At 56.9% G+C, this 138499-nt stretch overlaps 2 protein-coding genes across 4 annotated transcripts in view; both read left to right on the forward strand.

Moving 5' to 3' along the window:
* The window catches only part of HMCN2 (hemicentin 2), a 146214-nt gene extending 104382 nt beyond the window's left edge, over positions 1-41832 (forward strand). The window contains exons 60-99 of one of the 3 annotated variants that reach the window (XM_045082600.1): positions 337-539; positions 1206-1287; positions 2888-3019; positions 5503-5646; positions 5734-5893; positions 5981-6105; positions 6515-6698; positions 7223-7320; positions 7823-8089; positions 8640-8821; positions 9232-9313; positions 9407-9543; positions 10055-10196; positions 10290-10434; positions 11155-11282; positions 11848-12004; positions 12709-12830; positions 13644-13808; positions 14962-15069; positions 15300-15434; positions 15806-15940; positions 16418-16608; positions 17528-17741; positions 18668-18802; positions 19370-19560; positions 21015-21096; positions 27440-27709; positions 30585-30734; positions 32263-32400; positions 32496-32617; positions 33026-33263; positions 33511-33723; positions 35300-35362; positions 35479-35601; positions 36325-36459; positions 37343-37471; positions 37977-38297; positions 38898-39017; positions 39891-40017; positions 40993-41832. In XM_045082600.1, the coding sequence (XP_044938535.1) occupies positions 337-539; positions 1206-1287; positions 2888-3019; positions 5503-5646; positions 5734-5893; positions 5981-6105; positions 6515-6698; positions 7223-7320; positions 7823-8089; positions 8640-8821; positions 9232-9313; positions 9407-9543; positions 10055-10196; positions 10290-10434; positions 11155-11282; positions 11848-12004; positions 12709-12830; positions 13644-13808; positions 14962-15069; positions 15300-15434; positions 15806-15940; positions 16418-16608; positions 17528-17741; positions 18668-18802; positions 19370-19560; positions 21015-21096; positions 27440-27709; positions 30585-30734; positions 32263-32400; positions 32496-32617; positions 33026-33263; positions 33511-33723; positions 35300-35362; positions 35479-35601; positions 36325-36459; positions 37343-37471; positions 37977-38297; positions 38898-39017; positions 39891-40017; positions 40993-41338 (6341 nt within the window). In that variant the 3' untranslated portion in view covers positions 41339-41832. Of the gene's footprint in view, positions 1-336; positions 540-1205; positions 1288-2887; positions 3020-5502; positions 5647-5733; positions 5894-5980; positions 6106-6514; positions 6699-7222; positions 7321-7822; positions 8090-8639; positions 8822-9231; positions 9314-9406; positions 9544-10054; positions 10197-10289; positions 10435-11154; positions 11283-11847; positions 12005-12708; positions 12831-13643; positions 13809-14961; positions 15070-15299; positions 15435-15805; positions 15941-16417; positions 16609-17527; positions 17742-18667; positions 18803-19369; positions 19561-21014; positions 21097-27439; positions 27710-30584; positions 30735-32262; positions 32401-32495; positions 32618-33025; positions 33264-33510; positions 33724-35299; positions 35363-35478; positions 35602-36324; positions 36460-37342; positions 37472-37976; positions 38298-38897; positions 39018-39890; positions 40018-40992 lie in introns of those variants that run through there. The other 2 variants (XM_045082601.1, XR_006607453.1) reach the window with 2 other exon arrangements.
* Positions 41833-48207: 6375 nt separating this feature from the next.
* ASS1 (argininosuccinate synthase 1) lies at positions 48208-100796 on the forward strand. Its single transcript, XM_004757114.3, has 16 exons — positions 48208-48299; positions 53227-53288; positions 55067-55176; positions 57090-57158; positions 60924-61112; positions 66898-66954; positions 68990-69064; positions 72271-72341; positions 72873-72903; positions 77920-78010; positions 80802-80886; positions 81506-81570; positions 89423-89554; positions 95107-95263; positions 99006-99071; positions 100483-100796. Exons 3-16 carry the CDS (start codon positions 55072-55074, stop codon positions 100526-100528), a joined length of 1239 nt encoding a protein of 412 aa, XP_004757171.1. The 5' UTR covers positions 48208-48299; positions 53227-53288; positions 55067-55071; the 3' UTR covers positions 100529-100796.
* Positions 100797-138499: the final 37703 nt, after the last annotated feature.

Consider the following 138499-nt stretch of genomic DNA (forward strand, 5'->3'; position numbering starts at 1 on the left):
CACTGGTCTGCTGGAGGGACGTGGGCTGTGGGGACACCTAGGGAGGGCTCAAGTCCAGCCGGGGCCTGCCCTGTGTTGGGAAGTGCTCGGGAGGGCCATCAGAGCATCTCCCCATCTAGGGGGCTGAGGCCCAGAGAACGTAGGAGGAGGCTTTTCCGAGGTCACCCAGCAGGTCCTTGGCGCACTGACCCAGACTAGACTCTGCCTCCAACTCCCTGGGTCTATGCCATCCCTGGGCTGGGGGGGTGGGGGCGCTCCACCATGACCATGTGACACCGTGAGCCTCCGCCAGCCGTTCTCTACGGCGTGCCTTACTCCACTCACCTGCTGTCCCAGTTCCCCCCACCTTCAGGCGGCCTCCCAGCGGCCCCCAGGATGCGATCGCAGTCCGGGCCGGGGACAAAGCCATCCTCAGCTGTGAGACCGACTCACTTCCCGAGCCGACCGTGACCTGGCTCAAGGACGGGCAGCCCCTGGTCCTGGCACAGCGCACCCAGGCTCTGCTGGGGGGGCAGAGGCTGGAGATCCGGGATGCCCAGGTGAGCAGCGCGTGGCATGGGCGGCTGTGCGTGGCTGTGGGTCCCGGTCCTGGTGAGCCGGAGAGGTGGGACTGGGGAGCCGTGTGGCCCTGTGTGGGGACTGCTGCCTCCGAGGCCCGCAGGATCTCACCCCGAGTCGAGTGGTCTCCGGGGCAGGAACCATGAGAAGAGAGCAGGACTCCAGTCTGGTTCTGAGCTAATCTTGAGCAGGTCCATTCCCTATCACCTGCCTTTGCTTGCCTGGGATCTAGAAGCCTTTCCCCGGCCCCTCTGGCTGCGATTCTGGGAGTTGGCTCTGCCCACCCTCCCTGGTGTGGATGAGACTCACAATCGGCTGCTCTTCTGGGAAACGGCACTGGCTTCCTCTCTCCTGGCCCAGCGCCATCCCCACAGTGAGGGACTTTCCTCCAGGCTCGGCTGGCGTGCAGGCCCAGGGGAGGGTGGGGGTCTGGAACCTGTGCCCTCACCTCCCAACAGCCCTCCTGCTTCTCGAAGTTCTTGGGGGAAGGCCAGGGGGTCCTATCTCCTATGGCTTCCCAGGCAGAACCAGCCTATCTGGGAAGTCCCTTGTCCAGAAGGTTCTGTGGCCTGGATGTTTTGGGGGAGCCCTGGGTACCCCAATCCCAGCTCCGGGTACACCATCACCACGTGCTCTCTTTGCCCTAGGTGCTGGATAAAGGGCTCTATAGCTGTAAAGTCAGCAATCCGGCTGGGGAGGCCATGCGGACATTTGTTCTCACTGTCCAGGGTAAGCTGGGGACCAGCCTGAGCGCATTGCCATGGGACCCCTAGCAGCACACGGGGCTTCCCAGGGTGGGAAGGGCAGTTGCTAGAAAGAGGCAACAGCCCTGAGTGTATAGGGCACAGGATTCAGCACTGAAAAGACCAGGATCAGAACAGCACTCGGCCCGTGACCTGCTCCGGGGCTCAGCACACCGCCTCGCCTGCTTCTAGCCTCAGGGTTGTCTTTAGTCGAAGGAGCGAAGGCAGCACTGCCTCTTACTATATGGGAAGCGTTCAGTCGATGGGCTGCCGTGAACTTATCTATAAAGTGCTGGGCACGAGCCTCACATGCCAGCCCTGGGAGGAGATCCCCCAGGAATCAGATTGTTGGGAGTCCTGGGGCCATGTCACCACCATTTGGAGCCCCAGTGGAGGCCCGTTCCATCAGCCCAAGGATGGAGCACAGACGGCACGGGATTGGACATGGCTCCGGGGGGGCGGGGGTGAGGGGAAGCTCACGTAGGGAAGCAAGGGGTGAAGGCTCAGCCGCATTTGCTTGGGGTCAGCTGTTCGGTTAGAGTATAGAGTCCGCTGTGTAACAAAGAGATCTCAAAACACAGTGGATTAAATGAGAGAGAATGTTACCTCTCTCGTGCAAAAGGCCAGGGGTGATTGTCCAAGCTGGCGGATAGCTCAGGGCCTACGGAGTGGTAAGTAAATGACTGAGTGGTGATTTGGGGACTCAGGATCATTCTGTCCGGTTGATCTGCACCCGTCCTCAGGGTGTTGCCCTTGGCCACCTGCATTCCCTCCTAGCTCATGGGAAGCAGAAAGGAACAGGACGAGAGAGTGAGCTTTTTTGTTTCAAGCGAGGGATGTGGGACTTGTATCTGTCTCCTCGGGTTGCATCCCATCCGTGGGGACGTAAGGAGCTGGCCACCGCAGGCTTCCAGGGACAATGAGAAACAGTTTTACCCAAGCGACCCTGCACTCATCTAAGCTGCTGGGCAAGTTGGGAAGGACAGGGCGGTGGGCAGGGGACACCGGCTCTCTGCCCCCGAAGGCAAAGCCAATGGCCTCCCCACCAAGTGAGCAGTGAATGGGTCCAACTGGGAGCCAAAATGCAGGCCATTGTTGAAAATTACCAACGCTAGGTGTGCTGTTTAAAGCCTTCTGATGGCTACACTGATGAGCAGTGGGAAGGGGGAGGGTCTGGTTGCTGAGAACACAGAAGGTGCATCCTGAGCACAGCCACGTTTGTTCCGCTCGTTGTGGTTGCCTGGGCTGCGTGGCCTCCCCTAGCCGAGCAGGAGGGAGTGTTTAGATCGATTAGTGATGTCTGCCCCGGCAGAGGCTGAGTGAGAGCTACCGGCACATTAGCCATGCGCTCGCCATCCTTGGGCTGAGTGGACCCCTCTGGACCCTGCTTTGTAAATGTTTTGAAATAGGCACAGATTCTATTTACACCGGTGACTAAAACAACCTGTACAAAGTGTACAGTGGCAAAGTATAAAGTGTCAACTACCAACCAGAAGGAAGAGCCGGTGGGGTGTCCCTAATGTGCCCAAGTGGAAGGAAGGGAGCTGCAGAGTCAGGACTGTGGCAATCGGGTGTGTCTCCCGCAGTGCCCCCAGTGTTTGAGAACCCCAAGACAGAGAAAGTGAGCCAGGTGGCCGGGAGCCCCCTGGTCCTGAGCTGTGACGTGACCGGGGTCCCCGCACCTGCTGTGAGCTGGCTGAAGGACAGAATGCCTGTCGGTGAGTCCATCGCGTCTTTTCGGCGCCGAATATTCCTTTCTGTGCTGCCGTGACCGCGAAAGGGGAAGAGGTGCTGGTGGTCACAGTTCTCAGCAAAATCGAAGGCGGCAATGTCCCGCCTGTCACACCCCGTTTGTCTTCAACCCTGCTGGCTCTTGAAATCCCAATGCTGACAGCCATTCCCGCGGGGGCCCAAAGGCTCCCTGTGTTTATGGCCCCGGTCAGCTTCCACGAGGTGGACGGATGCAGGGTAGGTGCTGGGGGCCCAGCCGGCCTGACCCCAGGCTTGGCGTTGGCCTCCAAAGCTGTTCTCCTCCCGGAATGCAGCTCTGTCCAGCCCAGCTGCTGGTCACCCCCGTCCAGGCCTTCATCCCTGTCTGGCCTTCTTCCCACCCCGGGGTCCCAGCAGAACCTCCTCTTGTCAGCTGGGGAAATACCTCTGGTGCCAGCCAGCTCTCTGCCCCTAGCCTTTCCCATTCCGGCCACCGCGGTCCCCCTGCCTCGTGAGGGCAGCAGCCCCCACACTGGTGCTGGGCCCACTCCAAGCCTCCAGTGCCGTCTCCACACAGTGAGGAAGGGGTCTCGAAGTGCAGCTCTGAGGGGGTTCCTTGTCCACTGAAAGCCTTCGGGCCATAGTCCTCAGAACCACAGCCTGGGAGGCCCCGTGGGGCCCAGCCAGCCACCTCCCCCTGCCCCACACTGGACCTCACGGACCCAGATCTCTCAGCTACTCCCACAAGCCCTTATCTGTCTGTCTGTCTTTCTCTCTGTCTGTCTGTCCCTCCCCTGACCCCCTCTCCTTGTCTCAACAACAGCTTTATCAAGATGTATATACCATACAATTTACCCACTTAAAGCTTGTAATTCCATCATTTTGACTATATTTGCAGACCTTCCCCACAACCCACCCAAAAGGCAACCCCTTACCCATTACTTTACAACCCCTGTTTCTGCCCAAACCTCCCACTAACCCCTGCGCCAGGCAGGCCCTAACCCGTTTTCTGTCTCTCTAGATTTGCCTGTTCTGGATATTTCATGTCACAGGAATTATGCAATAAGTGGCCTTTTGGGTCTCACTTTTCCACTTAGCCTGCTGTTTCTGGGGTCCATCCCTGTCATAGCGTGTGTCCATTCCACATTCCTTCTCTTAAATTAAATGTTTTTTGGGGCGCCTGGGTGGCTCAGTGGGTTAAAGCCTCTGCCTTTGGCTCAGGTCATGATCTTGGGATCCTGGGATCGAGCCCCACATCGGGCTCTCTGCTCAGCGGGGAGCCTGCTTCCTCCTCTCTCTCTCTCTCTCTCTCTCTCTGCCTGCCTCTCTGCCTCCTTGTGATCTCTGTCTGTCAAATAAATAAGCAAAATCTTAAAAATATATTAAATGTTTTTCATTCTTTTTTATGGCTGACTCTTCTACTGTGTGCCTGTATCGTCCTTGGTTAGTCCTGTCATCTGCTGGTGGACAGGGATGCCCCCACCCCCAGGGCAGTGAATAGTGTGCCGGGAAGGTTTGGGGACGGGAGTGCGTGGGGCGTACATAGTCCTTTCTCTTCGGATTGGTGGTGGAGCCACTCTGGGCCGCGTTCTCCACCTCCTTTCTTGACACATGCGCTTTCCTCCCCGAAATACCTACCCCGACCCCCCTGAGCCCCTCCACTGGCCTTTCACACCCGCCTAGTCCAGCTGGGATCTGCTTCCTCCAAAGACGTGCCTGACCCCTCCAGGCTCTGTCGGGGGCTTCTTGGGGCTGATCACGCAGGATCATGCGTGTCTCGCTGTCTCTGATGCACATGGAGCCCCTTGAGGACAGGAGCTGAGCTTTACTTGGCTTCGAACCCCAAACTCACAGCTAGACACTCAGTAGCTGTTCAGAAGCCTTCGTGTTGAGAGATGGGCTGTGCCAGTGAGGCCCTGGGGTTGGGGGGTGGCCCGGCCTGGGCTCAGGCAGAGGTGTAGCTGGAGAGAATGGGGGCCATGCCAGCCTGGGGCGGGGGTGCAGCCTGAGCAGAGGCCCTGGGGTGCCCCTAGCAGGACCTGCATGGGGACCAGGAAGCAGTCAGTGGGTGGCTGGTTCACCCTGATTGGAAGCCTTGGGAGGTGGTGGTGGGGTGGGGGTGGGGAGGGCCCAAGTGTCCGCAGGAAGAGGAGCGATTCCTGGACACTAAAGTGAGAGCGACATCTTGGCAAGAAATGTCCCCAGTGGAAGGAACTAGAGAAGGGCTCCAAGGCACAGAACAATCAGAGACCCAGCTAAGGAAGGTCGTGATAGAGTTGGCAAGAGACCCTGCCCCTGTCTGGGCCTCAGTCTCCCTGTGAGCCCAAGAGGCCAGCGGGTGATGCAAAGGTTCCAAGGGTCTTGTGAGTGTGGGGGAGGGGAACCTGCTCAGGCGAGTCATGAGACTGTTGTGTCTGGGCCCAGTGGTGGCACCTGGGGGAGGGGACGGGTTGGAGCCGGTGAGGGCCTGGCACGTCTCTGCACCCCCCAGAGAGCAGCGTGGCGCACGGCGTGGTCTCCCGCGGGGGCCGCCTCCAGCTGAGTCGCGTGCAGCCTGCCCAAGCTGGGACCTACACGTGTGTGGCCGAGAACGCCCAGGCCGAGGCCCGGAAGGACTTTGTGGTGGCCGTGCTCGGTAGGTCTGCGCCCTGCGCCCCCTATGTGTCCTGCCCCTGTCCCAGCCCACACCAGGCCCCAGGCCTCACCACAGTGCCTGCCACAGAGGCCCCCCAGATCCGGAGCTCGGGTGCCAGCCAGGAGCACAGTGTCCTGGAGGGTCAGGAGGTGCGGCTGGACTGCGAGGTGGACGGGCATCCGCCGCCCGACGTGACCTGGCTGAAGGACGGTGGCCCACTGGACCAGGGCGTAGGCCCCCACCTCCGGTAAGGCCTGACCCGGGCCCACCCGGGGCCCCAGGCAGCACCTGCAGACCCTCACGTGCTGGCCCTCGGCGCTCCGTCCCCCCGCAGCTTCTACGTGGACGGCAGCGGCCTGGTGCTGAAGGGCCTGAAGGCGGAGGACTCGGGCGCCTACACCTGCGTGGCCCACAACGCCGCCGGGGAGGACGCCAGGCTGCACACAGTGAGCGTGCTGGGTGAGCAGCTGAGGCGCGAGGAGAGGCGGGGGCTCTGCCATCCAGGATCTGTGGGACCTGGCCACGGGGAAGGGGGGGACCGCCACTGGGGCATCTGGAGGGTGATGCCAGGGCCTGGATGAAGAGACCTGCCCGCTCCCAGCCATGCCGGCGCTGTGATCCAGGCCACCCTCTGACCTCTCTGGGCCTCTGCATCCCATTCTTAGACCAGAGACCCAAGCACTCCAGCCGCGGGCTGTGACGGGAGAGTTGGGGAGTAGGGGAGATGCGGACGGAAGCCTGGGGTCTGAGAACCCCATATAAGGTGGTTGGTGCTTCCTGGCTTTGGCCCAAGAGGAGCCCATCTCCCCCACCTAGACCCTCTGCCTAAACCCCTCTGCGCCCCCTTTTTCTCTCTGCTCACCCCCAGTCCCTCCCACCATCGAGCAGTGGGCCGAGAGCTCGGGGACCCTGCTGAGCAGGCCCGGGGAGCTGGTGACCATGGCCTGCCCCGTCCGGGGCTCCGCGCCCATCCGCGTGAGCTGGCTGAAGGACGGCCTGCCCCTCCCGCTGTCCCAGCGCACTCACCTCCACAGCTCTGGCCGCACCCTCAGGTAGGGAACAGGCTCCTTGGCCCCTGGGCCGGCGGATCCCACACCCACTCCTCAGGTAGCTTGGGTTTCAGAACCCCTTGGAGTGGTTTTCAGAGAAAAATAATATAGACACACAGAGGTTTATGATGGGGAGAGTGAGGGTCCCCCTTCCCCCTAGCCCCAAATAGAACTCCAGAGATGAAAGGGACCTCTGCCCTCAGGCTCTTACAGCCCAGGGAGGGAGGCACAGATCCAGGTGAGGACACCTGCTTGTATCCAACTCAGCCTGCCCTGGGGTGCGGGAAATCAGGGAAGGCTTCCTGCAAGAAGGTTTCTGAGCAAGCCTTCACCCATTCTTCAGCCTTTTGGAGCACCGGCTTTTGCAGGTGCAGTTCCAGGTGCCTGGATAGAGCGGAGGGCAAAGCAAAGTCCCTTCCCGCTTGATCAGGGGAGGAGAGTGGGGGTCGGGGGGGACAGGAAGAGAGAGGAACTGTTTCGATGGAGTCCCCCCCCTTTTTCCCCTCCACCCTTCTTGGGGGGTTCAGGATTTCCCAGGTGCAGCTGGCGGATTCTGGTGTCTTCACCTGTGTGGCTGCAAACCCAGCCGGCGTGACCAACAGGAACTTCACCCTGCAGGTGCACGGTACGGACCGGGACGCTCGTTGGGGTGGGGGGTGTTGGAGAATAACTGCATCCTTTGGCCTCTTAGGGCACGAACACAGAGACTCAGTCTTTGATTCGTTTGGCTGCTCGTTCATGCATCTCGTGAGCAGCCATTAAGACACTGTGGTGTGCCAGGGCCTTACCAGGCACCGGGATGTAGCAGTGAGCAGAGGTGACCCCTTGTCCCCAGGAGGGCAGTGCAGGAAACAGCTCTGTAAAGAGGTGATCACGATTCCAGGCAACTAGTGACACCAGGGGAAGGACAGGGAGTGGTGGGAACACAGAGGAGGGTCCTTTAGTTGGCCTGGGGAGTTCAGGGAGGGCTTCCTGAGGAGGAGGTGAGGTCTACGCTGAAGACAGGAGAGGAGAAGGAATTGTCCAGGAGAAGGGCATTCTGACCTGTGTGGGGACAGCCTGTGTGAAGGTCCAAGCGTGACCTGCCATGAAATGAAGAGACTCTGCCCCTCTCTTGCCCTGTTCAGTGCCCCCTGTCCTGGAGCCGGTGGACTTCCAGAATGACGTGATGGTGGTCCGTGGCTCTTCGGTGGTCCTTCCCTGCGAAGCCCAGGGAAGCCCCCTCCCCCTCGTGTCATGGATGAAGGATGGGGAGCCCTTGTTGCCCCAGAGCCTGGGACAGGGGCCCAGCCTGCAGCTGGAGACAGTGGGAGCTGGTGACTCGGGGACCTACTCCTGCGTGGCCGTGAGTGAGGCGGGGGAAGCCAAGCGGCATTTCCAGCTGACAGTGATGGGTGAGTCCTCTGCCCACAAGGCCAGCTTCTCTGGGCCTGGGTGCAGGGTGGGCCTCGGGTGGGGACCAATGGAGAAGGTTGCGGGGGGTGAGCCCCTGGTGGATCTCCCCAGGGGCTGACGCCTGGGTGCTGGCTTTGGGGGCAAGGTAGTCTCATACAGGATGCTGACCTTGCGGTAGAAGGGCTGCATGGCCCTTCATTCTCCTGGGGCCACGCCCTTCAGCTTTGTCCCTCAAGCCGTTCTTTGTCCCTCAAAGAACCCCTGAAATCCAGAGGCAGAGCCCTAAGTCTCAACATGAAGTTTTGTAAATTTTGTGCCAGATTGGAAAGAGCTATGTCAGCTGTCTCCCCCCGCCCCACCCCCTGCCATACGGTGTGCTTGCTGGTTTTAAAGCACAAATAATTGGCCCATGCAAAGGGGCTCCTGGTTTCTAGCGCCCTTGGCCCCATCTGTGGTCAGCCTCTAGATGGTGGGGGGTGGGAGATGGACCCCAGCTCCCAGTGCCCTGCATGTAGCTGCCATGGCTAACCCCAGCCGGGTATCTTGCAGATCCCCCCCACATCGAGGACTCAGGCCAGCCTGCAGAGCTGTCGCTGACCCCCGGCTCCCCCTTGGAGCTCCGCTGTGATGCCCGGGGTACCCCCCTGCCCAACATCACCTGGCATAAAGACGGGCAGGCCCTGAGCAGGCCTGAGGACAGCAACAGGGAGCTCCGGGTGGAGGGCGTGCAGGTGCTGCTGGCCCCTCTCTGTGGGATGAGGCCGGGGGAAAGGGAGGCAGGGGAGGAGAAGGACCCTGTAGCACTTGGCCTTTAGGCTGAGCTCTTCCTTTGTGCGGGGTGAGCATGTGGAGACGACCCACCTGGGCCCTGCCCTCAAGAGTTCCCAGCCAGGTCAAAGCCAAGGCTGATGCAGAAATAAGAGGAGAGCTGGTGGAGTCAAGGGGTACTTCCTGGAGGAGGCAGGCTTTGCCCTAGCCATAAAGAAGCATCCCAGAGAGGAGAATGATCGGGGAAGGCCGGGTGGCCAACTCAACCAGCCTGAGTCTGAATCCTTGGTCCTCAGTTGTGGAGGAACCAAACCAGATCGGGGGTTGGGCAGGCTGGGGCCGGAGGCAGAGGCTCACACTGCCCCGTCCCCAGGTGGGCGATGCTGGGCTGTACACTTGCCTGGCCCAGAGCCCTGCTGGCGAAGTTGAGAAGAGCTTCCGGGTCAGGGTTCAAGGTAAGGAGGGGGTGCCAGGGCCGAGGCAGAAGAAGGTAAGATGGGGCTGCCGGGACAGGTCTGTCTCTCACAGCCTCTCTGCTGCCTGCCTAGGTCCCCCCCACATTATTGGGCCCCGAGGCCCCCGCTCCGTGGTCGGCCTGGCTCCAGGGCAGCTCGTTCTGGAATGCTCAGTAGAGGCGGAGCCGGCCCCCGAGATCGAATGGCACCGGGATGGCATCCTGCTGCAGGTGGGTGCCGGGCTGGGGACCCGGGGACGCCACCTTCTGTGCTGCTCAGGCCCTGGACCCTGTAGCCTGGATCCTCAGTGCTGAGGAGTGGCCCCCCATCTTCTGGATGAGGACACTGAGGCAAGGCTGGGACTTAACCCCGGCTTCTGATGCCTCTCTGTGTGCTTCCCATTAGACCTCCAAGCTCCACACAGTGGCTGGGTGACCCGGGGCTAGTTACCGAGGTTATCTGTGCTTTCCCCCATCCCCTAAATCGGGACCAAGGATTGTAGGGCTTCTAGAAGCTCTAGCTCCTAATCCAGGCCTGAGGCCTCCCTGCAATGTCCCGGACGGGCAGAGCCCAGGGGTAGGAACTCATTCCCTCCCACAGGAGCCTGTTTCCCCCAGAGGGGTGTCAGTTAAGCCACGGGCCTGCCCCACTGGTTCCTTGGTCCTCCGTGCCTGGTTCCTGGGGGATGGCTGGCGCTGGCCCAGCACTAATGAGCCTCTCTCCGCCCTGTGGACATTGCAGGCGGACACCCACACCCAGTTCCCGGAGGACGGCAGGTTCCTCCAGCTGCAGGCCTTGAGCACGGCCGACGGGGGCAACTACAGCTGCACGGCCCACAACGCCGCGGGCAGCACCAGCGTGGCCTTCCATGTGGACATCCACAGTGAGTGGGCCTCACCTCTCCCACCCCCACCCGCGCTGGCCCTTCCTCAGGCCGCAGACCCCGGCACCCACTCCCTCCGTGCCCCTCCTCCAGCGGTGCCCACCATCCAGCCGGGACCGGCCACGGTAAACGCCTCTGTGAACCAGACGGCCCTGCTGCCCTGCCAGGTGGACGGCACTCCCCCGCCCCTCGTGAGCTGGCGGAAGGACGGAGCCCCCTTGGATCCTGCCAGCCCTAGGTGGGACCGGGACCGCAAGGGGCTCGGGGGTGGCTTCTAAGCAGAAACCGCCTGGGCAGTTAGCACGGGAAGGTGGCTGTGTGGCCAGCATGTGGGTCTTCCCGGAACCCAAGAAATAGGCTTGTCCGGGGTGTGGAGGGTGTCGAGAACCCCAGGTGTCTGTCTGTCTGGTTTTGACTCTTGGTTGATCATCTCTGTTTCTGTGTGTGTGTGTGTGTGTGTGTGTGTGTGTCTTTCTCAGGCCAATTTTCTACACCTTTCTCTGTAACATGGCAGAGACATGCCCCCGCCCACCCCCAGGCCCCAAGTTATGGCTTCTGAGCTCAAGCAGCCTGCAGAGCCTTGAAAACTGCCAGACAATCCCAGCAGAATATTCCACAGGTCCAGCCTGAGTCCAGCTCACCCCCAGTCCCGCTGGCCCTGGGAAGGGGCAGTCCTCAGATCTGGGGGACATGCTTAAAAGGGGGGATATCTAGATGCTGTTGCCTGTTGACTCATAGGGAGAAGCTGGGCCCAGGTGGGACCGCGGGAGGCCCCTGATGTGCGGAGCTGCCCATGGCCGTGACCTCCTCTAACCTTGGCTTCATGGATGCAGCTCTCCAGAGCTAGCACTTTTCTGCAAGGAAAGCCAGGGGCAGAAGAGCTGCCCCCAGGGTCCAGCCCCTCCAAGGGCCTCCCTAGGCTGCTGGTCTCCATGACAACCCCCTCCCTCTGTTCTAGGCTGCAGGTCCTGCCCGAGGGCTCCTTGAGGATCCGGCCAGTCCTTGCCCAGGACGCCGGCCACTACCTCTGCCTTGCGTCCAACTCTGCAGGCTCCGATCGGCAAGGCCGTGATCTCCAGGTCTTCGGTAAGTGGACAGGACAGGAAGCTTCCTTGCCTTCAGCATCCATCCCCTGTCTGGGCCGGGTCCAGCCTGGTTTCTGGGTTCCTCCTTGCTGTCGGGAGCCAAGAGCAATGGTCTCTCAGTGTTCTTGACAATGAAGCCCGTGAGTAGAACTTGGGAACATGCATACTCAAAGACGCCTCTTTATTTTATGCATTTGGCACATACACGTAACGCTATACTATTGCGTTGAATGGGCAAGATAGGAAAAATTTGAAAGGAGAGCATCAGAATCCCTGTACCGGACTGTCTCAGCTCTTCTCACTTGGTGGAGGCCACTCTGCTTGGCGCTGGCCTCGAGCAGGGCTGATGAGGAGTGGGACCCTGAGGGCTATATTTAGGGAGAGCGGGTTAGGAGGCCGGCAAACGGGGGGTGGGGGCGAGCAAAGGTCCCATCACCCCAGATTAGGGAGCCTGTTGGAAGATTCCTGCAGAGTGTCTCCTGCCTCTCCCCTGCCCTCGGAGGATGGGTGCGTCGCCCTTGCCTCCAGCCCGCACCCTTGTTTCCTGGTGACTGCTCTCTCCCCAGAGCCTCCAGCCATCAGCCCGGGCCCATCCAACCTGACCCTCACTGCTCACACCCCTGCCTCACTGCCCTGTGAGGCCAGCGGCTCCCCCAAGCCCCGGGTGGTCTGGTGGAAGGATGGACAGAAACTGGATTTCCACCTGCAGCAGGGTGCTTACCGGTACGGAGCTGGGCCTCGGGGGGGTACCATGAGGTCCTCAGGATGGGGAAGGGGGTGCCCGTTTCATGGTAGGGAGGCCGGTCAAAAACAAGGCAGGGAGGCACTTGGGTTCTTAACGAAGCCAGTGCCAGGATCTGTGTCCTGACCTCAAGGGTCTAGAAGGATCTTCACTGAGATGCCCAACAAGGGGTTTAACACCATCACAGCTGCTGGAACCTAACAAGGTCAGTGCCTGGAGACCTGGGTTCAGCCGAACCCAGATACTAGTCTTCCCATTTCTCAAAGGCAGCAGGTCATGCAGTGGTCCGCGGGCACATTAAAGGGATCCGTTCACCACTTAATTCTCTAGTCATCTGTTGTATCCTATGCCAGGCCAGCATGGAGCTGTCCTCTACAGCAGGTGCCCCACTAACACAAGCCATTCTGATAAGGGACTTGGATGTGATCACTATCGCAGAAGTTGTCAGAACTGCTGGTTTCAGAAGAAAACACAGAGGGTGGTAGAGAAACACAAGGATGAAAATTTAACTTGCCCACATCTTTAAGAGTAGAAACTTCTAGAAGGAATTTCTAGATTCCGAGCAGGGTGGGGGGAGGGGGACAGATACCAGGGGAGAAATCAGTCTTGAGACACCCGGTCCCCTGCATCCAGATTGCCGGGCAGGCTGGTTGCAGCCGGCCGACTGTCTGTCTGTCCATCCCAGGCTCCTGCCCTCCAATGCCTTGCTCCTGGCAGCTCCCGGCCCCCAGGACTCAGCCCAGTTTGAGTGCGTGGTGAGCAATGAGATGGGCGAGGCCCGCAGGCTCTACCAAGTGACCGTCCAGGGTACGTTGGAACAGGAAGAAGGAGAGAGCGGATGGGGACATCACGGGCATCTCCTGACCCCACCCAGCCTCATGCAGACTAGAGCAGGCTAGAGCCTGATGCAGACTCTAGCACTGATCCTGGCATGTAGGAGCTCTCCGGAGAGTGCGCTCCCCAATCCAGATTATTCTAAACCGTAATCTGACCTTGCCATCACTCTGGTGAAAATTTCTCCCTTCGCAGCTGCCCACTGCACTCAGAATAGAATGCAAAGTGTCACCCGAGTCCCCAGGGTCCTGTGCATGATGGCCCAGCCAACCACCACCTCCCCTAACCCTCAGGTTCAGTTCACCCCAAGGCCTACCTCACTCTGGGATCTGGTCATGCTGCTTAGCTTTTAGTTCCTCACCTCAGGGCCTTTGCATATGCCGTTCCCTCTGCATATGCTGTTCCCTCTGTTCTGAGCACTTCCCTTTGCCCTTCACCCAGTGGGTCCTTGCTCTCCCTTTATATCTCAGGTTAAATGGCACTTTCCCCGGAGGCCTTCTCTGGCCTCCCCCACTCTTGGGAAGGCTCCCTTCTCCTGTGAACTGCTCTGGAGAGACCTAGCTCCTATCCCTACAGAGAGCAGTTCATAAGGGTACCCCCAAGTCCAGCAAAAAATACTTCCCAAGTGAATGTGACCTCTCCTCTCTCGCCCCTCCCTCCCTGGCCCTCCATCACTAATGTCACCTATGTCTTAGTCTCTGTCGATAGTTCTCATTCACCTGGCCCCGTGGCTATGTGGTCCCCTGTGGACCTTGGTAGGGCGTCAAGCCTTGTCTTGCCTTACAGTGCCTCCCACCATTGCCGATGACCAGACGGACTTCACCGTGACCAAGATGGCCCCTGTGGTCCTCACATGTCACAGCACGGGTGTCCCAGTCCCGGTCGTGTCCTGGAGCAAGGCTGGTGCCCAGCTGGGGGTGCGGGGGAATGGCTACCGTATCTTGCCTTCGGGTAAGTAAGGGTGAGCCGTGGAGAACAGAGACGGAGAGGATCAGGCGGAGGGTGTAAAGGCAGACCCTCGGAGCCTGGTGGGAGAGCGAGATGGAGAGCCCTGGCCTGGCTCTGCCATTCCCTGCTGTGTGACCTAGGGGAACCCCACACCCTCTCTGGGCCTTAGCATCCCCACTCATGTGCTAGCGTGTTGGTATCCGTCAGTGGTTCCCTGATGTCAGCTGACAGCAGTGCCGCTTCATGGCAACGTGAGGAAAATGAAAGCTACATGAGAGTCTCATCAGAAGGATTTTCCTTTACCCTAAAATTTACTTTCCTTAATATTTTGGTGTTAGAAGTTTTTTTCATGAAATCAAGGTGATAGTAGATGGATGCTTTTGAAATGTCTTTGCTTGTCAAAATGCCACTTTAGCTGTGAAGTGTGTAAACCTGATGATTCACAGACCTGTACCCCTCAGGCAAATAATACATTACATGTTAATTTTTTTTTAAAGCATTTTACAAAAAAAAAAAAAAAAGTTGGCCACTTTATGGGGATTCTCCAAATTACATTTGCTTGTTCATTGGTGAGTGAGTAAAATCCTAAAGCCGGAGCGCCACCGGCCAGATCTGCGCTTTTCAAACCCTTCTGAAGCAACAGAACCCTTTCTTCTGTCAATCAGTTATAGGGAAGCCCATCATGTAAAAGAAAGCTGAGATTCTGGTTCTCTCTGGGGATGGGGAGGTCCAGGAGGATTAAAATGGTGTTCCCTGAGCACCAGACTAAGACTAAGACAAAACTAAGGAAGACAGGGCAGAGGGAAGACGGACAAAGCAGTAATCCAGGAAGCCTTCCTGGAGGAAGCAAGTTTTGAGCAGAACACAGCAAAGGTAGCAGGGTGAGGACCCGTGGAAGTATGGGTGGGTCAGGGATTGTGGGCAGGGCAGTGGCAGGTCCTAGAACATCACATCCAGAAGTTTCTAGAGACCATCCTGTCTGATTCTTCATTGCACATACAGGCAGGCCTCGAACCCAGGTTTTCCCCTGCTGCTTACAAACGGGCAGGGAGGCGGGTGGAGTGGCCTGCAGGAGAGACACAAGGGCAGTGGGGAGAGGTAACGGACATCTGTCCCGGGTCCCCTAGCTCTCTCCATGTCCTGTTGCCACCCACAGGCGCCCTGGAGATCGGGCAGGCCCTCCCTATCCACACTGGCCGCTACACGTGCACAGCCCGCAACTCTGCGGGTGTGGCCCACAAGCACGTGGTCCTTACCGTGCAAGGTAAGCCTCTCCTGGCAGGTGGAGGGCTAGAGGCAGGTAGGGCTGGGTAGGGAGGGGAGGGCCCCAGATTCCAGATGCCCAGACCTGCCTCTGATTCATGCTGCAATTTCAGGAATCCCCTATTCCTTGTAGAGGCTTCTCTCTCTGGTGCTCAGGCCCCCACCCCTGGTTGGAGGGGGCTGGGCATTAAAGGTGCCCCCAGGGACCTCTGTGGCCCTGTCCCCTTGCAGCCTCCCCTGTGGTGAAGCCTCTGCCCAGCGTGGTCCGGGCACTGGTGGCAGAGGAGGTCCTGCTGCCTTGCGAGGCTTCAGGCATCCCCCGGCCAAGCATCAGCTGGCAGAAGGAGGGGCTCAGCATCCCTGCAGGTAAGTCTGCTCGGCACCAGCCAGGGGAGAACAGTTTGGGCCTCGGATCCCCCTGCTTGCCCCGGGCAGGGTGGGGGTAGTGGGCAGGGCGAGGGGCGATTCTGCAGACCTGCTGGAAGGTCCCAGAAAGCCCGGGTGTCTTCTTCTCACCCTGCCCGCCGTCTGTGTTCACTAGCCAGAGTGTGACACTCTATCTGAACATCCGTGCCGGAGTGGGGAGGCTGGGGAGGGGGCAGCCTAGCTGGGCTCTGGGGCTCTGTGCCCCCACCCTTGCTGCTGGTCAAACAGCATGGCCAAGTGGCCCTCCTGCCCCTCCTCGGTGGTCCTGCCGCCCCAGCCACCAGCCCCCCGTTTCCTCCCCACAAATCCAGGAGCGAGTACCCAGGTCCTGCCCACTGGAGAGCTGCGGATCACCCACGCCAGCCCAGAGGATGCCGGGAACTATTTCTGCCTCGCCCAGAACAGCGCGGGCAGCGCCGTGGGGAGAACACGGCTGGTGGTGCAAGGTGAGCCCGGGGAAGGGGGCTGAGGCAGACCCCAGCGAGCCGGGGCTCCGGCATCCCTGCGCCCTTCCCTACCCCAGCGTGGCTTGTATTCCGGAAGGAACCAAGGGAAAAGCATCTTTTCCCATTTTGTGCCTGAGGTCCGCCTTCAGACCGTAACTCGGGCTGCTCTGCCTCCTGGGACCCTTCATGAGACAGCGGTCTGGCCATCCCTCCTTCGTTTTGGCTTTCCAGTAACAAACGCTATTTCTGTCCCTATTGCCATCGTGTGTGTGTTGGGATCACACTGTCACGGCTTCACCAGACTCAAACAGTCCCCCAGTTGTCCAGACCGTGGGCAATGGCCGGTAGCAGAGCTGGGAGGCAGCCGAAAGGGGTGGAGGAAGGGGCTAGGGGGCTGCCAACCGCCGAGGGCGCTGGAGCCAGGGCAGCCCACCCTAGCTGAGCCCCCATCTCCGAGCAGCCCCCCTCTCCCCACAGTCCCGCCCGTGATCGAGACCGGCCTCCCTGACCTGTCCACCACTGAAGGCTCCCACGCCCTCTTGCCTTGCGTGGCCAGTGGCAGCCCAGAGCCCAGCATCACCTGGGAGAAAGATGGCCAGCCCGTGTCTGGAGCCGAGGGGAAGTTCACCATCCAGCCTTCTGGGGAGCTGCTGGTGAAGGACCTGGATGTGAGCCTCTGACCCCGTGTGGAATAACAGGACAATAGGAGCAGAAAACCTCTGCTGAGCACCACCTCCCCCCACCCCGTTGGTCATGCTCTGTGCTGAGTGCTATGCAGCTTCTAGTCCCAGGAAGCTGGGGAAAAGGGGCTGACAATCCCCCAAGTCCAGATGAAGAAACCGAGATTCATTGTGTATCCAGTTTTCCCAAGGCACGCTGTTGCCCAGGCACGGAACCAAGATTGAACCCGAACCTCCATGGCTAATTCCTAAGGGAGGGAAGGAGCCCTGGACAGGACGGGGGGGCAGGGAAGGGGATGACTTTGTGTCCCCAGGCTGTACCCGGTTTTCTCCACCCTGCTCTTGTTGACCTGAGCCCGGGGTGTGGGTGCAAGCCCCGCCCCCCCTTCCCCAACAGCTCTTAGATTCTGTCGTCACAAATGTGCCTCTCTCCAGATGGTTGGGTGGTGGCTTGGTGGGTGCACCTGCTGCCAGGGGGAGGGGAGTGTCGCAGAGTCCTTGGACCTTGTGCGCGGAGAACTGGATAGCACAGTGGCGAGGGCACCAGCCCTGCTCCAGTGCCCCACGGAATGTCTCAGAGCCTGGCTGAACGTTCTCTGCAAAAGGCACCCTACACGGGGCCTGTCTCGGGGGTGATGGGACCAGGGATGAGCTGGTGCGGGTGAGGTCCGGAACAGGGTCTCCGGCATGTTGTGGATATTGTTATCAGGGCTTGCATGGTTAGGAAGGCTGCCGGGGCGAGGTGCCAGGGAGCAGCGGGGAGGCAGAGCCATTTGCTGGCTGTGTGACCTTGAGCGAGCCCCTTCGCCTCTCTGGGCTGCATGCTCCAAGGGAACCTGCAGCAGAAGGGGTTCCAAGGCGCTGGGGGTGGGGGCAGCACTCAGGCAGACCCCTCCTCTGCCCTCAGAGCCAGGACGCTGGGACTTACACCTGTGTGGCCGAGAACGCCGCGGGCCGCGCCCGCCGCCGTGTGCACCTCAGCATCCTGACTCTGCCGGCCTTCACCACCCTGCCTGGGGACCGGAGCCTGCGCCTCGGGGACAGGCTGTGGCTTCGCTGTGCGGCCCGGGGCAGCCCGACCCCCCGCATCGGCTGGACCATCAACAACCGGCCAGTCACGGGTCTGGGCCTCCTGGGAGCAGGGGGGAGATGGGGACCCCGGGACCCCAGGGGAAGGGCAGACTGGCAGGGAGACTCAGCATCATGGAGAGGAAGAGCGTGTCTCCAGGCCTGGCCCTGTGTAGGGGGGAGCAGAGCAAACACACGTGTGGTCCTATGTGACAGGTCCTATGTCAGACCTGGCAAGAAGCCCCCTGTGAGAAAGACTCCACCCCGAGGGGCCTCAGGGCCTCAGGGCCAGGAGGGGGCTTGAGTTACAACCAGCATGGTGGGCCCCTGGCAAACCCCTTTCCTGGTGGTGAGCAGGGGAGGTTCTGTCCCAGTTGATGTTTGGAGAAACACAGGGCCCACACAGCATACAGAGTATACAGTAGGTGCTCAATAAATGTCTGCTGAAGTGATGAATTGCTAAGCCCCCTCCCCGGCAAAGTGATATTTTCAGATGCTCCTGAACTGGAGTCCAGGTGCTATGAAACATGCTCAGGAGCTCACCTTGTGTACCTGTGAGGAAGGCTGTGACCAGACCCCACTGCCTTCCGGGGAGGGAGTTTGGGGAGTGATTCAGCCTTTCTGAGCCCAGCTTCTTCATCTCGAGATGGAGATAACAGGCGTGCTGAGGGCAAACTGGTTTAAGGCAGGATGTTCCTGTTAATAGGCCCCCAAAGACCTACCCTCACCCGTGCCGTCAGCTCACGGTGTGGACTCGAAAATGCTAGAAGCCTGGTTCTTCCAGCATGTCCCCTCCCATGGCCAGTGCCTGCCGTCAATGGGTCTGACGTAGTCAGCTCCCACGGTTGGGAAGAGACACCCGTTTTCATGTCTTTGCCAAAAACCTGCTGGTACTCCGGCCTGAGTGAAGGATTCAGGGCAAGAGGGGCCCCTGGTTCCCTGGACTCAGAACCCTCCGGGGCATCTCTTTTTCTACCAGATGGGGTGTCTGAGCAGGACGGGGGCAGCACACTGCAGCGGGTGGCCGTCACCCGAGAGGACAGTGGGACCTACGTCTGCTGGGCCGAGAACAGAGTGGGCCGTGTGCAGGCAGTCAGCTTTGTCCACGTGAAGGGTAGGGTGTGAGCCTGGTGGCCTCTCCTGGGACCTCTGCTGAACCTGATCTGTTGCTTTTCTTAAGAAATAGAGGTCCTGACCTTTGAACTAGTAACCACTTTAAAAAAATACGTAAATAAGTAAATAAAATCTTAAAAAAAAAAAGGTTTGCATGAAGCAAGGATCAGGGATTTCTTAGTGCTGCTGTGTCCAAACAAGGTGTCCTAATGGTTATGTAGTCTTTGTTTTACAATGTCCCTGGCAGGCATTCTGCAGCTGGGACAATCTATCCATTACAGCAAGTACACGACACTCATCACCATGCCCTCATTCCTGTGCCAGTCTCAGGCATCACTAATCAATCACAGCAGTCTCAGGCATCACTAATCAATCACAGCAGTATTCTCATTCCATTTCAAATCAGGGTTCCCAGAAGTCTGTTTCACTTCACCCATGACACATCCCTAATGCGTTGACTATTCACAGTCATGTTGGGCCTAGCAGGAGTTTCCTGGGATGGGTTTATGGGAGAAGCTGAGCCAGAGGGAACCTCTTTTCTGATATCTAGTCTGATGTCACCTTGCAGAAGCCCCCGTGTTGCAAGGGGAGGCCTTCTCCTATGTGGTAGAGCCTGTGGGGAGCAGCGTCCGGCTTGACTGTGTGGTCCATGGTGCCCCAGCGCCCGACATCCGCTGGATCAAAGACAGCCTCCCGCTCAGGGGCAGCCGGCTCCATTATCGGCTGCAGAACGGCTCGCTGACCATCCGCAGGACGGAGGCAAGGCGGGACCCCATGCCTTGGGGTGGGGACAACCTACAGCCTTTTCTGATGGCTTCAGAGGGTTCATCAGGGTACCACGGTCCCCTACAGTCTACAAAGCACCTTCCCACCCATGACCCAGATTCTCCCCACCATTAACCTGAGTGAGCTCCAGCCAGGGACTTTTCTCTGTGCTTCAGTCACCCTAGCCATTCCATGGGGCTAATCGTTTCTAACTCATAGGTGTAAAGTAAGAAATCAGTGAGATGACCCATGCCGGGAATTTAAGCATGACTGGCTCCTCGATAATACCGATAAATGCCCAAAGTAGACAAGTAAGAGAGCCCCATTTTACAGAAGAAGACACTGGGGCTCAGAGAGGCCCATGACCAGGAGGTGCCCAAGGCAGGACCTCATCCCAGCTCTCCTGACTCCTGCTCTAGGCTGTTTCCAAAGCCTTGAGCCTTGGGGCAGGCTCATTCACCTTCCCTTCTGTGTCCCAAGTCTGAATGGTCACGCAGACATCCACAGTCCCCTCCTCTCGGGCTCTTTTTAGGGGCCCTTGCTTTCCCCCAGTTACCCGAGTCTCTACCATGGCCAGCCACTGGTAGGTACGTTTGCTTTGATGAGCGTCATTTCCTGTCCAATCTTAGCAGCCGCGATCACCATTTTACCAATGGGTGGTGGTACATACTCATCTGGGGACGTGGCGGTGTAGTCGTAATGAATCCAGGACAGTCCCAGTGGAGCCAGATCTGGTCCCATCCTGATCTGACCCCCGATCTCACCTCTTACCCGCATGTTGGGCTGCCCCTGCAGTCCCTTGAGAGCGGCCTCCAAGATATCACCTTCTGGGCACAGATGGTGGCCTCAGGCTTCCTCCAGCTCCTGCTCCTGGTGGCAGTGCCACCCAGAAGTGAATCTGAGCCGTGTCCTTCCTGGGCTTCCTCGCTGGCCGTGGTGGTGGGTTTCCTGTACAAAGAGCTCCCCTCTCACTAAACTGGGAAACCACTGCAAGCCATCTCCCCTCTGGAAGGCTCATGGCACACGCCCGCACAATAAAAGCCCCAAGAAATCCTGCAGTCAGAGGCGGGTTGTTGTCCGACTCAGTGTTTCCCAAACTTCTTTCACCATGGGAATCCCTAGTAATGTGCCATAGAAGAAGACTTCATGGTACCCGGTTTGGAGGAGGGGGATCTGAATCGTGCCTTTGCAGCGTGTGGCTCTGCTGAGGGCAACAAATCCATGCTCTCAATCACCACTACCCCCGCGTTCCAGGCGTGAAAGGGGCCAGGATCTCTTTGGAGGTCTGTTGACGGGTGGTCACAGAGGCTTTTCTGATGGACTCCACGAACCCCTGGCTGGTTTATGCTCTAAGCTCCTCTGCTTAGATGTGTCCTGCTCCTGTACCCTGCTGTCCCCCTCCTCCTGCTCTCCTGAACACCATGCCCCCCCTCCACGCCCCCTTGCAGATAGACGACGCGGGCCAGTACCAGTGCATCGCAGAGAATGAGGTGGGCGCGGTGGAGAAAGTGGTGATCCTCGTGCTGCAGAGTGAGTCTTGCTCTCCTCCTCGCCTGGGCCCTGGGTGGGGGCGGTGCGAGGTGGGCACTTGGGTATGGAATACCCTGCTGAGGCTGGGCTGGTGTGTCCCAGGCCCTCTGATCGGAACGGAGGGACGAGAGGCAGAACCAGGGACTGGGAGTTCCCAGACAAATATTTAGCGAGAACACCCAGTTGAGGTCCCATGAAGTGGGACTTCCCAGTTCCCCAGTTACGGAGTGGGAAGTGGGGTCTGGGCTAATGAAAAGCTGGGCACCCAACAGCCAGGCCTGGGCGGGGGGCCCATTTATTCGAACTCACAACCATCCACAAGATCATAGTGACCGCTCCTGGATTTGCCAAGCAGCTGGTAGTTTACAGAGTACTGTCTGAGCCCCAGGGAAACCCTGTGAAATCGTCTTTATAGGCATTTTTACTAAAATATTTTATTGAAAATTGACACACATAGGGAGAAGACATGTTACAAGGGTAGAGCTCAGTGAATTTCCTTTTTTAATCTTTTATTTATTTACTTACTTACTTAGAAAAAGAGAGAGAAAGAGCGCACAAGCAGGGAGGGGGCAGAGGGAGAGGGAGAGAGATTCTCAAGCAGGCTCCATGCCCAGCACAGAGCCTGACATGGAGCTTGATCTCACGACCCTGAGATCGTGACCTGAGCTGAAATTAGAATCGGATTCTTAACTGGGGACTGAGCCGCCCAGGTGTCCCTCACGGAATTTTCATAATGTGAACTCACCAAGTTAACACGTCCCCAGAGCAAAAATAGAAAAAATGGAAAACCACCGGCTCCCAGCCACTCCCATCATAGCATGCTCCCTTTCCCGTCAATGTCCCCTGCCCCAGGTGACCCCTGTCCAGAGTTTCGCCTTTAAAAAAATGTCACCTTGGGGGGCCTGGCTGACTCAGTTGGTGAAGCATTCTTGATCTTGGGGTCATGAGTTTGAGCCCTACATTGGGCACAGAGATTACTTTTAAAAATACAGCTTCGTTAAGATATATATACCGTAAAATTCACTCCTTCCTACTTATTTTCCCTTAAAAAAGGAAGGAAAACTGATACCTGCTACAACATGAACAAAAATAGAGGATGTCAAGTGAAATAAGGCAGTCACCAAAACACAAACATCGTATGATTCGGATTATTTGAGGTATCTGGAGTTGTCGGAGTCATAGAAAGGGAAGCAGAATTGAGGGGGACAATGGGGAGATGTGGTTGAATGGGTCTGGAGTTTTAGTTTTGCAAGACGAGAGCATCCCGGAGGGGGATGGCGGTGGGGGTCACCCACCAGTGTGAACGCACTCCAGTACTCGATACTACACTTCAGAGTGGTCAAGACAGTAGACTTTACATCATGTGTCTTTTACCACACTTTCTAAAAGGGAAAAAATTCACCCATTCTAAGACTGCAGTGAGTGATTCTTGGTAAATTTATAGCATTGTCCATCCACCCCCACGATCTGTTTCTGGGATGTTTCTTATCACCCCGAGAAGCTCCCTCCGCCTGTCTGCTCGCGCCCCCCAGCCCTGGGCAACTGCCGATCTGCCTTCTGCCACTGCAAGCGTACCTTTCCAGAAGCTTCATCTAAGTGGAACCCTATGTAGTCTTCGGTTCTGAGTTCTTTCTCTCAACAGTGTGTTCCAAGTTCATCCATATTATAGCACCTGTCCACGCTTCACTGCATTTTATTGCTGAACAGTATCCATTCATTGGTTACTAGACATGGGGCTGGTTTCTGATTTGGGGCTGTTAGGAATAATGCAGCTATGAACGTTGCACTCAGTCTTTGTGCAGATGTGTGTCTCCTTTGTCCTGGGTAAGATTCCTAGGAGTCTATCAGGTACAGCTAACTTTTCAGGAAACCACTCAACTGGCTATACTGTTTTGCTTTTCTTCTAGCAGGTGGATGAGGCTTTGGGTTTGCTACATTGTTGCCAACTTTTTTGTTGTCTCTCTTTTCTGTTCAGAAATCCCAGTGGGTGCAAACTCTAATAATTAATGATATTGATCGTGTGTGTGTCTGTGTGTGTGTGTGTGTGTGTGTGTCCCATTCATTGGTCTTCTCTGGGTAAGTGTTTTTCAGATGTTTTGCTCATTTCACAATTGGGTTGTTTGTCTTATGAATGAGTTCTGAGAGTTCTTTATGTCTTCTGGATACAAGTCCTTTATCAGATTCCTGATTTACGGATATTTCCCTCCATTCTGTGGCTTGTCTTGGCATTTTCCTATCCATGCCTTGGAAGAGCAAAAGTGTTAAAATTTGACAAAGTCCAAATGTATCAATTTTGTATTTTACAGACTGTGTGCTTGGTATTGAATTAAAAAAAAAATTTGTTTAGCCTAAGGTCACCTTCTCTCCTATAAGGCTGATAGTTTTTGTTTTTACATGGAAGTCTGTGATCCACTTGGAGTTAGTTTTTGTGTGAAATAAGGAATCTAAATTCCTTTCTCTTTCTCTTCTATCTTTTTTTTTTCTGGAGTATGGATATCCAATTGCTCTGTACCATTTATTTAGATCTTCGTTTCCCCAAGGATGTTTTATAGTTCTCAAGTCTTAACCCTCTTTAGTTACCTTGATTACTAAGTATTTTATTATTTTTGATGCTACTGTGGATGGAATTATTACTGGTTTGATTTTTGGATTTTGCATCGCTAATATACAAAAATCAATTAATTTTTGTATCTCGATCTTAGAAACCTTGCTAAATTCGTTAATGAGCTCTGGTTATTTTTGCCAGATTCCTTAGGAACCTCTACCCATAGGATTTTCTACACATCACCTAGGAGTGGAGACAGTTTTACGTCTCCCTTGCCACTCTGGATACTTTTCGTTTCTTTGTATGGCCGCATTGTCCTAGTCAGCCCCTCCATGCAAGGGTGAGGAGAAGTGGAGAGAGCAGACAGCCTCACTTTTCCCCAGCTGGAGACACGGAGCACTCAGTCTTCCACCACTGGGTATGATGACAGCCGTGGGGTTCTGCAGGGGCTTTTTATCAGGTGGAGGAAGTTTTATTTTCCTTGTGGCTTGTTGGGAGTTTCTGTCATGGACCGCAGGGGACCGGGTGGGAGGCTCTGGTTCCAGACAAGATGGCATTGTAGATGGCGCTCCTCCCTGCTGCGTACGGCTGAACATCTCGGACTTCACAGAGAAGACAAACATTGACTCTGAGAGAGAAAAGAAGGATTGAGTAAGGATCGTGGGACCTGTGGAGTGACATGGCGGTGGATTCCCTCCTTTCTCTTTTTGCCTCCTGTGTCCCGGGCCTGAGAAGCCAGCCACCTGCGACTTCCAAGGAGCCCTCACACACGCGCACAGAGAGAGTCTCCACAAAAGCCTGCCTCTCTTGTGGAAGGGCCAGGAAAGGAATAGCATATCAAGATGGGAAGCTTTCCGATAATGACCACCCTTGTCTAGCCAAACACCATGAAAAGAACCACAGCCCCGCCCCAAGCCTCATCAGCCAAGACCAGGCGGGTGGGGAACCTACACTTCCAGGCTTGCCCCCTGTTCCGAGCACCCCTGTATCCCTCCTGGGGAGGGGAGGGGTGGCGTCAGGTGAGGCCAAGTGAGGGGCAATAACAGGTGTTCCCCCACCCTAGCCAGAGTGACGTCAGCGGAGAGAATTGGGAACCCTGAGCTCCCAGGCTCACCCGGGAGTACTGGAGCACCCCTCATGTTCTGGGGTGCCCCCAGAGGCCAGCTAGGGAGGCTGGATGTCTGCCCTCACTTGCCAGCAATGAGGCAGCACCTCCTTTCCCTTGGCAGCAGCAGAGGAAGCCTGCTAGGAAATAAGAACCAGAGGCTTGTCGTGCTTGGATTTTCAGGATGCAGCTGAAACTCTCTCGTCTTCTCAATAACGAGGAAACTCTCAACCTGAACGAGAAGAGCGGGTCCACAGACAGCGACACACGTTGGAATACTCTGACACAGATCGTAAAACGAGTGTCGTTAAGAACGCCTGGCTGAGCAATTAGAAACGTGCTTGAAACACAACAGCACGACAGGAGCTATGAAGAACCAAAGGGAAGTTGTAGGACTTCATTGATAATAAAAGGAAAACCTCAGTGGGCAGGTGTAAACGCTGCATGGAGAGGACAGAGGAAAAAACTGGTGGTTTTGAAGATGTAACGCTAGAATTTACTTAGTCTGAACAACAGAGAGGAACCAGACTTGAAATAAACAAGGAGCAGAGCAGGCAGAAATGTGCGGAAGGTTGAGATCTGACAGGGTGACGTCAGAGTCCCCGAGGGAAAGGAGAAAAGAGAGAGAATTATTCAAAGAAATGAGAGCTGAAATTCTGCAAAATTGCACTAAAGGCATACGCCTACAGATTCAACAAGCTGAGCAAAACTCAGACAGGATAAACCCGAGGAAATTCTGCACGGGACACATCACGGTCCGACTTGCTGAAAATTAAGGGCAAAGAAACTGAGGTTCCACCCCCCATCGATGCATCTGCGTGTGGCCGTGGAGTGACTCAGAGTTCAGGCAGTTTTGGAGTAGCCTTGACTTTGACTCTTCCTGTCCACCCCCAGCCACCCCCAGATCCCTGCACAGGTGCGCATGGTCTGCGGAAGCCAGGATGTGCGGAGAGCTGCTCTGGCCTTTCCAGGGCTCCTTCATTTCCAGGCTCTTCTCATTAAGCTTCCAGCTGGTCCCCTGGTTTCCTTAGACCAGCAGAGGTGCCAGGTCCCATCTGCTTCCTGCCAGTTCTGCCCCTCTCCCGTCCCCTGACAACACCCTGGTCTCTCAGAATATACCTGCCTCCTCGCCTGCCAATCAAGCCGGTCCCTTGGGATAGCAAGAGCTGGGGGTTTTGCAGCCAGCCCAGCTCCAGCAAAACCACTAGAATGACCACAGTGGAGTCGGGGTGGGAGATGGGAGCAGCCCCAGGCCACACACCTCCACCATTCTCGCCCCAAGTTCTAGAAGCTTCTCACGGGTAAATGATCGTTTCCTGGACGTCTAGAGTCCTGAAATAGTTGGTTTGGCTAGTTTTGTTAAGTTTTACATTTGGTTTTTGTGGGAGCAGACTTGCTGGACTTTTCATACAGCAATGGCCAGCATCTTGCTCCTGCTTTTTTCTGACATTTGTTTCAACGAAACCCTATCGTATGTGCTCTTGTGCTGGGCTTCCTGGGCACGACACTGTGTGTGAGATCGCTCGTGGAAAGCCTTCCTCCATCCTCAGTGCCATGGTTTGCCTGTTGCCCGGCACTTCTAGGCACTTCTAGACCGCGACCTAGACAGCATTGCTTCTGCATTCCAACACACACCTCTGGTGGACACACATCCACGTTTCTGTCAGGGTGTGGACCCAAGAGAGGCTGGGACACACAGCAGGCATGCGTTCCACTTCAGGAGATCCTGGATGTAGTAGGCTGATCTGTGGTTCCCAATGATATGACTGTGTCCTCGTCCCCAGGACCTGTGAATGTGATCTTACTTGGGAAAAGGATCTTTGCAGACATGATTAAGTTAAGGAAGTGATCTGGGGTTGTCTTGGTGGGCCCTAAATGCAATCATGAGTGCTTTTGTAAGAGAGGGGCGTATATTCCTTATATACGGGGAATAAGAGGAGGAGAATGAGGAGGAAGAGAAGACTGGAGGGACACAGCCTCAATCAAGCCACGGAACGCTAGAAGCCACCAGAAGCGGGACGAGGCAAGAAGCAGGTTCTGCCCTGCAGCCTCTGGAGGAAGCAGACATTACCCCGTGAAACAGCTGGTTTGGGACTCCTGGCCTCCAGAGCTGTAAGAGAGCAGACTGTTGCTGTTCTAAGCTTCGGCCGGTCCTTCCCTGCGGGGCTGTGCCTGCTTGCTCCCGTGCCCTCCGTGTGTACGAGTTCGCCTTACCCCGCCCTCGCCAGCGCTGGGCATGTGCTGCCTTTTCCTTGCAGCTGGAGGGTCTGTGGGAGCGAGTGGACAGGGATTCCCACCTCTCAGATGAGGAGACCGAGGGTCAGGCAGGCACTTGGTGAGACTCTCCCACAGCAGGGGACGGGGCCCTCTCTCCCTCCCGTCTCCCCTCTGGCACCAAGTAGAGGCACCACGTTGGAAACACCCCTGTAAGAGACCCAAACAGTGGACCACCAAATAGGTGCTAGAAACGAGGATGTCATGGCCCGGAAAGGCACTTAGGGTCTGTTGTGGGCTGAGGAAGGAAGCAAGCAAGCAGCTCTGAGCAGCGCGGTCCTGCTCGGGGAAACAGTGTCTCGAAGGAGATGCTGTCCGATGATCTGATGATCACTTGTGATTCTGTTATCCCCTTTCTACCTCCGAAACACACACAAATGACAAAAACGTTCCCTGAAGCTGCCCCGGGCCTCCCACAGGTGCCCCGGTGTTCCGGGTGGAGCCCCAAGATGTGACCGCGAGAGCCGGGGAGGATGTGGCCCTGCAGTGCCAGGCCTCGGGAGAGCCGGTGCCCACGGTGGAGTGGCTGCGAGCGGGCCAGCCCTTGCGGGCCAGCCGGCGGCTCCGGACCCTGCCCGACGGGAGCCTGTGGCTGCAGCGCGTGGAGGCCCGGGACGCGGGCGCCTACGAGTGCGTCGCCCACAACCTCCTGGGTTCCGCCACGGCCCGGGCGGTCCTGGCCGTCAGAGGTACGGGGTGTCCCCGCTCAGACTGCAGGGGACAGAGACGGGATCTCCTGGTCAGTGGGGATGTGTGTGTTGTTTATGGTGGACATGCCCCCCCCACCCCCTGCCCTGCCAGCTACCTGAATCTTCTCTTTGCTTAAAGTCACAAACTTGGGAGGAACCAGCTGGCAGGGACTGACGGGTCATCTTCCTTACCCTGCCCTTTACAGTTGGGGAAACTGAGGCTCCAAGAGCCCAAGGGCTGGCCCTTCATACTGGATGGGAACCCTGGCCATTCGTGCTCACCGGGCACAGACGTGGGTCCTCTTTGTAGGATGTTCCACGATCCTGTGAAGTAGGCAGAATGAGACCAGGATGTCCAGGGGGCCCCCTTTGGGGATCGATGTGTAAAGTCTGAATTCGGCCACGGTAGGGGGGCGGTGATGGCTGCTGCTTGATTCTGGCATTAGAGACACTGGCCACTTGGGCCGCCCCGTTCAGCTCCCAATGCCTCAGCTCAGGCCAGACTTCAAAACCGGGAAAAGGACTGTCCTGAGAAACGACAGCAAGATGACTTCAGACTGCACAATGGAAAGTCTCCGAATATTCCTTCTGAATGTATTTCTGTGTTTCTGTAGCAAATACTCCCTACACATTTCTGTCCACAGCCACGGCAGCCGTCACTCATCTGTCACCACACCCCCCATCAGGTTACTTCTCCATGTCTCTGCAGGACACCTTCAGAGTTGGGTCCCCGTCCTCTCCTCTCCTGTTCGGAAGCCCCGACCCCAGACCACAGAGCCCTGCATGTGGTTTCTAGATGGATCTCCCAGGGTTACCATAGCAAAGTGTCGCAGCCTGGAGGACTTCCAGTGCTCAGTTCTGGAGGCCAGAAATCTAAGATCGAGGAGAAACAGGGTCGGTCCCCTCTGAGATCCGTGATGAAGAGTCTGTCCCACGCCCTGACCCCAGCTTCTAACGGTTTGCTGGCAAGCTCCGGTGTTCCTTGGCTTATAAAAGCATTGCCCCATCATCCAAATCTCTACCTGCAAGTTCCCACGGCATGTCCCCCCAGAGACATGCCTGCTCTAGATTTCCCCTTCACGTAAGGACTCTAGTTATTAAATTAGTTAGGGCCTACCCCAATGACCTTATGTTAACTCAGTCCCCTCTGCATAGACCCTGTCTTCAAATAAGGTCACAGCCTCAGGTCTGGGGATTAGGATTCCCACCCACCTTTTTCAGGGCACATCATTTCATTCAGAACAGCCTCACTTTCTAAATGGAAACAGCCGTGTTGAAAGTCTCCCATATGCTAATTATAGAAAGGCCAGATAAGTTAGAAACAAATCTACAAAGAAGAAATGAATTATCAATGTTCTCACCTCCTTCAAGGACCAGAGAGAGCGATCTCTGACCATTACTTGGGGGTATATCTCTTTACACATTTTTCCCCAAACATAAAGAGATGTGCTTTATCCTTCTTATAAATGAGGTCAAATTTATAGGTTGTCCTACAACCTACCTGTTTGGACAATGTTCCATGACAGTAAGCCCGGCCTACATCTTCTCAGTGGTTTCTTATCCCAAAGGGATGCTTTCCTAACTTAATTGCTGTTGGCTTTGTTAAATAAGCAACATTTTAGGGTTCTGTTTTGTTTTCCAGTTTTCCCTCCAAAAAGCACACTGTGGTGGGCATCTTTGTATGCTCGCCTGAGTATGTCTATGGGATAAGTCCTTCCCATGGGGCGTGGCGAGGTAAAAGGTGTTCAGGGAGGTTCCCTCACCACCAACACTGTCTTCTCTTCCCTGTTCCCCATCAGCCTGGGGGCCCCTCCCGGCCTCAATGGAGGCAAAGGGCTGCCAAGTCCCCCCATATCTGAGAAAGTTGATGGTGACTCGTCATCCCCAGCCTCCGGCCTCTTGTCCGCTTTGAAGGATGCCAGGCCATGCTACTGCCTTCTTCTCTGCATCCGACTTCTTCCTCTTGCCCTTATTAAGAGCCCAGGGACAGTCTGCGGCCTGTTCTGCTGTCTCTCCTGTAAACCCCAGAGCTGCGGATATGGACAAGAGACATCCCAGATGGGCATCAGATCGCCTCAAACCCCAGCTCCAGGCTGCAGGAAAACGACACTGCTTCCTGGAATCCAAAGTGAAACGGCCCCCTGATTTGCCCATTTAGGATCCTGGCAGTCGAGTGTTTTATGTTATTTTTCGACAGATCATGGGCAATTAGTTGTTAATTTCCCCAGAGAGCCAGCAAGCAAAGAGGCAGACTAGCCTCTGTCTCATGCGCCCCCACGCCCCCCCCCCCGAATGCCATCTGTGCCGAGGAGACAGCTGGCCCATTAGCCAGAGGAAGCAGCCTCTGATGAGTGCTGGAGAGAGCACCTGCTTGCAGACCGCCCCGCTGCTGTTGGAAATCCAGCTGCGGGGCGGCGGGAGCCAGGGCCACGGATGGGATGACAGATGTTCAGGTGGCAGCATTCAGGCCTTGGCTTGATGCCCCGGCCCAGAGGAGGCTGCCAGCTCCTCCATCACAAGCTCCTGGCATTTTAGAACCCAACAGGTCTTTGGCACATCTGTGGTCCTACCTCCTCACTGTATAGATAACCCAACTCAAGGGTATCTCGGAGGCCTGACTTGTCGAGATTTTCAGGAAGGTGACAGCAGAGCCAGAATTAGAAGCCAGTACCATCCCAGGGCAGGGCGCCTCTCAAAAGCCTCCCCACCTCTTCTCTCTCAGAGCCAGGATCTCCTGGGCAGTGAGTCCATCACTCACAAGCTCTGTCGCTTGGGGCAAGTCACTTGCACGTGCTGAGCCTCCGTTCCTCCTCCCTGAAGCAGGTAACAGTACGGGCTTCCTCCGATAATGTCCCTGTCCTCCACCTCCTCCCAGGGGAGCCCCGCGGGAGCCGCGGCAGCATGTCCGGGGTGATCAATGGCCAGGAATTTAGCAGAGCCATTCTCAACACCAGCATGCGGAAGGAGGCAGGCTCCGGGGCCACCACCATCCACAGCAGCATCAGCCACGTCCCTGCGAGTGTGGGTAAGTGGGGGGCAGAGCCGCACCTGCACCTGCGTCCTGAGGCCGGCTCAGGGCCTGATGGCTGGAGGAAACCGGCCTACCCCTAAGACCTGAGTCCAAGCCAAAGTGGATTTAGGTACAGGCCACTTCCTACCTGGTCCCCCAAGTACCTCCCAACAGAACAAAATAAGAATCAGACTGAGACAGTGTGAAATCACCAGGATACACGAATGCAGTCAGATAACAATTTTTGAGATCTCTGATGGCCAAGTGAGAATCCTCCACCCACTCACTGTTAAGAGCCGATAGAAAAAGGATGGGGCGCCTGGGTGGATCAGTGGGTTGAAGCCACTGCCTTCGGCTCAGGTCATGATCCTAGCGTCCTGGGATCGAGCCCCGCATCAGGCTCTCTGCTCGGCAGGGAGCCTGCTTCCTCCTCTCTCTCTGCCTGCCTCTCTGCCTACTTGTGATCGCTGTCTGTCAAATAAATAAATAAATAATCCAAAAAAAAAAAAAAAGAAAAAGAAGGATAAAGGGGTATGCCCCCTGGAGGGGGCAGAAAGGGAGAAATGAAGCCAATAAAATTAGCACCGGGGCATGTCCACTCTCAAACAGATTCATCCTACTGTGCCCTAGCAGATGGAATGTTCTGGAGTGATGTTGCAGACCCTGCTGCCTCGCCCTTCGCAGGGCACCCTGAGGGTCCAGAGCAGGGAGAGGGCATTGCAGACCGGGTCTTTGCCCAAGCGGCTCCTCCAGAGCTGCCCTTGACTGCAGGCCTGTGTGAACAGCGTGGGGTCAGGGAGCTCTGGCCGGGGGTCACTCCAGGCTGGCTGGCAGCAGAGAGCGAGTGAAGTGAGAGGCTGCCCAGATGGGGCTGCTACTTCCAGCTGCCCTTGGAGAAGCAGCTGGCCCTAAGCCAGGTGGGCCAGCCTCCATGTGCTAGAAACAGGCTCTGCTGGCCACGAGCCTGGGTCCTCCAGACCACTCCTCTGGGGCTCCACGGAGAAGCTCCACCCTCCCTGGCCCCAAGCGAGTGGGGTTTCTGCATCCCCAGACTGAGGTGCCCCCTGCCCTGTGAGGAGGCCTGGGCATCACGTGAAGGTCAGGGAATCCATGTCCAGAGCAACTTCTTGGCCCTGTTTACAAAGTCCATGGCCGTCCTCTCCCAGGCTCTTCTGGAAGGCATCTGTAAGTTAGGAGACCTGATTTCCAGCCCGGTCCAGCCCCTGTGTCCCAGGCTCGGCGGTGACCCAGTCACCCTTAGGATTCCTTGAACTGAACTGAGCATCGACAAGTCAGCTGCCCGTCTGTGCACACCCTATTCTGCTCGTTCTCCCCATGTCTCCACAAACTGGGTGTTTGTCTTCCCCCCTTCCCAGGTTCTAATCCAGCAACTGACTCAGGTGATCCCATGGCAGGGCCTGGGCAGGGAGGGAAGGGGCTGAGCCCTCCCGGAGCAATAGGGAGCCACAGAGGGATCTTGAGCAGGAGAGTGGCGGCCCTGAGGACCCAGCCCTGACCCAGCCTCCACGCCCACCCCGTGCAGGTCCTCTAATGCGGGCCCTCGTGGTCACCATCGCCCCCATCTACTGGGCCCTGGCTGGGGAGAGTGGGGACGCCCTGAACGGCCACTCTCTGACAGGCGGCAGCTTCCTGCAGAAGTCACATGTGGAGTTTGCCACAGGTGAGGGGGGGGGGCGGGCGGGCCTCCTCCCAGGTCGGCTGGGTGGGGCTGAGGCCTCCCGGTGGTGACCCCGGGCTGGGCGGGATGCCTTGCAGGAGAGCTGCTCACCATGACCCAGGAGGCCTGGGGCCTGGATCCCGACGGCCTCCTGCTCCTCGATGTGGAGGTCAGTGGCGGCATCCCCGAGAGCCTGGCTGAAGCGGAACTTCAAGTACAGGTGGGGGCCGGCCCGATGGGGTGGGGGTGTGCGGGGGAGAAGGCGGGGGAGAGAAGGATGAGCCGCCCCCAGCACCCCCTCCCGACACCCCAGGAGGAATGGGGGTGTGGCTTGGCCTGGACTTAGCCTGGTGCGCCCAGCCTCTCCAGTGTCTTCCCCATTTCATACCCGAGAATGCCGGAGGGAGGTCATCTGCGCAAGGGTGCCCCCCTCCCCGGCTGGAGGAGGAGGAGAAAGGCCCCCCTTGAATGAGGGGCTGAGGGTCCTACCCTTTGGGAGCTGAAATCTGACCCTTATCTGTCTCCTTCCTCCCCCTCCTCCTCCCCCCTTCCTCCTACTCTACCCTCCCCTCCCCCCCTTCTCCCTCCCCCTGCCCCTTTCTCCTCCCCACCCCCCTCCCTGCTCCAGGACTTTGAGGAGAGCTATGTGCAGACTGGCCCAGGCCATCTGTTTGTGGGCTCCACGCAGCACTTCCTGCGGGACGGCCTTCCCACGTTCCTGCGATGCAACCACAGTGTCCAGTACAAGGCGGCCCAGGGCCTCCAGCCCCCGCTGGTGCAGCACTTGAGGGCCTCGGCTATCAGCTCGGCCTTCGACCCCAAGGCCGAGGCCCTGCACTTCCAGCTTACCACAGCCCTGCAAGCCGGTGAGGCCCCCAGCCTTGGCCTCCACGCACCACTGCTCCCGCTAAACCCCCACCGGGGGCCCCAGATGCACCTGGCCAAAAGCCAAGGGGACGCCCCACCTCCCGCACCCACTGACCGTGGGCCAGAAACTCGGGACTGGGACAGCTCGCCTCCTTGTCCATTCACCTCCCACGTGTCCCTGCTCCCGTCCAAGCTTCCATATGCCCAACAGTGGCTTTTCAGGCCACTCCTGTTCAAACCCCCCAGAGCCTTTTCCTGGGCGCCATGGTGAAGGTCCAAGCTCGCCCCTTCCCCCACCCCGGCTGCTGTTCCGGACTCCAGCCATATGCCACTGTCCTCAAAGGCCCCTGCAGCAGAGGACGCACTGGGGCAGCCAGGAGCCACTGCTGGAGGCCTGGCCGCCCACGTACGGATGCGGTTCATATCCAACCGGGGAGGCTGAGGCTACACCTGGTACCGGTATCTGCGGTCCTGGCTTGTTCGTAGCATGGAGCACGGGACCGTGGTAGGGGCACAGCTTTGAGGTCAGGCAGACCCTGGCTCAAACCCAGCCACACCCATTTCCCAGCTGTGGCACCTCGGCGGCAGTGCCCTGACCCTCAGGGTTCCCACCTGTAAAGTGGACACTGTGTCGCCTGCCTTGTAGGTACCAGGAGTACAGCGTTTTCTCGGACACCCTTAGCTGACACCCAGCTATTACTTTCGCAGCCTGCCGCCCTCACAGTGACGGCGGGAGTCTGGGCTCCCGTCTCCAGACCGCGTCCTGCCCCCACCCCTGTGCCTGCCTCCGCCATCAGATGCTATCACGTACCCGTTCTGTGCGTCCCCTCCCCCACCCACAGCCAGGGGCCACGTCCACTCCTCTGGATTCTCAGCAGTCGCGTGTGCATGCCCGGACGGCCTGTTTTGTACTTTTCTGCAAGGATTTCCCCTGCATCTGCCGGCTTCTGGTCTGGCCAGCCCGCTCTGAGCCTCCCTGCTGCGTGGCCCACAGCCAGTGCCTCGGGCAGGCCTGGGCTGGGGATGGGCTCTCAGACGGCTCCCTCCTCCCCCACCTCCCCCTCCTCCCTCTAGCCTCCCTCTCCCCCCACCTCCTCCTTCTCTTCCCTCCTCCTCCAGGACTTTGAGGAGGACTTCAGTGCAGGTGGGGCCCTGCTGTCTCTTCCGGACCTCAGTCTTCTGCTGCCCCTGTGCCTGCCGCCATCAGATGCTATCGCGTACCCATTCTGCAGGTCCCCTCCCCCACCCACAGCCAGGGGCCAGGTCCGCTCCTCTGGATTCTCAGCAGTGCGTGTTTGCACACAGGAATGGCCCGTTTTGTGCTTTTCTGTAACGATTTCCCCTGAGTCTGCTGACTTCTGGTCTGGCCAGCCCGCTGTGAGCCTCCCCTCTGCCGTGGCGTGACCCACAGCCAGTGCCTCGGGCAGGTCTGGGCTGGGGATGGGCTCTCAGACGGCTCCCCTCTTCCCTCTCGTCCCCCCTCCCCCCTTCCTTGCCTCCCCCCTCTCCCTCCTCCTCTCTCCTCCCCCTCCTCCTCCAGGACTTTGAGCAGCACTTCAGTGCGGTTGGGGCCCAGCCGTCTCTACGGGCTCCCGGGCTCCTGTCTGTCTGCGGACTCAGTCTGCTGCCACCCCTGTGCTTGCCGCTGCCATCAGATGCTATCACATACCCATTCTGCAGGTCCCCTCCCCCACCCACAGCCAGGGGCCAGGTCCACTCCTCTGGATTCTCAGCAGTGCGTGTTTGCACACAGGGACGGCCCGTTTTGTGCTTTTCTGTAATGATCTCTCCTGTGTCTGCTGACTTCTGGTCTGGCCAGCCTGCTGTGAGCCCCCCCGCAGCCAGTGCCTCCACCAGGCCTGCGCTGGGTGGGAATGGGCTCCCAGATGAGCTGGGCGTCAGCTGGGCTCAGGGCTGGGGGGCATCGACCTGGCCAGGCTGGCAAGAGGGAGCTACGGCCGGGGCTGCTGTCTGTCCTGGGGCACCTTGGCCACAGTGCCCTGGCATCCTTAGGACCTGTCCCTTTGCTTTGTAGACGAGAATGAAGTCGGCTGCCCGGAGGGCTTTGAGCTGGATGCCCAGGGAGAGTTTTGTGTGGGTGAGTGCCTTCCCCCTCCCCTGGGGTGGACGAGGGAGGCCGCTCAGGCTGGGATGGACGCTGTGTCCTGTGGGTGCGGACCACCAGAGCTCTGTCCCCCCCATCCTTCTCCCCAGACAGGGACGAATGTTCGGAGGGCCCCACCCCCTGTTCTCACTCCTGCCACAATGCACCTGGTCGCTTCTCCTGCTCCTGTCCGCTGGGCTTTGCCCTGGCCAGGGATGACAGGAACTGCAGAGGTGAGTGGGCCCCGGGGCAGAAGCTCTCCTTGAAGTCGGCCTGGGCATGCGCTGGGCTTTCCGTTCTGGAGCCACGACCCCAGCCAGGGGCACGTGCCTCAGGACGTGGCCTGTTCCTGACAGCACTGGCTGCAAGCCTGGGGATGCCAACACCCTGTTTCCATCGGGAATTCCCTGCTGCGCAGGCTGCAGATGGGAGGGGCTCAGGTGCTGGGGTGCTAGGGAGCCCCGGAGACATACATGGGGCCACCCCGGGTTCATGGCACGCGCACCTGCTGAGCCTGGACATGGCTTCGGGGCCTTTCCCACCACCCCATGGTCACTGCCCACCAACTGGGTTAGGAAGTGGGTGAACAGCCATCTGCCCTACTTGCTCTGTTTGCCCCCATCACAAGGTTTCTGGACAGCAAATCCGACCCTAGGACGCTGTCCAGATGCCGACCCTCCCCAGCGGCGTGCCTCTGCGCCCCCCAGTGAGGCCTGGCCCTGCCAAGTCTCCACTGCGCTTTGAGCCGTGTGCCCACGAGGCATTGTCTGCAACCCCATGTCAGGGAACCCCCAGATCCAGGCCTGTGGGTCCCTGGGGGTGGGCTCTGTGTTTCTGGGGGAGGGGCGAGATGACGGAAGGAGCTAGCGGCAGGGGCGGGGCCTTCTCGCCAGGGGCTCCTGGGCCAGAGTGGGCCTGGGGGACGTGTGTTCACGTGGCCCCCGTTGACCCCCCAGATGTGGATGAGTGTGCCTGGGATGCCCACCTGTGCCAGGAGGGACAGCGCTGCGTGAACCTCTTTGGGTCCTACCACTGCCTCCCCGACTGCAGGCCTGGCTTCCGGGTGGCCCCTCACGGGGCCGGCTGTGAAGGTGACGGGGCAGGATGGGTGGCTGTCCGGACTCCAGTGGTCCCAGGCTTCAGTCGAGGACGTACTGTGTGCCACTGGTCCTCTGGGCCTCTGGAGAAAGCAGAACTCTCTGCAGGAGGAGCAGGGCGGCTGGGGAGAAAGCTGCAGCCGGCCAGGTCAGGGATGGCAAATGTGCCGTGTCTGCTGCCTCTTCCCCAAGGCCCCCTCCCGGCCCCAAGATGGCCTCGGAATCCTTCTCAACACAGCTTCTCCAGCGGCCACTAGGAATCGGATGCTGTTAGCCTTTAAGATTCTGCCCTGGATGGGTGACCTTCCTGCCCCAGCATTCTAGAGCTTTCTGATCTCGGGTCCTCGGGCTCTGAGGATAGGACCACCTCGTACAAGGGCAAAGGGCAGGGGGACCTGGAGCTCAGAGGAGGAGGTGACCCCGGCTGTCCTCTGCCTCCTGCTTTCCTCCCGCCTCGCTTCCTTGTTTTTCGTGAGCTCCTTCCCTGAACCAGGCTCCGACCGCCTTCCCGTGCGTGATGCGGGGTTTTCCTGAAAGGTCCCGTCCTGACCCCCTCACAGATAAGAAAACAAAGGATGGGAGAGGGACAGTCCCTTGCTCAAGGACCCAGAGACATGGCAGGGCTCAGCCCAAACCCGGGACTCGGCCTCCAAAACCCACCTTTTAAGCCCCTGCTTTCTTTTTGGACCCCAGAACCTTCTTACTCTCCAAAGCTGGCCTAATGGAGGCAGGTGGCTGCAAACACTGACCTTCTACCCATGGCACTGAAGTGGGAGAAGGGTCAGGGAGGAAGCCCGGAGGTGGAGAGGTGCGCTGTGGCCGCTGTGGGCAGGGGAGAGGCTCGGCCCCACCTCTGTTCACACCCCTGCCTCCCCAGATGTGGACGAGTGTCTGGAAGAGTCGGATGAGTGTCACTTCAACCAGATCTGTGAGAACACCCCAGGCGGGCACCACTGCAGCTGTCCCCGGGGGTACCGGACCCAGAGCCCCGGCCTGCCCTGCTTAGGTACGGAGCTACTCAGCCCCTCGCTGGAGCCCGGGTCAGAACCCTCTGGCGCGTAGGCAGACACGGGTGACAAGGGTGTTGTTGAGTTCTGGGACCAAAACCATAGCTAACATTGATGGTGCGTTTTCCCCCTTCCGTGCGCCGGGATCCGTGCTTTGCTGCGGTCTGGCTCCCCTCGGGAGTCCAGGAAGAGGGGGAGGGTGGGCAGAAGTGGGAAGGTGTCCGAGAGGCTGAGCAGGGAGAATGGGCCTCCCCAGGAGGCTGAAGTACCAGGGAACCTGGGAGGAGGCCCAGAGCTGGGGGATGTCGGGGCCTCCGTGAGCAGCAGAGGCTGGAGGCGGTGCGGGAGAAGGGAGGCTCGTGGGCAGGCCTGTATGCAGTGGGGGGAGGCCACCAGATTCCGGGGAAGGCTGGAGCCCAGGAAGGTGGCCACAGTCAGGTGGAGTGGCCGTGGCAAGCCCTCTGAGCCACGTCTGGCCCCCTGCCTGGCCTTGTTCCTTTGCAGATATCAACGAATGCCTGCAGCTGCCCCAGACCTGTGCCTTCCAGTGCCAAAACCTCCAGGGCGGCTACCGTTGCCTGTGCCCCCAGGGCCAGACTCTTCTCCGTGATGGCAAGACCTGCATCCCGCTAGAGCGCAGCGACCAAAACGTGACCACTGTCAGCCACCGGGGCCCCTTAGGGCCCTGGCTGCGGCCCCGTGCCCCCTTCCCCAGGGGCTCCTCCCACGCCTGGGTCTCCCTCCGGCCGGGCTCCAGGGCCCCGAGCAGTCTGGGTCGGGCCTGGTGCCCTGCTGGCTTCATCCGGCAGAACGGGATCTGCACAGGTAAGGCCAGGCCCCAGCCATCCCACTGGGGACACAGTAGCCACATTAGCATGGGCTCTGGGGCTGGGTTGGTGGGCGCCACACCCCATGTTCAAAACCCTGGGACTCAGGGCAAGTGGGATGGGTGGCGCAGGCGGACCGATGGGCAGCTTCCAGGAAAGGCACCAGGAGAAAAGCACCAGGAAAGTGCTTCTGGGGGGGAGACAGAGGATTCTCCCAAACACTTGACTTCTGGACACTTGACCCACTTTTGAGAAAGAACTCCTTTTGGTGTGCAGAGGTGAAGCAGTCAGGGAGGGAGGTTTGCAGGCAGGAGGAGGCCGTTGCAGGTCCACACGAGACGAGACGGTGAACAGGGACCGGTGGGGGTGGGGAGGCGGGGATGGTCCCCAGGCCCCCGTGGAGGCTGGTGCTAAGCAGCAGAAGAAAAGGGGAGGGTGGTGGGGAGGGCAGTGTCTCCACCTCCCCCCCCCTGCGTCCCCACCCTGCAAGCCTCCGGGAACAAGGGGCGGACGGGGCGGAGCACCACAGCATCCAATGACTCAGTGTGTGTCTCGGCCACCATCACCCCCCCACCCCCTCCACCCCCGCCTGGGCCAGACTTGAACGAGTGCCGGGTGAGGAGCCTGTGCCAGCACGCCTGCCGAAACACCGAGGGCAGCTACCAGTGCCTCTGCCCCGCTGGCTACCGCCTCCTTCCCAGCGGGAAAAACTGCCAGGGTGAGCGGCGCCCCTGCCAGTTCTGGGCGGGCCAGGACGGGGCTTCCTGGGAAGGGGAAGAGGGTCTCCCGCTGCTTCTAAAGCATCGCACGTTAGGGTGGGGCAGGGAGAGGAGGTCAGAGCACCCCAAGGGCCCACAGCCTGTCTGGAAGCCACATTCCGAGGCGGGAACTAAGAGGCTGCGTGGGCAGGCTTCGAAAGCAGCCCTGGAGGCAGATCACAGCGCTGCTGGGCAGTGTCCCTGGGCAGCTCACTTCACCTCTCTGAGCCTCTGCCTCCTGGTGAAATGGGGTTAACACAGTCCTCTCTGAAGTGACTGCATGAGACCTGGGAGGGCAGGCAGGGAGATAGCATTCCAGTGAGGCAGCAGCTGGCTGCTGGTCCCCTAACTCCCCAGCCAACGTGCCATCCCAATTGTCTGAATGTGCTCCGAGGCTGGGGCCAGCCATCCCACCCCCGGAAAGTGGGCATCAGCCTGTCTTGCCTGTCTCCAGCCCTCACTCGCTGCCGGGAGGATCTGTGACTGTCCTATGAGAAGGGCGGGGCTTCCCCTGGGACAGACAAGGGTCATGGGCAGTCGGCACTCTGGGTCCCAGCTGCAGCCCAGCTGGAGGCTCCAGAGGTCCCCAGGGTGCCCACCTGGGGGGATTGGGGAGGGGCTCAGGGCCTGCCAGCTGGACTGTCCCAGATCAAGGTGGCTGGGTCCGAGGGGAGAGGGGCTGCCCGCCTCACTGGTCCTCTGAAGGCGTTTCTCTCCTGCCTCTCCCTGCTCCCGCACCTTCTGTGGTTCCTGTCCCTGGGCCCTCCCACTAAGTCACACCTTTTTCTTTCCCATCTCTTTGCCAACCTCCCCCCGCCACCCTCCCCCGCCAGACATCAACGAGTGTGAGGAGGATGGCATCGAGTGTGGGCCCAGCCAGATGTGCTTTAACACCCGTGGCAGCTACCAGTGTGTGGACACGCCGTGTCCGGCCACCTACCGGCAAGGCTCCAGCCCAGGGTAAGGGCTGAGCTGGCTGGGGGTAAATCGGGGCACGCGGCCTGCCTGGAGCTGGGCGCTTACGTTCTGGCTCCTGGACGGCTGGATCCTTCCTCCAGAAGGGCCATGTCTCAGGCAGGGGCCCTGCTAGGGGCGGGGGTGGGGGGTGTCAATCCTGCCAGAATTCCCGAGCAGGGGCCTCTGTCCCCACAGGGCAGGGCGGCCTCATGAAGAGACCCTCCTGCAGCCCCTCAGGGTGCAAGTTAATCCGGGCACCAGTGTTTAGTGCAATGATCCTGCGGCTGGAGCATAAGGACCTGGGGGTAGGGAGAGCCCAAAGGCCAGGGGGACTTGGAGACCTTCACATGACACACATGGCTACACACAGAAAACCCTAGACTCAGGAACACACACACACACACGTAACCCCAGGACCCGACACACTGGCACACAAGCACAGAACACACCTCCTTCACACACTCACTGCAGCTACATATACTGGTAAAGATGCACTTGCATGGGGACCTTGGCCGACACAAGCTGTAGCAGAAGCAGTTAGGGAAGGTGACTTGCCCTGACTCTACCTATTGGGAGGCCTAGGCTCAGGGCCCTGGAGGGACATGGATGCCCTGGAAGGGCTAGCTAGGCACGTGGCTTTGAGTCTCCTCCCCCTGCAAACCCAGAGCAGGTGACTCAGCTCTGGGGTGCCCTGCAAACCTGGAGGGTTCTAAATTGTGTTGTCCACCAGACTGGCCTGGGGCCGTGCGCTGGGGAAGTCCGATGGGATTCTGAGGCCCGCTTCCCACGGGAAGGGGCACATCTCCAGATTCTTTGGGCCTCAGCTTGCTGATCTCCAACGTGGGCTAACAGTGGTGCTTGTAAAGAAGGCACTGGGGGCGAGGGGACAGGCAGCGGGTGCGAGGACTGCGGGGCGAGGGGCCGAGGGCCGGTTAATACCGCCGGCCACCAGAGTCGGTCCGTGTATCCCGCCCGCAGGACGTGTTTCCGGCGCTGCTCGCAGGACTGCAGCGCGGGCGGCCCCTCCACGCTGCTGTACAAGCTGCTGCCGCTGCCCCTGGGCGTGCGCGCCCACCACGATGTGGCCCGCCTCGCCGCCTTCTCCGAGGCCGGCGTCCCCGCCAACCGCACGGAGCTCAGCGTGCTCGAGCCCGACCCGCGCAGCCCCTTCGCACTGCGCCCGCTGCGCGCCGGCCAGGGCGCCGTCTACACCCGCCGCGCGCTCACCCGCGCGGGCCTCTACCGGCTGACGGTGCGCGCCGCGGCGCCGCGCCACCAAAGCGTCTTCGTCCTGCTCATCGCGGTGTCCCCTTATCCCTACTGAGGGGCGTGGTCGCCGGCAGCAGCTTTTAGACCAGTGACCTCCGAGGATGGAGGACAGGGAGGAGCAGGCCCAGCCCCCACCGCCCAGGTGGCCCTGGGCCGCCAACGGGCTGTGGCAAGCGACGTCATCTCCCACCCCTGTGCGTCATTTGGCAAACAGGACCCGCGGCTCTGCAAAGGGGAGGATGTAACCTTGACCCCCGGATCGCGCGAACCCGACTCCCCCTACCCTCGCGGAGGTGGAGTTCAGCAGTCAGGAGTGTCACCTTAGGTGGTGAAGCCCTCGGGCTGGACTGGAGGGAAGCCTGCTTGTCTGACCTGCTCCTCCAAGCCCTGGGGAGACCTGGCTGGGACACAGCACACCCGCAGGCCCATGGGGGAAGGACAGAGCCCCGGGGGGGGGGGGGGCGCAGCGGCTATCCTTCACCCACAGATGGCACTGTCACCCTGAGCCCCGCGTGTCCGTATAATATAAAAATGTTTTCTTTTAATCAACTTGATTTCTTCCTCCAGTTATTTTTGCTTTGGTAAGGACAGGCTTTGGCTGTGGGGGAGGGTCAGGGTGGGCGGTGGCCACCACCAACCTTCTGGTCCAGCAGCCCTGGGCCTTAGGCTGGAAGGTGGTCTCCTCTAGACATCCTGCAAGAAGGTGGGGGAGGCTGGAGTTGCCCTGGGTTGGGGGAAGGAAGAGGGAGCTGTGATCAGAAAGATAAGGATGTGGGGTCAGACCCTTGGGGCCTCTGGGCTGTTGAGAGGACTTTGGCTTTGGTGGAATGAGCTGGGAAGGGACAGGATTAGAACATCTCTGTATGTATTGGCCGGTCTCCAGTGTGCTGGGACAGCATCTGAGACTCCAGAGTCCCGGCAGAAGGGGAGTGTGCTGCTTGTCTTCCCACACCGCCCCGCCACCCCGACCCCGCCCTGGGCTGGCTGCAGCCCTTGCCTCAGTGACCCCCTGTTGCCAGCTGCCCCTGGCCATGGCCTGTGACAGAAGGAGGCTCTTTTGCACATGGTCTGGAAGAGGAGAAACCCTTCCTTCCTCCTTGTTCCCCTTGCTCAGTGTGACACTGTCCCGTCCCCCTGTGTATGCTCAAGCTCTCGTCTGGGCACGGAGGAAAGCTGTCTGAGTTACTTCTCATTAAGGGGTGGGTGACAATCAGACTGTGTAAACGGAGACTTCCAGCAGTGCTGGATTAGACGTTGTTGCATTAAATCGCTGTGTCACTTGACAGAGAAAATGAGGCTTGGAGAGGGGACACGACCCAGCCACTGGCTGGATGGGCGACCGAACGGTAAGTTCATGGTTAGACTGGCACTCCGGACTTCCACCCCACAGCCCCTCCGGAATCTTCCCAGGGCGCTTCCACTTTCAAAGCTACTTTTTGGTCTTGCTTTTGTTTAAAGCAGGGGTCAGCACACTTTTTCCTTATTAAAGGGCCGAATAGGGAGTGCTCTGGGCTTTGCAGAACAGTCTCTGTTGAAACCACTCCCCTTACCGTTGCGACACTGGAAAACCACGGGCAGCACACGAATGAGGAAACGTGGCTGTGTTCCAATGAACCTATTCGTGGGCACTTACGTTTGAAGTTCATACAATCGTCACATGTCACGAAATAGTCTCCCTTTGATTTTTTTTCCCAACCATTTACAAATGCAAACACCGTTCTTAGCTTGCAGGCTTCGCAAAAACTGGCGGGGACTGTAGTTTGCCGCCTCTGATGTAACTAAGCTATAGATGTCACTAATGGTGGGATTTCACACTGGGTGGAGGGGCTGGGGTCCTCCAAGCCCCCCCTCCACACCCATTTATCCAGCACCCACCTATGAAGACCATCCTTGGGCTAAATGCCCCTCTTTGTGCAACCCTAGGGGCCAAAAGTCACAACTGAGCCCTGCCATTTGCTGGGCTGTTAATTTTTTTATGGAGCCCATGAAAAGGTCAGTCCCAGGGTGAGGCACTGCAGAGGTGAGACCAGTGGAGGGGAGGTGCTGACTCTCTTTCACCCCTGCTGTCTCCTGCTTGCTGCCTCCCAGTCCCCACTTCACCCTTCATATTCGTAAACCGTCTCTCTGAATTTTAATTCTCCGAGGAGATCCAGAGGCAAGAAAGAGTATGCCCATTGCAAAGATGAAGGAATGAGGGCTCAGAGAAGGTGAGACACCTGTCCAAGCTCACACAGCCTGAAGGGGAGAAGAAGAACTCAACCAGGTCTTCTGACTCCAGAGCCCACGGGCATTAGCCTGCAGGGTCCCCTGTCTCCCCTCCCCCAAGAAAGGAGGAGGGGGAGGAGGGGGAAGAGCCAGGAGCCCGATGAAGAGGGGGGACCAGGGCAATTCAAGACCTGAGGAGCTGCCAAGGGAGTGTCCATTCAGTTCTGCCTCCTAAATTTCTATTTGAGGCGGGCTGGTGGAAGGGACTGATTGCTCAATGTCTTGCTGAGCCGGTGGCAGACTTGGCCTGGAATCCGGGCTAGGACTCCCGATCTTGTGCTGCCCACGCACCCCTGACTCCACCCACCCCTACCCACGTCCCCAGGGATGGTCCCAGAGGGGAAGAGGAGCCTCCCTCGGGAGCTGCCACGGGAGCCAGCTCCAAGGCAGTGCTTTCCACTTCTGCTTTTCCAGCTGCCGGCAGGCAATCATTGGCCAAGGGGCCATCCAGCAATCCAGAGCCCTAGCTCCAGGCTGAGGCTGAGGCTGAGGCTGTCCCGAACTATCAATGTTGGTAAACAGCCCTGCAGGTCACTTATTAAACTCCCTGATGTAGTTTTTCCAAGAACCCAACAACTGGACTCTGTGTTCCCTCTGGGCAGAGACAGGCCACCTGGGGTCCGGCCTAGAGGACATTCTTGTTCCTGGAGCCAGTGTCCAGGTCTGGGTAGCAGCAAAGTGGTATCTGGTGCCAACCACGAGATGGTCGCGGGGTGACATGCTTAGGGTCTCTACATTCCCGGGCCCCTTTGGGACTAGCAGGCGCAGAGCCCTCCAGTGGCAGAGGAGAGAAGGCGCCAAGAAGGCGGAACATCTCCTTGGTTAGATGTTCAGGCTGTATCTATGTTCAGACAAGTGGCCACAAGAATCGGAGCCCACCCTCTGGAAAACCGCCCTGGCTGCAGTGTTGGGGAGTGGGCTTGGGGGGGGGGCGGTGACGTAGCCGGAAAGACAGGTGTCGAGTGCTACAGGGGAGAAGTGATGACAGCAGCAGTGGGGAGAGGAAGCATGTTGCACCATCCTTTCCTGAAACTCCAGGCATCGACTGTGTGTCAGCAGGATGGACAGCATCTGACAAGGGACGGGTCTGGTGGGAGGAGGGGGGGGGCGGTCAGAGAGGCATCCAAGGAACGGTAAGTGCAGAGGCCATAAGGCAGCAAGGAGTCTGACACGCCGAAGAAAGCACAAGCAGGCCAGTGCAACCAGGGTGTAGAGGGTGAGGGCGGAAGAGGAAGTACAGGGCTCTAGATTTGATGCTAAGAGTGATGACAGATCATCAAAGCCTTTCTCAAAAATGCTTTAATTCATTAATATTTTAAAATATATCTCTGAAACTTAAAAAAAAAAAAACAATAAAACCCTGTCTACAATATCGTTATCACATCTAGAAAAAAAAAAAAAGGAAAAAAGGAAAAAACCAACCAGTAATTTCTTACCATCATTCAAGGTCCTGTCAGTGTTCGATTTCCAAATGCTCACAAAGAGGGTGTTTCTTTTATGCTTAAAAAAAGTCAGGATCCGGGGATGCCCAGGTGGCTCAGTCAGTTGAGCACCTGCTTTTGGCTCAGGTCGTGATCCCAGGGTCCTGGGATGGAGTCCCGCATTGGGCTCCCTGCTCCTAGAGGAGCCTGCTTCTTCCTCTATTTGCCACTCCCTCTACTTGTGCTCTCTTTCTCTTTCTGACAAAGAAATAAAATCTTAAAAAAAAATCAGGATCTAAATGAAGTCTACATCTTGTGATTAAGTACATCCTTCCTGTCTCTTTTAACCCTAAGTTCCCATCCTCCCGTGTTTTGTCTTAAAAACTTAAAAATCAACTTTATTGAGATATAATTATTCCAGGAATGCAAGGTTGGTTCAACACTTGAAAATCAAGCAATGTAACCATATTTATAGAATCAACAGAAAATCGGGGCACCTGGGTGGCTCAGTTGGTTAAGCGACTGCCTTCAGCTCAGGTCATGATCTCAGGGGCCTGGGATCGAGCCCCACATCGGGCTCTCTGCTCAGCAGGGAACTTGCTTCCTCCTCTCTCTCTCTCTCTGCCTGCCTCTCTGCCTACTTGCAATGTCTGTCAAATAAATAAATAACATCTTTAAAAAAATAATAAAATAAATAAATAAAATCTAAAAAAATAAGAATGGAAAAACATATATGATCATCTCAGTAGATGCAGAAAAAGCACTTGACAAAATTCAGCCCCTACTCATGATAAAAACTCTCAATAAACTAAAAGTGAGCTTCTTCATCTGATGAAAAGTGTCTACAGAAAACCTGCACTAATATCACAGTTATCAGTGAAAGACTAAATGAATGCCTTCCCCTAAGATCATGAATAACACAAGGATACCCACCGTCACCATTTTTATTCAACACTTACTGGGGGTTCTCAGCATTGCAATAAGGCAAGAATAAGCGGCAAAAAGATAATACAGATGAACACCTCTGACCTGGGTGTGGGTGAAAGGCAAAAGCCACAGTGCGGCTCCGGCCCAGGTGGGGGGTCCCCTCTGGCCACGCCCCAGTGCTGGACCCAGGACCTGCTCTGCAGGGAAAGGGCTGGGGCAGGGTGTGGACGGAGGGCTGCAGGTGGAAAGTGGCTCATTGGGGAGCCAGCCAATCCACTCTGGCCTTAACCTCTGCCTCTCATCCTCCTCTGGTGCCCAGAGGAGGACCTGTACTGGGAAGTTGGGCCCCCCCCCCTTTTTTTTTTTTTTCAGAAGAGCTGTGACACCACTGTCCCTAATGTCACCAGCGCCTGTGCATCAGAAAGGGACAGTCCCCTGGACTGGAGTCATTTCTGCAACACAGAGTAAAGGTCCCCCACAGCCTGTGACCCTGGGACTGAGACCCTGGTGCCTCTACCAGTTCAACTCGAGCCTGAGCTAAAACAGAGAGTTGAGCCAGAGCTTCAGACACTGGGCAATCACACTCTGCCACTAACATGCTGTGTGACCTTGGGGAAGACACACCCTCTCTCTGTGCGGCAGGTTCCCATCTGTAAAATGGGGATAGTGGTCACAGTGATTTCATATAGGGTAGTTGTGAAGAGTAAGTGAAGGCAGGGAGATGAAAGAGTGCTTGGTGAGAACCACAAGGGTGTAGTTGTGTCCCAGATCGACACAGATGACCTTACTTCCTCTCCCACCCCCCTGCCCCCCACCCATCCATCCTAGACTGGCAGGGGTTCCTCACCCCACCCTCTTTCTAAGGTCTGGGTCATGGGGCTTCTCTCTGGGGCCACCACTGGCTTTAGGGACTTCGGGGGAGGGCCAGGCCTCACTGCCTCAGTTTCCCTCCCCACTCCCTCTGTAATAACTCCAAGGAGGTGGCCCCCCATGCACCCACACTCCCCCCAACTTTCTCAAAGGGCATCTCAAAGACCCAGAACAGAGTCACAGGATGGAGACAGGACTGTGGAAATGCTGCCCCTCCTCCCCGCCTCCGCTGGGGAGAGAAGCTGCCCAAGGCCGCAGGGGTGCGTTTTTGGCTCTTCCACACTTGCTTCCTGCTAGTGCAGAAGGCCAGCGGCTCAGGGAGGGGCTCAGGGGGCCAGCCGCCACCTGCCTCCTGGCCCCACCCAGCTCCTAGGGGGCTCCTTGCCACCTCAGCCACTTTTGGCGTTTGGGTGCCGGAGGCTCGGGGCGCCTACCTGCTATTTCGCTCAATTGTGGTTGCAGTGATGGGGGCTTTGGGGCCTCTAAACCAGGCTGGCCAACGTCTGAAACACAGAACCTTCTCAAGGCCAGGCTTGGGTAGCAGCTCCCGGTTTCTTTTTGCAAGCAAGAAACTTCACTTCTGTAAACCTCCATTGTGAACCCCTGCTGCCCAGTGGCAGTTGCCCGGTCTTCTATTCACTATTTACTGGGTGCCCCAGGGAGTTTGGTCAGTTGCCAGCCTCTGGGGAGACCGCCAAGAAGCAGCCCCGGACCGAGGCATGAATCCCCGACCTTCCAGGGTGCTCTCCCCCTCCCCCAGGCTCCCGCTCATGGGGGCTACCGTGGGGGGAAGGGAGGGCTTTCGACGTCTGCAGAAGGCCACCATGGGATAAGAGCGGACACGAAACTCACCGCACCGAAGGGACTTTAAAAAATTTTTTTTTAAAGATTTTGTTTATGTATTTGACAGAGAGACACAGCGAGAGCAGGAACACAAGTAGGGGGAGAGGGAGAGGGAGAAGCAGACTTCCCGCCAAGCACACAAGCCCCACGTGGGGCTCAATTCCAGGCCCCTGGGATCATGACCTGAGCCAAGAGCAGCCGCTTAACGACAGAGCCACCCAGGTGCCCCCATCTAAGGGACTTTAATTCCCACTCCCGCCGCGGAGCGGTGGCCAGTGTCTGGCAGGACGGCCGCGCTCACCCGCCAGCTGCGCGCGGTCCAGCCACCGCCGCGTCCGGAGGAGGCGTCTGCCCGGGGGCCGGGGCGAGAGGACCCGGGCCGAGCATCGCCCGAGCGCCCTCTGGAGCACCTGTGGCCGCGGGGGCGGGGCGGGGGCTGTGGCCCCCGGAGCGCGGGAGGGGGAGGGGCGGGCCAGGAGGGAGGGAGCGACCGGGCCCCGCCCACACCCGCAGGTGGCCGCAGACGCCGAGCGGCTCGCGGTCGGGGCCGGACCCGGGGGCGGGGCCTGTCGCGCGCGCTCTCCCACGTGTCCCCGGTCCCCCGCCCTGCCCCCGGCCCGGTGTTTATAATCTGGGATTCGCGACGCAACCGGCCCTGCTCCGCCGCCTGCCACCGCCGCCCGGGCCACGGTAAGGAGCCCCCGGCCGGAGACTCCCGCTCCCACCCCGCCGCCTGGGAGACACCCCGCCGCGGGTCCCGGCGACAGCGAGCGGAGGAGGCCGAGGGGACCGCGCTCCTGGCGCCCGCGCGGGCGGGAGCAGAGCGCGGCGCCGAGTGGCCGCGCGCCCCGGGCTGGCACCGGACGGGAGGGAAGGAGGCCAACGCCCCGGGCTTCTGCGGCTCAGACGCCCGGCGGCCGGATTCCTGGGGCCCTCGGGGATGGGGCCGAGGCGCGTGTCCGGGGACTCCGAGGGCGGCAGGTCGGGTTATTTGTCCCCTTTGCGGGCCGGGGTCCTTTCTGGAGTCCCCGTCTCTAATCCAGCTTCCTTTCTGCCGGAGCCCGCCAGATGGAGACCTTGGAGTCCGGAGGGTGTGGGGGGTCCCCACTCTCTCGCGCCCTCTCTGGCCACCCCCCGCGCGGTCTCTGCCTCCGCCTCTGTGCGCGAGAACCCGGAGTTCCAGCCCCACCTGGGCCCCCTGTCCCGGGGCTTGGGCGTATCGCCCCTCCCACAGCCCCGAGCCTCAGGTTACTCGGGGCAGCTGGGCTCCGGGACCGGGGCTGCGAGGCGCTGGAGTCGTCGGTGTGACTGCGCTCCCTCCCCGGCAGCGGTGGGCAGTCTCTGGCTCAGAAGGGGGATCAGCGATCACTGCCGGGTGGGGAGGGTGGCGGCGCCGGGTCGGGGCCGGCGCTGGGCTGGGGGCTGCGGGAGGGGCCGCTCCGCAGGAAACGTCCGCGGTCCGGGTTGCTGTTGTTTCTGGCATCTTGGGCGGCTGCGCCCCGCCAGGGAGGGAGAGTCCTTGTGAAATAGAGGAAACTCCTCTCCCAGCCCGCCGGGGCTCCTCCTGAGGAGGTCCCGTGACCCGGCCGCCTCAGTGTTCCTTGCTGCGCAGTGGGGGCGTCTCCTCCAGAGCATCGTGGTCTGGCTGCACGTTGCAGGCAGGAACAAACCTGTCCTTTCCGCGGGGATGGATCAAATAGACCCTGGGCTTTGATCCTTCCTTCCCAGACCACGGCTGGTGACAGGGCAGATTCTGGAGCCAGTAGACCCAAGCCGCGAAGGCAGGCACCAAAGGGGAGTCTTGGGTCAGCTGCCAGCTGCCTGAGCCTCAGTTTCTCCATCTGTCAGAGCTGGCACAGGCTCAGGGCTCAGGAAACAGACTGTGGGGCAGTCTCTGTAGACAGACTGAGAACGGTGCATGCGTCCATTTACTCATTAACGGTCTCCGCTTGTGCCATCATTGGGGGACATGGGACAGGAGACAAGCTCTCTGCCCTCCTACTGAAGGTTCGGGTGGGGAGGAAGACCAGGGAGACAGAAAGAGCCACAAAGAGATGGATGGACCCCGGGTTGGCTTCATCCTAAACTCCTTCCCCTCTTCCATCTGCCTCTCAGAGCCCAGGCAGGGGAGCCCAGGGGCGGGAAGGGGACCTGTCCCAGCTGGAGCCACCTGTGCACTGCTCTGAGAAGCAGAGCGCTCTGCTCAGTACAAGTTGACGGAATGATGAAGGCTGCCCTTGGAGCACCTGGAGCTGGGGCCAGGCACCCGGTGGGGCAGAGGAGGGAGGCCCCCACTCCGAATGATCAGGTCCCCAGAGTCCTCACATGCGCCACACCCATTGCGGGCCTGCTGGGGGGGGAGGGGGTTTGTGGCCAGGTGGCCGTGCTGGTAGCCGTTTCCCCTGGTTTAGGGCCCCAGGAACCTGACTCACAGAGGGGAGCCAGGCCAGACTCACCTGCTGCGCAAGCACTTTCCCATGCCCCGTTTCATCTTAGCTCCATGGGTCCTGGGAAGCCAGCCAGGCCAGCCAGCTGCCTTCACCAGAGCACAAAGCCCCTGAAGTGAGTGCCTTGCCCGTGGGCACCCTTGTGGAAAGAGAGAAACCAGCTCAGGGTCTGAGGCTCTGAGCTCTGCTGTAGCACTGTAGGCAGGGTTGACATTCTAGGCCCTGGCATGTTCTGTCGGGTGGTAGGCGCCCTCCCCAGACTTGTAGAATCAACAAATAAATGAATGCACTCTCTTTTCCTCTATGGGCTCCAAACTCTCTTGTGTGTCTCTTACCAGAGTCTAGTGAGATCTTCTTAGGCTCCCTACCACCCATCTCAGGGGCTTTTCACCAGAACCAGAGACTCCGCCTCCCCAACCAAGGCAGACCCTTTGAATGACCCTTAACCCTGGGTGGGAGATGTTTGCTGGAGTTTCACTGTCCTTGAGGGAGCCAGTGTTCCTGATTTGATTCTAAGTCCCTAGGAATCCGCGGCTGAGAGCCAGCTCAGTGTCTAGCCTAGGGCAAGCCCCTTGGCCTCAGCTTTCTCATCTGTCAGTTGGGAAGAAAATCCTTCCCCTGTCTTACCAAGGATGTGTCCAAGAGCTGAGCAGAACCTGTCTAACCTATGCGCAGGCTGAGACCCGGCAGCGGCACCTCCTGGTCACAGTGTGGAATTGCAGCCTAGGTCTTCAGACAGAAAAGGGGACCCCAAAGGGACAGAGGTAGCAGCCCTAGAATGAGGAAACCCCAAAGTCCGAGAGAATTCTTCTGGCCTCAGTGGAGCTAGGGTTTTAAGAAAATGTAACTAACCAAGCTCAGCTGAGTCAGAAGCCAGGGAGGGGTTCTGGAAATACGTTTGCCGGCCTGTAGGCCTGGCACACAGAAATGCACTGACTGGTGATGGCTCATTGAGGGTTTTGTTTTCTGGAAGACGACAGTGAGGGGGAGGCGATCTGTGGTCCCCTAGAGTCCCGACTGTATAGGGCACGGGCAGCAACGAACAGGCGTTCTGTCCCAGCCCTGCCTTCCCCTACCTTGTGGCCCCAGGAAGTTGCTTTACCTTTTCCAAGCCCCACGTGGTAGTAAAAGTCTCCTCCTCGAGTGTGGCCCTGAGCACAGTATCTCTCTTGTCCTCGTTCCTGCTTTGACATTTTAGAGCACAAGGGTTTCCACGGAACAGGGCGAGGGCCACGGCGGGCCTAGCACCACCTCCGGCAGGTGGCAGGGCAGCTCTGGCTGGGGCCACGGAGAATGTCGCCCGCCTTTGCAACTCGGGCTGGGCTGGCGGGCGTCTCAGGACGAGGCCGCCTTCTTCCTTCCTCCCAGGTGTCCCTCTTCTGGTAAAGGATGTCGGGGGGCACATGGGACTGCGTGCGTTCTTCCACTGTGCTCGGACCCCAGGGCCAAGGTCCCCGGTGCCCATGTATGCACCCAGCCTGGCAAGCAGACAGGCTCATCCTCAGGCAGGATGAGGGCACCCCTAGAATTCTAGGCTTTCAGGGGATTTACCTAACCTTCTCTTTCGAGGCAAGGAACTGACCTCTAGACCACAGCATCCAAGGCGTCGTTCTGAGTACCAGCCGCATGTCAGGTGTGGTCTGTGAGATGGTCCCTGTCCCTGTGGAGCTCACAGCTGTGGGGGCGGGGGGGTGCAGTCAGGCCCCCACGTGATGTGGGTTAGTATGGGCCGTGGACCAGGGCTCACAGGCAGAGCGGGGCAGGCACAGGCGGTCTGTCTCTCTCCATGGGGTTTCCTCTCCCTCACTCCAGTGCCCACCCTCTTGGCTCCAGGTGCCTCTAGGAGATGGCAGGGCAGGGACTTCTATTTTTTTTTTTTTTTTAAGATTTATTGATTGATTTGAGAAAGAGGAAGAAGAGTCAGAGGGAGAGGGAGGGAGACTCTCAAGCAGACTTCCCACTCAGCATGGAACCCCGTGTAGGGTGCAATCCCACGACCCTGAGATCCTGACCTGAGCCGAAATCAAGAGCCAGCCCTTAACCAGCAGAGCTACTCAGGTGCCCCCCAAAATATCTTTTAAAGCTATTATGAGAAATAGCCTGTTGCCTTACATTTTGCCTGTTCTGAAGATCTACATTTGTGTGTGGTATTCTTTTTTTAAGATTTTTATTTATTTATTTGACACACAGAGAGAGATCACAAGTAGGCAAAGAGGCAGGCAGAGAGAGAGGGGGAAGCAGGCTCCCTGCTGAGCAGAGAGCCCGATACAGGGCTCGATCCCAGGACCCTGAGATCATGACCTGAGCTGAAGGCAGCTGAGCCACCCAGGCACCCCTGTGTGTGGCATTCTTAAACATTTATCCACAGTAAACTGAAGTATTGCTAGGTTACATACACGAGTGACCTTCCCCATTTCTACTTCATACATTTGAAGTTAATATCACAGATTAAAATGAAAAACAAAAAAATTAGCTAACACTCTTTTGTTCATTTTGCTGCTAGTAAGAAAAATAAAGGTGATTAGACTCTAAGAACAGGGTGAATACTGGACCGGCATCCTCTCTCCCTGTCTTGAACCCGCCCCAGTCATGCCAGGGTGTCTGAGCCCCCTGTAGCTTCCCAGACCACATGTGCCCCCGTGGTTCCCTTCTCTGGCCCTTGTACCTTCCAGCAGGGGCTCACGGGGCCCAGCCACTCTGGGTTCGAGTCCTGGTTCTGCCACAGGACCCGCCAAGCAAGGCCTCAGCCCGGTTCCTTAACCTGAGCCTCAGTTTCCCAGTCTCTAAAACAGAGATGACTCGAAGGGAAAGGCTCAGCCCATGATGGATAGGTTCCTCATGTTGAGCGTGGTGACGGTTTTGCATTAAATCCGAGATTCTCAGTAAATGCAGTTTCTTGTATCTCCGTTATTCCTGAGTGGAGCTGTTCGGAAGACATGCCGCAGGATACACGCCCCTCACCCCCAGCACCGTGGCACAAGCGCACGGAGCTGGGAGCACTAGTACCTTCCAGGGCCAGGAGGCTGGGTGGGTGGCTCCTGGGCTTCCCCACATCTCCCCCATCAACAGGGCTGCTCAAGGGGAATCCAGCAGCAGGAGAAGCCAGGGTCAAGGCCTCGGCTTCCCCTGGACTGCTGCTCCAGGCAGCTGAACAGTTTTTGCTTTTGCAGAGTGGTTCACGGAGCTGCGAAGTCAGATTCCAGAAGCCGGGAACCCACATCTCCAATCCAAGGTGATTTCCTGGTCCTTCCTGCCTCCCTTCCCATTCCTTCCCTCCCTCCCTCATGGCTGCAGTTGCCACGGGCACCCTTTCCTGGCCCCAGGGTCAGGGTCTGCTGAGTCACCAGCAAACTGGTGGCTGGGGCCAGGGCCTGGCAGGTGGTCGGATGCCCACTGGAGGCAAAAGTTGTGAACATGCATCAGAAACAGCACCCCCCCCCAACTCACTGTTCCCTTCTGTGTCCAAAGGGCTGCAGGGTATGTGAGCCCTGGCGCCGGCAGGTGGGTGAGCCAGTGAGTTGTGTCTGCACAGGGGACAGGGGACGTGTGTTCTGGTCACGTTGGGCTCTGTCCACGCTCTGCTGCGCAGGGTTGAGTGACAGGGACAGCACCTCTCGGGACCTCCAGGCACAGGGGAGGTTTTCGGTATGTGGGAGCCTGCATCTTTGCGATTGTCATGGTGGGGTGCCCCCTTCTGGGCTCCACGGGTCTGTGGAGGGGTATCCACAGCTTTTCCCAAGAGTATCTAATGAGGACCCTGCCCTTGGTCAGGCTCCAGGGTCAACGCCGTCACCAGACACAGGCATCTTCCCTGTAATGTAGGAGGCTGGGACCAGACGGGCTCTTTCTACATCCAGGCCTGCTGCCTGCTGACCATCTGATGTCAAGCTCATGACTCTCCACCTCTGTGACCCTTGATTTCCTCTTTAGCAAAAGGGCATAGTACCGGCATCTGCTCTCAGGGCCCTGGGGAGAAGGCCTGGGGAGGTAGGGCGAGCCCCAACACAGCCCAGGGGTTTGGGGAGAGGCTTCTAGAAGAAGGAACAGCAGCTGCAAAAGCAAGAAGACAGGAGCCCTTGATGCCTCGGGGTAGCTGAGGAGATGGCTAGGGCGGGACACTCCTGTCCCTGCGGCAGAGGGACAGGTCTGTGATCTGCCCCTCCAGGAAGGCCCTCCCTCTGCCTGTCTCCTTCTCGGGGGCTTGGTGTCTGCATCTGCGTCCCGGAGCATCAGGTCCCTCAGGAGCTCGAGGTCTCTTGTTCTCCCTCCCAGAGGTGCTTGCGTTTGAAGAGAGTCTAAGATCCCAGGGCAGGAGGGTTCACTGGGGCCCCCGTTTGGAGGAAGCGCGGAGGCAGGAGCTCTGCGCCCCAGCGTCCCGGTCTGCCTGCAGCTGGGAGGCAGCACCACATGCTGGGAAGGGCCCTGGCACGTGCTCTGGGGCCCGGAGCCGGCTGCTCACCTGTCTGAGCCCCAGTCTCTGTCTCCCCAGGGGCTGTGTCAGCAGCTACTCCATGGGGTCATGGTGGGGGTGCAGGGCGAGCTTTGGGAGGCCCTCAGAGCCACGCCTAGTGCTCTCCAAGTGACCCCACCCATGTCTCCCAAGCTTCATGGCCTGGTCCCAACAGCTCAGCCTTCTCTAGCTGGTGGGGGAGTGGCTCTAAGACGTGCTTCCCACCACCCCCCAGGGGCCCCCCCATCCCGACAGCCGCAAGCTGCTGTCAGTATTCCCCAGACCCTGCCTGTGTGTGACTGCGCATGCAGGGGGAGGGTCAGTTCACCAGGGGTAGGGGTGGAGAGGGTGAGGCTTTGGGAAGGAACAGCTCCTGGGCTGTCCTTGATGACAGGTGAACATCTTGTTCCCGAGCCCCCAGCGAGAGCGGGGGATGCCGGAGGGTGCTGGAGGACGAGGCTGCCCAAGGCCAAGGGTCGGGAGGGGGAGCTGTTTGCAGGGGCTGACGGGTCCGGATGGGTTGGCTCTGCGTCACTGTCCTTCCTCAAACCCCCTGCCAGACAAGATGTCCAGCAAAGGCTCCGTGGTTCTGGCCTACAGTGGCGGCCTGGACACCTCCTGCATTCTCGTGTGGCTGAAGGAACAAGGCTATGATGTCATCGCCTACCTGGTAAGGAGGTGCTCAGTGTGTCTTTCTCCCCACTTGTCCTGCTCCCCATCACTCGCCTGACCTCTCCCTAAGCCTGCCCTGAGCTGTAGGCACGTACTTGTGGTTCTCCCTCCCTTTCTTCCTTCATAAAACGAACATCTGTGGTGTCCCCCAGGTCTGGGATGCCCTGCAGAGCATGAGGGAGGCCAGCTTTCTGTGGGCAACCAGAGTGGGGAACGGCGGGAAAGAGCTTGGCGGTGTGACTTGGCCAGCCTGCCTGCAAGGGACCATGGGCCTGCTGAAGGCCATGGAAAGCACACCCTCCCCATTTCCAGAAGTCCCTTGTCAGCCCCAGTAATTCTGCAAAGTTTACAGAACCCTGCAGTGGCTGAACTGGCAGTGCCCTTGAAGACCACCTAGTTCTAGGGGCAGACAGGTCCCAGGCTGTCTGGTTATGTGTGATGCCACTCCCCTGTGCTGGGTCCAGCAGGCATCCCTGGTCAAGCTGGCTCTGTTTCTAATGAACTAGACTGGAGGTAGCTTCTGAATCCTCCATGTACTCAGGACCCTTGAGTGCAAATTCTTGAAGTCTAACACACACCAATTTAAGCAAAATCAACAAAATGGAAAAAAAAAAGTTTTTTGGCTCATGTGACAGAAATCTGGGCTTTGACAGCTTCAGGCAAGGCTGGATCCAGGTGCATATCCAGATCTGTCTCCACCTCTATTGGGCTTCATTCCTGGCCTCTCCACAGGGCAGGCAAGGCTCCCGTCATTGTAACCTGGCTCTCCCAGGGAAAGGAGAGCCTCCTGCAGAGGCCCTGATGGGAGAGCCCAGGGGTATTTTCACTGCTGGAGCTGCTGCCCGCCACGCATTGATTTCCATGGCTGTGTCATGAAGGGTTCTGATTGTGTGGGCTTGGATCCTGGGCCTGTCCCAACAGTGAGCAGGAGACCTGATTTGTTCCCCTCCCTTCTTATGGCAAGAGGGCTCAGAAGAGAGGTTTCTGTTCCCAGAGGAAAGGAAAATGGTGCTCTCCAGAGACAAAAATTCAGCTGTTGCCAGGAATGACTGGTCTGCAGTTAAAGTCAATACCACCTAACAGTGCCCAGTCCCCTTGTCCCATGGGTCGGGGAGAGTGAGGCCCAGGAGGGGAAGTGCCTCGCTCCCAGCCCCCTGGCGAGTGAGAGTCACCACTTTGGGAGCACGGGAGGACCCCAGGGTGTGCTGGTCTTGCTGATAGCAGCACAGTGGGGCGGTCCAGAAGCCTGGCTACTGCAAAATAGATTTAAAAGCTGAGTGCCCTCAGAAAGCACATGCACCTGGGTTCTGGAAAGATTCCAGAGTCTGGCGAGCAGAATGCAGGGTCAAAACCCGGGCAGCAGGCCAGAGTGCAGCCAGCAGAAACCACGCTGGTGTCTGAAGAGGGGACTGTCACAGAAGTTGGAGTCCAACAGCAGAGATGGCCTCCCACCTGCCCACATGCCTTGGGATGGTCTAGTCACAGTGCTCGGCGGCAGAAGTCCCCCCGGGGTTGCGCACTTTCTGACACAGCGGCCTCAGTACTGGCTCTGGGGGAGTTTTCAGGATGAGATAGACGGACTTAAGGGAAGCCTGAGACCTTTAAGGCAGTGACAGCAATTTCTGAGTCCTGGCAGCCTAGTGTGCAGGGCCAGGGCCACCTAGCGCTCTGACCCACGGGAACTGCTTCCCAGCACGTCCAGAGAGGGACAAGTGTCACCTAGAAGCATTCCAGCTTCTCCGGACCCTGCTCTGTGCCTTTCTCCTTCTTACTGTGACCTTGGCCCCTCGAGTGGAAAGTACCTCCTTTTGAGGGGTGCTGGAGACCGCACTTGCCCAGGGCGGCTGCTGTTCCCCCCCACTCTTCTTTATGCCGCTGGGCTGATGGTGCCTCTCTGCTTCTGCTTCTCAGGCCAACATCGGCCAGAAGGAAGACTTCGAAGAAGCCAGGAAGAAGGCACTGAAGCTCGGGGCCAAAAAGGTACCAAGTGGAGGCAGGATTCAGGGCTGGGAGTGGGGTTCTGACATGTGGGGGCAGCAGGGGCAATGCTGTCCCAGAGTTCCTTGTTGTCCGCTTCCCTGCTCTTTTCAGGCATGTGGGCGCCGCCATCTCCCTGACTTCCCTAGTCACTGTTCTCTGCCCCACCACCTCCTTGTCCCACCTGCTCACCTATTTCCTTTTCCACATCCGTCCATCCACCTGCCCATCCCTGTTACCCTCATCCACTCACTCATCCGTCCACCCACCCAACCATCATCCATCCATCGTTCCATCCAACCATCATCCATCCATCCAACCATCATCCATCCGCACATCCATGCATCCATTCATCCGACCATCCACCCACCATCCATCCATCCATCCATCCATCCATGCATCCATCCACCCATCCATCCATCCAACCATCATCCATGCATCCATCCATCCATCCAACCATCATCCATCCGCACATCCATGCATCCATCCATCTGACCATCCACCCACCCACCCACCCATCCATCCATCCATCCATCCACCCATCCATCCATCCATCCATCCATCCATCAATCTATCCATCCATCCATCCATCCAACCATCCATCCATCCAACCATCATCCATACATACATCCATGCATCCATCCACCCATCCTTTCATCCGTCCTTCATCTACCTACCTGCCCATTCCTCTTTGATCTCTGTCCCTCCTTCCATCCACTCTGCAGAATCAGAAAGTTCTAGTTGAGTTCAGTGCATTGGCTGAGCATCTTATCATGGGGCGGGCAGGTCCTCTGCTGGGTACAGAGCCCAGATGGTGAACAGAGCCAACAAGGTTCACCATATAGGCTCACAGCATGAAGTCTGAGCTGCTCCCATGGGGATGTCCCCAGCACCCTCGAAGGGGACCTAACAGGGGTGGTGTGAAAGGCCATCAGCCCACCTGCTTGGCCAGAACTGGTTCCCTGTGTAGGGTACGTCTGTGGGGTTCTTGGAACCTGAAAAGAAGACTGGCACATAGTAGGAGCTCAATTAGTACCTTAAAATGAATGAATGAGTCCCGCATGTGCCTAACACTGGATATCCCTCCCTGGTCAAGAGTCCCCTGAGTCTCAGAGAGAAGAATTGTCTGAGCAAGAGATCAGAAAGTGCAGGAAGAACGTGTGAATGTTGAACATGAGCTGGGCTTTCACATAAGCTGGGCTTTCATGTAAAGATTCGGCCTTCGTACATTACCTTAGATCAGTAATCCTTAACTTTGTGCCCTCAGGGGCTCCCATATACTTTCTTTTTTTTTTTTTAAGATTTTATTTATTTATTTGACAGACAGAGATCATAAGTAGGCAGAGAGGCAGGCAGAGAGAGATGGGGAAGTAGGCTCCCTGCTAAGCAGAGAGCCTGATGCGGGGCTCCATCCCAAGACCCTGAGACCATGATCTGAGCTGAAGGCAGAGGCTTTAACCCACTGAGCCATGCCCCAATATTAACCCATTTTTAAAAGAAAAACATTAAACACCTTATAGGTTAATGTAAGTGACATTTTTACCTCAGAAAAGTAACTATTCCCAAAACAAGAGTTTTTTGTAAAAGTAGCATTGTGTTACATTTTTATAAACCCCTTTAATGTCTGGTTTCACAGAAGACAGGTGGATTCCCATAGCCCTGTCGCCATTCATTTTGTGATGTGTTGTTTTGGTTTGTGTCAGGAAAAAATATGGCCTCATGAATGTAACAACTGGAAGAGAGAGGAGTATTTTATTTTTTTAAAGATTTTTCAAGAGAGGGAGCATGGGTGTGTGAGTAGGGGGGGAGGGGAAGAGGGAGAGGGAGAGAGAGAATCCCAAGCAGACTCCTCATTGAGCACAGAGCCCAACGTGGGGCTCGATCCCAGGACCCTGATCTCATGACGTGAGTCGAAATCGTAAGTCAGACACTCAACCAACTGAGCCACTCAGGCACCCCAAGAGAGGAATATTTTAAAATCCTTTTCAGAGAGTTGGAGATATCCTTGAATACCACATCAAAAGTCAACAAGGGGTAGTTTCTTAAAGATCAGTGCAACAGGGAAACTGAAACCCCACAATGAACATTTCATGCATTAAAATCCACTGGTCCATCTTGCCCTGCAGATGGATTTTTTTTCACCATGTGAGATGGTGCGACATCATGCGTTGGTCCTTTAGAAAACTATTATCTCATTGAGTTAGGCAGCTCTCCCAAAATTCGGTATGTTTCATGATAAAATATCAAAATATCACATTTGTCAGTCTTGCCATTACTCAGAAATATGAGAAAGCTGTCAGATGCAAGTTGCCCATAATTCTAATTTTAACTGGAAAGCCCGAATTTTATCATTGGCAACAAATACTCAGTTTTCTTCATTTTTGTGAAACTGTTGGCCAGACGCTCAAGTCTGAAGCACCATAATTTGTCTATCATTCTTTCCAGTAAAAACAATGTTCTATGAAAAAAAAAAAGTGGCTAGTTGAGCTTGTAACTCACTTTGGAATGCAACAGAAGTGTTTTGTGTGTATTTCACCTTCTGTGCTCGAGATTCGACAAAAGTCATAATTTTTTACGGCTTCAAGACAGATCTCAAGTGAAATATTCATTGTGGAGTGGAGGCCTTGGGAACGCAGTGACCGTGTCTCTGCCCTGATTTATGTTTTGAGTAGCCATCGTTGCTTTTGCAAATTCAGGGTGAATGTCAACCTGGTGAAAAAGGAAAATAACACCTTAGGATCACTCTAAAAAGTCTTTTTGATTTTTTTTTAAAGATTTTATTTATTTGACAGACAGAGATCACAAGCAGGCAGAGGCAGACAGAGAGAGAGGAGAGAGCAGGCTCCCCACTGAGCAGAGAGCCCGATTCGGGGCTCGATCCCAGGACCCTGGGATCATGACCTGAGGCAGAGGCTTTAACCCACTGAGCCACCCAGGCACCCCTAAAAAGTCTTTTTGCTCCATCTCCCTGAAAGGGTCTTGAGATGTCCAAGGTCTACGTTTTGAGAGCCATTCCTCTAGATTAGGGCTTCTCAATCTTGGCACTATTGGTGTGTGTGGCTGGCTGTCCTGAGCAACGTGGGATGTTTATTAGCATCCTGGCCTTCACCCATGAGGCACCAGAAGCCCTTTCCCCCAGCCCATCTGCTGTGACAACCAAAAATATCTCCAGATGGTTTCTGGGGAACACTTCCCCTGGGGGATAGAATCATCCCTGGCTTAGAGCTTTTGTGGATAACTCTCTACTCTGGACTGCTCTAGGTCTTAGGCGACAACAGGTTCCATCTGGGGCCCAGAATGCTGTGCTGGGAGGGACTTAAGAATCACATCCAGGGGCACCTGGGTGGCTCCGTTGTTAAGTGCCTGCCTTCAGCTCAGGTCATGATCCCAGGCTTGTGGGGTGGAGCCCTGCATTGGGCTCCCTGCTCAGTGGGAAGCCTGCTTCTCCCTCTCCCACTCCCCCTGCTTGTATCCCTCTCTCATTGTCTGTCTCTCTCTGCCTGTCAAATAAATTAAAAAAAAAAAAAAAAAACACCCATATCCAGTTTCAGCTAGATGGAAATTAGGATTGATTAGTGATGTCTGCAATGAGTGCACGAAGGGAGTAATAGCACTGTATGCTAGGATTGATTGATGATGTCTACTACAGATACAGAAGGAATAATGGAGGTACCTCTTGCCAGGCATTAGGGAGGCCCCTGGGGCTCTGTCTTCTGGCTGGCCTCCATCCTTGCCAAGCCTCCCTCCCATGGGCTGCTCTCCCCGCAGGTGTTCATCGAGGATGTCAGCAAGGAGTTTGTGGAGGAGTTCATCTGGCCCGCCATCCAGTCCAGTGCGCTGTACGAGGACCGCTACCTCCTGGGCACTTCGCTCGCCAGGCCCTGCATCGCCCGCAAACAAGTGGAGATCGCCCAGCGGGAGGGAGCCAAGTATGTGTCTCACGGCGCCACAGGAAAGGTGAGGCAGCGGATGCAGGGGAGGAGGGGCAGGGTGAACCTGCTAACGGGACTCAGGCAGCCAGGGTGGTCAACGGTCCTTGAGCAGTCGCACATTTTGCCAGCCCCCCACTGTCCCCCACACCCCCGAGAGGCAGGCATGATGGCCGGCAGGGTCTGAGCAGGAGGACCAGGATACGTAGGGGTGGGTATTGGGAGTGGAAGCGGCTGAGCTGTGGGTTCCGTGGGCGGGCTCTGCCAACAGTGGGAGCAGTTTGCAGACTCCACATGGAGGCTCAGGGACATCCCCCACCCGCCCAGGTCACACAGCACAGGTTGCCACACGATGGTAGTGGAAAAGGTTGGAAACCCGCGTTAGCAAAGAGGGGGTGATCCCAGCTGTGTGGTCCTTGGGGAGGCCCTTCCCCTCCCCCAGCCTCGGATTCTTCATTTGCAAAACGGGGGTGGATTGGGGAGGGGCAGGGGGCTTCCTGGTCTTAATTTGCACTGAGGGCTCCATCCCAGCACCGCACCCTGGGCGGCTCCAGCCATGGAAATGGATTGTCTCTCTGGGCTCTGGGGCCTGGGTGTGGGCAGGGCCGCACTCCCGCTGAGGGGGCTAGGAAGGCGTCATTCCGGGCCTCTCCAGACTTCTATAGCGATGGCTGCGCCCTTGTAGACACAACGCTGATGTTCTCCAGGCACATGGCTGTCTTCTCCCCGTGCATTGTCCCTCCTCCGCCCTGCAGGCATGTGTAGTTCTGTGGTTCCTTTTATAAGAACCCCAGTCATATGGGGATTAGCCCCCACCCTAGTGACTTCAACCTAACTCCATCACCTCTGTAAAGACCCTATTTCCAAATAAGGCCACATCCTCGGGTACTGGGAGCTGAAGCTTCAACTTCTCTTCTGCGGGGGGGGGCACAACTCACCTGTGGTGCACCCCCGACTTCCAGGCCCCACGTGGACAGTGCAGACTGAGACAGAGCCCTGTGGGGCACCAGGCAGGAGAGCCCTCAGCGCCCTATCCCACAGGGGGCCGTGCTCCGGAAACAAGAGTCCAGTGTTGGCAACTCTTGGGCAATGTTACTCTGAAGATTGTAGTTTTGGGCTCTCAACATCACTGGACACCAAGCCAATAGCCCAGGCCAGGACTTGGCTCCCTAACAACCTCACCATCAGTAGACTGCACACGCCCCAGGGACGGGGAGCTCACTACATTACCGGCCCCCTCGTGCTAACCTGACCCAGGCTCTGGCTCTCTGGGATTTAAAGGCACTTGCAGCCTCAATTAGGACTGAGGACATGCGACTGCAGAGTAGCCTTGCAAACAAGGGTGACCCCGGTTCGTGTCTCTGAGAGCTCATGTGTTCATTCATTCGTTGGGCCGTAGGTCAGCAAGCTTCTGCTGGGCCTCTAGAAAGGGCTGGGCATGGGCTGGGTCTGGCAACGGTGTGGAGCTCTTGAGCTCCCCCTGCCCTCAAGGGGAGGAGAGGGGATGCGTGATAAGGCGGCTGCCAGAGCAGCGGGCAGGGGAGGGAGGGCTGATTATAGACATTGGCCTTGCAGGATGAGAAGGGTGTGCCCGGCAGAGGGATCCGTCTGTGCAAAGGCTTGGAGCCAGGAGCCTTGAACTACGGCCTCCCTGGGAGCATGGAACCAGAGCCGGCTCCATCAGGGCTGGCTTCATGTTGAGGGCCTACAATTTGGAGCACAGGGGGGCCCCAGGCCAGATGGGGGGCACCCAGTGATTTCCCCAGTGGGGTGTTTGGGATTGTTCTGGACTCAAATGGTGGGCTTCTATGGAAGAAGGGAACTGGCAGGTTTCTCACCCAGACCCGTGGCCCTAGCGCTCACCAACAGCCTAGTCGTGAGCACCTTTGGAGCAGGAGGCCAGAGCCAGGCTGTTTGGACAGGGATGTGCATGTCGCCTTCCACTGAGAGCTGTAGGGCAGGGTGGAGCGGAGCCCAGAGGTCCAGGACTCAGGGCTTAGGGCCCATGCAGTTGTGTTCAGATCCCGGGTTCCCTGCTTTTGGGCTGTGTGACTTCACCCCCATGAGCCTTCATTTCCTTGTCTGTAAAATGGGAGCAAGTGGAACTAGCTCATGGGGCAGTTTGGGAGCGATGAGCAGGATAACTGCAAAAGCGCTCAGCACAGGGCTGGCGTGCAGGGACCGCTCGGTTCACTCGGGACCGGAGGGGACTGCCTCACTCGTCTGAGGGTCAGACCTGTACTGGGGGCTCCAGTACAGAGAGGAAAGTCAGGGAGAACAGAAGTCAGTGCGGAATAAAGAAGTTTCCCAGCCATCTCATTTGCGCATATTGAAGTGGGCTGAGCAGTGAGCACCCTGTTCCTGGAGATGTTTAAGCGGAGGCCAGATCAGGATTCTGGAAGGGCTTGTGCCCGGAGAGGGTCCCTCCAGTGGTAGCCCCAGGACTGAGAATGGGTGGCATTCAGGGCTGGTGGAGTGAATGTGCATGTGGTGGGTCTGGCCCTGGTTTGGGAGATTCAAGGGTCTTGGGAGACACACACCCCCTACCCTAGCCTCCGCAAAGCTGCCAGTAGCCACCTGCTGCTGTGTGCGCTTCTCAGTTTGACCACAGGAGGGCACCAGAGGCTTGGCTTTGAGGCCTTGGGTTGGGTTGCTGACTGGAGAAAAGCCGCTGGAAAGGCCATCACCCCCAGGATCCTAGGGTCCTACTGGGGGTCCGCAGGACTCGGGTTCCGAAAAGAACACCCCCTCCAGACGTTCTTTGGCCTCCAAGACTAGATGTTGGAAGGCCTTGGGAGGGGAGTGCTACCCTGGATCTCTATCTCCCCTGGGATTATTGGGTAAGACCTACTGCTGTGCCTTAGTTTCCCGTATTTACAGAAGCAGGGAGAGCCACCCCCCCCCCAAAGTCTCTGGAGACAATTTCCTAGAACTGAGGGGTGTAAATAGGGAGAGCCAGGCAGGCCCGGGGTGGGGTCCAGAGAAATGCCAAGTTTGCGGCAGGAAGTTAGGGAGCAGAGGAGCCGGTGGCCTGCCGTAGCTTATGGCCTGGTGGCTGGGGGCCAGTGTCTGTGACTTTACATTCTGGGGGGGGGGCTTGTGGCCCCGGGTGGAAGAACCGAGGCCGGGGGGTCAGGCTGGCAAGCCCAGAGAGACACCAGAGGACCCTTGGCAGTTTTTGGCAAGGGGGTCCCAGTGCAGAAAAAGCTGGAGCATTAGCAGACGGCCGGGGCTCCCCCCACAGGTGGAGATGCTGGCGTGGCCAGTTCTGAGGCTGTGGCCATGTGGAAACTCAGCCCCCAACCTGCCCCAGCTCCTGAGTCGCTGATGGAGGAAACCAGGGCCTCGGGAGCCCCCGTCCAACCTCCCAGAAGTCGCATTCACGTGTGTGTTCATTCTCCCCGAGGATTTATCCAGCACTGGCCCTCCTCCATGCATGGGCTCTGGGAGGCACCCAGGAACTTAGGAGCCCTAACCCAGCAGGGGGTTGAACCACAGGGGAACAAGAGTTAGCCAGTGACACCAAGGGGGAAGGGCACCCCAGGCCACAGGAACAGCCCTTGCAAAGGCCTGGAGGTGGGAGGCAGCATCCCTCCCAGGGCCCACCTGCTGCAGAGCTCAAGCTGGGGCTCACCCTCCACGCCCCACCCACTGCCCTCCCCTGTGGAGAGCCGCACAGAAGCTGGGGTAGCCCTTCCGGGGCCTCCCCCCCGCCCAGTTTTGGAAAAAGGGCCTGGAAATATGAGCCAGACTCGGGCAGGGGTACGGGGAGCAGTTTTGTAAAAGGCGCCATCTGTATGGTTAGCCCAGGAACAGATGGGCAGACCCCCCACCAACCCCCACCCCCTCCAGTCCCTGTGGGTGCTGCACCCACACTTACATACGCCTGTACGTGTATCAGCACGTGGACACACATGGTGTGGAGGGTGCAGCTCTCTCCTGTCCCGGGAGAGCAGCCAGGAGCTGCCCTGGCGCACAGGGTCCTGGGGCTCAGTGGGCGGGGCGGGGGGACTGGACCCACCTTGGCTCTACATCGGGACAGAATTTGAACCAAGGGAGGCTGTTTGGCTTCTGGGAGGGTCTCTGACTCTGGAACAGATGGGTGTCCCCATGTGGGTCTGAATGGGCAGACAGCCGCCCAGCAGGCCTGTCCAGGGAAGCACAAGCTGCCATTGTACTAGGGGAACATGAAGCCGTGGGGGGAGAAATCACCAGGAGATGTAGCACCCTGTGCTTTCCAAGTCTGACATGGATCTGCCTTTCGTGGTAGCTGCCATTGCTGAAGGAACTGGGCTGGCCATGGGGTCCTTGGGCACATGTCCCTGGCTGTGCCTCAGTTTCCCCACCTGTAAGGCAGGGATAATAATAGAGCCTACCTTCTGGGGGACTGCTGTCAGCTGTGAGGACTCAGTGAGTTTAAGTCTGGAGCTCGGACCAGTCACCTGAAGGTGAGGTCTTAGGACAGAAATGTCTGCTGGCTGTGTGACCCCAGGCAGGTGACATCACTCCTCTGAGCCTCGCTCTTGTCATCGGAAAGCCGGGGTGCATACCCCACTGGCCCCGCGTGGCTCTATCCCCAGTGACAGCGAGCGCCTAGTGGGTGCTCATGCCAGGGCTGGGCCGGCGGGCAAGTGGGGTGGCGGGTTTGGCGCAGCTCAACCCCCCCTCCCCGAGAGGCACAGGACGATGGGGTTGGGGGGCAGCCTCAGTCCCTGGGCTCCTGGCTCCTCCGCCGAGAGGGGCTGAGATCTGCGTTTCCATGCCGCCTGACAAGACTCTGGAAAATAACATGTCATTCCCGCCGCCGCCTCGCTGGGCCCGTGCAGTTTTCACAGTAGGCGAAAGGTCCCTCTGTTATTTCCACAGCTTAAGTCCCCCCTCCGGGTGCCGAGCTGATGGGAAGCAGGCAGGACGCTGGCAGCCCTTGCGTCTGCATGCCAGGGAGGGGGGTCACACGAGGCTTCCGTCTGCAGCGGAGGACGTGGGCGCAGAGAGGCCGCGCAGCCCTTGGGGGTGGGGGCTGGGGGCTCTCGAACTGGTCCCTTCTGCTGGGACCTCAGCTTCCCAGAGCAGAGCCGAGGATAAAGGGCCCTCAGTGGTCCCCTGGTTCCACCCATTCCCTGCCACGTGGCAGCGACTGTAGATGGGGAAACTGAGGTTCGCCGAGGCAACAGGCTTCCCAGTTTTATGGATATGAGGAGCGCAAGCACCACGGAGCCCGAGCCCCAGACTCGGGCTCTGGATTGGCATGGATGAGGCCAGGCGGGGAGGAAAACTTGAGGAAGAAGCCGAGATCTAGGCAGCTGGGGGTTGCCTGGGGAAGGACCGGGATCTCGGCGGGGCCAGACCCCCAGCCTCAGGCACGCGCAGGGCCCCTGAAGCGTGTACATATACGACGGTACGTGTGGGTGCCCTGCCGCATCCCCCAATGCCTGTGTCCCCGTCCTGCCACACGCCCCCGCACACGTGCCCCCCACCCCATGCACACACACGTCACACAGCACGATGTGCACAGAAGTCGCGGCAGTCACACCCGGGTGCCCGGGGAGCCCTGTGTTCCTGTCCTGACTCTGCCCGGAGGGCAGGAGCTGGGCTTTCCCCTCGAAGACCAACCATCATTTTTCAAAGGGAGTATGCACCGTGGGGGCTTTCGAGGTGGGGGTAAGAGGAGAGCCATGCAGGGGGCCTGCCCTGAGCAGCCCCCCAGTCCGAGGTCAGCAGTCGTGAGGGGCAGCTCCTGCCTCCCGGACCCCCAGGCCCCCGCCCCCGCCCCTGTGCTATGGCTCCTGACCACCCCCTTCTCCGTGTTCCAGGGAAATGACCAGGTCCGGTTTGAGCTCACCTGCTACTCACTGGCTCCTCAGATTAAGGTAAGATGCTGCCCTCCCCTCGGGGTGGGTGCTGGGAGCTAAGGTCCCTGGGTGGGGGGAGGGCAGGGTATGGAGTCCGGGAGTTTCCACAGAACGGGACAGAGGGCACCTGTTCCCCCGGGTGGGTGGTGCCCGTCTTGCTGTGGAGAGACCGTGGGTTCATGCCAGACGCAGGGGACCGGCACTGTCTCTGACCATCAGCCCCTCCCAGAGGTACCACCTAGGGGTCTGGGGAGATGAGAGCGTGGGACAGAGAGATGCGGCGCCTTCTGGCCAGTGTCCTCAGTGCTCCCGGATTTAGCTTCTTGGGTGCAGGCTGGGACATTGCTGCCCTGTTTCTGGGGTTCTCATAGCCCACTCAACCCCGGTCAGGGTCACCCAGCTAAGGCCCTAGCTCTGTCTGTCTGTCTGACCCCCAGCATCCTGGAGCCCCTCCCTGGGGTGGGAATCAACCGCCCCTGCCCATCCAGCCTGACCTTGGCCCTGGGCCTGTGTCCCTCTGTCTGTCCATCCACTCCTTCCCTCCTTCCTTCCTTGCTTCATTCGGTATGCACCAGGCGCCCACTCAGTGCAGGCCCTGGGCCAGGCTCCTGGCATTCAGAGCCATAGTGTGTAACCGATGTGAGCCCTATGGGGATTTAGATTTTTCTAGCGGCCCTGTTAAAACAAACAAACCAAAAAGAAAATTAAAAAAAGATAAAGAGCAACAGGTGACATCATTTTAATGCTATATTTTATGGAACCCTGTGTACCCGAATAGTCTCATTCAATCTGTCACGGAGATGAAAACATCCATCGTGAGCTGTGTTCCATTCCTGTCCCAAGTCTTTGAGATCCGCGGCAGCCCGTCTCGGGTGGCACCGGCCACATCGCTGGCCCCAGGGGCCATGGGTGGCTTGTGCCACCGGACTGGGCCACGCTGGCCTAGGTCTAAGCTCCTCAGAGGTCACTTGGACCTCAGGCTGAAAAAGATTTGCCTTCTAAGGTCTGACAGGGCCCTCGGGGAGGAGGGGGGTCCCTTTTTTTCCATCTTTCTTCCTTTCATGCTTTTTTAAGTGGAACATCGTTCCCTGTCCCTTTGACCAGCCGCAGCATCTTGCTGGCTGGGAGTGGCCTGGAGCTAAGGCGCTTCAGTGACCCCTTCGGACCCCAAACACTGGGCAGCTGAGAAGTCCTCAGAGGTGGCCGCGAGCTGGCCGCCTGCAGACGGGTAGCCACGGGGGCTTTCTCCTGACCCCCGCTCCCTCGGTTCCCACAGTAGCTTGGGGGGCCAGGTGTCCTGTTTCTGAAACTTTGTCCATAGAGGGCAAGGCAAGGGGGGGGAGGCGGAAGGCCACAGCTGGTTTCTGGGAGCTCCCAGGGCCGGGGCTTCTCATTCTAAGGCTGGGGGCAGGGGTGGGGGTTGCCCAGGACAGCTCACCAGCAGAGGCAGGGGCCCGGCTGGCTCCAGGGCTGGGTGGGGGCTCTTCCTGGGGACTGCCTTTCCACCTCCAGGCTGATGGAGCTCCTGTGAAATGAGCTCAGTGCCCCCAGTCAGGCTCCCACGCCCCCTCCTTCCCCGCCCCCAGCGGCTCTGGGGGGCAGAGGGAGAGAAAGCAAGAGAAATGGGTAGAGAGCACTGTCTGTTGTCCAGGCCCCCCGTCCCGGAGCAGGAGCGTCTGCAGCCCTGTGCACCCCTCTGAGTCCCCAGGCCATGGGAGTGGGTGTACTGGCCTTGCCAGCAAGAAACACGAGGCCTGTCAAGGTTGAACCCCAAGTCTCAGAGAGACGGAAGCCCAGAAGGACAGGGACCCAACTAGGGGACGCAGGGCCTTCCTGCCACGGAGCCCGGGCCACCCCCAGTGTAGCCGGTCCTGTCCTTCCCCTGCCTAGTGGGGCACCTCTGCCTGCATGGGCTGTATCCTCGCTGGAGACCCCAGGTGAGCAGTGGGTGTTCCAGGCCCCTCAGCACAGAGGCCGGCTCTGCCGGGTCAAGGGCCCACAAAAGCCAACATCCGGGCTCTCCGGGCCACCTGACCCCTTGCCCCGCACCCAGGTCATCGCCCCCTGGAGGATGCCCGAGTTCTACAACCGGTTCCAGGGCCGCAATGATCTGATGGAGTATGCAAAGGTATGGCTGCGTCTCCCCAAACACCCTCAGCCCTTGCCTGCTGCCCCCAGGGGCCTAGCCCTCTTGAGGGGCAGACTGGACAAGTCGCACCAGGCTGGGGGCCGATCCCCGTTCTGGGGCAATGGTAGGAGGGGGTGGGGGGGGGATACTGAATCTCTGCCCATGCTGACCCCGCCCACTGCAGCTCAGTGGCACCTGTTCCCGGAGGGGCGGCCCCCGCAGAGGTGCGGTCACTGCCTGGGCTGGGCATCTCCACGGAGAGTCCTCAGTCTGCCTCCCCTTCTCCCTCCGCCCCTGTGGGAGGTGTGAGGGAGGTGCTCTCTGGCCGGCAATTACGGGGCTGCTCATTGTCCCCAGCTCTCTGTCGGGGACAGGTAGGCGCTCCGAGGGGCCATGGCAGACAAAGGCTTTTGTCGAGCCAGCCCTTTTGAAGTACGAGTTGCAATAAAACATATTAGAAGTTTTGCATCAAAGGTCCTTAGCCGCTCCCCGGGGTCCCTTTCTTTTTAGCGACTCGATGGCAGCCCTTGACAAACAGCCTCAATCAATCAGACTGGGGAAAAGCAACTCGGTGCACACACCAGAAAATTGCTCGGGTTTTAAATAGCAGTCACCGGGGCTGGCTGTGAGCTCCTGCAGCAGCCAAGGTGCCGCGTGGCAGGGGACGCGGCGGGGACCCAGCCCGGCCCCGGCCGCCAGCATCCCATTAAGACCTGGAGGGCTTGGAGGAAAGATCTCCTGTACCATCTGTTGTTTTATTATTAAGAGGGGAGTTTACAAGAGCAAGCCCATATGTTGCCAAACAAATTGTCAAATCGCAGAGCTATTAAGAGAACCGGGGTGGGTGAGGCTTCCCACCCCCCTTCCTCTCCTTGAGACAGAATATGGAGCCTCGGTTCATCTTTAAGAATAATGAATTGGAACCCCCGCCCCGCTTCACTCCTGGTTCAAGAGAGGGCCGGGGTGACCCGTGCCTTGCCCTTCGTTTCCGTTAAGCCCCAAACAAAAGCGACTCCTGGTGTTGTCCCAGCAAAGATGAATTTCAGGCGTGTTGTGGGCCCGCCTTCCCAGATTTTGGGGGCGAAGTCCCTTCACGGAGCTTCCGTCCCCCGTAATCTTGGAGCAGGAAAGCATGGTGAGGAGAGGGGCCCTGGCGGGGTGGGGGCGGGGTGTGTGTGGGGGTCCCAGGCCTCGGAGCCTCCCTGGGCGGCTGGTACCGCATGGAGCTCTGGGGAACCTGGGCACACTCCGGGAGGCCGCGTCTCTGCACCCAGGAAATGACCAGAATGACTGAGCAGCAAGTGGGCTTTGTCCAAAATGCAGAATCAGACAGCTGATTCTGCCAAGACAGAAATCAATGGCACTTTGAAAACCCCCTGCTTTCAAGACCCGCAAGTTGCCAAGGCCAAAAGGTGCGGTAGGAGAGCCACACACACACATTCACTCCACTCCCCCCACCCATCATCCTGTCGTAAGCATCGTCACCGTAATTAATTTCTTTTAAAAAGGCCAGCGGACGAGGGAGGGGGCTGGAAGGCAGGGCCGTTGCCGGTGTACTTGTGGGAAGGTGGTTTTGTTTTCTGTCCTCAACTGCAGTAAGAGTTTCTCGATGGGGGTGGTGCAGGCGGGGACAAAAATCTCTCTGGTCAAGGGACTATTTCTGGCGCACGTGTGTGTCTCGCTGCAGAGGGGAGCTGCCCAGCCCGTCCGTCGCCCTTTCTTCCCTGCCTCCTCTCCTTGCTCCCACCACGACAGTGGAGGCCCCGTGGGAAGGAAGGTGAAAGTGTTTCCAAGCCCCCCCCAAAACAAAGGCTGCGGGGAACCCATCTGCTGGCTCTCTGGGCCCCCAGCCCTGGGGTTCCAGCTCTTGCCCGAAGTCGTGGTCACCACTCGGGGTGGGGGGTGAGTGCCCCCCCGATATTGAGCAGCCTCTAAATGAGGTGTCCCTGTTTGCTCACGAGGTTTAAATTGAAGAGTACACAAATCCCAGAATAGACTTGGACTATCTTTTAATGCTATTCCCCAGGTAAAGCTTAAAAAAAACAACAACAAAAAAGAAACCCCGCATCTGGAGGGTTTTAGCTTCATTTATTTTGAGATCTTAAGGTGGTGACGAAGGAAACCTGGAGGAGCCTGGAGGCCTCCTGTGGCGGGACTGAGGGCAGATCATGTGTGGCCCCGACAGGAGAGACGGGGTGATGCTGGTGGGGGCCACAGGGACCGGGGCTGGCCAGGTTCTAGGACCTTGGATTGGGGGGGGGCAAGGTGCTGAAAGGGGCTTGGGAAGCAAAGCGTCCGGTCTCACTGCCTTACAGAGGCCTGGGAGGGCCACTTAGCTACCTTGTGCCCCATAAGAAAGGGGAGCAGAATGTAATGTGCATGTTGGATTCCAACCAGGTGTCAAGCCGGGACAGCACAGGGGGGCTAAGGGGTCAGCCTTGTCCTTAATCCCAAAGGCTGAGTGAGGTGGGCCTTCAGAGTGATCGCCAACACCCTTCAGACCCAGGGTCAAGGTTGGGATGAGTTTTCTCCTTGAACAATGGATTGAACCATTTGGAAGCCAGGCTAATTGGAACCACTAGGGGAGGCTAGAGCCGGTAGGGGGTGTAGCTGGGATGTTCCTTAAAGGGTTGCAGAGTCATGTGGTGATTGTGCAAGGCAGGGGGACAGGAGTGGCTCCAGAACATGTGGGGGGCGGGGTACCGTAAACAGGTGCCAGGAGCTAGGAGCCCTTTCCCCAGGCGATACTGAGTACGGTGCGGGCGCGCGCCTCGGTTGAGATCTACAGTGGAAGTTTGGGCCCTTCCCACACCCCAGCTCATGGGGGTCGCAGAGGGGTGGGGTCAGCAAGCGGGAAGCCTCTGGGACACTGCCTGGCACACCCTAGTGCTTCAGGGCCCACAAAGTATAGACTCAGAGAATCTTCTGGAAGGAACCTCCAAGGTCAGTGTCCACTCCATGATATCTTAGACACAGAGCCTTGTAGTTTCTGCACGGGCGTGTCCAGTAGTGGGGCCCTTGCTCATTCCCCAGGCAGCCAGGGCTGTGGGGAGGGGAAGGAGATGGAGGGGTGCGGGTCTCGACGGCACGAGGACCAGAGTTTGGGGAATGTCCACAGCCTCATAAGAAAACCAAGGCAGCTGGGCATGGCTCTCAGGCCACCTTCAAGCTGCCTCACGCTGGCCCCGTGTCACTTCTCACCACAGCAACACGGAATCCCCATCCCGGTCACCCCCAAGAACCCATGGAGCATGGACGAGAACCTCATGCACATCAGGTAAGCGAGACGTCCCACCTGTGCGCTGCGCTGCCCCGCATCTGGGAGCACCTGCCTCCCCAGAGCACCTGTAGCCTTGGTAGTGGTCTCCTCTTGCCCCTCACCCAGCGCTCCCTGCTGCTGCTGCTGCTCACTCCCTGCAGGGCTGGGGCGGGGTGGGGGCTGGTGTCAGGGGGTAGATAATAGGCACCTGCCCTTGGCTGGGGTGTCAGGGAGGGCTTCTCGAAGGAAGTGACATTTGAGATGAAAACTTCAAGGATGAGAAGGGACTGACTGTCCAAAGTGCGAGGGGGAGAGTGTGTTTAAAGCAGAGAGAACAGCATGTATGAAGCCCCCCGCCCATGGGAAGCCCCAGGCTCCTTCTTGCAACCTGCAGCGCCCACAGCCAACCGTGGGAGCCCCAAAATGTTCCGGGCAGGGTTAGCTGCAGTTGCTCTGCCAGAGAAAGAAGAGCAGACCAAGCTTATGTTGGGGAGGGTGTCTCGCTGCCCCTCCCCACCTGATCCCCTGTCTTCCTCTCCCCCCTTACAGTTATGAGGCTGGAATCCTGGAGAACCCCAAGGTAAGCCCCCCACCCCCACAGTCTCCTGTGAACGGCGCTACCCGTCTTTGGTGGTAGCGACTCCGACTCCCTGCCGATGCTGTCTGATGTGATGGTAGCCTAATTTGAAATTTCACGGGGCCGGGTGTGGGCCTGGGGCCCGACCCTTCCCCCAGCCCCTCCTCCGCCTGCCTACTCCACGCTGCTGCGTTTTGAGACCCCCCCCCCCCCACCCACCACACTCTTTCTAATTGCCACTGGGATGAATAGGGGAAGGAAATATTTCAGGGCAGCATGGAGAGAGTGTGTGATTGTAAGACAATAAAGAAGCAATTAGGCAGATGAGACACTTGTGGGAGGGCCCCCAGCCTGTGCCTACCAGCTCTCAGGCTGCTCCTGCTGCACTGGGGTTGGGGGGTGGGGGGGTGCCAGTGGCACAGATTAGAGCCTCAGGACCCATTTGTCTGGGTTTGTGTTCCGCAGCCGCCCCAGGCAGGCCGCCCTGATCCCCTGTCCCCAACCTCGTAGACTGGCCAGGCAGGGCCTCAGCCCTGTTTGAAGTTTAGGATTTCTGTCCCTGGGGGGTTTCCCTTTGTATCTCCCCCTGCCACCATGGGAGATGGGGTGGGGGTGGGGGTCCGGCAGGATGAAATCCATCCTGGGAAGAGAAAAATCTCTTTGTCCCTGAGGGAATGTGTCCCCGTTCCCTGGCTCAGCCCCACACCCAGGGCGGCTGGTTTGGGGGTGGGGTGGGCTGCTTGTCTGACGGTCGGGAAGAAGCGTGCTCGGGCAGCTGGGCCCGGGGGATCCAAGAAGGCCAGCTGGAGGGCAGGACGCCCCCGTGGTGTTGGGGAGGGTGAGAAAGCTGGAGCCCGGCCCGGGGGTCCTGGGTTGGCTCCAGCAGGGACCCAGCCGCTGGGTCAGCGTTAGTGACAGTGAAACAGCTACCAGCAGCCGATGCTGGGACGAGGCCTGGGTTTATAGCATTTTCTTGGCTTACTTTCCTTGGCTGCTGGCTGTACGCGCCCTCGTCTTATGGGCGAGGAAACCGAGAAACCAAGGCCCAGAGAAGTGACTCACCCCATATCTCTCAGGAGCCGGCCCTCCTGCCTCTGTGGTGCCCCCTAACGCCGCACCACTACCCCCCCCCCCCGCCCCACCGCCCCATGCTTCACTCTGCCCAACCGTGTCACTCAAGAGAGCCCGCACCCTTGCCCCCTGGGGGCTGATGGCCCCATGGGGCTGCTGCCTGCTGGCCACAGGTTTTTCCAGTTCATGCTCTGTTGACCCCACAACACTCAGGCCAGCCACCCCTAATTAGCCAGTCAGTCAGCACCGAGGGGGGCGGGCGAGGCTGAGCCCTGCACAGGCCAAGCTGCACACGGGCCCGCACAGGCTGGCTGTCCGGTTGTCCGGCTGTCCGGCTGTCCACTCTACCCGCCTCCCAACAGCCCATAGCGCTCTCACCGGGACTCGGGGAGCAGAGGCGCGGCCAGAGGGGAAATGGCCCCTGGGGCCAGGGCTGGGGGTCCAGATGGCTCTGTGACCCTGGGCAGGTTTTTCCCTTCCGGCCTCCTGTCTCAGGAAGGCAGTGGTTGGATGAGTTGGTGCCAAAGAGAGACTTTTCAAGGATTCTGCCGTCGATTGATCACGGTGGGAAGGTCGATGCATCAGTCACCCTGAGATAAGAAACCAGGTCTGCATCGCGACGCTTCCACTTACTGCTGTGCACTCTTGGGCAAGTTACGCAACCTCTCTGAGCCTCTGATTCCTCCTGCACACAGTGGGACAACCCAGCCCTTCCCTTCTGCAGCACAGAAAGCTCTTGGCCTATCCCTCCACCTCAGTTCTGGATAGAGCCAGGGGTCCCTCTCTGCCTCCTCAGATGGGCTCAGATTGTTTCTGGAGAAATGGGCCAAGATCCTCCCAGGACCCCTCCCCGGAGGCAGGGAAGGCTGGGCTGGGTGTGAGAGAGAGGAAACCTCATTCCCACTGAGAAGTACAGGGTGAGGCTGAGGAACCCAGGCTCTGGCTTTCTGGGCCTGCCCTCCTTTATCAGGGAGCACCCCCAGGCTAAGCCTCAGGACCCTCCCTTGCATCCCCGGGGGGTCCCTGCCCCCCCCCCACCTGGTGGACATGGTCCTCCGGATCTCTGGAGTTACGAGGCAGTCACTAGGGGCTCTGTGTTACCCTCCAGAAGGAGAGTTCCTGCGCACCCCCACCCCACCGCCCTGGCCCCCTCGGGAGGAGATGGGGAGACCGGGCTTAAGGGAACCCGGTGCCCCCTCCCCCTCTCCAAAAAAAGCCCCGAGACCTGCCGAAGGGAGGGTCTGAAGGCAGATGGTGGAGCCATTTTCTGCCTCCGTGAGGGCTGATTGAAGGGCAATGAGGCAGCTAATGCGAAGAAAGATAGAAATTTACTTGCTTTAACTTCATACGGCACCGAGTGAAAGAGTTCATTCAGTTGCCGGGCCGCCATATCTGACGGATGAATAAACCATTTGCGGCATCGATCATGCCTCTACATCATGGTTTAGTTCATGGGCCATTTGCTTCCAATTTCTCCTTCTCAGCCCTGTTTCATGCTTTCTTTCGTCCTCCCCCCCCACCCCACCCCCACTTTCTCTCTCTCTTTTTTTCTTCCCTCTCTTCCCTCCCCCCAACACCCCCCCCCTCCCAGATGACATTGGAAGTGAGCCCTCCCGCTGGGTTGGATAAATAGAAGGTATTGATACTCGGCAACAAACTATTTGTCATTTGAACTGGGCTTTTAGGAGGGCGAGTAAAAAGAAGGCAGGCGCCCAGCCACCTCGGAATGCAAAGCAAATGCCGCTTTATTTCTATTTAGTTATTTTATTTAATCGGCGCTGTCAGGGTGTCGGAAGCCACGCCGGCTGCCTCCGACGTGCCCCGTGGAGTGCGTGTCGCCCGTCCTGCGGGTCTGCCCACCTCCTCTCTCCTTCCAAGGGCAGGCCCGCTCATCCGTTTGGGGCTTCCTGGAGAAGCGTGGCGGGAGAAGGTCAGGCGGGCAGGTGGAGATGGGGGGAAGCAGCTGTGGGTGGGGGTGTGGAGGCTGGCAGTACCGCTACCCTGTCGCTACCCTGTTTTGAGTTCCTCCTGGGCAGGGGGGGGGGCTGGCAGTGTGCCCCCCACCACCCCCCGCCGGGCAGGCAGGCAAAGGGGCTTGGAGTCACGTTGGACACCCAGAGACCCAAGCCCTGATTCACTTTGCCTTTTGGCCAAGGGTGGATGGTCATCGGGCCTGTCTGTGCCCAAGGAATCCAGTGCTTGGCAGATCCAGCCGGGCCTGGGGGAGCTCGGCATTTCTCTGAAACCACCCGAACCCTGTCCGCATCCTTAATGATGCTGGCTCTCTCTGGCCAAAGCCCTTGGTGCTGTTTCTTAGCCCTTAGGTTTCTAAAGTGGCTGGGAAACAGCAGGGGGTGATGGAAAGAGCACTGAACAGGGAGTCCAGAATCCCCACACACTGGGGCTTCCACACTACTGGGGGCAGGCACTATGGTGTGGTCAAGCCACTTCTTGGCCTTGGTTTTCCACCCGGTCCATGGAGGCTTCAGGTGTAGGGTCCCTAAGGACCCTTTCCCTCTTTGGGTCTGTCTTTGGGGCCAGTTCTGGGTCCTTATTCCCACCGGAGAAATGGAAACATGAGGGGATGCAGCTGGTCCCACATCACACAGCAGCGGGGAGGTGCCAGGTCCACCACAGGCCACTGTCTGAGCTCAGACGTTAGAGCTAGAAGGCCCCGCCGTCGCCCTTGCCTGGGACCGAGATGTGCCTAGGGGTGCGGGAGCCAGGGTGGCTGGTCACCTGGACGTAGAGCCAGCAAGTGAAGTGACCACAGGTGAGGGACCCAGGGCACTTCTACTCACCAGGCCTCCTGCCTCCTGGCGGGGTCGGGGGCTCTTCTGGGAGGCCCTACCCGGAGTCCTTTCCGGCTGTCGTCCCCACCTGCAGAGCAGACTCTGGCTCGCACCTGGTCCTCCCTGGTGTTTTCTTAAGTAATGTTCATGTCCAGTAAAAACTATAAAGACTTTCTATATGCTTAAGGTGTCCCCCCCCTTGGCCTATATTTCTTCACTTATAGATAAGGTGACAGCACTTGACCTTCTTACCCAGCGGGGCTGCTGTGAGCCCAAAGGAAGCCGCAGACGGACGGAAAGTAACAAGCGAATGTCCACAGGGTCTCGAAAGCAAAGATTTAAGGGCCTGTCCCAGGGCATCCCAGGTGGGAACAGCTGGGTCCCGAGGTGCCTACAGCAGAGACAGAGCAGTCAGGCCGAGAGGTGCTCCCCAACCTCCTTGGTGGCCAGGGTCCAAGCACAGCTTGGGGGGCCCCTGGGCCTTGGGCTTTGGGAGCCGGGAGGGACTTGGAGAGCCCCAGGCAGCCAGTGGCCCCCTCTACACGCTGCATCAAGACGAGAGGCCCGTTTTCCAACACGCCCAAGGAAAAATATACATAAAGGTTGATGTGTTTTCAAATGGGTTTTTGCTTTGCTCTTCTCTTTTCTCCCTGTGAGTATTAACCTCGAGGACCCCGGGGACGGCTCGGCTCGCCAGAGCACCTGCTGGGGTCACGCGTAGTCATTAGCTTTGCGGTCAGTGCAGAATAAACCCCATTTCCCCGCGCCTGGGAGAGCGAGCGCCCGCTCCCCGGAGGCCCACGGCTGCCTCGCTCCTCCAAACTCACACTTTTCTTGCCTGACTTGTTCCTTCGCTGCTATTCTACCTCCAGCTGTGGGGGCGTCGAAGAAAAAGATGAGATCAAGTTGAGGGGAAAAATTGTCTGATTTCTTGAGCCCTTTGTTTCCCAGGCCCCTGGCAAGCGGGGGCCGGCTTCGGGCTGGGGACTGGGAGGCCCACGGGTCTGTGTCAGTCAGTGGCAGGTGCCACAACCCCTGGTTCTGGGGAAGGGGTGCAGATCTCCGTGGGAGGTGGGGGTGCAGGGTGTGCGGGGACCTCGGGGCACGGCTCGGCTCCGGACACCCCATCCTCCAGCCTCTTTCTGTCTTTTGTCAGAACCAAGCACCTCCAGGCCTCTACACAAAGACCCAGGACCCCGCCAAAGCCCCCAACAGCCCTGACATCCTTGAGATCGAGTTCAAGAAAGGTAGGTGCCCACCTGTCGGGACTCTTTGCCCTCTACCTGGGAGCCTGGGCACGAGCCCACTGCATCCCTCCTGTGTTTCTGGAAGTCAGAGCTCAGGCGGGGGCTTCAGGGACTCCTAACCACCCCCTTCCCAGGACGGCGTGGTCCGTGGAAGCCTCCAGACTTGAAAGGAGAGCACCTTCAGCCGCCCATCATGTGGGCTCATGGACACCAGGTCTGGAGTGAGAGCATTCCAGTCCCTAAGCGGTCACTTGCCAGTTGCTTTGGGACTTTGGACAGTCACTCAGCTTTCGTGGGCCCCACTGTCCTCTTCTGTAAACTGGGGATAAAAACACCGGCCGCCTGGCATTTTCACAGGATAGAATGTGGTCTGTAAGGCATGTGTCCTGTACTGGGCCCTGGCACCAAGGAGAGGTGCTCAGTGAATGGTGGGTCTTAGAGAGCCTGCCTCAGGGGCCCCTCTGACCCCCAGCTAAAGCCTAAGCTAGACCTACACCGTACGACCACCCCTTCACCCCAAGTTCAAAAACTGCCAATGTTTTTGCTCCCTTTGGCCATGGGTGGGTGTCCTGATCTCCTGATCTCTGTCGCTAGCAACAAGACGTGTTTGCTGGCCTGACCTGAAGGCCCAGCCTTGAGCCTGGCACCAGGCACACCTCTTGCCATGGAGGACGGAGAGGAATGCAAGGTGTGCCTAGTGATGAGAAGGGCAGGACCAGGCTCAGAGTGAGGGCTCAGGGCACCCAAGGAGAGGACTTATCCTGGCAGCTGGAGAAATCAGGGAGGCTTCCTGAAGGAGGTGGTGCTAGGCAGGACCTAGAGGACCCAGGAGGAGGTGTGAGGTCATCCCAAGCCTGGGCAGGGAGGATGGACAGTCCATCCACAAGCCGACTGCCTGGGCTGGAACAGACCTCAGGGACCGAGGATGGGGAATGGGAAGTGGGGGTGCAGATCCCTGCCCTCACTCATCCTGCTGTGACCATGAGGCCCCTCTGGGCCTTGGGCTCACTTGCCTCTAAAATAGGCCAAAGAAATGATGCTCATAGGTGTCGAGTATGGTGTGCGGCGGAGGGAGCGGGGAGCGGAGTTTGTTCGTGTTTGAAGAACGTGCCTATTTCTGGCCTTTCCTGAGAGACGGGCCAAACCAGTGGGCATCTCCATGGCTCCCCCCTCCGTTCAAGCTGTTGAATTTCACACCACTTGGAGACCCAAGGGTCCGTGGGCTGGGGCCCCTGACTGGAGCTAGAGCCCCGAATGCCCGCTTTGTCTGACCTGGGCCTGGTCCGCAGGCATGGGGCATCCCCGGGCATCATCTCGGAGAAGGTGGCGGGATGGCCCCTGGTGCCACCTCCGACGGGTCCCCCCAGGGAGCCTGTGTGAGGGTGGGAGGCGGGCAAGAGGCAGCGGGGGTCCCGGACACAGGGCTCTGGCAGCCTTTCCTCCAGAAATAGGGCAGCCCCAAGGGCTGAGCCGGAGAAGAAACGTGATCCATTTTAATGATTTGGGGACCGTCTGAAAAAAAAAAAAATAGACAGGAGGAGCCGTCCCCGACTACTCCCATTCACCCTCTAGTTAATTTATTTGAAGTTTTAATCTAATTATTAACTATTTTAAAGGCTAAGAGGCTTTCTCCGGCAGCAGCACCAACAATGTCGGCTCCTCTCTGGGGCGGGCCCCATCCACGGCCCCTGCGAAGGCCATAATAGGACCGGGAGGGCGAGAAAGGGAGAGGGGAGAGGCGGGCAGTGACGAGAGGGGCTTAAGGTTCATTATTGGGCAGACTTACATTTAATAGCAATTTACAACCAAGTTATAAAACCCCTGGAAATGGGGGTGAAGAATGGCGAGGTGACACGCCTTGAGGGAAGCCCCTCCAAGCGGCGCCTGGCTTAATAAAGACTCGAAAGCCGCTATTGAGGCCTGATTGGCACCCGGTTGCTGGCGACATGGTAATGAGCTGGGCAGATGGGTGGAGGATTATCCGCCAACTTTGAACAGCTTTCCTTTGTCACTGTTACAGCTCTCTTGTTAGCTCCCTAATACATTTATTGCTCATTTCACACCGCTCAAGAAAGTGCCCCTTGCTATTCAAAGTCAACCCTGAACCCACCCACTGCCCCCCTCCCTGCCACCCCCCTGACTCGGCCCTGCTCTCCCCTCCGCGAGCGGCAGCCGCCTCCCTCCGGCCCTCCTGCCACCCCAGACCCGACTTCTCAGAATCCACCGCTGCCTGCGACCCCTGGGCCGCCCGAGCGGGCACCGCTGCACCCCAGCCATCAGCTGGCTGGGGCGGTCTGAGGTGCGGGGTCGGGGGCTGGTTGGGGGGGGGGGGGGCGGCGCTGGGGTCCACCCGACGGCGTGGCAGGGGGCCGCGAGGGCGTGCGTGCATGTGCAAGCGGGGGCGCGCGCACGAGCACGAGCTCCGCGGCACCTCGGCCAGGATGCCTGGGTAGCTGGTGGGACAGAAGGTGCCCGGCGTAAGACAATGGTGGAGCGTGAAATTCAATTAGTTCAGGGCTGGTTCCAATTTCACAGCCCCTAAATGCAAAAGGGACGGAGAGAATGGGAAGGGGGGGGGCACGTTTTTATTGCATTTTCCCTTTCATTCTGGGGGGCGTTCTCGCCCCTTCTCTCCCTCCAGCAGGCCCCAACCTGCACAGGGCTTTTCAAGGAGTCATTTGGAGTCCATATCTGTCAGATCCATTTAAGGCGTCGCGGGCGGAGGGAGAGGGCGGGGTGGCAGGCAGCGAGCCCCTGCCCACTGGCCCACTGCCCTCTCCTCCCACCCTAGGGGTTCCCGTGAAGGTGACCAACGTCAAGGATGGCACCACCCACCGCACATCCCTGGAGCTCTTCATGTACCTGAATGAAGTCGCGTGAGTGCCCACGGCCGGCCAGGCCTTCCTGGAAGCTAACCGCCCCCCACCCCGGGGGCTAGCGCTGGCACTGGGCGGCGGGGGCTGGGGGGTGGGCATTATGCCTGATGCTCACGGCCTGAGGCTCAGGGACTGAGAAGGCCAAGCGGCCTCGGTGCAGCCCACAGGCATGGGGTCTCCCGGTTTGATGGGAGCCTCTGGTGGCCTTCAGCCTTGGAAGGTTAATAACCCCCTGCCCCACCCCCCCACAGGGTCTGCCACCCCTAGGGACGGTCCAACTAGAACTTCTGAGCTTCCTGCCAGACCTGAGACCCAGACAGCAGGAGAGGCAGCAACGGTTAGGGCTGGTGCCACACAGGACCCTAGAGCAGAGCCAACCCATTGTGTGACACAGGCAGTCCTCTCCCTCCCTGGGTCTCAGTTTCCCCACCTGTCCAGTGAGCCATTGAAGCGGGTGACCTGGCTCTTTTGCGTCTTTGGCCCCGGGAGGGTGCCTGACGCCCTGAGTGGGGATCCGGCGTCCTGCCCCTGAGAGCCCAGCCAGGTGGGTGGCATCTGACCCAAGTCCTCGCAGCAGCCGTGACAGCCCGTGGTTCTCAGGGAGCCGTTCTCCCCCCAGGGGCAAGCACGGCGTGGGCCGCATTGACATCGTGGAGAACCGCTTCATTGGGATGAAGTCCCGAGGTGAGTCTGCTCTCCGTCCTTGGGGGCGTGTCTCAGCTCCCGGAGACCCCAGAGGCCCTTCAGAACCCCCTCCCATTTGGGTGTTGCTATGGGGGTGACTCTGGGCTCGCTCCTTTCCCCCACCAGACTGTTTCTCCCCTGGGAGGTGAGGACAGTGGGCCCTTCGCCACTGACTCTCAAGGGCACGATGAGAAGTGCTGTCCTGAGCGTGTGAGGAGGAACCTGGGGGTCCAGGAGGGGTTCAGAGGATAGGGGAGGCCAGGGACCGGCCCGGAGGTCGGGCTCTCCTGTGTCCTGGGCACATCGGCCAGGTTTGGAGGCTGACCCTGCAGGGCCGATTTCACGGTCATTAAGGCTACTCTGAGGCGGTGACCAGCCCGGCAGGGCAGGAGTCCCGCCAGGGGTGGGCACTGTGGGCTGCGCTGGTGGTGGGAGCCGGCCAGGGCCCTCCCAGGCAGGGCACAGGCTGGGTGGGGCTTGGCCTCTGTGTGGAGCCCCTGCCAGGACTGTCACCGCCTCCCGGATGGACCGGGAGTGAAGAGAGGTCTGGTGCCAACCAAGCAGGTGCCTCTATGCTCTCTTATTAACCAGAGCCCATGGGTTTCTGTCGGTCCCTCTCCAGGTCATCAGACCACACCCTCCCCTCCCAGACTCAGTTTCCCCATATGAGGGGATCTCCTATCCAGAGAGCCAATGGCCAGAGTTAGCCCCCTTAGAACAGGGTGCTGGTCCGGCAGACAGGAAGTGGGTGTCCTCACGAAAGCTCGCCCTGCCTTGCACGACGCTGACCTCTGACTTGTCCCCTCTGGGCCCCATTTCCCCAAGTGTGATGTGGTGGCCCTGGGCATGGGGGTCAGATACTTCTGACTCTGACTATTTGGATTTATCGCGAAAGGTGTGGGGAGGGGGGAAGTGAAGCGGCTACTTTGCCTCTTTCCTGTGAGTTGGGTTTTTTCCCTCCTCAACACAGCTACTGTCTGGGAGAAGCAAGCTAATTGAAACTCTCGGGGAAGGCCTTGTCAGAACAATGTAATTAATCAGCTGCTCCCTTCTGTCCTCGGTAAACCTTTGCCTCCGACCTGTATTAACATCTGATTAAAGGTCCCTTTGTCTCAGTCTGCCCTTGGGAGACGACACAGTGTAAATCATACAAGGCACACCAGAGAGGAACCTTGGGGAGCCACAGACCAGCGCCATCATTTTACAGGAGGGGAAACCAAGGCCAGGGCTGATGCCCTGACCCACACAGGCACAGAGTGGAGGAGGCTAAGAGCTAGAACTCTGGGGTGGGGTAGATCTCGGTTCCAGCCCATGTTTGATCGTGGTGTCCAGTGCAGGGGAGATGCCCCATAAACGGCAGTGGCCCCAGGGGCAGGCAGAAGGGTCAGAGGCAGCCTGTGCCCTCTGGGAGCTCAGAGGTGCCCTCGATGGCACCTGCCATCATGCCTGTCCCCGCGCCATCACTGACTGACTGTGGCTGTGTCCCAGTGGTGCGAGTAGTTACTACCAATGGACCAGGATTGCACTTGTGGTGAAAATGAATTGCCTTGCCGGGTAAGGATGGGCCCGAGGTCACTCCGTGAAATGCCATCCTGCTGGGTAGGGAGAGTCGGGTAAACTTGAACTGAAGGGGTGGTGATGAAGGCCTCAGCTAGGCTGTGCTGCGAAGGCTTCCTGGAGGTGGTGGCAGGAGAGGAGGCTGGTAGATGTGGAATGGAGAGGATGGATCAGGAACATTCTGGAAGATTGGGAGAGAAGATGGGGGGGTCCCCTGAGGTGGTTTATAAGGGCTGAAGGGGACTGAGCCCCTGGAGCCTGAGGGAGGCACATGCAGAGGGTCTGGACTCTGGTGGCAGACATGAGTCCCCATCTTGGCCCCAGCACCACCGCAGAAGAAACTTAGCCTCCTAGAGCCTCAGTTTCTTCATCTGTGAAATGGGTTATTGTATGGATCAAATACAGAGCGCTCTGAATGGTAGACTACTACCTTTTCCCCAGAGCTGGGCGGCATCATCACCCCTGAAGTTCAGAGCCTTGAGACTGGCAGTCAGCTCGGACTCCCTTGACTTCTAACCACCCCCCAAAACCCCACCAAGGGAAAGGTTCCTGGAGCTCGGCCTTTGCAGTGACCAGGTACTCTATGTGTACCTGTGGGGGGGGGGGGACTGTCCCTACTTGCAGGGAATTTAGCCTGAGGGTTGTACAGTCTTTGGGGAAAACAGGATTTGGAGTCCTAGGAGCTTGCTGTGTGACCTTAGCATGTTACTTGCCCTCTCTGTGACTGCAACTTATCAAAGGTGGGGTGACACCAGGTGATCTTCCCCCAGAAGTTGTAACTGGCCTGTTTTGTTATTTGGGTTAGAGGGGTAAGAGAAGAGGGTTGCTTCATGAGTTTAGGGTGATGTCCTATTTTCATGTCTCCGCTCCGAGTAATTCATCATGAGGAAGCTTGAGCAGGCACAGTAAATGAGGGTGTTGGGGGTGTCCACGTCCCACAGTTTTCATTAAGTCTACGGAAGCTGTTCATTGTCAATGATGTTGAGGGCAGAACAGGAAGATGCTCGTGTCCGTACCTCCGTATACGAGGGGGAGATGGCCTTTGTATTGATCTTACAAAGCTCGTAATTGAAACTCGTTAAACAGCTTGTATTTTTGGGGGGGGGTGCAGGGGGGAGGTGGGTGGGGAGTTGGGCAGTGTTAGTGCCCTGAGTCTGGGGTGGTCACGGGGTCAGAGGGCCAGGGGGCTGGGGCAGCTGCAGATGGAGTCGCTCTTGCTGTATTGTGGCTGTTGGCATGGTCATTATCACATTATCTTTTTAACTCCGGAGGGGGGCTAATTAAGTGAAGTAAATGAAATCAGTGGGGAGGAGAAGGGGGGGCAGGGCAGGGCAGGCAGGAGGGAAGTGGGGAAGGAGCCGGCTCCTGTCCTTCCGCTCACCTTCTCCCTCCTCCTCCAGCCTGCTGGGCTCTCTCCTTAGCTCCCAGTCCCGTCCCTGCCGCCTCCTCACCGCTGCCTGCTGCTGCCTCTTCCCTCTACGGACTCCCTCCCCCTCCTCCTCTTTGCCTACTTCTGGTCTTCTCTGCCCGCCCCTCTCTCCTGCACCCTTCCCATCTGTCTCCTACTCTCCCCTCCCACCTCACTTCCTCCTGACTCTTCCACTTGCTGGCTAGGAAGAAGCAAGGGTTGCCCACCCACTTACCCACCTGCCTGCCCACCTGTCCAGGCCTCCCAGAGGCTCTGCTCAGATGGAACGTTCCAGATGGGGAGTACAGGGAGAGCTATGAAACAAAGCTGTCCGTACCCTCAGAGGCCCACCCAGATCCCCAGACTGGGGCCTGCAGGGCACCGGGAGCATAGAGGATGGCTAGAGACCCACCATGACTTACCTCCCCATCACTATGGCAACCGCCTCCATCCGAGGCCCTGGTACCCAAGAGGGGAAACCCCTGGGCTCCAGCCAACCGCCCCTCTCCGGACCTTTCCACATCTCTTCCTCTAGATACTGCTTTCCCAAAGGACCAGAGCCTCTGGTCTGGGTGCCCTAACCCACATCCCCCCCCCCACCCCGACCCAGACCCCAGTGGACTGGCGGATCCCACCCTGTTCTGCCAGGTCGTGCCATCCGGTTAACCCGGCAGCCTCAGGAACAGAGGAGACGGATTTAAGCCGCAGCAGTGTTTTGGTCCCCACCTCTTCCTCCTTGGTCACTCTCCGCACCCCCCACTACCCCCCCCAGCTCCTGGCCCTTTTCCTATCCCCCCCCCTTGGCAGTAATTATGGTGTGATTGAAGCTGCTCCACGGAGAACCGCTGACACCTCTGTCTTTTTCCTGTAAACACGGGGAGATGAAAATAGACACTTGGAGCCGCTGTGCGTGTCACCGCGAAGATGTCTGTTGTCTCTTCCACCGCGACAGCGAGACTCACCTGTCATCTCCTCCTTCTTTTTGCGCAGTGGTTTGTATGCCGACTGTCAAAAGCCCCAAATCCATAGTCTTTTAGCATCAGGTTTCTGTCACTGGTTTTTTTTAAGTCATTTTTTCCCAGAAGGAGTACACAGAAATCATCTGTAGCCCCCTACCCCTGCGGAGAGGAGCGGGAGGATCATTCAAGTGCTTGCACACGTACACACACACACACACACACACACACACACACACACACACACACCAGCAGCAGCCTGAAAACAGCTTTTTGATCAGTCACAATTAACTTTAACACCTAAGAAAAGGAGTATTAATTGTGCGGTGCATTTGAGGGCTGTGGCTTTTTTTCTGGCCCCCAACGCTTCCTGCCGTTGTCTAGGAGGGTTGATGGCCATGAGGCTGGTTCTGAGTCTGCAGGAGTGTGCAGCTCTGCCCACTGGAGACACTGCTCCTTTCCCGGGGTTCGGCTCTCGTGGGCCAACAGCAGGTGGCCCTTGGGCAGGTCCTGGCTCTTGCTGGCTGGTAAGTATAGAGGACCTCCCGGCACCCTGCACACAACCATTGTCGTCCCTTCTCTGGGCTGCTGGGAGGTGATGCTGTGGAGTCGGCCCCGGTCTCCTAGAAACAAAACCATCCGCGTGCCCACCACATCAGGGGGACAGTGTGTCTGGGGACCTCCCTTCTGGGCAGGTCGCAGTGGAAGAGAGAAGGAAGAGCAGTTTGCTTGGGGCTCAGAAGGTGCCTGAATTGGGCCAAAGTCATGCAGCAAACCTGAGCTGGGAACAAGGTGAAGGTGTCGGCTTTCTGAGCCTTCTGGTCCCCAGCCTCAGCCCTGCAAATACAGCTGGGACTGTGTCCCAGGCCTGCCCCAGCTGAAGACAGGAAAAAGCAAGGAGTCCGATTCCCTGGTTGCTGAAAGCAGGGGGCCTCCAGCTCTCAGCCTGGCCGAGCTGGCACTGTTGAGACTGTCTGTGCCAATATACAAACAGCCTTTGAGAGTTTCTGGGTTTTTCCGAGACGTAGCAAAACTAAATCATTAGACGGCCTGTCTCTGATTCAGTAAAAGCTCTTAGTATGTGCCGGGAAGTTAAGCGTCTGTCCGTGTGGCTCGCTTTAGGTGGCTCGTGGGAAGTTACCGTACTTCCGGTGATGAAACTTCTAGGGGAATTGGGAACTTGCCCTTTAACGTGGTGGTCGCTCGTGTCTGCCATGCTGAAGGCAGACATTTCTAAATGTTCTACAAATGTCTTTGTAAACAGGTGGCTGAACCATTGCACCTTTCCCCGTGGCCTGGGGCCAGCGGGAGCCACTTGCTTGTGGCTCCTTCCTGTCCCCTCCCAGGAGGAGCCCTGACTTCTGGGCTGAGTTTTTGCAGGTTTCCCATGACTCCCCGTTTTCACGCTCTTGGCTCTTCTCAGTCTCCCCTCCACCTCCCCCTCCAACAGCCTTTCTGGGTTGGGGCTCCCAGGCGCTTGGTGGAAACAGATGACAGAGCCCGTGTGAATTGTGTTGGCAAGAGTGACAAGGAGGTTGAGCCAGGACTCTGGGCTTGGGGCCGGTGCGTGAACTTGGTACACTGGTGTTTTTCCTGCTGGGGAGGCCATTTGCCCCCACAAGGTCACAACGGGATCAGGACAGCAGATTGGCCCAAGAGCCACACTAATGAAACAGGACAGGCTCTTCTGCAGGTGGGGCTTTAACACGTGTGTCCCCCCCCTCCCCGAGACCAGGCTGTCAGGGGTTTGTGGATAAGCCCCTAGAGAGGCTCCTTCCTGCTCGGGAACACTTCAGAGCTAGGGTGGGAGCCCAGGCTGCTCCTCCTTGGCTCCCCAGATTTGCATTCCCGTCCATGACCCGGGGAGCACAGGGTCGCTTGGCCAAAGGATCTGAGGGGCAACCTGGAGCAGGGAAGGGACAGCCAGATGCTTCTCCCACCGACCTTGAGCAAGTCACTTCTCTCCCAGGACTTCAGTCTGTCTATCTGTAAAATCGATGTTGGGGCCAGACTGGCATTTTAAGGACATCTTGGTGGAGCCCAGGCTCTGCAGAGAAGCCTCTGCTCCCCGTGGTGGGGCCTGGGCTCTCTCTTCTGTGTGCTAGGCTTCTGCCAAAGACGGAATAAGGGGTTTGCAGCTCAAGTTAGAATGGGGCACCAGTGGTCTGAAAGGACCTGTCCTGGCAGCTGACATTTCTCCAGTTCCCGGAGTGGAAGACGGAAGACAGGAAGGTCCCTTAGAGGAGGATGAGTGACCGCACCCTCAGCCACGCCCCGGGGGCTTTGGGCTCCAAGGTCAAAAACAATCTCCTTCTGATTTGGGGGGTGGGGGGAACAGGTAGTTAAAAACTCTTTTTTTAAATGTACATAACACTGACCATTTTACCCATTTTGAAATCTGCGGTTGAGGGGCAGGAAGTACCTTCACTCAGTCGTCATCCCCAGAATCCCCCAGCATTCTGTCTTCCCCAACTGAGAACCCCCCAGGTAGCCCCCACTCAAGCGACAACCTCCCGCTGCCGCCTCCTCCCCACCCCCTCACCCCCGCCATCCCACGTCCGGTCTCCGTGAGCTCCATGACTCTGGGGACCTCCTCGAAGTGCAATCGGGCAGTATGTGCCTCCCCAGGTCCAGCATGCTGCTCTCCATAGTAGCAGGTGTCAAGAATCCCCTCCTCTTAGAGGCCGAGTAGCAGCTTACCTGTTACATGACTGTGCCACATCCTGTTGTCCGCTCAGCCGGTGATGGACATTTTGGTGGCTCCCGTGAACACGGGTGCACAGATCCTTTCTGATTTCTAAAGCAACCAGTGTGGAAGGACTGATAAATTTTCGGGATCACTGTGTCCCTTTACCCCTGTAAACATGATGTGGTGGGAAGAAAGGAAGCTTTCAGAGTCGCGTCGGTGAGATGGGGACTGTTCCTGCTGCTCTCCCATAGGAAGAGCGGACGCAGGGCAGGTGTGCCCATGGTCCGCTCAGCGCGCTCCCCTGATTTATTCGAGAGGGTCTGGCCGTGTGCGCATGGGCAGTCCTGCCTCCCGTGCCTCAGTGTCCTCAAATCCGGCGTGGGACTCCTCATCAGACCTCTCTCCCAGCCATGAGCATGCTCAGCTCAGGGTCACTTTGGAGACCTCCCTCCCCCTGGGTCCAAGCAGGTTGTCTAGGAGGTAGAGACACAGGGCCCTGAGGTCATCGGGAGGGGGCTCGAGCAAGACCCTCTTCCCACAACCTTCTGGGTGGGGGCCCCGTCATCAGCTGACCTGCGGGGCAGCAGCCAACACCGGTCAGGGACTTGGCGCCTCCATCCCGGTCCCAGCTCCTCACCGGGCCCGTTCTGTCTCCTCCTGGGCTCAGTTTCCCCATCTGCAGGTGGGGTTGGTGCGGGAGCCCACCAGGGCCCCGGCGGCCACAGAGGTCAGGGTGTATCTGCAGAGACATGGCTGGCAAGGGAGCCGCCGGCTGAAGGTGGCATGTGTGTGTACACACGAGTGTGCATGTGTGTGCAAGCGTGTGCACAGCTGTCCCCTCCCCTGGCTCCCCAGTAGAAGGGAGGAAAGGATATTTGGGGCCCTGGGCTCCACCGTGGTTGGTTTAATTACAGGTTTTCAGCCGCGGGCCGGTGGGCACGCGTTGGGAAGGAGGGGGAGCAGCTCCGAAACCCTGTCATTTTCCAGCGTCTGAGGGCCTCTTCAAAGGGGGGCATCCAGACATTTTCTCCACAAGCCGCAGAGTGGACTGTCGTGGCCCCAGCATGAGCATAATGACAGGCGCATTTTGCAACAAGCTGGGAGTGAATGGGTCCGACCGGCTTGTCTCCTGTCAGACGAGTCATTATTATTTTTTTTTTTTTTTTGTCATTTGCTGACAGTTTGGGTTTCATGCGTTTTTCTCTTTTTTCTCCTTTTCCCCCTGCCTGGAAAAATGGCTAGGTATCTACGAGACCCCAGCAGGGACGATCCTTTACCACGCTCATTTAGACATCGAGGCCTTCACCATGGATCGCGAAGTGCGCAAAATCAAACAGGGCCTGGGCCTGAAATTCGCTGAGCTGGTGTACACAGGTGCGCAGACCCCCCCCCCGGCTGAGCTGGTATACACAGGTGCGCAGACCCCCCCCCCGCTGAGCTGGTGTACACAGGTGCGCAGACCCCCCCCCGCTGAGCTGGTGTACACAGGTGCGCAGACCCCCCCCCGCTGAGCTGGTGTACACAGGTGCGCAGACCCCCCCCGCTGAGCTGGTGTACACAGGTGCGCAGACCCCCCCCCGCTGAGCTGGTGTACACAGGTGCGCGCAGACCCCCCCCCCCGCTGAGCTGGTGTACACAGGTGCGCAGACCCCGCTGAGCTGGTGTACACAGGTGCGCAGACCCCCCCACCGCTGAGCTGGTGTACACAGGTGCGCAGACCCCCCCCCCCGCTGAGCTGGTGTACACAGGTGCGCAGACCCCCCCCCCCCCCCCTTGAGCTGGTGTACACAGGTGCGCAGACCCCCCCCCCTGCTGAGCTGGTGTACACACAGGTGCGCAGACCCCCCCCCCCGCTGAGCTGGTGTACACAGGTGCGCAGACCCCCCCCCCCGCTGAGCTGGTGTACACAGGTGCGCAGACCCCCCCCCCCGCTGAGCTGGTGTACACAGGTGCGCAGACCCCCCACCGCTGAGCTGGTGTACACAGGTGCGCAGACCCCCCCCCCCCGCTGAGCTGGGTACACAGGTGTGCAGACCCCCCCCCCGCTGAGCTGGGGTATACAGGTGCGCAGACCCCCCCCCCGCCCCCCCGCCAGGTGAACAGCGCCCTCCTCCCTGCCCGCGGCCATCCTCACAGGAGCCCGACAGGGGCAGGTTGGAGGGGGTCGAGCCAGGGCAGGGGACAAGGAGTTGGGGGCGCTGACGGCACCTGCCTCCTTCACTTACGGGGTGTGCAGTCCCCAAGACAGCCGGCTGCCTCTGCCCGCTACGATTTGCACTACTTGGGCAGTGTCCCCCCTTGGGTGGCCCGCTGTGACCCAGCACGCACCCTCTGGGGACATGAGCCATCCCGAGGGTTCCCTCCCAGCGTTCCTAGGAGAGCAGCAACCAGCCCCTTCTATAGATGAGGAAACCGAAGGCTCAGGGCTAAAGGACCTTGTACAAAGTTACATAGCCGGAGTGGCCTAGCTGGCTTTGAGCCCAGGCTGGGCTGTGACCAGGCAGAACCTGGAGCTGTCACAAACAAGGGAAAGCCTGCCTTGACCAAGAACTTGGTCCTAGGCCTGGGCATTGCCTGAGCCAGAGGTAGCCCATGCATGCAATGACATTAGCACATCGTATGGCGGGTGGTCCCCATGTCACAGGTGAGACTCAGTGCCATATCTGTCACAGGTCTGGAATCCAGGCCTCCTGACCGCAAACCCATCCCTCACTCCGTGTCACGGGGGTCCCCAGATCCAGTCCACGGCCTGTTTTTGTTCAGCATGCAAGCGAAGCCGTGGGGTGTTTTGGGGTTTTTTTTTTTTTTTAACACATTTTTAAAACAGTTGGGGGAGAAACTGTTTATGAATAGTATTTCATGTCCCATGAAAATGATAGGAAACTCAAATTCCAGCGTCCATAAATAGCATCTTGGTCATGGCCAGGGACACTGGCTTACATGTTGTCTGCGGTCGCTTCTGAGCAACAAGGGCAGAGTTGACAGAGACCACATGACCTGCCGAGCCTAAAACATTTACTGTCTGATCCTTTCCTGAAAATGTTTGCTCACCCTGCTCTGTCACATGAGAAGTCCTATCCAACGGTCCTTCTGAGTTGTTGTGGGGGCGGTGGGGGACATGCTGCCTCGAGGCCTGGACATCAGGGAGACTGGGAAAGTGCATATTCATAATCCCTACCTGGGATCAGCCTCCACTGCCCTTGCCTGGTCCTCTCTTCCCCTCCGAGGTTTTATTTCCTTTGAAAGCTCCTAATCACTGTAACTCATCTTGGGATTTCAAGGGGACTCGGTGGTTACAGACGGGTGATTTCTCCCTCCCATTGTATCTGGCAGCTTTGAAGCCTCCCCCGCCCCCAGGTACGGACAGGTGTTTAAATACCATTGTCTCCTGCAGCCGCTCTTGCCCAGTGGGGTTTCAGCAGAAAGGTGGATTCTGGTTACAAAGTAGGAGAGTCATTAAGCCTGGAGGGCCCATAGGGGAGAGCACCTGGCCCGGCCAAGTGGAGGCAGGCGTGACTGTCTTGCTGCAGGACTCTGAGCTAGGCACTCACCGACATTACCTGATCTCGGCTGCACCAAGGTGAAGAAGCTGGGCCCCAGGCAGGCCAGGACACCTGAATAAGGTTGCATGGCTGATGGGCTGGGGCTTGGAGCCCAGGACAGGCCGGCTTTGGAGGCCAAGCCTTCAGCCGCTCCAGTAGACCCAGCGGGCGGTGGGAAGGTGGGCTGGGGCCCTTAGGAAAGGGAGATCAAGGGGTCCCTCGGTGTCTGGGGCACAGCCTGGCCTGCCGGCTCAGTGCCTCTACACCTGACTGCCGGGGTGGAATTCTTGTTCTGTTACCCACTGAGCCCTCCAAATCCCCAAATAAAGTACAGTGATTAGAAGCTTTCAACGGATTATTGATACTCGCCTTCCCAGGTACCCGTGATGTCATCAGGCCCCTGTAGATGTCTGCTTGGCCTCGGGCAACAGCCTGTCCCTGCCACAGCTTGGAGGGGGTGCCTGATGTGCTTTCTCACGTTAGGGAGACATGACCGTTACCGAGCGGGTTAAGCTAGTTAGTGAAGCTCCCTGTGCCTCCGTCTCCTCATCTGCGGAGTGGGGATCGTAACTGTACGTGTCACACAGGGAGGACTAACTACATAAACATTTGCAGAAAGCATCTAGAACTGGGAAAAATGCAATTTCAGTGTGGGTTGATAAATTACAAAGGCCTGGAGTGGTTTCCGAGGCTGGAGTCAGGGACCGGGGACCTTGCCTTGGGCTGGGTTTATGACCTCGACTGGATCTGTCTCTCCTGAGCCTCATTTGTCCTCCTGTAAAATAAAGGGCACCAGGCCAGATCTCTTCTCGCCGCTCTGCTGTGACACTTGGCTTCCTCGGAAACACAGAGAGGGAGACTGAGGCACTGAGAAGCCCTTCTACCTCGGCCCCACAGCTAGATGCCCTGTTCATCATCCTGTTCCCGCCCCATCCCCATGTTTCGCTGAGGGCTTACACGGACCCCCTTCCCCCAGCCAATCCGTGGGGTCACCCTGGCAGCACCCCAGCTTCAGGACCCATTTCCTTTGGGGCACATAGCTCACCTCCTCTCTCTCGGCTGTTTCTTCAGCAGGAGGACGGGGTGACACACAGCTTGTACAGAGAGGGCTGTTGTCCTGATCCGCACAGTGCTCGGCCCTCCCCCAGACCCAAGACACCCATGCAACATGCCAAGCTCCCTCTCCCTCTCCCCAGGCCCCCGGGGTCTGCTGGGAAAAGAAATCTGAGTGCAAGACCCCCATGCAGGGGAGGTGGGAGATCCTGAGATAAAGCCCAGGCCAGGTGCTCCCACGTGGGTTTCTGCCCAACCCCCCCCCCCTTATCTCTGGCTCCATCTCCTCCCTGTCTTCCAGGCTGAGAGCTTAATGGTCTAATTATCCTGACTTGGCAAGAAGGCCAAGCCACTGAGGCATGGCGGGGTCTGGGGGCCATCAGTGTCCCCTCTCATGGGGGTGCAGCCCAGAGTCAGGAGTACTTTTCAGGATCTCACTGTGGATGGGGACCTCTCTGGGTGCCCGTCTCCCTGTATAGGGAGTCGGGGGGCTGGCGGAAGCCATATTCAGATCTCGAATTTTTAAAATGCTTAATGCTCAGCCTGCATCCCATCTGGGAATCCATCTACCCCCCGACCCGGAGGGTTAATAATATCTGACTGTGCAAGTGAGGAACCCAGGTGCAAAGAGGGTACATTGCCTGTCAGTGTAGAGCAGGAGACAAACCCAAATGACAGGAGGCCAGGGGGTGGGGACCCAATCTCCCCTCTCCCTGCCTGGCCCTCCCCCACCCCTACAAGCCACCAGACCCTATCCCAGAGAAGGCCTGCTCCCCTTTCCCACGGAGAGCCTCCGCAGGTGCCCCCGGAGGCCGGGCCTCCAACAATAGCCCTGGACCCGGGGCTGACCTGGCCCTTTATCAGGGCAGGAGATCGCGCACCATCTGGCCCCGCAGCTGCCCAGGTGGGCTCACCTTCCCAGCTCCGTTTCAGGGAAATTCTATCCCTCAAGCTGGCCCTCCCCCAGACCTGACCACGGCCCGCCCTCCCGCCACCGAGACTAGAGAGGAGATGGCTGTCTGCACAGCTGAGCCCGTTGGTGCTGAGGTACCGGCCCCGGAGCAGCCGGGAACTGAGCACACAGCCTTTGGGGCCTGAGGGCTCTTGGGGACAGAGTGTGGGTAAGAGGCAGGGGCGGGGGATAGCACATTCCCCAGGCACCTTGTATACTGACGGATGCTCCTTCCACAGGAAAAGTCCCAGATTATCCTGTGAGGCCGAGCTGTTCTTTTTCTTTTAAAGATTTTACTTATTTATTTGATAGAGCATAAGCAGGGGCAGTGACAGGCAGAGAGAGAGGGAGAAGCAGGCTCCCGGCTGAGTAGGAAGCCTGACTCGGTGCTCGATCCCAGGACCCCAGGATTATGACCTGAGCCGAAGGCAGAAGCTTAACCCACTGACCCACCCAGGCGCCCCTACGCTGAGCTGTTCTAATGTAGGTCCACCCCGGGCCTCTCACTGCAGCCTGTGTGTGATCTTGGAGAAGCCTCAACTTCCCCAGCTCTTACCTGCTCGCTCAGAAAAGAGAGAGGTGAAGAGGGTTTTTCTCGCAGGACTGTTTCTGATGATGCAAAGAGCTGGTCCGGGGGAAGAATGTAGCCTGCGCTCCGTACATTCAAGAACTTGCATAGGAAAGTATTAGCAGCCTGTAGACCGTTTACGGATGTCCGGGGGTGGGGGCAGAGCAGGGGGCTCTTCCTGTCTGTCGGGCAGATGCCCAGGGCCTCCACACCCAGGAAGCCCACTCACTGGTCCTGGGAGGGAGGGGTGCTGCATCCTCACCACTCCGTAGATGGGGAATCGAGGCACGGAGCGGTGAAGCCCACGCGCTCACGGTCTTTCTGACCCCGAACCGCCCACCCAGCTGCCCCTGCTGGGTGCTCGCATCGCTCAGCCTGGGCTCGCACCGCTCAGCCTGGGCTCGCACACACATGTCTGAGTCTTAGCGGAGCTCTCCTGCCCCACAGCTGTCTTCAGGACCCGAGCCCCCGTGGGCAAATGACAGCATCCCTTCCTGGCTGTCTTCCCAGGGTCTAGCCCCCTGTGGTGCCCGACCGCATGGCATGGGGCCGAGGTTACCTCCCCGCTTCCTGAGCCTTGGGTGGTGACTGTTTGCGAGGGCGGGGAGGGCCCTCCTTACCCACAGGAGACCTGCAAGGTCACGGACAGGCACGCGGCTCGTTCCTGGGATGCGACTGTTCACCAGTGTGCTTTGGGCCAACGGCCACCCCCGAGGTCCCCCGTGATGGGCTGAGGCTCGGGGTGCCCTCCCCGGACCCCCAGCCCCGGGCCGCAGCCCACTGGGCCTCCCTCGCTGTTTCCTCCCCGCAGGTTTCTGGCACAGTCCCGAGTGCGAGTTTGTGCGCCACTGCATCGCCAAATCCCAGGAACGCGTGGAAGGCAAAGTGCAGGTGTCTGTCTTCAAGGGCCAGGTGTACATCCTCGGCCGGGAGTCCCCGCTGTCCCTCTACAACGAGGAGCTGGTGAGGTAGGTGCCCCCCGCCCCCAGGCCCCCCAGCTGAGGAACAGACTGACCTCATGGCCAGCGTCGCTGCCGACCAGCTTTCTCCACAGAGACGCGCCGAAGCACGCATGGGACGCGGGGGAGACAGTCACCAGGGGAGTCAATGCCGCCCCTACCCCTGGGCCTTCTAAAGGCCCCCGGCAAATGGTCACCTGAACGTAGAATTAGGCAAGATGGCGTCGGGCTGTGCAGAGGCGCAGGAGAGGCTGGCTGGGTATATAACGTGTGTGGAGAGGCTTCCCTGAGGAGGTCACCTTGGAGCCGGGCTCCCAAGGACAGGAGCTAAGCAGGTGGAGAGGGAGCAGGAGGTTTCCAGGGACACTGACATGTGCGGAGGTTCTGGGCCTTGGAAGAACATTCCAGAACATCCCAGGCAGTACAGGAACGCCGGGAGCCAGACCTCAGAGCGTGAGGGTCCCGGGGCCAGATCTTAAAGCGATGGAGCCGTCAGACCTGTGCTTTTCAAGCTGCTTCTGGCCATTCTGGAGAACTGATTTGGGCGAGGTGGGCATGAGAGAAACAGGTTTGACAACTGGTTAAGAGGTTAAGAGTAGAGAGGGCTGGGATGCGGAGGGAGATGAAAAGGTATGGAATCGTCTGGCATACGCAGTTGGGCCCCCGTGGGTGGCAGTTCCCGAAGTGAGGGGGTTCTTGAGGGAAGATCCTCCCTGTGGGCTCAGACACCTTGAGGGTGAGTCATCCTGGAGACAGACCAGGAGGGTATCTGGCCAGCCCGTGGACACACAGGTCTAGAGTGGAGGAGAAAGTGGGGGGAAGACAGGGCAGGGTGGCAGACATCTCGAGGTTTCCCAAAGCCAGAAGGAAAGCGGCCGGGAGGGGAGGGTCAGAGTGAGCCTGGAAGGGAGCCAATGAGGGGACTGGAGGCCACGCCGAGGGCGCTGCCCGGCCCCGGAGGCCACGCCGAGGGCGCTGCCCAGCCCCAGGACAGTCCAAGGCAGCCCGAGCTCTTGAACTGCGCCTGCACTTGTGCACGAGAGTGTGGCCTTTACCGAGGACCACAGCATCCCCTTGGGAGGTCACCCGGCCACACAGGAGGTCGGGACCGACAGCCCCACCTGACGCAGGTCCCAGGCCCAGCTTAGCCCCGGCGCAGGCCCGTTGGGAATTAGCGGGCGAGTTTTGTTGGGTGGTCAATATATTTCCCTCTTTCCCGTCCTCGCCGCGTTGAGCTTCTCCCCCCTTCCATCTTTCTAAACACTTTATAAGCCATAAATATAACTGAATCAGTTTAGATCAGTCGGGGTAAATGTCAAATTATCTTCTCTCTTTCTCTCTCTGGCTCTTTCCTCCCTCCCCCTCCGAATCAGCAGCCTCTAATAATCTGCCCAACCCTTCATTAAACCTTACAGCCTCACTCAGGGAGATTAAATGAAGAAAGTAAAAAGGGGAAGGAAAAAAAGAGAGAAAAGCAGGCGCATTTATTCTCACTGTGTCTCCGACCATTTCCCCTTTCTTTTTGATTTCTACATCGCTGACTTGAAAGCCCTTGAGTGACAGCCTCGCAGGGACCAGCAAGGAAGCCGCGAGAGGTAACAGAACTGGAAATGCCGTGGCACAGTAGGTAGAAAGTAACGTAATTATAGAGCAGGTCAGAGCCACTCGAATGAGCAAAAATAAAAGCACAGAGGTTTTCTGTAGACCGTCAGGGGAGGTAAAAAAAAAAAAAAATCATTGTAAACTCTTTTTCCACCACCAACCCCCCCCCCACCAACCACCACCCCAAACCACAGTTTTAAAGAGAGGTTTCTCGGCTCCCAAGAAGCACCTCTGGGAGGCCTTCTTCAGCCTCGCACGCAGGACAAGCGTGTCCCCGGACGTGGGCCTCTCTCTGCCGGGGCCGCCGGGGCTGCCGGGGTGTCCGGGGAGGGGAGCGGGAAAGTTTGTTTTGACAACGTGCGCATGAGGTGGCAGTGAAAAGGCAGATGAGCGTGGAGGGGAGCTGGAAGGGGCCCTGAGCCCTGGCTTCTCCCTGAGCGGAGCACAGGGATCCTTCCGAAGGGGACGGGTGGCTCGGACAGTGGTGGTGCGTGCCACAATCTGATTCACGTGGGGAGGGGTAGGCGTGCTCGTCCAGAGCGAGGTCCCTACAAGGGAGCTGCAGAGGCTCATGCTTAAGTTTGTCTGGCTTTTTCCTCTGCCCCCTGAGGGGTTCCAAGAGGCAGCCCCTCAGGGGTCCGGAAGCTTCGCCCTTCCAGGGGACTTGCTGGTCTACTCCTGGTGGCTTGTTGCCACCTGAGACCTGGAGGGGCCCGCGGAGGTGGGGAGGAGGAAGGAAGGGGTGGGCGTTCATGGGCAGCTTCGCGAGCCCTGTGAAGGTCAGGGCCGGGGCGTGGTGGGGCTAGGTTACCAGAGCCCATGTCCTGAACAAGCTGTAGGACAGCTGAGCGCCGAGACCCCACTTGTTGTAAGAAGTCCACAGTCCACAGAGCCAGCCAGAGGCACAGCCTTAGGGTCTCGGGGGGAAAAAAAATCAGCAGATTCCCCTCTGCCCTCCTCCTCCCCAGTCTCACCTCTCCGAGAAGGCTCCTGAGGCGGCCTTGTCATCGAGAACCTTGAGACTGCTTTGTCCTGAGGCTGGAGTTCTGGAGACGGGAGGACAAGGGGCTGATTCAGAGCAGGATGCGTGAGAAACAGAGGAGGGACCCCTCCCGACCAGAGGCTCGGAGGGTGGCCATGAGGCGCCAGATCTGAGACCACAGTGCCCTGAACTTGTCCTCAAAGAGTTTATCCCAGCCGCGATTAAGGCCGATGGGTGACGGTTTGCTGACATCTGCCGCCCCTGCACGCACCATGGACCCTGTTCTCGTCTTGCTCCTGCTTCCCCGGCACCTGCAGACCATAAGTGCCTAAGAAGGGCCCGTATAAGTGAATGAGTGAATGAAAGACACAAGTCCTCGTGCACGTGTGCCAGGTGTGGCAGCCACATCATTTCCCGTGGGGCCGGCGATAAATCCGAGAGGCCTATTTGGCAGATGAAAGCCCGAAGCTCAGCGAGCAGGAAGGGGTACCCTGAGCTCTGAGGCGGGAGGGGTGGCGGAGCCTGACCGGAAGGACTGTGGTTGGGAAGGGTTTCTCGAAGGACGGCTAAGTGAAAACAGCCCCGAAGGTGAAGGCTGTCGAATCCGGAAGATGGCACTTGTAGACAGGGGGAACATTTGTAACAGTGGCGGCTTACCAGGCCCTTCTTGGGGCTGGCCGGCATGGGGTGGGTGCCAGGTTTGTGGATGGATCTCCGTGCTGGTGGAGCAGGGAACCAGCACTGAGTTCTTCAGGGGTACTGTCACAAGTCCGAGGCTGACCCGGGGGCATCCCGTGGCCTCCTGGTCCTTTGGGCCACTGGATGCCATCAGCTGTTGCTGGAGATGCCTGAAGGCAGAGCTGGCTCACAGGTGTGTCCTCACTGGAGGATTTCAGCCACTGGCGCTGGCTGAGCTTGGATGGAACCCTACCTGCACATCCAGGGAGCAGGGCTGAGGCTCCCTGCTCTCCAGCGCTGGGCACGGTGCCTTGCCCATAGCAGGGCTCCTGAATTGGACAGAAAGCCATGAGAGACCAAAGTTTGGGCCACGCTTCCCAAGATATCTTGGGTACCCACAAGCCTGAGCTGTCATCCCTTGCCCCGGAGAGCCCCTGCCTCCGGAAGCGAAGCCTAGGGTGTGCTGACCGGCTTCTCCTCTCTCCGCAGCATGAACGTGCAGGGTGACTATGAGCCCGGCGATGCCACTGGGTTCATCAACATCAACTCCCTCAGGTGAGCCGCTCCCTCTGGTCTTCGGACCCCCCAGGTGCGGGCAGCAAGCTCTAATGGGGCCTCGGCTGCTCTGACTGCTGTCCCATCCTAGACAAACCCCGCCTTCCCGTCCCTCTGCCCACAGCATCTTCAGTGCCTCCTGTTCTCAGAGGGGCAGAAGGCCTCGCTGGAAACTACCAGAAGCCTGGGTGCTTGGGTTCCCTGTTTCTGGGTCCTGCCCATTGCCTCAGACATTCACTCCCAACCCCTCTGGCTGCAAGAAGGACTCTACCAGGAGCCCTTGCCTGGGCAGGTTTAGAAAGGCAGATGGCCCAGAGGTAGAAATGGACCTCAAAAAGTCATCGGGCCGGAAGGTCCCTCGTGCCTGTCATCATACCTGAGCTACAGATCGAGCCGGAAACCATCCTAGCTATGTGGATGCCCATGGCCTGGTGGGGTAGCACGCGTCATCTGCAGTCACTCTGACCTGGGTTCAGATCCTGGCTCCGCAGGATGGTCTCAGACCCCTTCCGGACCCCTGGGAGCACAGGTGGGGATACTGACCCTAGCCACCTCGCAGGTGTGGCAAAAGTTTGCATGAGTCCGGGGACATCAGCCCGGCACTCAGCCCGGACTCTGGCCTGCTAGAAGAGCTCACGTGCTCAGCCTAGGTGTAGCCTGGGGAGGGGATGGGCACGCGCGAGGGCAAACAGGGTCATGTATGACCACTGGCTATGATACACTAACTTCCAGCCACTCTCCGGGGTTGCACTGAATTCTTACACAAATTTGCAACCCCAGAAACAGGCCCAGAGTGGTTAAGTAAGCCGCCCACAGTCACACAGCTAGGAAGCCTCGGAGCTAAGTCCAGAAGGTGTGTCTGTCCAACTCTTGAGTTCTGAGTCACCAACTTCCTTCTCTCCGGGCTTGGCGTCGGGAAGAAGGCACGAGTCTCTCTTGTCTCCTGAACACATGTCCTGGGCACAGAGCCACCATTTTGTCCCTGGAGCCAAGAGACGCTGAATCCAGCCTGACCTTCCTGGGCGCTCTCCTGCTCCAACAATCACCTCCACCTACCCCGCCTCCTTCGCCCTCTGTATTTTATGACTATAAACCCTTTTAAATGGCCCCGAACACATTGGGTTCTCATAATGGCCTCTTCATCGCTCCCACTGCCAGTTAAATGCTTTGTCTTCAACAATGCCAAGCAATGTTTTCCCCTAAAGATAAATTAATTACATTATCCTGTTTGGAGGGCAGGAGGGGCCAGGGCAGGAGCGGGAACAGAGCGGGAGAAAAAAAAAAGACAACTTCACACACATCTTAACTAACAGCTGCCCCCCGCCACCCGGGTTCTGCCTGAATTAATTGAACGGAGTGCATGTTGTTATTGTTAATTTACATTTTTCTTTGTTTTCAATCGGGTTTACAGGCTGAAGGAATATCATCGCCTCCAGAGCAAGGTCACTGCCAAATAGACCGGCTGACAATGAGGAGCCAGGCCTCCTCCTTTGCCCATCTCCCAAGTACAGGCGCTAATTGTTGTGGTAATTTGTAATTGTGACTCGTTCTCCACGGCTGGCGGCCTGGTGGGGGTGCCAGGCCCCAGCTTTGTTCCCTGCTCCCCGGTGGGGGTGGGGGTGGGGGTGGGGGTGGGCCCGCCCCAAAATGGTCATCAGAAGGAGGGGCTGGGGCGGCCGCAGTGGGGAGATGTAAAATGACAATTAAAAAAAAGGATACACGAGATTTTTGTTTCCTTGTTTCTGCAGCGAGGGCGTGTGTTGTCCGTCTCGCTCTCCCTACACCGACCTTGTGTGTTTTCTGAGTCAAGCGCGGCCAGATGCCTCTTTTCAGGGGAACCTGTTCCTCCGGAAGGATGGGACACTCTCTCTCCCCCAGCAAAACCCTGGGGACCCAGATAGTGGCCCCTGGGCCCACTTAGGAGAGTTGGGGTGACATGCTGGAGAGCTGTCCTGCCGTCGCCCACGGAGAACAACCGGGAATGGCGGCCATGGCGGACCGCACGAGACTCCCCCCACCACAGCACAGTGGCCTTAAGTAGCCCAAGTTGTGGAGGAGGAGGAGCCCCCAGTAAGAAGAAAAGCCTGGACAGAGAACAGAAAAGGACAGGCGCAGCCTTTAACCCATACTCTTGGGGGGAAGCCACCTGGCCTACAAGGTTTCCGCTACTGCACCTCCACCAACCAGCGCCCAAGGCCGCCATGTTGGTTGGCACAGTGACTCCGCCCCCGCAGTCGTAGCTCATTGGACCATGACTGGGCACCTGACCCAAACTGAGCCAATCAGAATTTCACTCCCAGGAACTGGACAGAGGCAAATAGTCGGAAGTGAGCCCAGGTGTACTTAGGCAGGATAGGATGCTCTGTGCCCGGGGAAGCAGAAAGAGGAGAAAGAAGCAGGAGGAAGGTAGGGAAGAGTGGGTTCCAGGTTTAGAAACTCCAGTTCCCATCCTGGTGTGCCCTGTGGTGCTGCTGGCGTTTTGTTTTGGCGACTCCGTGCCCACCGCAGAGTCCAGCGCAGGGCCTGAACTCAGGTTCCAAGATCAAGACCTGAACTTGAGATCAGGAGTCAGACACCCCACTGAGCCCATCAGGCGCCCCAGTGCTGGTGGCCTTAATGGTGGCATTTCTCCATCCGGATCCTGTAAGACACCCTGGGGTTCTCATAACCAGTTGTCATTTAGGGCTTAAGCTTGAGGAGGGAGTTTCTGATTCTTGGAACCAGAAGCATCTTTACTGGGAAGACTCGAGTGCTGGTTATTCTGGGCCCCGCCCTGGTTCTGATCTCTGTACTGCCTTTGTCGGTGAGGGTTTCTTTCCAAACAGGTTATGTCTTGAAAACGTATTTTTCTCTAATTATAAAATTATAGATGAATTACTCGATATTAATTTTGCCAAACACTTTGCTGTACATTTTATGCACATGATCTCACTTGCTCTCCAAAACAACACTGAGGTAGAAACTTCCATCTCCGTTTCGCAGAGGAGGCAACAGATGCTGAGAAATTGATTTGCCAAAGGCCACTCAGCTAGCACGATGACAGCCAAGAACCAAACCCTGGCCTGGCTGACCCCCAGAGCCTTGTTTATGTCCTGAATCATCATAATGGCCTGCATCTTACTAAAAAAATTAAAATCTTATGGCAAAAATGATCAGCCATCAGCTTAGCATCCCAGTTACAAACACTGCTTACACTTAGTGTATTTCTTTATGATCCTATTTTTCTACGCTTATAAATATTTTTGCAGAGTTCTTTAGGTTAAAGTATTTTAAAATCAGATGTTGCACTGTGCTTTAAAATGCTAACACTATGTCATGAATGGTTCCCCACATCATTAAGTCTCTTCTCAAACACAACAGCTACATAATATTCTGCTGTACTGGGGAAAAAAAAAAAAGATTAAGTCACTCAACTTTTTCCCATTTATAGATTTTTTTTCCCCACATCTAAATTGTTCTCCTGACCTTTGTTGAATTGAATGGAGTATTTTGGGTGGTTGGTTTATTAGCTATGCTTTTTTTTTTTTTTTTTTTTTTGCCTTTTTGGTGGATTCTCTGGGGTTTACCTCTAGCTTACCCCAGTCTTCCTTCAAGTAATACCACACCATTTCATGTAGAATATGAGACTCTGACACACAACAACCTTATGACATTTGCCTTTGTGCTCTTATTGTCCTAGGCATTACTTTTTTCAAAACCCCACAGTATGTTGCTATTACTTTTGCTTTGGATTGCCAAGTGTTTTCAAAAGATTACAAATAAGAAAAGAATGGGGTTTTTTTTGTTTTGTTTTGTTTTAAGAAAAGAATGTTTTGTATTTATCCTCATGTAGGATCAGTAATGTTTCTTTCTTCAGTGTTTGACAGAATTGACCGGTGAAGCCATCTGGGCCTGGAATTTTCTTGGTGGGAAGCTTTTAAAGGGGCGCTTTCATGGCTCAGTCTGTTAAGTATCTGCCTTGGGCTCGGGTCATGATCCCGGGGTCCTGGGATGGAACCCCACATCTGGATCCCTGCTCAGTGGGGAGTCTCCTCCTCCCTCTCCCTCTGCCTTCCACTCCCTCTGCTTGTGCTCTCCCTCTCTCTCTCAAATAAATAAATAAAATCTTTAAAAAATAAAGTATAAATTCAGTTTTTTTAAATTCATATCGGGTGTTTCATATTCTCCATTTCCTCTTGGGTCACTTTGGGTAATTGTGTCTTTGGAGGAATTTGCCCATTTCATTTAGGCTGTCAATTTTATGGGCATAAAACCTTTCATGATATTTCCTTAGGATCTCTTTTCCTTTTTTCTCCAAAATGTGTTTACTGGGATAATTTCCCACTCATCTGGATTCAGGGTGCTTTTAGCTCTGCCTCTGTCTAAAGGAGCATCCTTCTGGAAGCCTTGTTTTCCCTCTCATAGGCTGGCGAAGGACAGTGGAGCAGCCAACACTCAAAACAACCATTTTGTGTGTGGCTAAAGATGGTGATTTTGTGGCATTCACACACATGAGTAGGAGTTGGGGCTCTGTACCAGGTGCTCCCTCTGTCCTCTTCCCAAGATGGATGGAGAACGTCCTTTGAGAGGGTCATGTTCTCAGGGGGAAGTCATCATGCTTGGAAAGGCTAATAATCTTTTTAATGCATTAGGACTGATAGTGATGTTCCTCTTTCATTACTTACCTTGGTAATTCGAGTCCTAGTGTGTTCTTGATCAATGTCACTAAAAACTTACCATTTTTTGATCCTCTCTACAGAACGTCTCTTTTTTCTGCCTACTTTTAAGACTTTCTCTTTATCGCTGATTGTCAGCAGCTTGATTATGCGTTGTTATGGTTTTCTTACGTTTAATCTTTTGGGGTTTGTTGAGCTCGAACCTGGGGATTTTTACCAAATTAGGAACATTTTTGGCAGTTATGCCTCTCAGTTTATATACATCACGTCGTTTCTTATCCGCACTGTCTCTATCGTGGATCTCACTTGGCGTAAAATCCAAAGTCCTTACCACCAGCCAGCACCAACTACCGGACACAGAAGTGAGACCACGTGGCTCGTACGATGACAGCAGCTGCCTGAGTGATCCCACACAAGACCAGCTGAAGAATCATCCAGAACAACAGCCTCTAGGCACATTAGAACAAATAAAGTTTGGTTCTATTCCATTAAGTTTGGGTTATTTATAATGCAGAAACAGATCATCAAAATTGACTATGGCCTATCAGTCCCTTCAGGATCTGGCTCCCTACTAGCTCCCTTCCTCACCCCCTTTCACACTTCCTCTCATTCGGTGCAGCCCGCTGTCTTACTTGCTGTTCCCCAAAGAGGCCAGCTCTCCCTGGACCCTCCTCCCGGAGAGAGCTACAAGGCTTGCTTGTTTACCGAGCCCTGACCTGGCACTTGCTGTACCCCTTGCCCTGGCTTTCTCTGCTCCATATCACGTATCACTTGACCTACTAGGCATTGATTTGCTTTGTGTGCCTAATAATTTTTTGTTAGATGCTGGGCATTACTGAGTGTCTCTCCCACCAGGATAGGAAGCTCTGTATGGGCAGAGATCAGATCTGTCTTATTCACAGCTGTGTCCCAGCTGCTGAAACCAAGCCCAGTCCATAACAGGGCTCAGTAAATATTTGTAGAATGAGTGAATATCTACCCAGTCTTCATTAGCACGGAAGCCACAACCCAGGAACTTCAGAAATTTCTCTCTACCCAGTTCAGCTCCCAGTCCTGCTCTAGAAGTACAGGGAATGGTGCTTACGCGTTATGGAGATATTTCAATCCAATCCTCACCCCACAGCCCTGGTCCTGCTTCTTTTCATCTCCTGCCACTCCTGTAACTTCATTCCAGCCACTATCTACAACCTTGACATACCACTGCCCCTGATCTCTCGACCACAGACCCCAACTCCACTGAGAAGTGGGAGGAAACCACCTTAGGGATCTAGAATAGAGTCGCTTGGACACTGAAGGGTTAGGACTCTCAGCCTTTCACATAACACAGATCTGCCACATCTGGGCATGCAGGTGTAGATAAGTGGTCTGGGTTGTTGATAGTTTCAACCAACAGCCCCCAGCTGTTACTAGAACCAGTCTGTTTTCTAGCTACAGACCTTGTTGCAGGGGTTAGTTCATTCGGACTGACTCTGCCTTTCTCGGGGTTATCCTTGGGAGATATCTAGGATATCCTAGACGTTATCTTTGGGACACCCAAGATCCTGTTACCCACAGGCCCCCGGGCCACCACAGAAGTCCAGGTATGTCTGAATGAGGTCATTGACAACACTAGAGATCTGTCTTTAGGCATGTTCCTAGCTCTCAAGTCAATCAGGAAATTCAAGGGGCTCCTGGCTGGTTAAGCATCTGACTCTTGGTTTAAGCTCGGGGCATGATCACAGAGTCATGAGATCCAGCCCCACATCAGGCTCTGCACTCAGTGGGGAGTCTTCTTGAGATTCTCTTCCTCTCCCTCTGCCTCTCTCCCTCCTCACCCTCCCTCCCTCTCTCTAAAATAAACAAAAATATCTTTTAAAAAAATCAGAAAATTCAAAAAGATGTTGGATGTAGATGGGGCTGTCAGTATTTCCCAACCACTGTTTACCTGGGCCCAGCCAGAGTGACCTAGTAGAGAGATACTGAAATTTACAAAAACTTTGGAAAATCATTGGGAAAAAATTCATTTCTCCATCCATATGTTAACCAAAATTCTCTGGTGAATATTTTTATGTTTCTTGCTAGTCATTTTTGCATGTGTACATTTGTTTTCATCTATGTAATGTAATTTGTTTACAGTGCGTACCTGCATATTTGTTTCATTTCTTCCCTTGACAGCATAATTAATTTTCCATATTGTCGATAGACTTCATAACGAACTTGCATTATATTCCTGAAATGGGTAAATCTTGCGTGAGATGTAAATTACATTTTAAAGCTGTTAAAAACAATTATCATTTTGGGGGCACCTGGGTGGCTGAGATGGTTAAGCATCTGTCTTCGGTTCAGGTCATGATCTCCTGGGTCCTGGGATCGAGCCCCATGTCCGTCTCCCAGCTCAGCAGGGAGTCAGCTTGTCACTCTCCTTGCTTGTGCTCGCGCTCTCTCTCACATGAATAAATACTATCTTTTTAAAAAACCAAATGATGTTTTTAATGCAGGAAGGAGAGACGGCTAGTGTTAAAGGATGGGAAAGAGCATGGTCTAGGAAGGCACCGGTTGGAGCCAGTCTCTGGCGGGCAAGGAAGGTGTCTGGCCAGAGGGGAGCAAAGAACTCTCACGAGGCAGCTGTGGACCAGGCAGGTGGGATGAGACCGTGGGGGCAGCTCAGGTACCAGACACAGGCACCCCATACTGAATCCTGACGACTCCTCTGTCCCCTTGAGAACTTGGGTAAGTACTTCACCATCTTGAGCTTTGATTTCTCCATCTGTAGGATGGGTCATAATGGGTCCTTCCTCCCGGGGATATGAGAGGACCCCCCGGGGCATAGGCGAGCTGCTGGGACAGACCCTGGTCTCCCTCCTCAAGCCACACGAGAGCTGTGGCAGCATCAGGGAAGCTAGTCGCCGCCTTTATGTGCACCCTGTGTGCACCGTTCCAAAGGCCTTTTCTCCTCCTTTACACCGTGGGAGATTCGCAATCAGGGTGAGTAAAGGAGGGGGAAGGAGAACTCAGACTTGAGTTCGAATCTTGCCTCTGCACTTCCTAACCCGTGACCTGGCGTGACCTCTTTAGTATTTGGCTTCAGTGTCCTCAACTATCAAACGAGGATAATCATAGTGTCCGCCTCACAGGGGCTCTTTAAGAGGCAGCAGCCGTGGGTGTCAGGGCTCCTGGCTTCCAGCCACGGTTGTTAGCCCATGGAGCATGCCCACAAGGGAAAAGACTCCCTTGATGTGTCTGGCCTGTGACAATTTGACTTTTTGCATTTTACTTATCAGCAGACACTGGCTCAGAGCTGATGAACCCTGGACCCTGACAAGCACCACTTTCTTGTCCTTCAAGGTGGAGGGGGACATCCTCCAGCTGTCCCTAAATGCTCTGCCCTGAACCTTCCTGGGATGGGTTCCGTCTACCTTGCTGATGGCAGGCACCCTGAGAGCCGTGAGTGTGCACACTGTGACCCCGCTCTATCCCCTGGCACTCAGCCCAGGATTTCACGCATCAGAGGTTCTAGATGAAATTACAGTAAATGAATGAATTTCCCCATTCAGCTTAGCTATTATTTTATTACTGTTTCTAAATCCACCCCATCTCTGTCCTCTAGCTCCTGTCTGGGTGGAGGAGGGTTTCTCACCTACAGGATCCTGAGAAGTCAGATGCTGGGATGCTGGACCTCAGTCTTGAGCAAGGACCTCCAGACCCGTTTCATCTCCTGGGGCAGGGGAGACAAGGAGAGATCCAAGCCAGCCACGCCTACCTTCCAGGCCCCCCTCCCTGCTGTTAGAAGAGGCAAAACATTCCTGTTCCAGGCAGAAGATGGGCTGGTTTTGGTGAGACCCAATGCTCGTACAGACTAAAGCACAGCTACACACACCATCAAGTGCACACATCATCGGTGGACAGCTCGATGAGGGGTCTCCACCTGTGTAAGCACCAGTCAGATGAAGACAGGGAACATTTCCAGCCCCCAGAAGGTTCCGTGGTGCCACCATGAGACTCAGAAATCATAGGGTTGGGGGAAGAAAAGACACCTTGCTTCTTTTTTAAAAATCACGGAGACATATTGGGCACATGGGAAAGTGGAGAAAGCTCGAAGCCACCGAGGCTGCTGGTCACCGTGCAGGCAGCAGGGACCACGGAGGGCCTCTTGCTTGCCTGTTGAGAGTTCTGGGCGGTGGTTGGTTCCCCTCCGGCGGGATTTCCTGAATGAGCGAATGAGATAACAAATGAAGGAAAGAGATCGCACCTGCCTCTGCTCTCCACCGATTTCTCCTGAGCTATTTCATTCACGTAGGGGCAGGGGCGGCGTGCTAGAGCGGCCTGCCCCTGGGGCACGGGGTCCGAGGGTGAGCCCCCTTTCTAGTCCAAGTGTTCTGGTGCCTGAACTGCAGAGAAGTAGCAGATGTGAGGAGCTGCCGCAAGCCAGGCTTCCTGGGACGCAGGCCAAAGTCTCAAGTGACAAAGGTGAGGTTGAGATCGTGTCGCGTCCTGCCCCAAAGCTTGCACTCCTGGGCCAAGCGCTGGCCTCAGACTGCCCTCCCCTGACTGCAGCCTCGCGCCCCACCTCTCCCCGTTTCCCAGGCAGACCCTCCTTTCCCATGCGGGCACCTTTGCTCCTGGGAAACCCTGGTCTCCCCAGCCCTTCTTGATAGTAACGAGCACTGGAATAAAGGCCCAGAGCCCAGGCGCTGGCCGGCCCACAGGCCCACCTGGTGGGGCCCGCTGTCGGCCTCACCTGGATCTCCAGGCAGGCCCCAGGCAGCTGCAGGGAGGAGTGGCTGGGCCCGGCGGCCAAGGCCCAGGCCCAGAGCTGATCTGCACGCCTCTCAGGCTGGGGAAAGGGCTCGCCCGGGGTCAGCCCAATCGATATCTCATCTGTGGCTCTCCTAGCGGAAGTGATGGCTATTGGAACATGGTAATGGGTGTTGTCTTGTGGAAGAGACTAATCTTCCCAGCTGTGGAGGGCTCCGCAGGTGGCCCACAGCTCACTGCTGCCACTGGAGCACATTTAAAGCTACAGCAGCCTCACTGCGTCCATCCGGGGTTTCCAGCAACTTCCTGGTGCAAGTCTGGGAGGTGATCCTGACCCATCCTCCAGAGCACCGGTGGGGAGACTGAAGCAGTGATTTGTCCGAGGTCACACACTCAGAAGATGGCCCCAGAAGTAAATTCTGGTCTCCAGATGCCTCATCCCATACAGGGGATGCTGGCCACAGCAAACTCATGGCCATGGACCATATTTGGCCCTTGGGTATGTTGGGGTTTCCCATTGGCTGACTCAATGCTTCTTGAAAACACTGGATTTCAAATGCCATGAAATTTGGCCACAGTCCCTACCGTGCCTTAATGTCTCATACTCCTCCAGCTTGCCTCATTTCATCACCTGTCTGGACTTGGATTAGTAAGACTGAGGTCTTAGCATAGTGGGATGAAGAGGAAGAGAATCAACCTTGTCCCCTGGAGAAGTGGGATCCCTGCTCAGTCTTCCTTCTCCTGGCTCACAAGCCAGGGAGGTGACAGGCTGTGAGCCCTGAGACAGCAAGGGCCACATCTATCTTGCCCACTGTCATGGTGGATGTCCCGTGCACATTTCAAAACTCTTCACTGAGCAGCCACTATGTGCCAGGCCCCGGGGCACAGCAGCCCAGCTAACACAAAGCCCTTTATTCTAATGGCTTCATGGGTGCCTCTAGGAACTTGGCAGTGAGTACTGACCCTCAAATGGTGAAATCCCAGTCACCTGTTACCCTAGGCAGCTCGATGTTGTGGAAATTTGCTGAACTGCCACTAATTTGCCGTGTGGCCTTAGGCAGGCGCCTTAACTTTCTGGGCCTTTAGTTCCCCCATATGTAAAACAAAGGGTCAGAATTTTAACAATTACCAGGTTCCCTTTCTTTTCAAGTGTCCTTTTTATAGCCTGTGAGGTTTCAGAAGCCCCTCATGGAGCTCCCCACTGCTGACAGCCGGGAGAGCTCCCTAGGGCCAAGCCATAGGACTTGAGACATGACACTGGCCCACCTGTCCGAGTTCTGTTCTGGCATCGCTTGGTTATACCAATAGGAAAGGACTCTGGGTTGATGTCTTCTACGCCTTTTAAATTGGCATATTTGACACCGGGAGTGGGATGTTTCTTGAAATACAGGCAGACTCCCAAGTCAGGCCTCTGAATCTGGGGCCCAGAAATGCCCCTGTTTTAACAAGCTCCCTGGTTTACGCTGATGCCCACTGGAATTTGGGAACCACAGGCCTGGCAGATGGAGGCTAACTGCATCCATGGAAAGGGAGGCTTGATATCTGGGCTCCCCGGTGCTTCCTCAGTACCGGTCTGGGCTTTGTGGGAGCTAGGCTGGGTAGAGGGCTGCGAGTTTGATCAGGATTGTGCAGACTCTGCCCGCAGTGGCCAGCCTTTCTTGGGGAAGATAGCCACAGCGTCTGGGACCTTTGAGGGCTCCCTGCACAGCCACAGTAACACCAGCGAGCACAGCGGTTGCCAGAACTCAGGCAGACCTCTTTGAGCCTCGATGTGCTCATCTGCAAAATGGGCCCAAGATAGTCCTTATCTTATGGGGCTCTCCTGAGAAACAAATGATGCACGTACAGAGCTTAAAACGGGCCAGGCTCCTGGTAACTCCTCAGCAAATGAGAACTGCTCCATTATTAGTGCTCATCACAATTCCACAGCAAACCCCTCCACCCCGGCCCCCGCATGGCTCCCCTCCCTCAGCCCCTCCCCCACACCGCGGCCCCGGGGGGTCGGGGGCTTCAATTGTGACTAATCGTGACACCAGCCACCCGCGCTGGGGCTAACAGGGACCCAGCCGGCCACTCAGTTAAGACGGTAATGAAGCGGCTGGGAACAGGAGGCCTTTCCATCTGGGACCCCGGCTGACCCGACTCCTGCCTGAGGTCTGAGAAATCCCTGTGTGCACCCTGCCCCCCATCCCACCGCCCAAAGCCCAGCTGTTTATCCCTGGTGCGATCATTTATTTATATCCATGTTCCCTGGGCACAGATCCCGCCCCCCAGTTCCTGCTGGTTTCCCCTGGTCTTCCCCTGGGCCTCACTCTGTCCCTGCCAGACCCGTTCATGAAGACAGATGTCCAGGGCTGTGGCCCCAATGGAGGCAGCCCCAAGCCCTTTGGCACCACTCAGAGGATGGGGTGTGGGCGATAAGATAGAGGTAGGTGTACGGCTCCCCATTCGTGGGGTCGGAGCGGCCCAGGGGAGACACTCTACAGTTGTGGGTGAGAGATTAGCATACTTGACAGTTCCTTCCTCTTGGTGGGCGACTCGCCCCAGGGAAACAGGGATGCTGTGTTCATTCCATGGTTATTTGTTATACATGCCCCATTTATCCTGTCCAGCTCTGGGTGCTGGAGACACAGGGGAAGGAAACACAAGCTCCCCCACATACCAGATAAAACGTGGTCGAGGAGGAAACAGAAATGAGATGGGGTGTCATTTAGATAGGGGAGTCAGGCAGACCTCCGAGGGGGCCCAGCAGGGGGAGCTATGTGAAAAGTGCAGGGAAGGGCATTCCAGGCAGGGGGAACAGCACGGTTAAGACCCAAGGTTTGAGGAACTAAAGGGGTTGAGTTGGCTCAGGAGAGAGAGGGAGAGACACGTTGAGGCCTTCCGGGTCTTGGACTTACTTTAAGAGCACTGGGAAGTCATGCTTGTTTCCTGTGGCTGAGAAGAGCCAGGTCAAGAGGCAGCCAAGCCATTCCCAAGCCCAAGAGTCCAGCTCTCAGGGATCTAGGCCCCTCGGCAGCCCCAACTCCACTGTCGTGTGCCTGGGGCTCAGTGAGACTGATGGCCCTGCTCCTGGGAGCAGCTGCCCCCCGTGTACCCTGGACAGCCCCCGAGGGGTAGGGTCTCACCAGGGAGCGGGGTCCCTGCTCCTTCTGAGGCCTCCCAACAAGGCAGCTTTGTCTGCCGGCGCTGAGGACCCCAGTGCTCCTCCCCAGGCCCCTGAAAGGCGGCTTTATCTGTGTCCCAGGCCAGACTGCTGGGAAGCGGGCAGACCGCGCGAGCCCATGAAGCCGGGCAGCAGCGGGAGACCTGAGTCCCCGGGCTATCAATGCAGAGAGAGGCTGGGGACAAAAGGGTGCCTGGGTGGAGCAGCAGGTCAGAGCCCGACCTCAGAGGAAGACAAGACGACACAGGCATTCCCATCGCTCCTCACCACCCCTGCAATTTGGTCGCTCCATCGCGTGGTCACTGACATGGCCCTTTGTGCTGTCCCCGTCCTGTGGGAGAAAGGAGGCAGGTAAGGCTGGGGCGCCCGTAACCAGATCTCCTGGGCCCAGGTCCCCACTCCGCTTCTCTGGTCCTGGGAAACACCAGGGAGTGGGAAGGAACAGGTGAGGAGGGCAGCTTTCCACATGAAAAGGAGCTTCGAGAAAGATCTCTGTCCTTAGCCCCCGCTGGGCAGACTGGAGGGAGCGTGAATCAGAAGGAGGACCTGCCGGAAGGGCTGCCGTCCCCTGCACAGACTCTCCCTGGGCCCGGTGTCTGTCTGTCCGTCTGAGCGCGGATAATGGCATTCATGATAATGTGCGACCATGTACACACGCCCATGTGCAGTGACTCCTTGGGGACCATTTCTCATGCCCAGGAGACCCTTTGTGGCACCCGCTAGAGATACATGGACCCCAACCCAAGGCCCCCTGGCACGATGGGAAGGAACAGAGAATTTAAAGGACCACATCGCTTATCACAAGCGAGTCCAATGTTATGTATAACACATGACATCTTAAATCTGCTTGTGGGCACCAGGGCCACCTGTTACTTTAGGGAAACGCCAACCATTGTATAGATGTGGAGGCCCGGAGAGAGCAAGGAGAAGCCCCTGGGCACAGGGTCAGTCAGACAAAGCCCGGGCTGGAACCCAGGCTGCCTCTGGAGGCACCTCGGCCCCGGGGCGGTGGGGGGGGTGCTGTGCGGGGTCCAGCAGGGAAAGCTGACACCACCAGGGGGGCAGATGAGCAGATGGCCCCATGGCCTGCTTTTTTTGTGGCCTCGGCCTGTCTGCGTTGGGCACCGGGGCCCTGGCAGGTGTGCCTTCAGGGCTGGAGGAACCCTGAGGAGGGGGTGGCAGAGGATACCAGAAGGGGAAGTGGGATCTTCATGGAAACCAGACTCAGCACTTGATCCTAGGTGTTGCTAAACCTGTGTACTTGGGGAGCACCCCAGCCTCAGTTTCCCCTCTCTGCTAAACACACAGAGAGGCAGAGTCACTCACCCACATCCATAGAGCAAGTTGGGGCAGAAGTGGGATTGGAAGCCAGGTCTGTCAGACTCCAGGGACAGCGGGCTGAGTACCTGGGAAGGCGGTGGGGGTCAGGGAGCAATGCTGGGAGGGACACCCAAACCCGGTCAGCCCCCGCCACACCCACCTCCCCTCTAGCCCCCCAGCGACCATGACAGTGTGAGATTTCCAGAACAGAGACTGCATCAGTTCTTGCCCCTCCCCCACATGAGCCCAAACCCTCCCGAGACTCCTTAAGGCTGGCGGTGCTCCTTGCCACCCATGGGTCCCAGCCCACAAGCTGTGCAGACCCCTTTGAATTTTGTCTGTGAGCCAGACTGACCTATTTGCAGCTTGTCAAAAGCACTGCCACCAGCAAGCTGGGCCATGGCGGGTGGGGGCCGGGGGAAGGGGTATGGGTGGGTTGAGTCTAGCCCAGTTGCCCCACTGTCAGATGCGCCATGAACCTTATCCCTCAGAGTCCCTCCAGCAAGGAGGAGGCATAGAGAGCTCCACGCCAACCCAGAAGTCTGTGGTGTCATTTTATGACCACCAAGGAGAGCAGACAAACCCAGTCTGGTCAGGGATGCTGGGCATCTAGCCCCAGCATCCCCTTCCTCGCCTCCCCTGCCCCCGTCCCCGCTATCCTCAGTGGAGGCAGCCCCAGCCCCAGATTTCCTAGGGCATGTTAAGATCATGGATTAGAGCCATCTCTGAGGTCATGAGGTCATGGCAGTTTCTCATCCATCTCTTTGTCTCTCCCTTGGCTGCAGCCCTTTGCCGGGCCAGCCCCCCAGAGCCATATCAGGCTTCAGCAGCCTGCCCCCTGCCTCACTCCCAAGCTGAGCCCCAAGGAGCCAAAACACAGCGCAGGGCTTTAAAATACCGCCCCTGGGGCGATTTACCAGCAGGGGAGATGCCCAAGCCCTGACCTCAGGAGGGGCGACATAATGCATCTCCCTGGTTTAGCAGGATCAATGGTGCTGTGAAAAACAGCCCCACGTGGGCCAGTTAGGACAGCAGAGAAGGACCCCTTCCCCGGAGGCCCCACGCTGACAGCCACTGAGCTGGAGTCTGTGTGCACGCACAGACTTGGGACATCTCTGGGCTTGTCCACTGCTCCACGGAAATGTCTCAGGCATAAGCCTGCAACAGCCCAGATTATGGAGTCCAGCTGCCTTGGTTTCAGATGGGGAAACTGAGGCTGGGGTGCTCTTCAAGTTCACAGAGCAAGTTCAAGGAGGTTTCTGGATTCCCCCTGGGGCACGCATCCTGCTCAGCTCTTTTGTCTTCTCCTGTGAGCCAAGGTGGCAGTCATGGTATTTGGGATGTCACTGGCATTTTGAAAGGCCAAGCTTAGGCTCTCTCAGAGCCTTCAAGCTGGACCATAGTGGACCCACCACACCACCAGGGTAGAGCTCCCTGCCTTTGATTCAGGTGCAGCAGAAACCAGACCTTTTGGACAGTCTCTGGCTCAGCCATAATATCCCGCCAAGACCAGAAGCCAGAGACATCAAGCTATCCCGTGCTCAGAGGTCCTCGTCCCAAAAAGAAGAGCAGCCTTTATTTAGGGAGGAAGGTTGCCGAGAGCCAGAAGGCCCTGAGTCCAAATTTTCTTTAGTCCTCATGTGACTGGGATAGAAAATCAGGGCTGGCGACCCATAATGCTGGCCACTGGAATTTTTTTTTAATTAAAATTCTTTTAAATTTAGGCATAAGATACGTACAGTGAGTTGCACAAAGCTTAAGTGTGAAGCTTGGTGAATTTTTACTATTTAATACCCCCCCAAATCCAGACATAGACTATTCCCAGCATCCCAGAAAGCCCCTCCTCCCCGCTCCCAGTCACTCTCCCTCCAAGGGTATGTTAGTCACCTCCTGCTGTGTAACAAATGACCACAAATCAAGCAGCTTTCCACAACAGTCATGTAGGATCCCCCAGTTTCTGCGAATCAGGAGTCTGGGCACGGCTTCCTGGGTCCTCCGCTCAGGGTCTCCCAAGGCTTCCGCCAAGGCGTCAGCTGGGCTGCGCTCCTTTCTGGAGCTCAGGGCTGTCTTCCAAGATCTCATGGCTGTTGGCAGAATTTGGGTCCACACAGTGGTAGGACCGAAGTCCCGGTTGTCCCGCTGGCCGTCAGCCGGGGGCTGCTTTGGCCACGTGGCCCTCCTCCCAGGCAGTTCACACTCCTACAAGCCAGCTGGAGAGTCTGTTTAAGGCTTCTGCATGATGAAGTCCGATGTACCCTCAGGATGAACTGAAAAGTAAACATACAGAACCTCCATTACACCTGTAAAACTCCTCACCTCTGTCAAGTGCTGTGGTCTAAAAGCAAGTCACTGATCCCATCCATAGTCAAGGGGAAAGGATTACACCAGCCGTAAACATGGGGGATTGGAATTACAGGGGGATCACTCTAGGGTCTGTTGCCACAAACAGTGATGACTATTGTAAGGTCCATCGCCATCAGCTAGAACTCCCCGCCAAAGAAAGCACACAGCGTCTTGGCTTCAGTCTCCTCTCCCTCCCTCAACCCTGCCTCTGTGAGATCTGTCTACCTGTTGCCCGTGTCTGCAATTTGTTTCTTTTCACAGCACCATAGTGTTTCAGTAGGGGAATGCACCATTGATGGCCCCATCTTCTGCTGGTGGATATTTGGGTGGGGTCCACTTTCTGGCTATAAACACGAGCTGCTAGCCTGTGAGATTCTTGCCTGGATTCTAGAACAGCAAAAGGACATCAGTGGAAAAACTGGAGAAATCAGAGTAGAACCTGCAGCTTAATGAATAATAGTGTACCAATGGTAATATCTTGGTTTGACAAATGGGCCATGGTTCCACAGGAGACATTAACAAGAGGGAAACCAGAGGAAGAGTGTAGAGAAGCTCTCTGCCCTCTCCTTGCAACTTTTATGTAGATCTGAAGTTATTCCAAAATAAAAACTGTATTGAAGAAGAAAATAAATCAAGCTTCTAGGAAGCGTCTGCTACTGGCCATGGTAGAGAAATGGGCACACAACTAGCCTTCCCACCATAAACATTCAGGAAATTGGGCAAAATGTATGAGGCAGCTATTTTCAGGCAGGGTGAGACTGTAATCCTTGTGAGAAGGGAGACCCAGGAGCCCTATAGTCACCTAGCTCTCTGCCTGGGGCCAGTTTCCCAAGCACAAATCAGAGAGCAGAGCATGGGTCCCAGCTGAACAGAAGCATTCCACTGAGCTGGGAAGACAGAGGTCAAGATTGGGGAGCTCCTGGGACTGCAGAAGAAGGCGCTGCACAGGGGTGGGTTTTGAAGCAAGTAAGTAGTCCAAATCTGGGCTGCCCATTCCCAAAACAAGACTACTTGAGTCTTCCCAGAGATCTGCTGCTATGGGGTGGGGAAGGAAACAGAGATATTGCTGTGCTAAGAGCAGTGCTAAGGAACATCAGAGTCCCAGTCCAGCCAGAGAGGAGAGACCTCATTAACATCCTGGGCATCCAGTGTTGATACCAGAAGAGGAATAAGGACCTCAGGAATAAGGATCATGTCCTAGAGTAAGCTTCTGTTCCCTAATAATTCCTAAAAGCAAGCCGTGACAAGATCTATGGGGGTAGAGCAAAATTTGGAGTTTAAGTCCTACCAACTTAGAGTGTTTTGAAAAACACATTGGTCTACCCACAGATCTGCTCTAACAAGACATAAAACAGAGCATGGCTAAGTTCAAGTTGATCAGCCAGTAATTAAACTGTGTGCTCCAAAAGGAATCAGTAGTCCTCCTCAGGAGATAACGGAATCCAATGTCTGTATCGCGTATCTTTACAATGTCCAGAATATAATAAAAAATTACGACACAGGAGGAAAGCTGCTTTGAACAGTCTTCATCTCTTATTACTCAGGATTGGAATTACTGGGTTTCACTGTGGTTTTACTAAAATCATTTATTCTTCTGCTTGAGATGTTAAGAGGAAGGAGCTCAAAACCCAGCCTGTTCCCCAGGTTTTAGACCATTTTAGTGTGGTTGTCAAGGGCAAACAACATCCAACACGTATGGCAACTCTGGGCTCCCTTGCCTGCGTGTTCTTACCAGGATGTTAGACAGGGCATCCTGCCTAACATCTGAGGGCTTCCATCTCCCTAACATCATGGTCCTTCAGTGTGGGTTAGAGCTGGTGCCCTCAGATGAAGTCCAGCCTTGTTGTGGTGGTGGTTGTAAACCTCTTCTGGGTCACCAGGGCCAGGGAGAAGAAAAACAAAATCATATCTCATGCAGTTGGACAAATTACCCTTAGAAAATGGCCGTCCATGATTTCCATCCAGCTCCGCAAGTGTCCATTCTCTCCCATCGCTCCTTCCTTACCTCACTCACAAAGGATGGCAGGAATTGGAGCCCTTCACAGTTGCAATCATGTCTGCAGCCAAGGCGACAGGGACCCAATGGGAGAGAGAGACAGTTTGCCTACTGGCACAGGGGGCACTCTCCATATCGTGGCACTGGTGGGTTGTGTGCCAGGGATTGGACTAGCCCTGGTTGGAGGGGGGAACCAGAAGAGACAGAAAGAAATACGACCTGGCCCCTCTCTTAAAGGAGAGAAAAACTGGGACAGAGGAGGTATTAAGGGATATGTGCTGGATGGATGGATGGATGGATGGATGGATGGATGGATGGATAGATGGGTGGATGGATGGATGGATGGATGGATGGATGGATAGATGGGTGGATGGATGGATGGGTGGGTGGATGGATGGATAGATGGGTGGGTGGATAGATGCATGCATGAATGAAGCTGGAGAAGACACCTCATTCCCTGCTCTGATTTTGGGATGGAGAAGGAGGAAAGGAAGGCAGTGGAAGGTCAGTGTTTGGTCCTGCCTCAGTCATTCTGTGACCTTCCAGTCCACCAGGTGATGAAGATGCCGGTAAGTGAACCAAGTTTCTATGCCCATGGGACCCCATGCTCAGCAAGCAGGAGGGAGCAGATCATAGACCTGGAGCCAAGTGTATAAGAAGTCAATGGGGCTAGAAAGAAACATGAAGCAGAAAAAAGAAGTAGAGAGTGATGGGAAGGGACTATTTTTTTTTTATCGGACTTTCCTTTACTATAATTACCTCCATGGTGGTGAATGCTGAAATTGGCCTCCCCTCTGATAGCCACTGTATTACTTGGTCATTGAAAATGGCATTTAAACCCTCTACCTGCTTTGACATCGGCATACTAGAGAGTGAAGATACCTGCCCATAGGTCGGAGTCTGGGTTATCTATGAGTCTCACCCAGAGGAGGATCATCTGCTATGTCTCCATAATGGTTGAATTTTCTTAAATTTTAATTGTGGTAAGTACGTATAAAATGGGCTCTCTTAGCATTTTTAAGCGTCACCGTTCAGTGACATTAAGGACATTCACATTGCTAAGCAACCACCATAGCCATCCAGCTCCAGAACTCTTTTATCTTGCTAAACTGGAACTCTGTACCCATTTAACACCAGCTCCCCATTCCTCCGTCCCCTCGGCCCAGGAGGAGACTATTTAAACAGGGTCTTGAGGGAAATTCTCTAAACTGGTAACATTTGGGGAGTGACCTGAGCTAGCTCTTCAGATATGTGACTAGGGGTGTTCAGAGCAGCAGGTGCAAAGGCCCTGAGGTAAGACTAGGCTCATGGATTCAAAGAGTGGCAAGGGGGATGCTGGTGGGGCAGTGGGTAGAGGAGAGAAGAGGAGCAAGAAGAGGCAAGAGGGCAGATCATGCAGCTTCGTGTGGGCAAAGGAGGACTTTGGCTTTTTCTCTGAGTGAGAGGAAGGGTGTCTGGAAGCTTTGAGGGAGAGGTGTGTCCTGTTCCCCTGCCCTTTCAATAACATGGTCTCTGCCGGCTGCTGAGTGAGGAGCCTGAGGAAAGGGTTCAGTCTGGAGACCATTAGGAGGCTACTGCTCGGTACAGAAGATCCATGTTAGGGGCTTGGGCCAGGATAAGGTGGAGGTGGTGGTCAGGGTCAGGGCAGGATCCATTCTGAAGGTAGAGACACCAGGAATGGCTGAGGACTGGATGTGGGGTTAGGGGGTATGGAGGAGCTCAGAGGGCACCAAGGTTCTGGGCCTGTTGAATCTCATGATTCTTGACTTTTTCTTACAATTAAGTGCTGTGCTACTGTCGTAATGAGAAAGGGCAGGAGGGGAAGCTGTATCTTTTACTCGAGGGGGAGAAAAGCTCTCTCTGTTGGAGGCGATCCCCGGGGCGGTGAATGGCAGGAGGCGCCATCTTTCCCTGCACCTGCCGCGTCCCCACCCAGAGCTTGCAGGGATGTGGACAGAGGAGCAGCCCCTGAGCAGGGGCGGGGCGGGGGGGGGGGCGTGAGCGCCAGGGGCAACAAGAAGGCTTTGGTGAGTTGAATGAAATTCGGGCTCAAGGTGGAGCCTCTTTCTCCTCCCTCCCTGGATTCTCGGCCCAGACTGGGTCCCCTCCACGGCCGATTCCTCCTGGGCAAGGATGGTCCCTAGCACCTGCCTTCATCCCCGCCTTGGTCAACCCCACTGTTTTCCAGTGTTCACGTGGAGAGCTGGGGCCCCTCCCGATGTCACCCCTTTATCCAGCGTCAGGCGGGCTCTGTGGCTCTGGCTGTGCCCTTCCCAACTTGGGGGCTCTGTCCCCTCAAAGCATTCTCACTGCTGTTCTGCACCCAGATGCCTCTCTTCCTTCTCTCTCTGTCCCCAAGGCTCAGCCTCGGGGGCTCAGTGTCCCTCCCCCATCCCCAGCCCCTTGCAGAACTTGGGGTCCATAATCAAAGCCCAGAAATACTTATCAGATGTTATAAACCATATAGAGTCGGCTAAAAAGCTGAAAAGGCACCACAAAGGAGCTAGTATCCAAAAGAGGTTTCAAAAATGGATAAAATTGCTCAATAAGCAAAGACAGAGTAATGGAGGTTTCTAAGGAGGGAGCTCACCGTGGCCCCGGAAGTAGAGGGAGGAGAGTGCGTGCCAGCCTCATGAAACAGCAGAACAAAACATGTTCAACTCCTTTTCCAAACAGAAAGCTTATTAATGAATAACTCTCTATCTGGATGGATGGATGGATGGATAGACAGACGAATAATGGGTTAAATAAAATCCTCTCCTTTTAAGAAGCAGAAACTGACCTAAAGAGAAAGAGAGACTTAAAAAGATGGCTGCAGTGGATCGAGGCTCCAGTAAGCCGCTTTAACTCCAGACCATGTCCCACTGCCTGCCCTTTTGTTACGGACACCCGTCAGCCACACTCCTCCCTGCTCCCAGAGCCTCTGCCCCCCCCCACCCCCGGGTGTTCCCACCTAGCAGCCCCTCCACATGTAGCTACTCCCTTCCCAAAAGGAGGCTACTCCCTTCCGCAGGTAGATACTCCCTTCTACAGGTAGCTACTCCCCTCCATGGGTAGCTGCTCCCTTCCACGTAGCTATTCCCTTCCACAGGTGACTTGACTACTTACTCGCTTCCTTAGGTGTCTATTGCCCCTTCACAGGTAGCTACTCCCCTCCACAGGTAGCTACTCCCCTCCATAGCAGCTACTTCCTTGCTCATTATTTTTTACCAAACCTGGAGCCAAAGCCCTGGGTGTGAGGGTGGCGAGGAGACAGGCCCTTTGTCCAAGCCTCAGCCCAGGTGGGGTGGGGGGGCTCCCTTCTCCCTGCTCCCTCTGCCATCTCTCTTGGTGACTTTTGTCCTTGGATCGTCTGCGTGCTCAGAAGAGGTTTCATTCTCTGGCGACAGGGCAGCCATTAGGAAGAGGCGGGCGCATTACCCTCTCAGCGCACAATGCTTGGCTAATTCAGTTATTCTCTTTCACCTGAAGACTCTCTTTGCAGCCGGAGCCTCCCCTTCGGAACAGGGCAGGCCCCATCTGTCCGACAGTTTGCTCCAATGTCTCCGGCCATTATGCCTCCACTCGGAGGACCGGATGGAGCGCGTGCGAGCGAGCGAGCGTATCTGCCTCTCTGCTCTCTCTCCCTCTTGTCTCTTTATCATCCTCCCAGGGCTGAACAGAACTTGCTTCAAAGAATGATGTCAGATGTGTGCCAAACAGACCAATAAAACCTAATGCACTCACTCCCCTTTGTCTGCCCGACTCTCCTACAGAACATTTCCCACTCAGAAAGCCACTTAAAACACATCAGCAGTAACTCCACAAAACAGCCACTTGTTGGCTAATTGTGCGAAGCAGCTGCCAGCAGGGCTGGGGGAGGGGCAGACAGGGGACCTCCAGCCAGCTCAGCCCTCAGGCTGCACTTCTGGGAGAAGCCCCTGGGTGCCCCACTGAGCCCAGCTCCTGGGGCAGGGTGCCTGGCCTGGGCACCGCCTGCATCCCCTGCCTCTGCACCAGGAGGCCCCCCACAGGAGACCAGAGGCAGCCCTCCCTGGATGGGGGTGGGAGACGCTTCTGGGTGGGAAGGAGAAACAAGCCTGGGACCAAGAGGCTGGACTTCTCTCCTAGCTCCTGCCAGCTTGCTGTGGGGCCCTGGGGAGTTCACTGCCCATCTCTGAGCCTAAGCTTCCCCATCGATATAGGGATCACAAACCCCATATATCGCTTGGGCCTTTTGGAGTATGGCTTTACAGTCTGCTCCAGCTTCTAGATGCTGCCTGGTCTGGCACTCCGGGATCCTCAGGCAGACCCCATCTCAAATCCTGCCTCAACTACAGACCCGCTGTGTGACCTGTTGCTTCAGCCTCTCTGAACGTTACTTTCCTCATTGAGAGCGTGAGCTAATGCTGTGCCTGCTCTCATCGGGTACTGCAAGAATTCACCCAGGACGTGCCTGTGTGGATCTTGGATCCAGGAGCACCGGCCCTCCACTGTGCTCAGGAGCTCACATTCTAAAGGACGGCGGCTGGGACCCCGTAACAGGGCACCCGGGCCCAGTCTCAGGGATCAGGATAGGCAAAGCTGAGATGGAAAGGATACGAACCAAACCAGCACAGGGTTTGGGCAGAGGCAGGGCAGAATCATGGTTGGCAGGAAACAGTATATACAAAGGCCCTGAGGCCGGGCTGAATTGGAAGATCAGAAAGGAGCCTAGATGGAAGAGCTAGAGAAATGACAAGAGCTGGCTAGAAGCACCCTGGAGGCCAGGAGCTTGCTTTTATCCAGATGGCAATAAGGAGCCATGGAAGGCATGAGAGCAGGAAGGTGTTCCCACTAGATTTCTCTTTTTCAAAGACCCAGCCTGCCTCCTAGGTAGAAAGACTTTGGGGAGTAGGGGACACAGCAGAAGAAGGGAGCTGCCTAAGCAAGCACTGGCTGGGTGGCCAAAGTGACAGTCCCACTTGGATGGAAAGAAGAGGGAGCCAGTGTTCCTTGCTCTGGTTCCTGGGGACCCCTTGCTCCCTGGCCCCACTGGTGGTGTAGCTGCTGCCCAGCCCGGAGAGTCAAGGGTTAAACGCCAGTGCTTCACAGAAATGAGAGGACTGCAGGTTTGCCAGTGGCCTGTCCCTTCTGTCCCATGGGCTCTGGTGCACCCTGCTTTCTCTGGGCTCAACTGTCACAGCAGTGCCCGGTATCCGGACTCCATTAGGGAACCCCAGGCAGCAGCCCCAGCTGTCAGGCCACGGGTTCCCAGGGGGGCAAGTCCTCACCCCTGTGTCTACACTTGAGGACAGCTCTGTCTGCCGCTCAATGTGGCAATCTCCTCCTGTCCCTTCCCCAGAGGTGCGGGCATGCGTGGGCTCCAGGTCCGGGAAGCCCGGGTTTGAATCCCATGCCAGCCACTTCTGGCTCCTGGACTGGGGCTGCGATGCTCAAACCCTCCGAACCTCCATCCTCCGTATATCACCTGCCCAGGGAAGTCAGCAGTGGTGGCTCCCCAGAGGACCAGGAGAGGTTCCAGGGAGACCCTGGGCTGGGAGAAAGGGCTCAGCAAACTGGGGCCACTACTACCATTCCCAGCTGCCACAGCCCTGCCTTTCCACGCTGCGAGGAACCAGGGATTTCATGACCCCATCTTCTACTTCTGCCGGTTTCCCCTTTGACTTTGGCTCTGGCAGCTCCAAGCCAAAGTGAACCGTTGGTCAAAATCACTTGCTCTTCCCAGGCTGCTGGTGTGATAACTGGCCCCCCTGACCGTTGCTTCCGGCGTCTCCTCTCTCTTTTCTTTCTAAGCTTGATTTTAACGGTCCTTTGTACGCCTGATGTAAGGGGGACCGAGTTGCCCATGAAAATAACTTAATTGCTTTTTCTGATTTTCAAAGTAAACTTGCTCGTTAGGAAAAACTTCCAGACAGCACAGAAAGCGAGACAGAAGCAAAACTACAAGATGATTTTGAAGCAGCCTCAGATAGCTGACACCAGAGTTGGAGTAGGAGGCCCCCTCTTTATAAAACTGGGGTGCTCCCTGCCTGCCTGGGCTCCCTGGCCCCAACCTTCCAGCCCTGCTGACACCCTTCCCTTTCCCATCCACCTCCTGCCCACCCCGGAGCCCCAGCTTGGGATCTTGCTCCCCACAAAGGGTCTCTAGACCATGGCGGCCCGGGGCTGTCTTTCCTTCCATTGAGCTCGGCTACTTTCCTTTCAAGGGCATTTACGGAGCCTCTGTCTTGGATCCAGCTGTACAGACTCAGAGCTTTCCCCCTGCACATCACGAGTAGGGCATGATTTCCTTACCTGGCCTCTAGACAGGTCCAGGGCCTGCATGATCAGCTCCGGGGTGGGGTGGCGGGGTGGGGACAGATCCACAGCTTCTGTCTCCTGGTAGCCCTGGCCCAGCCTGTTCCTGAGCAGGACCTCAGGGCACCCACAGGAAGGGCAGCAACCGTGGGTGGCATGGGCTAGACACCAAGCCAAGCCCTTTGCACACACGAGCTCATCTGATCTTCACAATGACCGTGGGAAGCAGGCGTTGTTATTACCCCCACTTTGCAGATGATGAAACTCAGCTCAGACAGGCTAGAAAGCTTGCCCCAGGAACGACAGTGGCTGAACTTTGAGCCGGGATTCAAACCTGAGTCTTTGAGGCCAGGGCCCAAGCTCTGAGCTCCTACATGGGACTGGCTCTTTGCATGACTCTGACCCTACAAGACAGGTGATAAATGCCCTCCGCGAGGTGTGCCCAGGATGGGAAAGGCAGTGCCAACATCCACAGGGACCTGGGAAGGCTTCCTGGAGGAGCTGATGCTTCACTGATTTTTGAAGAATGCATAGGTCTAGGAGTCAGCCAGGTGGAAATCAAGGAGAAAGCACTAGGAGGTGAGGAAATTGGCTCTGGGATCAGCCACAGGTTTGAGTCAGTTATGGGTGGGAGAGCCAAGTGCAGGGATGCATGTAGGGAAGGGTTGGGAGGTGAGCTGAGAGGCAATCTGCTGGCTGCCTCTGCCAGACCTTAAATACCCCGTACAGGCCTTTGGACTTGAGCTTTCCTGCCAGCGGTTCCAAACGGGCTCGCTGGAATCCCAGCGGGTCCTTAGAGCCTCCCAAGCACCCTGGAGGAAGAGAATTGGAAAGGAGGTGGCCCCAGCCCCCCCACCCCGGCCTCCGACAAGGAATCTGTACTTTCGTTGGTTGTAGGATTAGATTTCCTGCGGAAGATTTCGTCTGAAGGGCTCTCTGAAGCGAACGTGTTTAGAACCGCTCCTGCCGGCTGGGGGAGGTATTCAGCGTGGAGTGACGGGACCAGATCTGTAGGATTTGTTTGTTCTTCAAAAACTTGGACTCGGATCGAGCCCCACCCTCTGCCCTCCCAGCCCCAGGCTCTAGGAAGGGTGTGTGCGGCAGGCCCTGTCTTGGCGATGCCGTGTCCTGGGCCTGGGGTCAGGATTCTCTTGGCTGCCTGTCTTGGCTCTTCCTGTAGTGGGCATGAGTGCCCCCTCTCTGGGTCTCTGGACATTGGCCCTCAGACTTGATCTGTGTTTAGGGCCACAAAGTGGAGGTAAACTTACCCTCAGCCAGGTTTTCTCGAAAGCCACGTGGGCTCCTCTTGGGACTGTGGCTGGCTGGGGCAGAGCCTCCGGGACTGGGAAAAAGAATCATGATAAGCACCACGGCCACCACCAGTCCCAGGACCCAGCACCTGCTCTGTGACAAGCGTTCCACAAACCATGTCTCACTGACTCTTCCCAACCCATTTTACAGGGGGAAGAACTGAGGATCCTTAGTGAGGCCAGCTGCCGAAGACACAGCAACTAAAGGGTGGAAGCAGGACTCGAACCCAGGGCCCGTGGCTCCCGTGTCTGCATTTAGAACTACCCTCCCGCTGGGTGCTTCCCAGCAGAAGGCAGGGGCCATGGTGAGCGCCCGGCTGGGGCCCTCCAGGCTGATGCTCCCAGCAGAAGTGTCTGGGGCCCCACCTGCTCAGGTAGGCCAGGAAGGGTTTCCAAGGAAGGAGAAGGATGGAGAAGGTGCTAGAAAGAAGGGGAAAGAGCAGAGGTTAGTGCTGGCGTGTGGACAGCTGGGAGCCAGGGTCTGGTCCTGCCTGGTTCCCACCTTCAGACACTCTTGACTGCACCAGGGGGACCTGGGGACTTGCAGGCTGAGACCCACAGACTGGCCGAGCTCAGGTCTCTGGCCTCTGGCCATCCCCGCCTCTGCAGGAGAATCCGGGAGCTCCGCCTCTGGGGCTCCACAGAGGGGCACCTCTGCTGTCCCTTCTTCCTGATTTTCTGGCCTGGCTCCGAGATGACCTGACAGGTGTCACTTCCGGTCCCGGGATGTGGGTGCCAGGGCAGCCTTCTCGGCCTCCCGCTCTGCTTCTGTGGGTTCACCTTCCAGCAAGCAACTCCAGCAGGAGCCCCGTCCGGTTCTCCTCTCCCGCACACCGCACCTGTGCATTTCCAGGCCTTTCCTGGAGATGACTGGGCTGGTGGGGGGGCGTTCCACGGGACCTCCTTGGACTTCTCTCTGCTCTGCAGGGCCCTTCCTGACACCTGGCGGCTCAGGCCCGGCGGGAAATGCTTGTGTGACTCCCACACTAGAGGGACGCCAAGCGGCCTGGCACGGAGGTTCCAGTAAGTCTGACGTCGCAGTACATTTCACTTGGCGCCTATTTTGGGGGCACCTGGGTGGCTCTGGCAGCAGCATCTGACTCTCGGTTTCGGCTCAGGTCATGATCTCATGGGTGGTGGATGGAGCCCTGCAGTGGGGAGTCAGCTTGAGATTCTCGCTCCCTCTCCCTCTGCCCCTCCCCCATGCACACGTGCACACCAACACCCCTCCCCCTGCCCCATGTGCCCTCTCTCTCTCTCTCTCTGTCAAAATAAACAAATCAATCTTAAAAACAAAACAAAACAAAACCCAAAACATGGCAGTTGCATTATTTGCAACTGGATGTTGGAGGAAGCTTCCCAGGAACCCACACGGGAGTTCAAGGATCAAAGAGTGAGCTCCCTGTTCACGCAGCGGCTTTGCACTCTTTCCAAAGTGTGTGGTCACCGGTGATTACACGGGATGTTACTCATCTTCCCTGGGTTGTTTGCATTGCTCTTCTTTGGGGGGAAAATAAGTTCTTCAAACAACTGTTCTAATGAAAGGCTCATTTTGAGTTGTGTTCCCTGGACAGGGCAAGTTTATATCAAAGCAATCCTTTTGTGAACAATTCCCCGTTTTCATTGATCACGGGAAGTGTTTGCTGTTTGCTGTTTACGTGGCTGTGGCTCACGCTTGCAACGTGGTTGAGAGGAGGCCAGGAGAGGGGCTTCTGCGATTTTTCATTCATTCGTTCATTTGGCAAATACACTGAGCTCCATTTGTGAGCCAGGCTCCGTGCTGGGTGCTCGGGGTCTGACCTGTGAAAGGCTGACAAGGCACTGGCCTCAGGAACTCACAGGCTAGGAGCGGAGTTAGGCTGTTAGTGTAACAGCTTCAGACAAGGCAAGCCATCCTTGAGAAGGTGAGAGTTGTTTCATAGCCTCAGCGAAACAGGAGAGCCTCCCTGGGGACACTGGGTCTGGCTGAGACCTGGAGAAGAGGAAATGTTAGCAAGAGGAAGGGAAGGGTGTTCTGGGCAGAGGGAACAGCGAACAGCGTGTGCAAAGGCTAGGAGGTAAAAGAGCACTAGACTTGCCTGGGGAACAGAAGGACCAGGGTGGCTGGAGGGAGGCACCCAGCTGGGGTGGAGGGGCTCCAGGGGAACAGGAGAGGGTTGAGGGAGAAGGTGTAAGACCCTTCTGCTGCTTCAGGAGTGTGGAGGCCCTTGAGGAGGATTCTGCAAAGGAGTAGCTCAATCCGATTGGCAGATGAAAGTTCAAGGTCTGGCTTCAGAAGGGCCTGAGTTCTAAATCCTGGTTCTGTCTCCAAGTCCATGATCTTGGGTGACTGGCTCAGGCTCCCTGAGCCTCAGATTATCCAGCTGCCAGATGAGGATTGTCCCAGCTTCTCCTGCACAGAGATGCTGCACGTGGGTCTGGGAGTCCAGCACGACCCACGGCTCAGAGAGGCCAGGGGCAGGCTCTTAGCCTAATTTGTTCGACTGCTGTATCTTCACAGCCAGAGAATAACAGACGCTCAGTAAATATGGGTCGAATGAATGGAGGCGTGGACAGCGGTGTTGTGGGGGACAAGCCAGGATCACCTAGAGGTCCTTCTCGACTGTGGCGGGCAAGGGGATAAGAGAAATAGCTAGATCATTCATCAGTATCAGTAATCACTAATCAGCTACCTGCAGGCACCAGGGGTTAAGTAATTTACATACATTAGCATTTCCCCCCCAGGTGAGGGATTCAATAAATTGCCCCAAGTCTGGGCACCTGGGTGGCTCCGTGGGTTAAGGGTCTGCCTTCAGCTCAAGTCATGATCCCAGGGTCCTGGAATCGAGCCCTGCGTAGGGCTCCCTGCTCAGGGGGGAGCCTGCTTCCCCCCTCTCCCTTTACCCCCACCCCCCACTGGTACTCTCTCTGTCTCTCTCTCTCAAATAAATAATTAGAATCTTTTTTTTTTTTTAATTGTCCAAGGTCACCCAGAGAGAGAGCACTACATCCAGGCTCTTGAATCCTAAAGCCTCTGAAGTCTGACCAGGATCCCCAGTGCCAACAACGTCGTGTTCCTCGGGGACCGTGCCCACCATGCTGGCTAAGCTACACGTGGGCACAGCAGGGTGCAGTGGGCCCAGCTCTCGGTAGTTCCGCAGAAGAGGCCCGGTCCCAGCTACTCAGCACCTATCATCAACCACCTCTACGTGGGCAGCCCGGGATACAGCCCGGAGCAGGAAGCACACAGTCGGTTTGCACAGGTGGAGGGATTGGACAGATATCCAAGCAGGAATTCCCAGCCGGTAGAGACCCCTGGAGGACACAGGACAGGCAAGCTCAAGGTCATGGCAGCAACAGGGTTGAAATTATTGGAGGACTTCCGTGTTGATTGCCCTCCTGTGGGACATGGGACCCACCACCAGGGACCTGGTGATGCCCTCCCTCCAAGGAGAGGGGTAAGTCCAGCCCAGCCTGAGGGGCCCCCCATCGCCCGCACCAGCCAGCACTCTGATTGATTGCTCTGGGTGCCGGGGGAGTTTATATATGAACCTCACCTGCAGGGTTTGCGGAGGGCCTGGCCTGCTGGGTGGGGAGTAGAGTCACCAGCAAGGCTCCTTGAGGAAGGAACAGGTCTTCCAGGGCTTCCTGAGGCAGAGAGAATTTAGGTGGGTGAAGAAGGAGAGGCACCCCGCCCTCCAGGTGGAGGCCGCGGCAGGTGCGGGGAGCCGAGGGAGGCAACGGGTGACGAAGCGGGAGCTGGGGTGCGGCTGAGAGCTGCCGGGCCTTCTCGCGGGCCAGGGGAAGAGACTGGGTTTCATTACAATGTCAGCGCCCCAGAAAGAGGTGCTAGGCAAGGCAGGAGCCTGGCTTGGTGGGAGGAAGCCGAGGGGACCAGGGAGGTAGGTAAGAAGGGAGGCTCTGGCCTAGTGGGGGCCGAGGCGGTGAGGACGGCCCCGCAGAAGGTCTGGGAAGGGGGTAGAGGAGAGAGCTCAACCCCACAGGCCAGGAGAGGTAAAATGGAAGGGAAGGCACCCCTCCCCAGTTTGTCCCCATCTGTCAGGACCCTGGGACCTGATGCTCGGACCCCACCCCTTGGTGTCCCCAAGAGCCCCCCAAAGAGACCCTTCGGGAAGCCTGCTGTGGGCTCCGAGGCTCAGCCCTCTGGCCTGGCAGAGCAGGCGGGCGCGAGTGCGGCAGCGTCCGGGCCCGGCTCCCCGGAGCGCCAATTCGGAAAATGACAAACGGAGACCCAATAAGAAGGTTGGAAAATGGGCACCTCTGCGCCTCCCTGTGTCTATTGCAGGGTTTGGAAATAGCGGAGCTGGAAGGAGAGCCACGCACGAGGAGGGGTGCCCGCTGGGCAGAGGAGAGCAGGGCGCGGGAGGCCCGGGCGAGAGAGGGCGGGGCGGGGAGGGCAGGGAGGGAGGAATGACCAGGACCGACCCTGGACGGCGGCCGCCGCTGGGGTGGCCTGGCCTGGGGGTGGGGTGCGTGTGAGATGCGGGTTTTGAGGAGCAATTCAGAAGCCTCCGGCCCCTCAGCCCATCTGAACACCCCCTTGTCTCCTCACCACCCCCCTCACCGCTGAAAGAGAGAGAGAGAGAGAGAGAGCAAGCAAGAGAAAGAAGGAAAACAAAATATCTCCAGTTGTCGAGACAAGAGGAGAAAATAGAGGCAAACATCCATAATTTTCTCTGTGGGGCTTTGCAGTAATTGAGCCATTTGGATAAAAATAAAGGCAGCGGGCCCCTTAGGTAAGAAGAGCTTTTGCAATCTAAGAAGCTTGAATTATGCGTCTTGTGTCACTTGAAATCCCCCGTCCCCCCCTTTCCACGGGCGACCCAAACCACTTTCCCTTTTCTTATTATTTTTTTAAGTACCCTGTCAAATGTCGTCTGTAGAGCAGAGAATTTCAGCTGTCACAACTAATTTCAATTTTCCCATGTGCTTTTCCCCCCGCTTGGTGGCCCGGAGGGAGGGGCCTGGCGGGCCCCCTTTTCCCCTCCCTCCTGCCTTCCCCGTCCTTCTCATTTATCATTATGGTTATGATTTCAAAACCAGATTTACATCAGACATTTGCTGGGGAGTGTTTAAGGACCGCCGTTTGCTCCTGCGGGAGGCTGGGCCTGGCCCTGTGGGTTCCTGCCCACCCCCACCTCCCCCCAACAGGAGCCCCCCACCTCTGCCACCCTGAGCCGCTGGGCAGGACGCAGCCTTCAGAGGCCACCTCCTCCGTTCTTGAGGTTCCGGTGGAGATGTGCAACCATGGAGGCCTCCCTGGTAGAGGGGAGGGCCAAGGGGCCCCGCCTCCCCCGACCCCCACTCTTTGTTCCGTCTTTTTCCCTCAACTTCTCCCCCTCCTCATTCATGCATTAGTTCAGTGGGTGTCGACCCAGGGCCACTTCCTATGGGCTGGTCCTCTCGGGGTGCTGGGCGCCCCAGAATGCGTGGGCTACAATCCTTGTCCTTGAGGAGGCGACAGTCTAGTGGAGTCAGGGGGACAAAGAGGCAGACAGATTGGCACACAGTGTTGGGTGTGGTGGCCGATGGCTGTGCAAGGACAGAGGGACACCCCAGACGGAGAGTCACTGTGAGCTCCCCTACTCTGAGGCCTTGGCTGAGGAACAGTGCTTGAGCTGCCTTCTGGAAGCAAGCGGATGCTTGCTTGCTGGACCACTTGGGGAAGGGGGTTCCAGGCTGAGAGAACGGCGTAGGCAAAAGCTGGTGTTAGGAGTTGGATTGTGCCCCCCTCCCCCATTCACATGTTCACATCGTGGCCACCAGGACCTCAGAGTATCACCTGATTTGGAAATAGGATCATTGCCGACGTGCTTAGTTAAGATGAGGTCATGCTGGGGCAAGAAGGGACCTTCCTCCTGTATGAGTGGACAGAGACACATACAGAGGGAGAAGGCCAGGGGAACCTGAAGGCAGAGAGTGGGGTGATGCTTGTACGAGCCAACGAATGCCAGCAGTTTCCGGCAGAGCCCCAGCAGCTGGGGAATATGGAACAGACCCTCCCAACCTTCAGTGGGAACCAAGTCCCCGGACAACCGGATCTGAGAGTTCTAGACTCCAGAACTGTGGGACCATGACCTTCTGTTGTTGAAGCCACTCCACAGGTGGTATTTTGTTCCGGGAGCCCCAGCAAGTGAATGCACATGGAGACGTGGAAGGACCCGTCCCGAGGTGCGCCCGTCAGGCAGCAAGGTGGGTGCCTGGAGTTCGAGGGGGTGGGCCTGGAGGAGCAGGACCGGATCCTACAGAGCTGGGGCCCTGGGGTGGAGGAGCATCGGGGACTGCAGGGGTGGGGTGCAAGGGAGCATTTGAAGCAGGAAGGGGTTGGGAGGGATGAACTTTGCCAACCACAGCCCCCGGGCACAGGCAAAGGGTGAAACGGGCAAGACGGTCCCTTGCTTTCCTTCCTCTTCCCATGTTCCCAGTATGAGCTGCTTGGTGTTCCTCCTGTGTGTCATCCTGCCTTCCTCCTCCTGTCCCCGATGCCGCCAGGAGAGAGCAGGGAAGGGTCGAGGAAAGGCCAGGACCCCTCTCCAGGAATGGAGGACCTGAGGCACAGAGCGTTTACCTGATCTGCCCAAAGCCACACAGCAGGTCAGAGGCAGAGTCAGGGAATAAAACCTGGGAAGTGTGGGCCGTCCTTGCTCTCAACACAGACCCTGCCCCCAGGCGGCCCCCTCCTTAGCTCAGCACCCACTCCCCAGAAGGCAGTGTAGTCTGGCACGGTCTTGAGCCAGGGCGCCCTCCCCCTGCCCCCTGCGGAGAGACAGCAGGACCACTCTGAGCTTCCGTGTCCTCAAGGCAAGATCGGAATATGAGTGGTTCCTACCGGTGGCAGATACTGGCTGCTCTCCACCAATCTCTTTCCCTTCTCCTCCCGGGAGCTCCCAGCTAGACTGCATTCCCAGGCTCCCCCACAGGCACTGTGCACCTGAGTTCTCACCCTTGGACGGTGGGAGGAAGTGACTCCACAAATGTCCTGGGCCATTCTTTCCTGGGCCCACCTGTGTCGAGTCCCCACCTGACACCCTGCCTCGCCTTGGACTGTGATGGGAGCAGGAACGAGCTCTTAGCCTGGGGTTATTTGTTAGCACAGCCCCCACCAGGCTCTCCAAGGATGAAGAGTGACTCTCTCCCCGAGTGCTCAGCACCATGCTTACGCTTAGTACACCTTGCTGAACGGTTTAGCCCCATGGTTCCACGGCTCCCTCCAGCCAGAGCATGAGCTCCAAGAGCCGGCACATCCTGGGTGCTCACAAGTCCATGGCGATGCCTTGGGTGTTTGCATCTGCAGGTGGGACAGTGCTCCTGTCCCAGCTCTTCAGGCTTCAGGCTCTAGGAGCTGGGCTCCCTGCTGTTCTGCCAGGAAGACCTCTGGTCAGTGACTCCTGGCTCCTTCCTCCTGCCTATTGCTATAGACTCGGCCCCACCTCCACCCAATGTGAGGAAGATGCAGCCGCACCCACTCTCAGGAACCCCAACCTGTGGTCATGCCTCAGCTTCCTAGTTCAGAGTTCTAATGCAAGGTGTTTGCCTTCAGAAGGTCAGTTACCATAACGTCTATACACAGGGCACTGGAGCCACACAGGACTGCACCTGCTAGCCAGCCCTGCCTTCCTCCCATTTAGAAGCTCCTTGGGGAAGCTGTGTGACTTTGGACATACACCTTAACCTCTCTGAGCCCCCGTTTCCTACTTTGCAGCTTGCAGCCTACTGGTTACGATGCAGAGTGAGTGCTCAACCAATGCATGGGATCGAGGTTTTGCCCCCTCTTCTGATCCCAACCGAAACTGGGGAAATGACTCTTGAGTGCTGAGGAACTGCTTCCAGGATAACGTCTCCAGGAGCAGACCCAGGGGAGGCAAATCCCACCAAGCCCCATTTTCCCTGCCCCGGGGCTAGAAGTCATTCGCCTAGGAAATCGCTTGTCCACAAGCCCGAGCCCACTCATGGAGTTGTGCTACCATGAGGGAAATTGCCCTAAATGTGAATCCACATATGAGCTGGGGAAAGTGATTTCGCTGCTCATGGGTGGATAACGGTAGCTTTTCCATGCACAATGTTTTCAGCTTGTCTGCCTTCCAATCACTTCTAAATAATACGTTTTATTTGGTGTGGCTGCTCACAGGGTCTCTGCTCCATCCAGCACAGGCAGCTGAAGCACAGCTTAAAATCACATCTGCTTTTCGTTTGTAATGAACAAAGTGGGTTTTGGACTCCCACAGCCCAGTCACCCAGTGCTGAGGAGCCTCCCTCTCCAGGATTGCTTTGGGCCACGGACAGGCCTGTCACCAAGCTGGCACCAGCAGGACTCACGGTCTTCAGGAAAAGATGGACAAGAGTGGTGGAGGTCCCAGGAAGCCCCGCCACATGCAACAGTTCTGAGTGTGAATGCTGACTCCTCCACTTCCTGGCTGTGTGACTTCAGACATGTCCTTTGCCCTCTCTGAGCTTCATTTCATCAGTACAAGAGATTAAAAGGGTCTTGACCAATGGGTGATTCCCTTCATCCTGATTTCTCCCAGGGAGGAGTCAGTAGGGGGAGGTCAGCCCCCACATTCCCACCTTCCCCCACCCCCCAAACTCTCCCCACCCCACCTCCCTGCACAATGACTTCAAAAGTCAGCTTCTGTGCGTGCATGTTCAGAGCAGCAAAAGGTGGAAACAACCCAAGGGTCGTTGGATGGATGAACCCATAAACAAAATATGGTGTGTCCCTACAATGGAATAGTATTTGATCTTAAAAGATTAACTGTCACACCTGCTACACTGTTGTTGAACCTGGAAGACATTATGCTCAGTGAACCTGGATGAACCTTGGTGGGGAATTGTGATCAAGGACCCAACCTTCTTCTCTGTTGAAAATAATTACTAAGCACTCCCTGTGTGCCAGACACTGTCCCGGGCACCCGGCTACGGTGTGAGCAAAGCAGGCAGAGCCCCTGCCCTCTCAGAGCTCCCAGCCAGGTGCCAGAGCCAGAGCTGGGCACCAGGAGGGTCCCCCAGGGACTGAAGCCCACCAGGAGACTGGTTAGTTGCAGAAACAGGACTAGAGGCGAATATGCAAAGCACATCTTGGAATGTCACCCTGGTGTGTCACCGTCCTGCTTTCGTGACCCCGGGGAAGGGACTGGAATAGTCACAGACTGCCGCAGATAGGAAGATGACAGCTCCGGGATGTGTCGGTGGACAGGCTGATCCTTGTGCATCGATGACTGACCTTACACGCACAACAGGTAAATGTCACAAAACCACTCCTGCCTGTGCTGGGGTCTCTCCATGTGCCCCGGGGTAGTCTGATAAAACAACTGAGCTCCATGGAGACAGAAAATTCAGGGTTCAAATCCTGACTCCACCACTGGGCAGCCAGGGTCTGGTCAGCCCCACTCACAGAGCCACCTCCACAGTCTATCCAAGTTCCCAAGCTTGTCCGTGAGCTTCCTTCCTCTCTGCCTGGGGAAACCCACTCGGCCCAGATGAGAGGCAAACCAGAAACCAATGATGAGCAGGAGGAAGGGCAAATGGCCCAGAGGACGATCAGGAGAAAATGAGCCCTACTTGCCCCCGTTCCAGTTACTATTGCTACAGAACAAACCACCCCAAAGCTTGGAGGCGTGCATAACCGTTCTGTTACGCTGTCGGGGCTCAGCTCAGCGGGGACAGGGGATGGAAGCACGTGCCCGCAGCCTCTCCAGGTAGTTTGGGCTTCCCCACTGCATGATGGCCTCGGGGCGGGCAAACTCCTTACAGTTGCTCAGGGCTCCCAAAGCAAGTGCCCCCTGGACCGGACAAGAGGCTGCATTGCTTTTTTTTTTTTTTTTTTAAAGATTTTTATTTATTTATTTATTTGAGAGAGAGAGAGCAAGTGAGAAAGAGCATGAGAAGGGAGAAGGTCAGAGGGAGAAGCTGAGTCCCTGTGGAGCTGGGAGCCCGATGCAAGACTCAATCTCAGAACTCTGGGATCATGACCTGAGCCAAAGGCAGTCTCTCAACCAACTGAGCCACCCAGGCGTCCCCTGCATTGTCTTTTTTAAACCTCACCTTGGAAGTCACAGATTGTCCCCTCTGCTTTGTCAGCTGGCTATAGGAATCACAAGAACACCTAGAAGATGTTCATTGAGAGATGCTTTCTATACAGTGTCCTTCCCTAGAGTTAGGTATAGGCGCTTTCCTCATGCTTCCACACGTACATTTGCAAATGTTTCTCTCTTCATGAAGGAAGAGGTTAGTTGAAAGATGCTTTCCTAGATTCAAGGAACAGGGGCATAGTCCTCATCTCTTCGTGGAAATTTGTAGCCATTCTTAGAATCACCCAACCCTGCTACCCAGGGGTCGTCTATCGGCTCTCCTCCTGCCCCTGCCTCGGTGCCCCCTCCCCCACAACACTTGCACCCAGGTCCTTGTCTCGGGGCCCTTTTCTGGGGGTGGGGGACTCTGCCATCACTCAACTGTGTAAGTGACTAGTCTCTCTAGGTCTTGTTTCCTCATCTGTAAAATGTCTACACTATTTGTTCTTCCTTCTAAAGAATGAGCATTTTGTGAGAGAGTGGGCAGACGTGTGCAGCAGTGTCTGGTGTACAAGAAATCATCTGTAGGGGTTAGCTACTTTTATCACCTTGACAAGAGCCAGCCCTTTGAGACACCAACCCCACTCAAAAGATGGCGCTCCACTGGTGGTCCTACATCCCAAATTTCTCCTACTACTGGCTGGTCACCCCCTTGAGAACAGGTGGCCAAATCCTGTTAAGATGGGGTTAAGATGATGGTTGAGGAATATGGCAGGGAGTGAGCAATTGCATTTTCCAAAGTTGTTGCAATGTCCCCCATCCCAGTGCTTACAGATGAGGTGACTTTGACCCTCTACCCAGCAAGAAGTGATGTCTGTGTCTCCTCCCCTTGAACCTGAGTGGGTTCTTGTTACTGTAGCAACAAACAGAGGAAGCAGAGGTGATTTCTCAGGCAAGATCATAAAGGCAATGCAGAGTCTACCTTGCTTACTGGAATACCTGTTCCTGAAGCCTTTTGCCACCACGTGAGCAGGCCAGCTGCCCTGCGGCCGCCTTGTTGTGAGGAAGTCCATGTGGAGAAGACCTGAGACTTCACAATAAAGGAGAGGTGCAGTTAGCCCTCACGGTCCCAGACGCACCCACCCCAACAGGCTTCCAGTCCTGGCCCTGCAACTCCAGCTCATCCCTCTTTTTCTGACTGCAGCGCAATGCACAAGAGACCCCGCAGGCCAGAAACATCCCGCTGAGCCTTTCCCAAACCCCTGACCTGCATATCAGGAGCAAAAAAGAAAAAAAAAAAAGGTTGTTTTAAAGTGATGATATTTGGGTCCATTTGTGACTTAGTGAAGGCAACCAGAACACAGGTTAAAGGGCCATTCTGTTGCAGGGAAATTGGCTAACATAATCTTCTCCCTCTTCGCTTGCTGCTGGCTCTCACGGAGAGTCCTGCCTGCAGGAATGGATGGGAGGTTAGCCTTCATAAGCTCTGGTTCCCCAGCCTGGTGCCTCAGTGCTGTAGGGTCCCCAAAAGCATGGCCCCCAAAGGAAAAGGCTGCTGGATCACTGGACACCCCTGCAAATGCATGGTGAGAGCTAGATACCAGAGCTTAGCAACCTGGGCTGCCTCCATCCACACCTTCCAGAGGACATCTCCTCGGCCTCCTGGCCCTCCTGTGTGGTTAATTGTGGAAGCCTCCACAGAGCCAGGAGTTGGCACAATCTTGTTTGTCTCTCTTGAAGGATGACTTTTCTGGACCTTGGCCAAGACTGATCTGCCCTCAGGGCAACTTTGTCCACTCTCAGAACCCTCAGGAAGCAGGGCAGGCCCGGTTGGGCTGGGCACACCTTCCTGCTGTGGGCCTCAAACACCGTCCTTACCTCGGTCTCTGCCACGGAGTCCAAGTACTCACAGTTTGGTTGTTCCGGCCATGGGACCCAGCCTTCAGCCCCACGGGCATTGCCAGTCCTGGTAATAAGCAGTTCTAAGTATCTTCTTGCCATTGGCCAGTGCTTGGACATATCCTACATGCATTCCATAGAGTGGCCTGGTGATACACCCATTTTCTAGAGGAGGACACTGGGCTCTGCCAGAGACTTAGAGGTTTGCTCAAGGTGGCTCAGTTACCAAGTCACAGAGCTGGGATTCAGGCCCCATTGGACTCCGACACCTGTGCTCCCAGCCTCTGGGCAACACTGCCACAGCCTAGGCAGGACGTCTGGCCAAGGTTCCTGACTTGCTCAGGACCCTCAGGGTCTGGAGGCTTTACCCCACAGCAATCCCAGCATCTCTTTGCTCTGCCCTGCCCCCCTTTCTCCTCCTCCTACCTCCTCCTTCCCTTCCACTCCCCACTCTCCTAACATTCTTGGTGGGGAAGAGAGTCTGAATCAGCAGGAGATGGCATAACGTTGTGGTCGAAAGTTGAGGTTCTGACATCCAAGGATGTGACCTTGAAATCCAGCTGTGCGAAATACTAACACTGAGTCACTCCCTTTTTCTCTCTGAGCCTCAGCTTCCTCAATGGTTAAGATGGGAATAACTGATATTAGCCGACATCACCACCACCACCACCACCACCACCACCACCACCACCACCATTACTTGTAGCAATGCAAATAATAGGTAAATGTTAATTTCTATCATTCCTTTATCTAACCTATAAAACATTTTTCATCCAGTTTGATATGTGCTATAAAACTTGGCTGTAATTGCTGAGCAAATACATGAAATACATGTTACTTGTTTTATTTTTTTTTTTAGATTTTGTTTATTTATTTGACAGACAGAGATCACAAGTAGGTAGAGAGGCAGGCAGAGGCAGAGGAGGAAGCAGGCTCCCAGCTGAACAGAGAACCCGATGCGGGGCTTGATCCCAGGACCCTGGGATCATGACCTGAGCCGAAGGCAGAAGCTTTAACCCACTGAGCCACCCAGGGGCCCCCATGTTTCTTGTTTTAAAAATGTTAACATAAGGGCGCCTGGGTGGCTCAGTGGGTTAAGCCGCTGCCTTCAGTTCAGGTCCTGTGATCTCGGGGTCCTGGGATCGAATCCCATATCGGGCTCTCAGCTCAGCGGGGAGCCTGCTTCCTTCTCCCTCTCTCTCTGCTGGCCTCTCTACCTACTTGTGATCTCTGTCAAATAAATAAATAAAACCTTTAAAAAAATTAAAAAAAATAAAAATGTTAACATTATAGGTAAGACTTAAGTCTCTTTTGACTGCCTGTTCTGCAGGCCCCGCCTCCATGCCCTTTGCCCCTCCCCTCTGTGCCCCTTGCCCCTCCCTCAAGCATTAATCTCCATGAGCCCTTTGCTGTGTGGGCCTCAGACTTTCAACTACGCATTTGCACGCATACATACTTAGCTTTTGAAATGAACTGAATGGTTTGTGTGTGCGGTACTTTTGGTTTGTTTTTGCGTGAGGGGAGCAAACTGCTCGGATCACTCATATCATTCCACCACTTGCTTTTTTTTTTTTTAACATTTTATTCATTTATTTGACAGACAGAGATCACAAGTAGGCAGAGAGGCAGGGCAGAGAGAGAGAGAGGAGGAAGCAGGCTCCCTGCTGAGCAGAGAGCCCGACTCGGGGCTTGATCCTAGGACCCTGGGATCAAGACCTG

This window comes from Mustela putorius, unplaced genomic scaffold (assembly GCF_011764305.1).
Source record: "Mustela putorius furo isolate JIRA1106 unplaced genomic scaffold, ASM1176430v1.1 tig00000596_pilon_pilon_pilon, whole genome shotgun sequence".
Classification (NCBI taxonomy): Eukaryota; Metazoa; Chordata; class Mammalia; order Carnivora; family Mustelidae; genus Mustela; species Mustela putorius.

Bases quoted from the DNA above. Each gene is read 5' to 3' on its own strand.
- ASS1 (XM_004757114.3), top strand. From the start codon at position 55,072: ATGTCCAGCAAAGGCTCCGTGGTTCTGGCCTACAGTGGCGGCCTGGAC. The intron at 55,177-57,089 runs GTAAGGAGGTGC...TCTGCTTCTCAG, and splicing joins ATGATGTCATCGCCTACCTG to GCCAACATCGGCCAGAAGGA. The intron at 78,011-80,801 runs GTAGGTGCCCAC...CTCCCACCCTAG, and splicing joins TGAGATCGAGTTCAAGAAAG to GGGTTCCCGTGAAGGTGACC.